This window comes from Brassica napus, chromosome C4, assembly GCF_020379485.1.
Source record: "Brassica napus cultivar Da-Ae chromosome C4, Da-Ae, whole genome shotgun sequence".
NCBI lineage: Eukaryota > Viridiplantae > Streptophyta > Magnoliopsida > Brassicales > Brassicaceae > Brassica > Brassica napus.
In genome coordinates this window covers 46,857,645-46,965,643 of record NC_063447.1, presented here as the reverse complement: position 1 = coordinate 46,965,643, position 107,999 = coordinate 46,857,645, and the positions used below count along the sequence as shown (strand labels likewise).

Genomic DNA, 107,999 nt, shown 5'->3' with positions numbered 1-107,999 from the left:
GCTGGAGAATTTTATTTTGGAATGTCGGTGTAATTTCGAAAACATTACAGCACTCAAATCAACATCTTTAAACTCTCAAAGATAAGATTCATCCTTTTTCATAACGTTGGGGTCTTCTGGACTGGTCTTGTTCAGTTACAACCAATTATCAACCAAGACATTGTGTATGTGTGTGTTTTCCCCTCTATCTTATATAAAGCGTTAAAGCTTCTATATTTTCAAGTTATAATTGGTTCATGTTATCATCATCTCGATTCGTAGGATGAAAAGCAGAAATCAAAAACTCACATGAACCATGACAGAAATCAAAAACTCACATGAACCATGACGACGAGGTACGTGTCCCACAAATGAGACCAGCCAGTTGGATTAAAAGCAGAGATCTGACATCCGCTAACACTGTGATCACTTGTGGCCCCAATGAAAACAAGATCGTTGTCAAATAAGGACTCTACAAGTGGACACATGGTCTCTACAGTTGCCACGTGTATGTTCATCTGTATGGCCCCAATCTGCGGCGAAATTGACGTTAAAGAAAATACATCATATAATCCTTTTTCTTTGTTTGTTAATCTATTATTTTTTTTATAAGCAATCTTTTTTCCGTTGTCAATAATACTCAATCTCATGATTTTCAAAATTATTTTGATAGCGAAGCATCGTATAATCTTAAGACTTAAGGTTAATTATACATCCAGTCAAATATTTGTTTTAATATTCGGTTTTTGAGGCCGGCATATATCACGTGTATGCAGGATAAATGATTAGGTCGAAAATATTCGTACAAGAAAAATAATAATATAAAAAGTGGCTGCTCGTTTACCTCGAGGGTCGGAATTCTTATGAACGTTGGATCTTCAGATGATGAACGAGTGTGTGTTATTTACAGTTACACGTGATTATCTGTTATTGGTTACACTGTTTTTTGCTGATCTGTCAGATATTAATGGCTGCGTCGCTGCTCCACACTAGCTACCAGCCTAAGAGCATGATTAATCCAGGATTATTAAGAAGTAGTTTTTATCGGAAGTTAAGAAACAATTTCTAACTTCCGCTAAGAACCACATTCTAAGAACTCCGGGTTAATCATGGTCTAGTGGTCACTTGGTCAGTACTCAGTAAATAAACCAAATGACATATTGAAAAAATGAAAAGTTTAGTTTATGAATAAATTAAACTTTTTAAACCTTTCTATTCAAAATTTTTTTTTTGGACTAAAAGACTTTTATTCAAAGTTGATATTAAACTTCTCCATATAGGAATAAATATTAATACAAAAAAGCACATGCATGGGACAAAAAGCTACTTATTCAAAACTCATGATTTTTCAAAACATTTTTAACAGTATTTCAATGATAAAGTGATAAATTAAAAAAATATGATCGTAAATTTCTTAATGTGATCTACACCATGTATACACAAGCAGCCAAATAATACCAAAAACTCATAATTTTTTTTTTTTTTTTTGATAATCCAGGTATCCGGACCTCTCGTTTAGTCCGACTATCCCACCGCGTCCAACAAAAACTGGCGAGGAAGATCCTGGAGGCCAAACGGAAACCATGTTAAATCCGCTGTGGCCGGAGTTCGAACTCGTGATGACGGGCACCTCAGCCGAGGTTCTTTTACCACCAGATCACGAGGCCCGGTTAAATAATACCAAAAACTCATAATTTTCAAAATATTTGTTACAGTTGCTTGTTTATACACGATAGATACATTAAGAAATCGACGATCTGATCTTTCAATTTTCTTCATTTTCTTCGAAATATTTTGATGAAAAATGAAGAAAATTGAAAGATCAGATCGTCGATTTTGTAATGTATTTATCGAGTATAAACAAGCAACTGTAACAAATGCATTCAATCAATGTTGTAAAAAGGATAGCCTCTAGCCAGTGAAAGTTGTAGAATATTCTACAAACTTGTATGGACAGTATTTGTATATCATTAGTCTTATACACATAAAAACATAATAAGTTTGTCAATGATGCCTTAGCTAGAGATCCACATGCAACAGCTTTATCTCTCCAAAAAGGAAAAGTATGGAGCGTTGATCTGTGCAAGAAACAAGTGAAAATAGTCATATAATGTTGTACTTTAGAAAATACACATTTATTCATTTGATAAATCAAGAAATTATGAAAATGTAGTTATTCTTGAAGGAAAATAATAAAAATTGCTTTTACAAAAAAAAAGAAAAAAAAGTGAAATTTGTAAGAAACTATTTCGTTAAAACTAATATACCAGCTTGATAAAGAGTTGTCATCATGCATGCACACACCGGGAGATTTTGGAACTATCCACGTAAAACGTTTCTGTTTGCCACAAAAACTCTTGAATGTTTTTTTCTCTTTTTGAAAAAAAAAACTCTTGAATATTCGAGGTCAAGAGTGGATAAAAATTTATTAAGTTTAGTGAATAATATAAAGAGTGTGATTGGGAAATATGATATATTAAAGTTGTGACTATCACAACTTTTTGCTGATCCAAAAGATTTTTTTTTTTTTGACAACCCAAAAAATTATTTCTGTGTTTCACTAATAATTTACCAAACAAGTAGAATATGTTTTTTTTTACTCTACTAACTATTCAAAGAAAAGGATATACACACTCAAATTTACTCTCAGTTTTGTTAGAATAATATTTTTTTTGTCATCAACATAAACAGATTGCTAAAATTCTGAATAATATTTATTTTTTACTTTTTCAAATTTCTTGCTAAAAATATAAATGTCATTAACTGAATAATGATTGGTTGATTACCGGATTAATTTGGAATCCAGTTTGCTCGAAAGAAACTGATTTTCAAGTTTCAAAAAAAAAGAATCTGATTTTCACAATTTTATTTTACTTCATTTTCCACCTTTAATTTTTACTTGAATTTACTTTAATACTATCAATCAGACTCTTACCCTTGTTTTAGTTAGAGTAAATTTGTTTGTGTATTTTATCATCAATAACAGTAACTTGAAGAAATATAAAGAGTTTTTTTTTCAACTAATTGGTAAATTTTCAGAGTAATAAGAGTAATTAACTTTTCTCTTAATTATTAATTCTCAATGTGCCATACAGTTAAAGCCAAAAATGTTCTTTCATTCCTTCAACATACGTCAAAATCACATATCCTTCTAATTATTTTCTGTATATTCATGTTAAAACATAGTTACAAAATAGGAGATTCCTATACACAAACTGATAAAAAAATTACTTTTAAATCGTAACAGATACGGTAATTTTCCCTTTTGTTATATTATTTAAGTAGATAAAAAAACAAAGATTGTCTTATCTCTACTTCTCTAGTGAGAAACGCATATGGCACCCACCCATCCACCCACTGTGTCTCCCCACAACAAATAAAATTTTAAATAAATGTTAGCATGCGTGTACAATACAAATATATATACATATAATTTGTATGTAGAGGTATGCATGTATGCTTCTATATGTGAAAGATCTATAAAGCTTTACAAAAGTGCTTCATCTAGGAGAAACGACAAAATACGCAGAGAAATCCAAACAAAAAGTGCTTCCTCTTGAAGATCCATCCAAAAGGTTATTCTTCCGTTTTTTCTATTTCTCCTTCTTTCTCTGGGTGGTCCTGTTGATCATACAGAGAGGAAGACAAAGAGTTATCGATGGCTGAAGATGGAAACTTGCATATTGGTAATAGTAATTACAATGGAGAAGAAGAAGCAGATCCAGAGAATAACACTATGAACCAACCTCTCCTTAAGAGACATAGAACTCTTTCTTCAACTCCTCTTGCTTTGGTCGGTACCAAGGTTTCACACATCGAGAGCTTAGATTATGAGTATGTCTTCTTTACCTAGCAGAATCAGATTCTTAGTCTCATTCTCTTTCTTTAAATCTTTGATATTTACTCTGTTTTCAGTTAAATTTTTATTTTTTTGACTAAAGGCTTTCATAAATTTTCATTTTTGCAAAATAAAAGAAATACTTATTCTTTTTATTTGTTTGTAACTGGGCTTAAAAATCTTTTCTATATAGTGTTGAGCTTTTCTCTGTTTTCAGATATGTTTATTTAAGAAAAAAATTGGATGGATTTTTTATGTTTTATATAAGGATTTAATCTCACTCTCTTTTCAAGTAATCTTCGTTTAGAACTAGGTGTTATGTCTTACGAATACTTATTATTTTATGTCTTATTATTCCAAAAATCGGCATAATAAAACTCTAATTGGTAACATGTTGAATGAAAAAATTATGGTGAATTCTTTGTTCCTCAAAATTTATACAAGTTATGTTAAAATTTTAGTCAAATTATTGAAAGGTAGATCCCACTTTTTTCTTCTAAATTCTCCGTGGAAGAATGAATTTATAAGCAAAAATTTTCCTATGCAATTTTGATAAGGAACAAATTGAACAAAAATTCATATTTTTTTTTTCAATTCCTCAAATGAAATTTTATTTTTTATTTTTTTCATTTTTTTCATTCTTCTATTGGTCACTGAAGCTATTAAAAATAATTTAGAAAATATCTTTATATAAATATTTTTGTTTGACGAATATTTAATTATAAATTATTTTATATCTCAATTTTTAACTTTATAATAAAAAAAATATTGTTTTCAGATAGCAACACAATATATATAAGAATTCTCTTAATTTTTAAATACATTTTCACAATTTTATTATATTAGTTTATAATTAATTATTTAATATAACATATAAATTTAATATTATTAAAATAAAATTTGTGACTTATTATATATAAAATTCATTATGGGTTTTGTGATAATTAATAAATATTCAGTTAAAAACTAATAATAAATCAACGATCTATATAAAAGCTTAAAACCTAATAAGAAAATAAGAATTTTAATATGACATATAGATTTAAATATTATTAAATGAAAATTCGTTTTTAATTATATATAAATTCATAACATATATTTAAATTAATAAATTAGTGATTCTGCTAAAAAATATTAATAAATCAATGACTAAACCAAAACCTAATAAAAGCATGACAAATAAGCAAAATTGACTAAAATCATGGAAAGCATGACAAATAAACAAAATCAATATAATTATATATCTAATTACATATTTTATAGTTATATTATTTAAATTAATAAATTATGGACTCAACTAAAAAACTATTAATTAATTAATGACTCAGCTTAAACCTAATTAAAACATGACAAATAAGCAAAATTATCTAAAATCATGGAAATCATGACAAATAAACTAAATCACTTCATAAATAATAGTATATTTTTTTTGAATGGATTATGGGTCTCAATCTCTTTCTATAAAGCCTCAGTCTCTATCTATTTTTATTTTTAGAACATAAATTATCTTTTTAAAAATTGGATAAATATATTAGTGGTCGAGACATTATTTAACTGTTGTAAGAACACTTCCAATGAGGGTTATACCCATTGGAATTCTAAAAATGAATATGTGTGTATGTATGTATTGTATATGTGTATATAGTTGTGGGGTCCACTAAATAGTGTAGAACCTCTACCCAAAGTTCTAGTGGATCCCACAGCTATATACAATATATACATACATATATATTCATTTTTAGAACTCTAATGGGTAGAACCCGGATTGGAGGTGCTCTAACACTTCAATATTCTCTCACATCTCAATTTGCCGCAAACAATCATCAGCCAAATCTTGAAAAGAATCAAGATAAGATTCTGATACCTTTTATAATAGTTGTCTGATAAGTCGTGGTATCTATCTTTTTTGATAAAGCTTTTTATCTTTTTTTTTTTTTTGAATAAAAGTTTTTTATCTTCTCTATTAAAAGATAACCTTCATTCAAATAAAAACATGGGGAACAAATTTCGGTGATAGAGAGACATATGAACTGTTGTAATAAATTTGTATAAAAAAACAAACAAACAAACAAAAATGTAAGCTATAATTTTGTGGTTTCTTCAGGATAAATGAGAACGATCTGTTCAAGCATGACTGGAGAAGCAGATCAAAGGCACAAGTGTTTCAATACATATTCGCAAAATGGACATTAGCTTGTCTTGTTGGTCTCTTAACTGGTCTCATCGCTACTCTCATCAACCTCGCCGTCGAAAACATCGCCGGTTACAAACTTCTCGCCGTTGGCTACTACATAGCGCAAGACAGGTATTGACTCATCAGAAAACAAAACAGCCAAAGATCAAGAAACTGAGTTACCTTGTCTGACAAGTCTTGTGTTGAAATAGGTATTTGACAGGTCTGTTGATCTTTACGGGTGCGAATTTGGGTCTGACTTTGGTGGCGACAATACTTGTTGTTGTCTTTGCTCCTACGGCGGCTGGTCCAGGGATTCCTGAGATTAAAGCTTATCTCAATGGCGTCGACACTCCCAATATGTTTGGTGCAACCACCATGATCGTTAAGGTTTTGCTTCTTAGACCTTCATGAACAATCTAAGATGACATTTTTTTTTTTTAACTCACCCAATTTTGGATTAGATTGTTGGAAGTATTGGAGCAGTTGCAGCAGGACTTGATCTTGGGAAAGAAGGGCCTTTGGTTCACATTGGAAGCTGCATAGCTTCTTTGCTTGGTCAAGGTGGTCCAGACAACCATAGAATCAAATGGAGATGGCTTCGTTACTTCAACAACGATAGAGATCGTAGAGATCTTATTACATGTGGATCCGCCTCTGGAGTATGTGCGGCTTTCAGATCACCAGTAGGAGGAGTGCTCTTCGCTCTCGAGGAAGTCGCTACGTGGTGGAGAAGCGCTCTCTTGTGGAGGACATTCTTCAGCACAGCCGTTGTTGTGGTTGTACTGAGAGCGTTCATCGAGATTTGCAATTCTGGTAAATGCGGCCTTTTCGGTAAAGGAGGACTCATTATGTTTGATGTGAGCCATGTAGAGGTTAGGTATCACGCAGTAGATATAATCCCTGTCACGTTGATTGGAGTCTTTGGTGGCATTCTTGGAAGCTTATACAACCATCTTCTTCATAAAGTTCTTCGTCTTTACAATCTTATCAACCAGTAAGTGAAACTTTTAGAGCATTTCCAATAGTATTCTATTTTTCATTTTACAATAGAATTTAGAGTAAAAATGATCGATAGTACTGTACTTTAAATTTTATAATAGAGTAAAAAATAAATTTACTCTATAAATAGAATAGTTTAGTTATTTTTTATTTATCTCTCTATTTTTTCTCTAAAATAGAACATATTGGAGTATAACCTAGGGGAGTTCAATCCAGATATCGGTTCAGTTTCGGTTTGGTTTTTTGATATTTTGGTTAGTAAAATATAACTATCATTCTAAATCCATATTTACTTCGGTTTGGTTTATATACCGTCGGTTTTCGGTTTATTCGGTTTTATACCAAAAAACATAATTCTTTAGTATGAGATCATATTATATGAATTTTAGAGTCATGTTGTCAACACAATCATTTATTAAAAAATATTATATTTTTAAATAAAAGAAAAAAAAAACGCTTCTACCATCTAATAAAATAATCAAATCTAGAATTAAAATCAAAATTCAAAATTTTGAAAATAAAAATAAAAAATAAAAAACAAAAAACAAAACAGAAGCACGAAGAACCAAAGAAGTTTTTTCTATTCTTCCATAATTAGCATTCATCAAAGTCATGTTTTTCGATTGAATAAGAAACACTATTCGTTTATAGATTAAAAAAAAAATTGTGAAGAATTTCCACTAATTGTTGTCCATCAAATTTATAATATTTATTTCGATTTAGTCAATGCTAAAATAGAACAAAAAGATCAAAAAAAAGACTAAGAAAATAAGAAGCATCAGTTGCGATGAATTGTTATTTAATTATACTTTAAGTGTTTTACAACTCAGGACTTCTTTATTAATGTAAAAAATATGGTAATAGTTATTAGCAAACAAATTAACTTATGATTTTCATACGTCGTTATAAAATATATACATATTTACATGTTTCTATTTTTTATCGGTTTTATTCGGTTTATTCGATTTTATCGGTTATATACCAAACTATATCCAAATCTTACGGTTTTTATAAAATCACATCCATTCGGTTTGTATGGTATATACCAAATCCAAACCATATTGTCTATTTCGGTTCGGTACGGTTCGGTTTTTCCATATTGAACAGCCCTAGTATAGCTATAACCCTATTTTGAAGAAAAAAATAAAATAAACCATTGGAAATAGCCTCATGAACAATAAAAATTTCAACAACACCAAGAGTTATGACTTTACTTGCTCTTTTTTTCTTGTGCAGGAAGGGTAAGATTCACAAGGTGCTTCTGAGTCTTTCGGTGTCCCTTTTCACTTCAGTTTGCTTGTACGGTCTTCCTTTCTTAGCGGAATGCAAGCCTTGTAACCCTTTGATAGACGAGGCATGCCCAACAAACGGAAGATCAGGGAACTTCAAGCAATTCAACTGCCCCAACGGTTATTACAACGATCTAGCGACTCTGTTTCTCACAACCAATGATGATGCAGTCAGAAACGTTTTCTCTTCAAACACTCCTAATGAGTTTGGTATGGTTTCCCTCTGGATATACTTTGGCCTCTACTGCATTTTGGGGCTCATCACATTCGGTATAGCAACACCTTCGGGTCTCTTCTTACCGATCATCCTCATGGGTTCTGCTTACGGTCGGATGCTAGGCACTGTGATGGGATCTTACACAAAAATTGATCAAGGGCTTTACGCGGTACTCGGTGCAGCTTCACTCATGGCTGGTTCCATGAGAATGACCGTCTCACTCTGTGTGATTTTCCTAGAGCTCACCAACAACCTTCTACTGTTACCTATTACAATGTTTGTGCTTCTCATTGCTAAAACAGTTGGAGACAGCTTCAATCTGAGTATCTACGAGATCATTCTCCATCTGAAGGGTTTACCTTTCTTGGAAGCGAATCCGGAGCCGTGGATGAGGAATCTCACTGTAGGTGAGCTTGTTGATGCTAAGCCTCCGGTTATAACGCTCCGTGGAGTAGAGAAAGTCGCGAATATAGTCGATGCGCTGAGGAACACAACGCATAATGCATTCCCGGTGTTGGATGGGGAAGATGTAGATAATGGTGCTGGGACAGAGCTTCATGGGTTGATCTTGAGAGCACATCTTGTTAAAGTTCTGAAAAAGAGATGGTTCTTGAATGAGAAGAGAAGAACGGAAGAGTGGGAAGTTAGGGAGAAGTTCACACCGGTGGAGTTAGCTGAGAGAGAAGACAATTTTGATGATGTTGCAATAACAAGCTCAGAGATGCAAATGTACGTTGATCTTCATCCTTTGACCAACACAACGCCTTACACTGTGGTGCAGAGTATGTCAGTGGCCAAGGCTTTGGTGCTTTTCCGATCAGTCGGTCTCAGACATTTGCTGGTTGTCCCCAAGATTCAAGCTTCAGGAGTAAGTTCGCCTCTCCTTTATTTTTTTTACTAAATTGAATGTAACAATATTTCAAGAACACTACTAAAACTTGTTTCATGTCTCTTTTGTGTGTTTGCAGATGTCTCCTGTGATAGGGATCTTAACAAGGCAAGATCTAAGGGCTTATAACATTCTACAAGCGTTTCCTCGCTTGGATAAACACAAAAGTAGAAAGCTGAGATGAAAGAAGCTAATCTAAGCAAAAGCAAAGAGGTTTCTTCACCTTTTGCTTATGTGCAAGTGATTGCATCAGCTTTGGATTTGTGTTTCATCCTCCCATTCTTGGTCATATTTTTTTCTGTCCAGTTTTGCTTGCATTCTTTCTTCAATACCCCCCCCCCCCCCCCCCCCCCAAATAAATATATACTGTTGTTTCGTAGATATGTATTTTCTATTTGTAAAGCTCTATATTTCTTTTTACCAGATATTATAAGAATAAAAGCAATTTTTGTAAAAAATAATTACTTATCCCCAAAATCCTAAGAAGAGGATAAGCTTATACAAGAACAGCATTGAAATAAAAAATTCGGTACAATCTTACAACTTGGTAACTTCGAATCCTTAAGACGATATAGTCAAGTCGCGGGCAATGATATTTTTGAAAAAGACAAATATTGGTGTTATTTATTTTATAATTCTATGATTAATATATAGAAGCAAACTCTTAACATTATTTTTGAATGTAATGCACATATCACATCTATACTATTTTAGTGTATAAGTAAATTCTACCATCAAAGGCTTTCAAAGATTGCATTTACTAAGATGTGGATCAGACCAATCAAACATTTTGAAACGTTCTGATAAGAATTTTGTTAGTTTCTAGTTCAGAGAATTTTGTAATTTTGTTAGTTTACACTGCAAGCAATGATGGACTCGTACTTGTTTGTAATTTTGTTAGTATCTAATTCAGAGAATTTTGTGTTTATTTATCAGTAGATGCAGGAAGAAGAAAAATGATTGCTTTCAGTGATGGTTGTAATGTAAATGTATTCTTTTTTTTTTTGAACAAATAATGTAAATGTATTCTAACAACATTAATTGTAGTGTAAAGTTGTTTATTTGGTGTAACAAAAAAGTACATAAATCGTTCGTTACATACATTGATTTCTTTTTTTGACAACCATTAACTTTAATTACTTACTCATAAATTATGAAGGCTTTATTTGTTACCTACCCTAAATCAAATGTAATATATGTATATTTGTTACCTACCCTAAATCAAATGTAATATATGTATACATATATAATATATTACCAAAAATAAAATTAAATATAAAATTACAACAAATAAAAATAAATAAAACAGTCTGCAATTCGCGTGAAGATAGTGAGAACATGGAAGACACCCATTGGTTCAATTCGACCCAGTACATGTTTGGTTATTGGAGATGAAAAAGTGAGAATCGTATATTTTTGTGAATCTGTTTTCTTTTTCATATATTATCCTGACATATCATTTCACCTATTACAACAGGGTACAACCATCGACGCAACTATACCTTGGGAAGTTAAATTCCTGTTTGGAATAAATCTAGACGAAGGTGATTGGTTTGAAATCTATGGGTTTTAACCCATGTTCTAAAACTCGGGCGAGTTGCCGAGTATGCGGCCGCGTTTGCGCAAACCGGAGCCACGCCGTGGCGAATTGAGGCTGTTCGGAAGTATAACGCGGACAAGCGAGTTAAGTTCGAGTTTACTGCTTTATTGCAAAAGTCGGCGAATTATTATAGAAATCGGGTTATTTGAGTTGTAGAAAACTTGTATGATTTGGTTTTAAAATCATATGCTGAGTTTAAGATATGTAATTAGTGAATGAAACCTAAAGAAAACAAGTTAAAACATGTCATTATCGTGAAAAAAAATGTCTGCGACGAAATACACATTTTCAGATCTACGAACTGAAGAAGAAGGTGGGGACAAGATGGTCTTTTAATACTCACTAAAGACAAAACGAGTAAAAATAACAATAAAAATATGACTTGAGTTTCGATTCTGAGAACTCTAGTTGTGTAAAGGGAGCAAAAGCCACTAAGCCACTCTGCATTCTTACGCTCATCATACATAAAATAATATATATATAGTTAAATTGTATAAATTAATCTCCGCGTACTTCCCGATTTTCTCTCAATTCGCTAGGTCCGGACCGCCCGCACGCGTTATGCCTAGCGCAATTCCGAACAGGAGTTTTAACTAATTCATGCTTGTGGACTGATACGCACAACAAGTAACAAATATCATATCATCCTCACCCAAAACGCAGTGTTATTCAACCTATGACAGAGTTTAACTTTCTTTGCTGTGCGAATTACAAAACCATCCTCCGTGGTTTATCGCATCCTAAGTTCTATATTGGTATGGGCCAAAATTTCAGTGACAAGTTTTCTTAGTTTTATGATTCAGTTCTTTCCATCTTTCATAGTAGCATATAAATTCGATAGTCTATATATTAATGTCTAACCACGTTTTCGTATGTCACTTAGATCTATGCAGAGCTTTGGTTCATGTAGGCCCTCTCGAAGATTTAATTCAACTGCAACCCAACCAGATTAATGGTGGACACCAAAGTAGAATTCAATTTTCCATCATAAATTTTGAGTGAGTGCTATTCTTTTTTTTTTCTTTTTAAGTTTACACCACTTCATATTTAATAAAATCACACATTATATTTTATGCAGTTGTGTTGAAATCAACTGTATTGCCTATGAAACTGTAGCTGAGAAATTATACGAAAACTGGTTTTCATCAACTGCAAAGGTTGTTGTTTGTATATTGAAGCTATGGTGAATTGAGTGGGGCGAAGGTCAGTTTTTTTTTTAATTTAGACTCTTTTACGGATCAATATTTAAAGATTTGTTATGGAACTGAATTGTTGATTTGTATAGGTTGGTTGAGCTATATCACAAATTTTGAAGAATGTTGGGATATTTTATGTGATCCTCAAATTCCTGACCTAGTTTACTTCAAATCAATGTGAGTTTAATATGAGTGACATTATTATATTTAGTAAACATCAGTGCTATATAATAATTGCTAACATAAATAATATATTATATTTCAGGATTCCATTATATCCCTTTTGATTTTAAAGCAACAGCGTCCAAGACTTTGACGTTAGAATTATGGGAGTTCTATGTCAATTTTTGCTTTTGGGTTTTTTTTTAAGTTGAAAACAAATTATGTGTTCTTGAGGGTTCAATAAGCTTCAATTGCTTTTAGTTTGCAACTATGTTTTTCTTACTTTCGAGAGTTATATCCCAATATTATATTTATATTTGAATCCGTTATGGTTTTGCTTATACAAGTTATTGATGACCCCGCAAAACCGAACAATTCTGATAAACTTACTTATGGAGGTTTTCATCAGCCGGCAAACACACTATTTAACGTACTAAGAATGAAAAGGTAACATAATTTTCGTTATTATTAAACCTGAAATAAACTTATCTGCATACAAACCTTTTATATGAGGTACCGAGAAATATATATTTTACAATGTGATCTATTTCACTATCATATTTCAACAATGGCATTTATAACTTCTATTGGCACCTTATTTTAAAATAATTGACTCCCTACTTTTAATTGTTCACCAAGCAAAGCAAAGCAAAGCAAATCTATTGGACTTAACTTTTCCAGACCATTAACCGAGAATCTTAGATGTTTGTATCCTTCTTTCCCTTTTCATTGTCCCTCTGAATAGTAGTAAGTGGTGGATCTTTATATATTTTTACTGAAATTAATTATATATGTTACTATAGATTTCTAAGTACCCTTAATATATAAATAACGTATATTTAGGGGAATTATTTACTAAATCATTACATATATCAATTGGTATGTAATCCCTTTGGTAATTTAACCGCATATCTAACTATACCATAACTCCAAATTTCCGTACACGGGCCACAATCGAATATATAAATAACAGAATATCAAATAAAAGCAGAAATGTTCTACTTAACTTTTCAGGTATATTTTTCTGATACACCACAGTAAGTTGTATATGTATTGCGTGAAAAGAAACATGAAGAATATCTATTTAGTTTCTTGATATAAACTAACATCGAAAACTATATATATAGTTATTAGTTAGTAATGTAATGACATACTAGATCTTGATCCGTGCGGACGCACGGGTATTTGCTTTCGTAAACATTTAAAATTAAATACATACATTATTGTACTAATTAAATTAGAAGAGACTAATTAATTAAATATAATTGAGTTATTTTTATTATTCTAAAAATTTAAACGATTTTGATTAATTTATTTTCAATAAACTAATAAATTAATTTGATAATTTAATCTATTTTATAGTTTTTTATGGATTGTAAAATTGAATTTTTGATTTTGATTTAAATTAAATAAAGGATTGTATATCTTCTAAATTTATTAGGTAGCTAAATATTAGGCAATTTCGTAATAATTTTTATGGAAATTGTTATTTATAAGGTCAATGACATTGGATAATAATTATTGAGGAAAACTTAGGGTTAAGATTTATTTGTACTTCAGTTTTAATAGTTTAGATACTCCTTACATTTTAAATAAATCAGCCCGACAGAAAAATGGTATGTCAATATATACAAAATCTAAATGTCTACTCTAATATTACTATCTTTGGTTAACTGGCATTTTTAATCGCAGTTAACCTAACTATATATAAGCCACAAGTGACATGTTAAAATCCATTCTCCATCACAAACAATAGAGTACACGAGAATCTTACTTTCTTTATGTGATGGCAATGTATTGTGTTTTTTTCCGAGTTGCAGCCAAAGACATACACGTTAAGATTGTCACACCCTATTGTGATGGCTTCAATCCTATTTGTGATGGCTTCAATCCTATATGTGATGGCTCCAATACTTTTTTTTTTTCTGCCCGAAAAATAGGTTCAAACTGAGTAGACACCCTATGATAATGACTCATATATCGGGAATGATTGGTTGAGTTTTATCTCTCTACTTTAGCTTTATTTATTTTTAAATCACTAAATTTTACCAATCATGTTGTAGCTTTACTTTTAAAAATTAAAGTCTACATCAAGTTTTTATTAAGTTTTACCAATCATGCTTTAGCTTTATTTTTAAAGCTACAACAAAAAAAATAAAGCAAAACTTTTTCTTATGTATTTTAGGCAAAAACCCTACATCTTCTTTTTATAGGCTGTAGAATCTGTAAATGAAAAAAATATCTATAATATCAAATAAATTATATAATCATAATAAAAACTTTTATAAATATTTTAATTTTGAATTTGAATGTTTTTAAATTATTAAAATATTTAAATAATATAAATATTATTTACATATCACATTTTAAATTACAATAAATTTTGATAATTTATTAAAAAATATTAATATAAATTATTTTAATTGATATAAAATAATAATTTTATATATACAACACATATTTTATATATTTTATTTTAAAATATCTACAGCCTACCGCTTGCCGCTACAACAAATTTAACTGCAGCAAAAGTCTCTGCAGAAAAAGTCTATAGTAACAACTTTACAGCTACAACCGATTTATCTACAGCTAAACATCTACAGCTAAATTTTTAAAGCCACAGTCGAACCAATCATCACCATCATCTACATATAAGTTGTGGCCAATGAAAAGTCCAAAAAATCCAATCTAGAACCAAATCGATATCCACATTAAATAGACCTAATATCTTCTTATCTTATAAATAACGAAATTAATAATCTCATCTTGCGCAAGGCGCGAGTTATCATCTAGTTGTAAATGTATTCTAACAACATTACTTGTAGTGTAAAGTTGTTTATTTGGTGTAACAAAAAAGTACATAAATCGTTACATGCATTGATTTCTTTTTTTGACAACCATTAACTCTAATTACTCATAATTTATGAAGGCTTTATTTGTTACCTACCCTAAATCAAATGTAATATATGTATAAATATATAATATATTATCAAAAATAAAATAAAATATAAAATTACAACAAATAAAAATAAATAAAATAGATTTGAAACATGTTTATATTATCATTTTTTTAAAAAAATTATAAAATTCATTTAAAGATTATATAGTTTTTATCTTTTGCAAACAGATTACTTTGTAATTATATGATCACCAAAAAACTTCGTTTCACCTTTGGTTTCAATTGTCAACTACTTCATGTCAACAACCATAGCAGAAACAATTAATTTTGTTAAGCTGCTTAGGCTCATAATTTAAGCCCAGTTTTTCAATTTTTTTTTAAACAAATCCTATTATAAACTCATTTATAAACAACAAATTTAAAAATTGTTTTTAAAACTTCGAATTCTATGACTTATTCTTGGGTTCACTCCCTAGTGTGAAACTCTAGGTTCACCAACCAATAGGATTGTGTTATTTCATATTCTATATCTTTTAAGAAAGGAAACAAAATATTGTTAAATTATATTATCTTTTTAAAATTAAATGGTAAAAAAAAAAATAGTAGTATTTACGAAAAAAAATATTTTTAACGTCGTCAGCAAAACAATAAACCCTAAATCCTAATCCCTAAATCCTAAATCATAAACCCTAAACCCTTGGGTAAACCCTAAACTCTAGGATAAATTTTAAACTCTAAATCAAAATCACTGAACACTAAAACACTCAGGGTTTAGCGTTTGGGATTTAGGGTTTAGAGTTTTAGGGTTTAGTGTTTTTATTTAGAGTTTAGGATTTATCCAAGGGTTTAGCGTTTACCCAAGGGTTTAGGGTTTACCCAAGGGTTTAGAGTTTACCCAAAGGTTTAGGGTTTTCCTAAGGGTTTAGGATTTATGATTTAGGGTTTAGGGATTAGGATTTAGGGTTTAGTGTTTTGGTGACGGCGTTAAAAAGATTTTTTTTAATTCATTTTTCTGTAACTACTATTTTTATTTTTTTATTTTAAAAACATAATATAATTTGACAATATTTTATTTTCTTTTTTAAAAGATATCGAATTTGAAATAACGATTCACCCCCGTAACTCGAATTCTATTAACCGTTTGGCTGACAGGAAAAAATACAATGCAGAGAAAAGTTTTTTAGAACTGAAAGAAGATTGGCAATGGGTGAATCTGCAGTTCTGTTTCATTCATATTTGTTCGCAGCTCCTCTTTCTCGTCATGAAGCTCATGAGGTTACCTTCTTTCCTCTCCTTTTTTATTATTAATTTGAGATTATAGTTTGTTGGATTCCACAGGATAATACGATCCATGCGCTTAGTCAATCAGTCTCCTTTGGAAGATTCACGACAGAGAGTCTTGAATGGGGGAAGTGGTCAAGTTTCTCGCACAAGAAGTATGTCGATGAAGCAGAGAAATACTCTCAGCCTGGATCTGTTGCTCAGAAGAAGGCTTTCTTTGACGTCATTACAAGAGAATAGCTGAAGCTAAGAAAGCAAAACAACAAGTACAACCGGAAAGTGTTGCGGTGTTGCTAAACACTTTGGAGACATTGACTAAGGATGAGGTTAAGGAAGAAGAGAGGGGTGAAACAGAGTTAGTCTTGTGTGGTGAAGAGTTGGTTTCGAGTATTGAGAAAGATGAAGAAGAACCCAAAAGGACGAGTGAACAAGAAGACGTTGTGGAAGCTAAAACCCTGATTACAGGTTGTTGTGCTTGATGGTCTGGAAGAGAAGGAGAATCACGCTGAGGATGAGAGCTCTTCTGTTGAAGAAGAGAGAAAATCTGTAACCAAGAACTCATCGTTGTTTAGATCAGAAGCTCCAGACAAAGCAATGGAGCTTGTTGTCACACGGAAAACAAGGTACATAAAAGCAGCTTTTGATTGTTCCTTTCTCTAATAACTTTTTTTTTCTATTTCTGATAATCCGGGGTATCCGGCGGACCAAAGTCCAACCGACTAGTTTCTTGGGAGCTGTCCATTGGCGTCAGACATACCCAATTATTCTCAATAGGCCTGGGCGTTCGGGTACCCGTTGGCATTCGGGTCGGGTTTTTCTGGTTTTCGGATTTTTCGGGTTTACGCTTCTAGGTCCCATACTAAAATTTTATTAGTACGGGTCGGGTTCGGATAATAACACTTCAGGTTCGGTTCAAAATTGTATTGCATCATAAAACCCATAAAGTAATCATATATCGTACGGACTCGGGTTATATCGGTTCGGTTCGGATATAACCAAAGTAAAAAACAAAATTTTTGAAGTAAAACATAAAGAAAACATCTAAATTAAATAAAAATTAATCTATCACATATAAAATTGATAAAATAACAATAAAATATTAAATCAAGCATGAAACAAACATCATTGTAAACAATATGTATTGCCTTATAGAGAGTAGACTTTTTATTTCAATGACAAAATTATAAAATACTTATTTATAACTAATTGTGTACTTTAAGTATTTATTAGAATATTAATATTTATTATTATATATAATATTACCACAAATATTGAATTTAATAATTGGAATACTTATATATATTTCAAAATATTTATATTGACTATTAATTTCGGATTTTTCGGGTTACCCGTTCGGGTTCGGTTAATAACACTTCGGGTTCGGATATTTTTTGTACCATCATACAAGACCCGTTCGGGTATTTTTACGTTTCGGGTCGGATAACGGGTCGGGTTTTTCGGTTCGGGTTCGGTTCGGATTTCGGGTTCCGGATTTTATGCCCAGGCCTAATTCTCAATCAGAATTAGAGATCCATATCGCCTGGTCACACATGTTTAGTGTCCTGGGATTGTTTCGAATCCAGATCGCATAGCTCACCGGAATTCGCCTACCACTAGACGACCCATGTGTGGTTTCTCTTATAAACTTTTCCTCTGTCTGATTAGTTTTGTTATGTTACCCTTGCAGTGAGAATTTGATGAAGAACAACGAAAAACCCGTTCGTCAGCGATTCAGTTTATTGAAGTGAGACGGATTTGATTTCCTCTCTTGAATCAATTTGCATTTGAGTTTGATGTTCTTGTCCTAAGTGTATAAACTCTTTTTTTTTTGTGATGTAGGCTTTTCATGGGAAACACTAAGACTCAACGTCAGAACTCCAAGGTAAAACTCCGATATCAACAAGGAGAACATTTCTGATTGCTTTTAGTAATGTAACGACTGATACTAGCTGTGTTTTTCCTTACAGAGAAAGTCAGATAAGAAACCAAACAAACCATTTCTATGTCTTTGCTTCAACCCTGATATGGTCAGGGAAACAAAAGGGCCAACCAAAACTAAGAAGAGGAATCTCTGAGAATAAAAGATAGATTCTTCTTCAGTGTTGGCTAAAACGCTTTTAGAAAGATCTGTCCTCGGATTCAGAGTATGGTAGCAAAATAGAATCTTTTGAGTGCACAGTGGCAAAACACAAAACTGGAACACCCAGATGAAAGAAGGCTTCATTTTCTTGTATTGTATATCTTCAATGAAATAATTTGGTTTCTTTTACAATCTTATTCTCATTATGCTTGCTTGTGTGGTTGTTATATTGTAGATCTTCAATGAAATACCTTGGTTTCTTTTACAATCTTACAAAACCAATAACTTGGTTTCTTTTACAACCTGATGGTAGGAACCTATCTTTTGATTTGGTATGGATTGTGTCTGTTCAGTATAAAGATATAAACTCTGCATGATTATTTAGTTTTGTAATCACTCTAAACAGACATACCTACTCCACATCTAAACAGACATACCTACTTTACATAACTTATCAATATAGTTCTTTATTTAAGAATCAAATCACATTTTGTATGGAGTACATACCAATAGAGCTAAGAAACATCTTATGTTACTTTTGGCCCCAAAAAATAAATATATCATATATCCTTGAAACACATGCTTTATTTGCTTTTTATTCAGGGCCGGCACTGATGTCCACCCACCACCCCCACATCACAAAAACTCATCCTTTCATTATCATGAGAACCATATTCTCCTTTATCATCATCATCATCATCATCATCATCACTTTGTTTCTGTATATTCACAAGTTATTCTACAACGCTTCATTTGCATTCTTTTTCCTCTTCTTCATCAGATTCATAATCATAACCATAATACTTCGAATATATGATAATATATGTATATAATTATAATGTATATATCTAATTATCACGGACAAGAAAGATTCTCACAAACTTATTTGATAGAAATAAATTATATTTAATGAAATAGGTTTGGACAATTTTCAAAGAAAAAGTTTTCTCGATCTTACAAGAAACTCAAAATTGACCGTTGTAGTATGCATTCGGTTTTTTCTTTAACATTGTGATAAACTACAAACACTGTAGTTACTTAACAATACAACACAGGCTTTACTTTCTGTACAAAAGGGAAAGCTGTGGAACTAAGAAGGGTTTTGTTTCCCCGACTTTAATTCTAAATAGATTCATGAGAAGGATCTATGAGAGGCTCGTTGGATTCCTCAAGACATTTTGAGGGTTTCTTCGGAGGGTACAACACATAGTGTTGAAACATGAAAATGAGATCGAAAAATATCGTGACCTGCAGAAAGATATGTTTGGTCAGTTATAAGAAAGAAAAAAAACAGAGAAAGAAAGACTACGGCTCTGGATTTTTCTTACTAGTGAGAGAAGAGTCTTCCCAATGTTCCCATAGAAATTCACCCAAGAACCTAAAAAAAACGAACAAAAGAAGATAGTGAGTGTTAGTTTATGCGCAGCAAACAAATTAAAGCAAATGACGGAAAAGAGATTTGTTACCTTGGTCAATCGATTGAACAACCATTTGGAGATAATTAGAGACTCCTCCAGTAAAATCGAGAAGAATATTCTCAATGCTCCACCCGACTGTGCTCTTCCTAGTAAAGTTCATCTTCGCCTGTGAAGAGACAGATAAATGAATCCATAGTTAACACAGTTTCAAAACCAATTGTGAAAAAAAAAAACTAACTAAGCTTCAGAATCGTTTCTCACCTGTGGAATGTACTTGACGCATGTCATGCATACCTGAATCGAGCTATTATAACAATGAACATTATCATCAAAAGGTATATCCACAAATATTTACATCTTTCCATTACAGATTAAAAAAAAAAACAAGGAGTTATCGTTTCCTCTAATAAACGAATAGGAGAATGTTGCGGTTTCTCAAGGAGTTTTGTTAGTTTTTTCTCGAAACATCTTAATAGGATAACTCGCTAGTCAAATGCTTACTTGAAGAGGGTAATGAGCCAGAGCCAAGAATGTGTAGGCAAAGCAATGAAGAAACAAGTAGCTCCAAATCCCCAGACAAGGATGACAAGACCTGTAGCACATCTTGATACTTTTTGAGTTCCGCGCTGACAATATTAAGTCACTTAGAAAACCATCATAAGATTAAAGAGAGAGAGAAAAAAAAAGAACAGCCCATATATAAAAGGAGAAGACTACTCACTTCGTAGATACAGATCTGGAAGAGGGTAAAAGCTGTCATACAGACAGCATGGATTGAGAATGCAACATCATTTGCAGCCACAGGTATCATCTGGAGAAAATGATATATATTTTTTAACCTTTCAAGTTAACAAAAAATACCTAAGCAACTCTCCTAAACTTTTATCAAAAAAAAAAAAAAAAAAGTTAACAAAAAATCAGATACGAAAGGAATAAAAAAGCAGAGGGGAAGGAAAGAGATACTACCTCTTTGTCTCCATAAAGGTCAAAGTACTGTTTCTGAATAAAGGGGCTAAAGTAGAGGCAGACGTTGTAGATCATATACGATGAGTGCTTTGTGAAATTCAAAAGAGCAAAGTCGAAGTTCAATCCAACAACACTTGAAAAACACCGAAACATACAAAATCAAATTTCCGACGCAAAGCCCAGAAAGAAAGAAAGAAAGAAAGAAAGAAAGAAAGATGAGATTACCTTTTCCTTTTGAAATTCAAAAGGAGCTGAGGGTAGAAGCTAATCGACCACGAAGCAAACGTGATCCATCCGACGATCTCGTACAAGATTTCTAGGGGGATCGAATTCCACGAAGCCATATTTGTCTCCGTCTGATTCGATCAAAAGCCTTTTGACGACTGTTTTTTTCTTCTTTGGAGGAGATTGGACGAGAGCCGCTTTAATAAAGCTTAAACAACAGAAGCAATATGATGATGTCGTGTCATGACGGCCTTGGAGACTTTTACGCTGCGTAAAAGATTCCACTATCTGAACCTAACGGTTAAACATGGGTATATTCGTATTTTGGGAAGGCTCACCCACCGACCATTTTTCTTTATCGTCAGTTTTTATGTTCAAATTAAGAAATCGATGGGGACCTCCCAACACCCACGTTTTTTTTTATTTAAATATTGTGTTAAACTTATCTTTTTAGTTTTATTATATTTTTATAGGTTTGAGGAGGTGCGAAGCCAGAAGTATTATTTTATGGGTGCATTATTGATAAGAAGAAACAAAAGAGAGTTAAACTTAATAGGTGCATAATATGGTTTTTACCATTTTACCTAACAAATTTTAATGGTTTTAACTTTTAAGCATAAAAATTTGAATCTTATTATTTGTATGGGTACCTAGCGCTGCCTTCGCCCCTGAGTTTAAGTATAAACCTATCTTGTTGGGAATGTCCTAAAATCATTTGTACTTACTCTTGTTAAAGTCGTAACGTCGAGGTTCGACAATCGTATAAAATTAGGTGGTTATAATGTTTTGCTAGAAACTGCTTATAATCTATGGATTGAGAATCCATTACTAATTTTATATGATCCTACAGGGTCACACATCTAAGCAAATTGGATTAATACATAAATTGGAGTTTCATTTTTAGATATTATATATATTTGATATATATAATTACAGTATACATGTTGGATGTGAATTGTCTTAATATGATTAAGTCAATTAACATAATGGACTTGGGCCATTCTCATGTTTAATGAGATTATGTCACGTAACACACACACACATATATATATATATATATAGATATATATATTGCTTGAAAGTGAGATAGAGGCTGGCCGCATAACGTCTCAGCACGAGACAGAGAACGTGTTCTCATAATCAAAAGAAGAAAAGTGTTTCTTCTTAAAACAAGCAATGGTGAAACCCTAATAGCTTGAGATTTGATCTCGACGGCACTAGCATCCTGTATCGATCCAATTTGTGTGCGTGTGGATACCGGTAGAGGCACGACATTTGGAGTGCTAGAATTCTCGACTTGGTTTATTTATCTTTCCGCTGCGAGTAACCAGGTATATCCGAAACTCTAAGATCTAAGTTTATTTCAGTATTGACATGAGATTCTAGGCAAACTAAATTCATAGGTTGATTTATAAATAGTTATAAACCGGTATGAATTTCCAACAGTGGTATCAGAACCTGCTTGTTTAATACTGAAATTGTTATTGTTTGAACTTGATATGTTAGCTTGTTAATAGAAACCCTAATTTGATTATGGTATATTACGGTATAATGATATTGATTTATAACTAGAACTGGCGTATCAAGTTAAACAATTAGAACATCTGAACGTCCATATGAGACACACGCTTAGGTTGAAGTGCCTTTAAAACTAATGTGCTTATGTTCAGAATAAGATTATACGAACGTTGTGATTATTGTAATCAATTAGTTTTAACATGCTTCTGTCTCGTAGTGGTTTTATGCATAACTCGTATGTGCAAGATGCATAAATTATATTTAGCACATGTGTATAGAGTAATAATCGATTGCTTGTCTAAATTAATATATGTATTTAAGATATTATATCAAAGAGTTGATATAGATTCGGTTAAATCGTTTAACGCATTTTGATAATTTTAGTTATAATTCTAATTTGATTAGAACAAATTCTAAGATTATTTAATCAATAATTAATAATTTTAATTAGATTAAATTAATTTAATTATTTATAATTCAATTAAAATACACATAAGATATGTATTAGTTATATTTATATTTTATATTAGATATAAAATTTAAATATAAATTAAAATTGAATTAAAATTTGATCCTCAATTAATTTCAAGTATTTTTGATGTCTATCCAATCTTATCAACTATCAAGGTTCGTTTCGTTGTAAGATGGGCTTGCCAAAGTAAGGTGTCTGCAATTACATGAGTGAGGTAGATGGTAACGGTTACCATATGAATATAAGATTGGTTTACTTGACTAAACTATCAAAACAATTTTGGGTTTAGAGACATAGGTTGGATAAGACATAAGATGTCATCTGACAACCAAGAATTATATTGGATATAATTAGCAAAGTGTTGCTTACCTAAATAGCTTTATATTCGGGCGATGAGCCAAAGCTCACTCGGATTATAGTGAAATATGGATCTTGGATTATTATATTCAATTTGAGGAAATGTTTTGAGTATAATATGAGTTTTCTTAATTGTTGAGATTTCTTTAATTCCTGAACATCATATTAACATTTCCCACTCTTCTATTCCAGAAATGTCAACTCCCCACTGTTCATTCTCATTACGATCTGTCCTTGAGCAGGACAAATTGAATGGGTCAAACTTCCTTGAATGGTATCGAAACCTCAGAATTGTTCTCAAACAGGAGAAAAAGGACTATGTCCTAGAGAAGGTTCTTCCTGAAAAACCTAAGACCAATGTCCAACATGCTGAACGAACTGCTTATGATAAGCATGTCAGTGATATGGTCGATGTGTGTTGTCTTATGTTGGCAACCATGAACTCAGATTTGCAGAAGCAATATGAGAACGTGGATTCACCAATTGACATGATCACTAGCCTGAAAGGTATGTTTCAGGAGCAAGCTCGAACTGAGAGATACCAAACGGTTAAGTCTCTCATTGAGTGCAAGCTACCAATAGATGGTCCAATTAGTCCACATGTCATCAAGATGATGGGTTATATTGATAACTTGGCTAAGTTGGATTGTCCTATCAGCCAAGAGTTGGCGACTGATCTCATTCTACAGTCATTGCCGTCAAGCTATGATCAGTTTGTTATGAACTACAACATGAACAACTTGACAAAGACTTTGACTGAGTTGCATGGGATGCTTAAAACAGCTGAACCCAACATTAAGAAGGATACCCCAAATGTTCTTATGGTACAAGGGGGTAACAAGTTTAAGAAACAAGGTAAGAACAAAGGAAAGGGTAAGTCAGGCTGGATTGCGAATCCAAGCAAGCTTGAGCCTTCTCCTAAGTTTAAGTCGGGTCCTTCTAATGTTGATAAGTGCCATTATTGTAATGGTTCTGGACATTGGAAAAGAAACTATGAGAAATACTTGGAAAATCTGAAAAATAAGAAGATTTCTGAAACGTCATCTTCAGGTATTTATGTTATAAAAGTAAATGTTACTATTTCTGATTCTTCTACTTTGGTATTTGATGCCGGTTGTGATGCTCATATTTGTAGAAATATGCAGGGCCTAAACAGCAGTAGAATCTTGAGGAAAGGACAAGTGAACCTGCGTGTGGGAAATGGAGCAAGAGTTGTTGCATTAGTTGTAGGAATATTTCATTTGTCTTTGTCTTTATGCATGGTTTTGGAAACTAAGAATTGCTACTATGTACCTGCTATAAGCAGAAATATTATTCATTGTTTGAATTCGGAAAGATTTCATTTCGATTAAAGACAAGCGTTGTTTATTTAATCATTGTGATATCTTTTATGGTAGCGGTCCATTAGAGAATGAAATTTATATTCTAGACCAAAACATGCATGTTTATAACATTAGTACCAAAAGATTCAAGTCTAATGGCACGAATCAAACTTTCCTTTGGCATTATCGTTTGGGCAGCATAAGTTAGAATCACATTTAAAAGCTTCATAGTGATGGACTTTTAATCTCATTTGATTACGAATCACATGAAAAATGTGAATCTTGTTTGTTGGGTAAAATGACTAAAGCTCATTTTACTGGAAACGGTAAAAGAGATAAAAACTTATTGGAACTTACACATACTGATGTATGTGGACCAATGAGTATAAATATTAGAGGAAAGTATCAGTACTTCATGGTTATGTTTATTTAGAAACATAAGTCTGAATCTTTTGAAAAGTTCAAAGATTTTCAGAATGATGTACAAAATAAGTTTGACAAGAAAATTAAAACTCTTCGATCCAATCGAGGTGGAGAATATTTGAGTCAATCGTTTAATGATCATCTGAGAAAATGCGGAATTGTTTCACAACTCACTCCTCCGGGAACACCACAGTTGAATGGTGTATTTGAAAGGAGAAACCGAACTTTATTGGATATGGTTTGTTCAATGATGAGTCATGCAGATTTTCCATTACCCCTTTGGGGACACACTCTAGAAACGTCTGCGTTTACGCTAAGTAAATGTCCATCAAAATCAGTCGAGAAGACACCATATGAGATGTGGACTGGAAAGGTTCCAAATTTGTCTTTTTCTCAAAATTTAGGGTTCTGATGCTTATGACAAACGTATGTTTACTGATAAGCTTGGACCCAAATATGACGATCATTACTTTATTGGTTGTCTTAAAGAAACCAAGGATTATTACTTTTACAACCCCACCGAGAACAAAGTGTTTGTTGCTCATAGTGGTGTTTTCTAGAGAGACATTTTCTTTCCAAGAAGAACAGATGGAGTAAAGTACAATTCGAAGGAGTTCGAGAAATGCATGAGGTTCTTTTTCTAAATGAAAGACATGGGACTAGCTGCTCATATTCTTGGAACAATAATCTATAGAGATAGATTAAATAAGCATATTGGATTATGTCAAGATACTTATATCGATAAGGTCTTGCACAGATTCAAAATGCATGATTTCAAGAAAGGCTTCTTACCAATGTCTCATGACATAACTCTCAGCAAGACTCAGTGTCCTTGTACACATGATGAGCAAGAGCACATGAGTAGAAACACATGTGCTTTGAGTATAAAAAGTAGATATACCATTCTGATCTAGGTGAAATTCACTGGACATAAGGTCAAGATTATCCTCAAGTATTTAAGAAATATAAGGATAAATTTGGTCTATGGAGAAAGTGACGAGCTTGCTGTAAGTGGTTACAGCGATGCCAGTTTTTCAAAATGACAAAGATGGTTTTTGATCACAAGTTGGTTTCATCTTTTGTTCTAATGGAGGAGCGGTGAGTTGGAAGAGTTCCAAGAAAAGCACCATAGCATAGTCTCAATGGATGCAAATGTTGTTGATCCATTGACCAAGCCTCTTCCATGGCCTAAGTATGAGAGTCATACTGCAGCCATGGGTATTAAGTATATTAAGATGTGATCTTGATTTTAGTAGGAGACTTTATGTTTATGATATGATGTTCATATTAACATACATTGGTTATGTTTTCAAATTAATGAAATTGTTTCAGAATTATTTGATTATTAGATGATTAAATAAATGTCCCAAAAATAATTTATAACATTCTTATAGGTCATCAAGTACATGACTTGATCATGAAACCCTATAAGTGAAAGATGCTATAAATTATTGAGGTTCCTAGTCAAAGTTGTTAACGTAGGACATTAATAACCATGAATGGCTAGTATGTGAGGTGATCGATGACTAAGTTTCATGGAGTCATTCAATATGTGGTATTGAAGTCAATCACATGGATATGTGTTAGAGAACACATGATCGGACTGACCCGCTAACGAGAACTCTACAAGATTGTTATATGAGTGTCATAAGAGTTGTTCATTACGACTATAGAGTATAGTCCTTAGACCTGGGTTCGTCATGATTCTTTACTTGTGGATTAGTTCACTTTGACCTTGTCAAACGTCAGCCGTAACTGGTGATTATAAAGGCATTGATTAGGTGTTCTATGAAGTGTGTAAGGAACAGGGATGGAACAAGATGGGATTTGTCCCTCCCATATAACGGGAGATAAATATCTCTGGGCCTATCAAAGATTTGATACTGGTAAATGCATGGCCGTGCTCAAACGAGGTGAATGTCAGTCGTTTGTTTTTATCAGTCTAAATCAGAGTTCGATAAACATGATCTAGCTTAATAAGGATGACACTGGTTCTTGCCTTATGCTGAGATCGAGACATAGAGACAAAAGGATTATAAGAATAAATGATTCTAGTACAAGTGGGAGATTGTTGGGAATGTCCTAAAATCATTTGTACTTACTCTTGTTAAAGTCGTAACGTCGAGGTTCGACAATCGTATAAAGTTAGGTGGTTATAATGTTTTGCTAGAAACCGCTTATAATCTATGGATTGAGAATCCATTATTAATTTTATATGATCCTACATGGTCACACACCTAAGCAAATTGGATTAATACATAAATTGGAGTTTCATGTTTAGATATTATATATATTTGATATATATAATTACAGTATATATGTTGGATGTGAATTGTCTTAATATGATTAAGTCAATTAACATAATGGACTTGGGTCATTCTCATGTTTAATGAGATTAGGTCACGTAACACACACACATATATATATATATATTGCTTGAAAGTGAGATAGAGGCTGGCCGCATATCGTCTCAGCACGAGACAGAGAACGTGTTCTCATAATCAAAAGAAGAAAAGTGTTTCTTCTTAAAACAAGCAATGGTGAAACCCTAATAGCTTGAGATTTGATCTCGACGGCACTAGCATCCCGTATCGATCCAATTTGTGTGCGTGTGGATACCGGTAGAGGCACGACATTTGGAGTGCTAGAATTCTCGACTTGGTTTATTTATTTTTCCGATGCGAGTAACCAGGTATATCCGAAACACTAAGATCTAAGTTTATTTCAGTATTGACATGAGATTCTAGGCAAACTAAATTCATAGGTTAATTTATAAATAGTTATAAACCGGTATAAATAGGTGCATGGTTTTTACCATTTTACCTAACAAATTTTAATGGTTTTAACTTTTAAGCATAAAAATTTGAATCTTATTATTTGTATGGGTACCTAGCGCTGCCTTTTTTTTTTTGTAACACTCCTAGCGCTGCCTTCGCCCCTGAGTTTGAGTATAAACCTATATATCACTGTATTGTCAGGGATAATTAATCCACATGCGTAATTTCTAAAAAAACTAAGACGTTGATTTTCTGTTTCCGACTTCTGGTTTACGGGGTTGAGTATTCGATCTCCAAAATAAATAAAAAAAAATTTAGATAAAAATAAAATCATTTACTATCTGAGAATTATGGTCAAATCTAAAAGAGTTCTCGCCTACGATTATATATATAATAGATTCTGAAATCCTATAGTAGACTCTGAAATCTGACTTGAAACATTTTTAACTAAGAGGTAATTAGACAAAACGAGGGTTTCAATAAAATCTTACTTTTGCAGAAATAGACCGCCGCAGAAGAAAAAAGAATGTGGATATTCGATAAAGTGAGAGAAAAGAAATATGTGAAAGTTCAAAATATAAAAGAAAGGGGAAAAAGAGTCATTGCCTCTCATCTTGGATACGCCACCGGTAAAAAAAAGTTGGTTTGAATTAAAGAACAAGAATTTAGTTCTCAAAATCTGATTTTCTTCAACGGTAAACTCATGATTTACTAACTAAAACGGTTTCAAAGGACAGAGTTAAAATATGAAAAATCTTTTAAGTAGTTAACCAAGATGCCAGAAGATGTTTTCGATTAAGATCAATACAACATTACTTTTGATATCTTTAATAATTTCGTTTCCGATTTCTATTGCATTACAGAAAACCTTGTTTTATTTTACACTAATCTATATATTTTCATTAAAGAGTATCTTGACATTATTCTAGGGTCTATTTGTGAAATAACAAAAAATAAAAATTAGTTTTGTAAAGAGAAAGATGGAAAAAGATACGAAGAGAAAATAAGAGAAATATGTAATTTTGGTTAATTAGTGAAGTATGGTTTTTTGTTTGGTTAGTGAATGCAATTTTCATTATTTTAGTTACTGAATTACCTGAATTTTTTGGTAAAATAATAAATCCAAAAATTTCCATGCTCTTATTTAAGATACAAAAAATATAGTTTTTCTGATTATATTGGTTTTTCAAAAATCGTCTAAAATAACAAAACCCTCTTTCCTTTTCTCTCTATTATTTGTTTGTTAATTTCTAGTGATTATAGTTTACTAATTTCCATAACTGAGTGTATAAAAGCTAACATTTGTAACAGCTAACAACTAAACATTACAGTGGTCAACAGGATCACAATAGTTGATCACGAAATTCATAATAATTGTTCGTACAAATAATTATAATAGTTTAACTAATCCCTCAGTTCCTAAAAGATTTTATGTTTTAGAATTTTCACAAATTTTAATAAAACATATTAAAACTTAGCTATAAATGCATAGTTTTTGTAATTTTATTTTTTTTATATTTTTAAACCAATAAAATTTTAAGAAATGCAATTAATGTTCTTGAACTTTACAATTTCATATTATTAGTTGACAAAAATTACATTGAAAATATAAAATATGTATTTTTTTGAAACAAATTTTTTTTTTAGAATATAGATCTTTTAGGAACGAAAGAGAGTATATTGTAATTTAATAAAGCCGTCCTCATAGTGGAAATTACTTATCACACACGTCGATGTACTTATCACGCATGACAAGAAGACTTTAGTGGAGCTATAACAATATTATAACCTCTTATATCAGTGATCATAAGTGGCAACGTACACGCCACGTAAAGGACTGAATCGCCATTTGCTTTGCAATTAAATTTTGGTTCGGTTTCGGTAAAAGCATTTTGGGTTGATTCGGTTTGCCTTCTTTTTTTTTCTCAATCTATCTATCGTCAGTGGGTTTGATCTACATTTCTGACCTTTCTCATCTACTTATCGCCGCCATTAGTCTCTTTTGTTCTTTTTTTTTTCTGTCTCTTTTTGTTCAAAACACCTTTTTAGTTATTCCAAAGGGCAGAACTTTTTTTCTTTTTTTGAGCTTATCTCTTTGTAAAATTGATGATTGTAAGGGTACAGAGCGATACAAGAATGAATCCAAAATCAGACTTTTTTGTGCACATTTATACGAATAAAAAGTCCAATACTTAATGAGATCTCAATGGGCACTGTGTGATTTGTGTTGTTGTCTAACCCGAGTGCTGAAGTTGCTCGATGTTGTGATCCCTTTCAACAAGCACGAGTAAAACTTTACTATTCAACCAGATATAATTAATGCTATAAGTGAAACTTTCATACCACATCACAACTCAATTTTTATCAATCTTTATCTACTCTGGGGTTTACAAGCTCTTATACATTGTGATCAGGAGCGTCCCTGGACCAAAACTAACTGAAACATAGGTTTTGGGCCCCCATTTCTATAGGGCCCCCAATTTAATTTTTTTTATTTATGTGGTTAAGTTTAATTTTTTACAGTTTTTTAATAATCAAGAAAAGAGTTTCCGAAAGAAGAAATGGAAAAAATCTATAGAAAATAGAGTAATCGGTAAGAATGCACATAAAAGCCCATATAATTTGTCATATATTCTTGTTTTTTTTAAATATTTTTTATGACTTTAATACCCTTATCTCTATCTCTCTCCTTTTTCCCTTTTATGTATTATAATCTCTTTATCTCTCGTATAGATTCTTCAAATCATCTTCTAATTCAACATAAATCTTTATTTTTTTATTCTGATTCTTTTGACATCCATAATGCTAATCTTATTATCTCACCCCAATTCCAATGTTTCTAATTTCGACTCACAATCAACTTTTAGATAATATATACGTTAGTAGGTATTTTATTACTTACTTGCTATTATTTAGATTTTAATGGATTCTTAATCGATACATGAAGTGTTAGCTGTTACAAATAGTTTTGGGGCTATTTGATAGATAACTAATTAATTGTTAATAGTTTCATTAACTGATATATGATTTGTTAGTCGATACATTTGTTTGATACATAGATTGTTAGATGATACTGAAATTATTAGCTGATATGTTAGTTGATATGTAGATTGTTACCTGCTATGTAAATATTTAGCTGATAAATCTAGAGTTACTTGTTTTCGATAAAGCATAGAGTATTTTCGCCCGCACAGTGTCAAAAAATTACTCCTTTTTGGATTATCCATAATTATGGGCTTTCTTCTGATTTGGACCTTAATTGGGTATCTTTCACGCATTCACTCTAGAAAATATTATAAGTAAACTGGGACCTACAATTAATTTACAGAAAAAAAAAGTCAAAAACAAATGCTAATTTTCTATAGCAATGTTTATTTTTCTCTATAGCAACATTCCTTCTTCCTTCTCTCCTCACGATTCATCATTCGTCTTCTACTCTCCTTTCGCTCTGTTTTTGTTTCGTTGAGTCTTCTTCTCCTTATGATGACATGTATGTATTTTTATAGTTTATGTTTGTAACTTAAATCTTTCTGTATTTAGCAAAAAAAAATTAAATCTTTCTGTTGCAAAAAACACTTTTAACACTATAATTTTAAGAATTTCTACAAGGAAAACACAGTGCCAATTAGGATCCGAAAAAAGAAAGCAGAAAAAAAGATTGCTATAATGCTAAGTATAGGCAGGGCCCCCATTTTTGTTGTGTTTATGGCCCCGAGTATTGCAGGAACGCCCCTGATTGTGACTGGTTATATATAGTCTAAAGTTTTTAGCTTTAGTTGGAGTCTTGAAGAGCTCTCTTTGCGTAGCTATGACGCGGTTGAGATAGAACCCGGTTTATTGGCGACGTTAGGACAGCATTTGGGGAGGTTAAGGAAACCGGAATTTTCGTTTAACGAGTTGTTATTCGACAAAGAAGTCGTTTCGATGTTAAGCTTCTTGCACTGGTTTGGTTGAGTTGAGTTTGAGAGGATGTAAAAACTTGACAGGTTCAGTGTTGTTGGTTTCTCTGAACAAAAGCTGTGTGAAGCTGAGGAATTTAGATATTGTAAGTTGTATATTGATTCAGGCTGATGAAGTTGAAGCTTTTGTTCACAAGTCACAATGCTTGAAGAAGATCCTAGTTGAAGAGAACAAGATTACGGAGGCTGCCCCGAAATGGGCTTCGAGTTAGTTGATTGAAGTTTTTTTTTTTTTTTTTATTTTTTTTATTTTTTTTTTATTGAAGTTGTTGCTCTTGATTGAAGTTAGTTAATTGAAGTTGTTGCTCTTGATTCAGATGTTCATTGGTAATTAACTGGGTTAGTGTTTGAACAAAAAAGTGCTTTAGCCATACACAACTCTATGACGTATATATAATTCCTACATTTTGAACGTACATTTTGTGATTATGAAATATGCAAAAGGAAAAAGAAATTGAAAGGCGAATGGGAATATATGCAAATGGAAAACAAATCTTGCTAATAGTAAGACCAAACTCAATGTACCATAAGAGCATCTCCAAAAGACATTCTATTTTTTTGCTCTCCAAAAAAGAATTTCAAAACTTCAAATTTGAAGTTTCATAATTTTATTTGCATTTTGGTCCCTACAATTACACATCAGCTTTACGATTCATAAATTCTTTTTCGTTTATTGTTTTAATCCTTAAAAAATTATATCTCATAAATATTTTAATTTTTTTTTACAAAATTTAAGTTTTACACGTAAAATTAAATAAAATTTTAAATAAGATTAAAAATATTTTAAACTAAATTTAGACAACAATAATATACAAAAGAAACTTAACAAATTTTTTTTTAAAAAAATACATAAAGACATAACTATTACACAAATTTAAATATTACAACAACACTAATAGTCATATAAGTTTGATCCAGAACCTTCAAAATTTTCAAATATTGTTCAATTTTTTTTTTTTGTAACTGAAGATGGTTGTTGTTGTTGTTTTGAGGTTTTTCGTACAATTCTTTCTTGTTCATTTCGAATATATTCACGAGTATTAATATTATCGAAATGAAAATAGTTTTTTAACAATATTTTATGTTTCTCTTTTACTTTCTTGTTCTGATCTAATGTATTTACAAGTATTAAGATCACCTAATTTCAACAAATTTTAGCTCGTAACCTACAAAGTAAAAATAAGGAGAGCCATTTTTACTTCAAAATGCACTAATAGAAAATCATTTTATGGAATAATATGATATTTTTTTTGAAGTTTAATATTAATTAAGTTATTTTTATTTAAATTTTATTAATTAACATTGTTGTAATATGTTTACATATGTGCTAGTTATTTATAAAAGTTTTATGAATTCAAATTAGTTATGACAAATATAAGGACCATATTATAAAATACAAATAGTTTTGAAGTTAAATTTGAAATTTTGCTTTTGGAGAAAAACACTTTTAAACTTCAAATATAGAGTTTTAGAAACTTCAAAATAAAGTTTTTTTTTGGAGATGCTCTCTAAGAATTTGAGTTGTTTTTTTTTTTGACAAAAAGAAGAAGAATTTGAATTGTTTTGGGTTCATTCCATACATTGTGTGCTCTGAAAAAAAAAATACAATGAAAGTCATGAAATTCATATATATATATATATATATATATATATATATATATATACTAATATTGGTTAAGAAATTCGTAGTGTATAAGTACATGTGTTTTAAACAACAAACGGATAGTGTGCAAGTACAGGTTAACCGTTAAATCATGCAAACAAAATATATATATTGAGTGTCCACATATATAACCACACTATCGAGTAATTACATACTTAAACAAAGTTCAAATAGTTGTTTGGAAAAATCATACATCATCTACCATATCATTTAATTTTGTTAACATTTATATCACATTATCAAATTTCGCTGGATTTTTGATATTTTTGAAATAGTAAATTAAAATAATGATTTGCCGAACTGTAATTGGTAATTTTAAGTTAGATGATAACGTTTATTAAAATCCTACTTTTATCGGTAAATAAATTCTTTAAATTCTTTTTATTTAATAAGAAACAGTTTGAAACTCAGAAAATAAATTAGTTTTAACAATATATATCTCACACAAGTGGATTGCTCTTACTAAAGATTTTTTAAATTGAAATTTTGAAAACTCTATCACGGATAAGGAGATATAGAAAAAACTAAGTTTATCTCAGTTCTTCTTTTTCTAGTGAGTCACTTCATTTTTAATTTTTTGTTACCATAGTTGATACTACTCATCATTTTACTTTGAAGATAACAAAATCTTAATATTTTGAAAATAATATACTAAGATGTTGAATTAGTATATTTTAATGATTTTTTATTTTAAATTATTTGCGAATATGTTTAATATTATGTAACTTCAACTCTAAAAGCATATGTGTTTTAAATTCATATAGATTTACTTCTTTATAAGTTTTTTAATCTTTAAAAATAATTATTGGTTAATTTTATGTTAATGTTATCTGATTCCTTTAACAATTTTTATTTTGTTAGCTTGCCATATTTTATATGGATTTCTATTTTATTTTAAAAGATTCTTTTTTAGGAAAAATGATATTTTTTGACATAGTAAATTAAAATAATGATTTAGAACATTTTAAAATTATGTAGCTCCAACTTTAAAAGCATTTTTGTTTTAAGCTCGTACAACTTTACATCTTTATAAGTTTTCTATTCTTTTTAAAAAAATATTTGGTAGTTTTATTTTAATTTCCGAAATAGTATCCATATCTGGTTCTTTAAATTTTATTATTTTTGTTGTCTTACCTTATTTTATATGGATTTCTATTTTATTTTAAAATAAACATTTTTTGGCATTTTTGAAAATAGTAAATCAAAATAATTATTTTTTATAATTTGATTGGTACTTTTAAAATTTTGATAATAATTTTACATATTCAGATAGGATAATTTAGTAACATATATAAAATTAAATTAAAAAAAAAACTTAAATAATGATGTAATTTCCAAATTAAAATCTCATATAAGTGTATTTCTCAAAATATTTCCCTGTAAATTAAGAAAATAATTACAATATATGTCATTCATTATTTGGTGTACTTAGATATATACAATATTTTTTGTTGAACTAACAATAAAACTAATTAGTAATTTAAAAAAAACTCTACTCCTTCTTTCCTTGAATAAAAGAAATTATCTAATGTGATTTAAATATATATATATATATATGTAAAAATTAACAATAGTAAAGAATAAAGATTAGATAACTATTTGTAGATCGTTTATCATTTATTTAATTTTATATTATTAAAATAAAGATTAGATAACGATTTGTAAATTTTAGATATTTTGTATATGTTGTATTTTGAATTTTAAGAACGACAATAAATTGCCAAATAGTTAAAAGTTTCACTTTATAAATTTTGTGATCAACTTTTTTTTTTGTCATCAAATTTTGTGATCAACAATTTAAAGTATTCTTACAAAAAGATATAAATAATCATAAAACTATACAAGTAAGAAAACCTCATTTAAAAAGTTCATCAACTCTGATTCACCTTTTTTTTTTTTATTGTGAACTGCCTAGTCGTCTTTCTAATCCTCAAAGCCATTTGGTCAAGGTCAAGGGCATTGCAGTTTCTACTAGTTTTATATTTGTGGTAATATAAAGAAATGGTGTATTCAACTTGAATTTTCTCCTTTAATAATATAATTTAAAAGTATGCACTGGGTCTATTCGATAAACTAATAATGAACAAGAAAAGATCAACAAATCGAGGCCTATTAAAACTCCACCGGCGTATCTCTCTTAAGACAGAGACTTTGATCAACTGCTAATCATATCGACAAACCTTACTTATAATGCCTCCATCTTCAACGGCTAATTTGTACCGACGAATCTTACTGCTAATTAAGAAGAGGAAGAAGAAGAAGAAGAAGCCGTCACCTGAACTCCCACAGACACCGCAGCAGTCGACACCGATTTCGTTACTTCCTGATGACTTGCTATTGACTTGCTTCGCACGCATCTCTAGATCATACTACCCAACTCTCTCCCTCGTCTCCAAAAGATTTCGGTCTCTCCTTTCTTCGCCTGAGCTTTACGAGACCCGATCCCTCATAGGCCGCACCGAGAGTTGCCTCTATCTCTGCTTACGGTTCCCTCCTGACCCCAATACTCGCTGGTTCACTCTCTGTCGGAAGCCTGAGTTCCAAACCCTAACCAACAAGAAGAAGTCGAGTGGTAATCTGTTGGTTCCAGTCTCAGTTCTTAACGCACCTCCTGTCGATTGGACAACTCTCGTGGCGGTCGGTCCTTACATCTACGCCATCTGCGGACACGTTGAAAAGGCTCCCTGCTCTAACGTCCCATTCCTTGACTGTCGAACTCACACTTGGCTCGAAGCTCCAAGCTTGCGGCTTGCATACACTGATAGTGAACATGATGGTAAGATGTATTTAGCAGGAAACGGTGAAGATCCAACTTCTTTGAACTGTATTGAAGTGTTCAACACGAAGACACGAACTTGGAAGCCCGTGCCGCCTGGAAAACGTGAGCTCCACGGTAAGAATATGGAAGGAAAGATGATCGTAGCGAGCGTCAATAAAACTACCGGTGAGAAGGGTCTGGCTTTTAAGCCAAAGGAAAGGACAGGGGAGTTGCTAGGATCGAATACGGATTGGGATTCTCCCTGCATGATAGGGAACATAGCCTACTATTATAGGTCTTGCAGTGGTGAGTTTGAATGGTTTGACACCAAGAATGATGATGTTTTTGGGAAATTACAAGGTTTAGAAGGGCTACCGGAGTTTGCAGGTTACAGTTGTGTCAAATTGGTGGAACACGGTGGAAAGATGTTGGTTTTGTGGGACATGTATGCCCCTGCAAGTGGGTTTAGGGAGGAGATTATTTGGTGTGCAGAGATTAAGCTTGAACGGCGCAGCTGTGAAGAGATTCGGGGGGAAGTGGAGTGGTTTGATGCTGTTCTTAAAGTGCCCAAGTCTTACGAATTTATGTATGCTATCTCTTGTACTGTTTGATGGATGACTCATGGCATGGTGTAACCCTTTCTACTACTATTTGGATAAATGGGTCATATATCTGACAAGCAGGTAATGTTGTAGTTGTGAATATAAATGTGTTGCAAAACGGTTGATTATATCTAATAACAGAACATATGGTTTGATTTTGAAAGAGAGAGTTTGGAGCTATGCTCTTATTGTTTGATGGATTATACGTGATAAGCGGGTACTGTCGTATTTGTTGTGAATATGTGTTACACAATGTTTGATTATATGTAAGAGGTTAGTTATTTTATATGGTTTTATTCTTATCGAATTGTATTTTTATAATTAAAAATATTAATAATATTAATTTGATAAAAAAAAAACTGGTTTTCCAATACTCCCCAATTTTTTTTTTTAATTTGCTTGGTCCGGACTAGCTTCACGACAAACCAATAAATTCAAGGGGACCATTTTTTTTTAAAAAATATGTTCATTTAGCTAATTTTATAAAAATACTAGTGGTCGGCCCGCCCTACGGACGGTTGAGTTTACACTGAATTTATTTTAAATTAAAATATATTTTAATTTTATAAAATATTTGAAAATTTACTTTATATTGAAAATAATAAATACTTTTTTCAAAGAGTATATTGTTAATTTTATTAAATTTTGTTGATTTGAATTGAAAGAAACTTTTTTTAGTGAACACAAATTTATTATATAAACAAAATTACGGAAAATGTAATAATTTATATTTTTTCTTTTGATTTTTATTTCAGTTTGATATAGTTGAAGAAAATCTAAAGTAAAAATAACTGATACATTTTTTTAAAGATTTTCAAACTTTAATATTATTACATTAATTAAATTTCTCATGATAACTAATTAATCTAATTCCAAGCTAAATCAATTGAAATATAATGTAATGTGATAAAATTGTAAAAATGTATATTTTAAAGCACTATATAAATAGTTTCAATAATGTCATAGATAATAATTAAAATATTTTATTTAACAATAAATTATGTTTTAGTATATATGATTGTTTCAGTTTATATAAAATTTCCAATTTATAATGAAATTTATTCAATTTTTAATACTTTATTAAATTTGTTTTTAAATTATTTTAGCATGAACTTTGTTTTATAGCAGAAGGACGAACAACCCCAATATAACGCCAAATTACAAAGCATTCAAATGATCATTAGTTGTAACTAATATTTACTTTCCCGAAGTTTCAGTTACAAAGCCTCCAAAGTTGGATTCTGGTTTTGTATCTATTGTCTCTCACCGGATTGGAGTCACCCTAATTCATCTCCTCTGCTTCTCTCACCAGTTTGGATGTATCAATGAACTCTATTTCTATTCATGTTTCCACTTTATCGAGCCTTGGTTTTGTATCAGACTGAAGTTTCGTAATGTCACCTCCGACACTCTCGCATTCCTTGGGATAATTTCAGGTGTGTTGAAGCTAAGCAACTTGGAAGTTATTTATCTCTCCAAGAATTCTCACTGATGTATGTAGAGACTGAAGCTTATCAACTCCGATTACCTTACCACCTTTATTCACATTACACGCCTTGACGACACTCTGTCTAGAACACCCAGTTTTCAATTCATCAAGCGAAACTTGGAAGTTAAGCTTTAAAGTGGAGATTTAAAGATATGGTGGTAACTCTAATGGAAGCGTGAAAGCTTAGATTACAACCGCCTTATTTTGTTTGCCATGTTGTGATATATTATTCTAGTTAAATCTACAAAAATATAAACTTTTATAAGAATCTTACAACTTTTTCTTTGAAAATATGAAACCGCAAAAATGAGCCCCATCCCGATGTTTTATGGGATTGGGGTCAAACCTGTTACTGCACAAAACCAAGGCGAACTGGCGGATCAAAGAGGTGCTAGCTTAAATTTTTCACAGAAAAATACTTGACTGTACTGTGGTAGTTCCTTGGTAAAGATCAATGTGGATGAGGAAATGACACAAGCAAACCTCTCCTCAACCTCTGATCAGACCTCTTTTACATTTTATGTCAAATGTCTTTTTGGGCGGCTTAATTCAGGTGAGATATCCTTGAGAACAAACACATATCTGATGAGATACAATAAGACAAGAAGAAATTGGGTTTCAAGTTATTGTCATAAAGACCGAACAATGAAATTGATTCGGCAGAGTTAGATGTTCTGTACTAAGAAGCTTTAAAGATTAAAAGTGGAGAGGGGATCACCTGCTACGAATCTGGGATTGATGTTTGTAGCGATGATGACCCTACACTCCATACCCAACCTCTCTGATTTCTGGTGAAGAGCATGGTGTGCCCATCAAACACTAAGGAGCGGTTTGAGTGATGAGGCTTGTCGATGCCTAGATGCTTATATATAGGAGCAAATTAGAGAATGTGAAGGAAAAGGGATTGGAGTAATTAAGGTTAAGCAGTGGGACGTGGATTTGGGATCGTAAATGTTAATCTTAACTATAAAGTGGCATTGATGACCATCGGCGTTACAGTGGCAGATTCATACTGATGTGGTTTCTAGGGTAAATAAGAAGACGACGAAGTTCAGTTTTTTGTAGATTGGTTCCTGTCACGAACACGGCCCAGAGATGGCCGAGGGAAACATAAATACAAATACGCTTAAGCTGAACTTTCATAAAAAGAAAATTCAAGCCCAAAACTGAAAATAAAACCCAGATCGAAAATACCTTCCAGCAAAAGAGAGAAAAAAACTCTATTTTATTAGTATAGAAGATTTGATTTTGTTTGGCCACCTTTTTTTAAAGGAAACTGCGAAAGTATTTATTTATTAATTTTATTAACCCCCTCCAAAAAAAAATATACGTTTCAAAATCGACGGCTGATAGATATACTAAACAAGCGTTTCATATAGTTGACTGATGACAAAAGTCTGCAACTGCGTTTCGATAAAGCGGATTGATTCGCTTCTTCTCCCAACATTCCTGAGAAACCAAGAAAAGCGAATCTAGGGTTAAAGATGGCGATGAAGAAGGCTAAAGAGATCGTTTCCAGCAATGCCGTCGTTGTTTTCAGGTCCGTCTCTTCTCGACTCGTGTTTTTTACTCTCGATTCATGCATGGTTGTTTGTGAAGGCTTTGATTGTGTGTATGTTCCCATGGAAAGATATTACAATTACCATACATGGATGTACCAAAGAGAGAGTTTTTTGTATTTTGATGGGTTTTATATTTTTGCAGCAAGTCGTATTGCCCATACTGTGTGAAAGTGAAAGATCTTTTGAAGAAACTGGGAGCTAGATTCATCGCAGTTGAGCTCGACAAAGAAAGTAATAATCCCCAATCTTCATCGTATAATCATTTCATTGTTTAATGTTTATGATCTCAAAATCGAAGGCTTCTCTGCCTTTACCGTTTCCAGAAACTTTGTGATTGTTTTCTTCTCTTCTATCCTCTGTTTCATCCAACTATATGCGAGTTTCTTGTTTAGTTATTGATTCCAATCCAAGTATATATATCTAAAATGTCTCTCTGCTTTCTCTTACAGTTTAAGTTTTTTTTTTTGGTTTGATCCTTCTGCTCACGAGCCCATCATTCATAACTTTATCTCTTTTCTCTAAAGATTCGAGTTAGGTTTTCCATTAGGTTTCGTTCTGGGATCATTACACTCAGATGTGTATATTAGTTTGATTCAGAGAATCCATACTCAACCATTGTTCATTGCTCTTGTTATTTATAATAAAGGTGATGGTGCCCAAGTTCAATCAGCTCTGGCAGAATGGACAGGACAACGCACCGTTCCCAATGTATTCATAGGTGAAAAACACATCGGTGGCTGCGATTGTAAGAGAACTAGAGCACAACTCTCTTTCCACTTTTTCTTCTTAAAAGCTTTTTCGAATTTTTCCTTTTGTTTTTCTCTAAACCAAATCTTGTTGTTTTCATTTTTTTTTGTAGCGGTAACCAACCTGCACAGAGGCGGTAAGTTGGTTCCTCTGTTAACTGTGTCCAAACCAAGTTCAAAAATCCGGTCCAGTATCACAAAAGCCCGACAAGGAGATAATATGCCCACGGAAGTTGAGGGTCCGTCCCGAGCTAGGAAGACAAGCCACACTGAACTGACATGGTCAAAGCAAAAACAGAAAGGAGGTCGGAACATTAAATATGATTTTAAAGACACTTGATACTTGCCAAAGATCACGTCACCATTATGATCCGCTCCTCAACATCCATAAAAGAAGGACCATGGAGAAAGAGAGGGAGATCCGAATTTCTTCATATCAAACCTATAGTCTAAATACTTTTGTACTCTCTTATTCTCTGATACCCCAGAGTCACCATTGTTGTATCACTTGTGTGAGAAAAGAAATTAAAAAAATAAATGTTTAAAATTGTTTGTTTTAGAAATTCTTCATTAGAGTTCGTCACTTGGATTGTTCTTATTGCTTGAACCTTAATGATCACCTACTTCATGATATATTAGGTGAATTGAATGCAAAGGAGTTGACTTGATTGCTTGAAAATAATATTTGTGAGCAAAGTGTCTTTAGCCAATTCTGAATTATTGTTATATTGCGCTTTGTAAACTTATCGAAACTCAAACTTAATCCATGTCTAAGCTCTTAAGATATATAGGCAGGGTTCAGCCTGTAAAGAGTAAATTAATTCGCTTGACAGAAATGCTACTTGAGATATTGTGAAGAGACAAGAAAGAAAATGGTAATTGGATGCAAGTGGGTTTATAGAAAGAAACTAGACATCTCATGAGTTGACCAACAAAGGTTCAAGACGAGATTGGTTGCCAAATGATTCTCACAAGTATGAAATGAAATATTTGTGAGCTGCAACAAGGATCTTAGGTGTGTATATAGTACAAGAAATTCTGAAGAAGGTTCACTGAAGTTTTCTCAAAGAAAATAATTAGAACATGTGCTCTCAACTTTGAACATTGCGTATTGCAAACCAATTTCTACTCCAATTAGGGTATCAATTCAACCTGAAAAGTATGAGTTAAGAAGAAGCAAAGAGGAACCAGAGTTAATGAGAGAAATTATGTATGCATGTGCAGTTGGAGGGATTCTGTGATTGTGAGCAGGTTTATGGGAAATTCAGATAGAGAACACTAAGAGAAAGTGAAATGGATTTTAATGTACATTTGAGGAAGATTTTTCCTTGAACTGTTTGAAAGAAGCAAAGTCATGAGGTGGAAGGATTCTGTGATGTAGATTATACAACTGATCTCCACAAAATGAGATTAATTACTGGCTATATTTTCACGTATGAGGTAATACTACTAGCTGGAGATCGGAGCTCGAACCAATAATTTCTCTCTTTACTATAGAGCTAGTCAGAGTAGATGACCTTAACTGAAGCTACTAAATAGGTATTCCTTGCGGTTCGGATCATCCATATAATATATAAAAATAAATTCCAGATATTTGAAATCTTTCTATTTAAATAAGATATCAATTCCAGCCATGATTTCATTAGAATCGATTTTCTTCCTTAAGAGTTATAGTCTCAGTACGAAGACTAGTTCTTATGGATTAAGGGTATGTGTGAAGATCTAAGTCATGATACATGGGCAGTTAAAGTTAATTGTGAATCACAATCAGCTATATTTTTGGTAAAGAATAGATGCTTTTACAAAAGAACTAAACACATAGGTTCAATTTTATTTGAAATGTAATTGCCGATGGAAGCAGGATAATGGTAAAGATTCATACTACGCTAAACCTAGCTGATATCCTAACAAAGACCGTACTTGGGAAGACACTGGAGAAGGATTTGGTGTTTGTCAAAGTTCGCAGGTTCCATGCAACCAGGGGCTGCTTAGATGGTAGGGCGGGGAGTGCGACCGCCCCGGGGCCCAGGGGTCCAATTTTTTTTTTACAATTTGTTTGCATTTTTAATAAACAAAAAAGTAAATATAAATATTTTTAACTAAATTTAGTTATATCTATTTTAAAAATTAAATTATCTTGAAAATTTCCTTACAAAATAATATAATAGCTTAAATAATTACATTAAATTTTAGTTTTTACTTGATTTTCAAAAAAAAATTGCCAAAAGGCTATATAATTTGTTTTTGCCCAGGGGCCTAAAATGTTTATGAGCCGGCCCTGCATGCAACATGCGGCTGATGAGATGTCTCGATGATTCTCATATTGCAGCGAATAAGAAGGTATAAGTCGATTTTAAAAGGTAAAAGGTTGAGTTCTACTGATAAAATAAAGATCATCGGTTTGCATCTTTAGATCTACCTCAGATTTGGAAAAATAAGTAAGAAGAAGCGTTTACCTCTTACCAGAGGTGTAAGCCGAAGCTTGAGCCGATATGCGGCCAACTTTGTCATCCTAAAGGGTTAGGGAAGTCGGAAGAAGGGGTTGTCAGTTTGGCGGTTCAGACTTGGGAAGAAAGGGAATTGAAACAAGAATATAAAATGTGATATCTTGAAGGTGTAGCTGTGTTGTGTAGCTCAGTTTCATCATATGTGATGAAAGAGAGACGTCAAGATAAGTCGTAAAAGAGTAGAAGACAAAAGGAGTTCGTCAGAGATTCACTAAGCTTTTGGAGGGTTGTCTGAAATGATAAGTTTTGATGAAAACAAGGTAGAGGTTGTGGAATTAACGTGTCTATACCGAAACTCTATTGGTCCTAAATTGGGCTTTAAGCGTTTACAACAGAATGGATCTGTTGGGCTAATGGATCTAAGGTAGCTTATAAAAGGATGACTATTGATATGTTAAGCTGTTACACATTAATGGGTTTACAAACAGAAAAAAAAAACAGAGAAAGAATCAGAGGAGAGGAGATTCCAGAATCCAATAGTCTAAGACCATATTAAGAATTTTTTTTTTCTGAAAAAAAAAAAAAAAAAATAAACCAATCGCGGGCTGCCACGTGTCGGTGGAGCCCGCAAACAGTGCAAAAACTCCCCAAATACCGATCTTTATTTGGTGATTTTGGGGATTGGTTTTTAAAATTTTTGTGGGATATCATGCTCTTAAGCGTTCTTGTCCGCATCGGTATAACCACTAGAAAAAAGAAGAGTTATAGCAGTCTCAATGGTAAAACCTCATTGAGATTCTTAAAAAATATCTTAAATTTTAAATAATTTTTTTGAAGTCAAAAATTTTAAATAAAATTTTTAAAGTTAAGCTAACAAACAATTGACATTTAAATTCTGAGTTTCTTTAAATCTCTTAATTAAAAACTTCTTCATATTTAATTTTCAAAAAAAAAAAAAACTTCTTCATATCCTCTCTTTCCATTTCCAATTTTTTTTCTTTATTTTTGATTATAATGATACCCACTCAAGTTTTCCCTTTAGTCCAGTTGAGAGCGCCGTCTTTCCCAAGATATAGTGACACTATCGTGAACTGAATAATTTTTTTGAGTATTTTAGATTCGATCGTATGAACAACAATAAATAAGAACTTGAACCCCGCAACCACAAAAAAACTGTGATTTTTAGTTAAATTTTTAGTCAAGGGAATCATCTGACTTTGCCTTTTTAGTTAAACCAGAGACTTTTCCGGACTACGCCCGAGTTTATTTTATAAATTATTACAGTAAAATCTCAATAAATTAATATTGTTGGGATTTTGAAATTTTATTAATTTATAAAGATAATAATTTACAAAAATTTTCTTATTCAATTTTTTTCTATTTTTAAATATTTTTATTTATAAAATAAAAAATATTTGACTTTACCATATGTACATTATTTAAATTTTAGAAATTTAAATTTCATATTATTTTATTATTTTATTATTTTATTTGGTGTATATTTTTATATTTCATAGAATTGTTACATCGTTTTAGATATAATTTTACTAAATATTATCAAACTAGTGTAGTTGCTTTAATATATTAAGTTATTTCTATTGGTATATTTAACTTATATATATCGGAAACAATGACAAATAAAAAATATTAAAATGAAGTTTAAATTATTAGAATGTAAACGTAAACAATAATAAAAACACAGATATTTATTCAAAATATTTTTACAGCAGAAAAAATCTGGTTTAATACATTGATAAAAGGTAGACAGTTAATTGCTTATTGTATATTTTCTGAAAAGTTGAGAAAAATAGAATGATTTTCATGGAGTTTATATGTCGTGAATACCAGATATCTCTACCAAATGTTATTACGTTGTTCTCAGTTAAATATTATTTTTATGAGGTTCCTTTTCAGGATTTAGGAGTTCTAATGAGTTTGTTTTCAGCATTGATGTTTAACAATTCTTTTTTTTCCACCAGCAGTTGGGTTTAGTAGAGATATATGTTGATGGTTATGTGCCTGTTCTCTGATTAGGTTTAGTGTTTCTTCGAGCTAGTTCCGATGCCATGAGCAAGAAACCATCCATGGAGTCTATCTGAAACCAATAAAAGGAAATGAATAAAGAAAATGTGGTCTTATATAAATTGTTAGATTGAGTTTGGCAGACATAGAAACAGAGAAAAAGTGAACCTATTAGAGTTAATGGCAGCCAAAGAGGTACTCTTGTCGATCATAGCTGATAAATACAAATGCGAAACGAATTCATATCTGAATTTTACACTGAACTTTCAGAAAGAGTAACCATGTTGTTCTATTATTTGGTTGAGCATTGCGTGTCTCCGCCATATGACGCATAATGGAGAATTGTACTCTTAGCACCTTCAATACAAAACGAAAGAGACAAAGGGAAACAATAAGCTAGAGTTTAGCCTCTCCCTTCAAAATCTCAGCATTAATCGGGTAATATGATAATAACCTATAAGATCTATTGTGGTTCCATCTTCCACAGTGAACTAAGCAACAGAAGTTCCCAAATTCATGAGTAACTGCAGCGTCTCTTTGTGTGTTGTTCCTCCATCTGATGCTCTAAATATCACTTTGTGGTTAAAAAACATCTTCAGCTAATCATGAGAACTGAAGCCATAAGCTTTAACTCTTTCAAAACACTATCAAAACCTTTTGATCAAATCCAGCAACTAAAGATTTGTTATCAGTCAACAGGCGCCAGCAATTGAGACACTGGTATACACTCGGAAAGCAATATCCTGTTACATCAAGGATGGCTATTTGAGCCGCGAGATGCAGAGCAGTACCTTTGTATAGGTAATCTGATATGTGAATCTATCAACCCAAAAAACCAAACACAATCACTGTGTCAATCTGTCAGAATAAGAGTTTATCAAATGCTTACATTATCTGGAGAGACTTTGCTTTAAGTAAAATAAGTTCAACTCAAAGTAAGTTATGTATTTCCAACGAGTAAAAAAAAATGAAAAGATTATGTTCAGATATGCAGAAGGAAATCCTAGAGAAGTACATAAACTTAAGCGATATAGATAATGACAGAACTAAAGCAACATGGAGCTGAGATTTGACAGGTATTAGCTACTAAATCTTGGACTCTTGGTTTCCTGCTCCACTTCACTGTCATTAGTTGGAGCACTTCCACCAGAAGAAGACCCAGTGTAAAAGGTTTCACCAAAGGCAGAGTTACATGTTACAATTGGCCCGGGAAGTTGCTCACCTTTAATGTCTGCGGTGACTGATCTGCACAGGTGATTCTTACATCTGGCAAGACTGGAGGACATACAACCTTTGAGACAGTTATGGTATTTTTCAGTGAAGCTGCGGTCAGAAACCTTCACTTTGACATTGTGGGTTTGGCCAATTGTATCCAACAGACACTGTGGAGTTGCCATCTCATGATGAGGATCCATGGTTATAAAAGGCATGCAGTTAAAAAGGTTGTCTGCATTTGGTTAAGAGCAAGCACTAATCATAGTAATTTTGATGGTTATTTGTGTTGTAACAGTTTTCAAACTACCTGAATAGGTTCCTGTCTAAGGAAGGCATAAATCTCACCTATAGTAAGGGTTTCAACCTTGGTGACCTCTAATGCAATAAACATGGAAGCAACATATAGGTCCTCACTTCTCAGCCAACCTGGAACATGAACTCTGAATCAGATAAGAGTTTTGAAGTGTAAAATTCATTGCCACAGAAACACATACCAAGAGAGGTAATCAATTGTCGGAGGCACATCCTTGTCAATGAAAACTCTTGATGAAGACATGGGGCTCGGTGCAACATTGCCACTCTATTTGGAGGGATGGTTAACACATAGATATTAGCAACGTCTGTTGGTGTTCCCAGCATATTTTCTAAAGAATTATCTATGATACTTTTTGAATCAAAATGAACCTATTAATTCTAGAACTCAGTATCATAAGCAGATGAAATCAGCAAAGACTACAACACGTTAATTATGTGAAATTTTAATATCAAAATATCAGGTGTAACATAATTGAGAAACAGAAGGATTTACCCAGCAATAATTTTCTTTGGATAATTATTGCAAATGTGAAGGAGAAACACATGATATAATAATTGATCGAAAAACCAAGCGGTAGTAAAACTCAGAATGATACATGAAAATACTCATTTAGGGAAAATTGCACCTGGGCCATTAATCATGCTAAATGAATTGTTCAACTAAATAAACTTACATATGTAATTAAAGAAATGGCTAAATATTAAACAAAAATAAACTGAAAAGAAAAACAGAAAAAATCAGACAACGACAAAAAGAAGCAAAATAATTCAAATCAAATCCCAACATCAACGTGTGATTGATATTGTCACGGGATGCTATTAAAATCCAGAACCATATGCAAGGAACTCTTTATAAAAACATAACTAATAATTTCATATATAGGTACAGGTGTGAAGAAGCCAGTACCCAAAATTACACGGCATTTGAAGACCTTAGAAAACGTATTAACATGAAACAACGTAGTGATCAGTCTCTCACCTGAGATTGCTCAGCATTAAAAGATAGAATTTCTACAATGAGTTCAATTAAAATATAGTTATTATGCAGAAATAGATTTGTATAGCATGTTTTTTTCCTGACTCAATAACAAACCCAGTCCAATACCAATCATTCTATTGACTAAAAGATATGCATACACCAAGATTAGAACGCACCTGTTCCTAAAAGTAGCCAAGAGTACCCACAGCAGATTAAGCAAGCTCAAAGTAACCATCAATACTCAAAATTATTTATTTCAAAGGCTGCAGAAAAAAAAAACATGTGAAACCCATATATTATGAAAGGATCACTAAACAGATTGTACGATGCAATACCTCTTTCTCGCTTCCAATTTCCAAAGATGCTTGATTAGAAGCCTAAGAAGCTCAGCAAGATCGTTTTGCCTCAATCGAATTCACTCCTCATGACGGATCACAAAAGGATTTGCCATGTTCAAGCTATTTACGGTGACACTCAGATGAGGAAGATCAATTGTAGTGTTTTGTCAGTGGAGTTTCTCTGGATACTCCATAGGACGGCCGCGGTCAATAGAGCTGTCGGAGATTGGAAACTTTACGGAGACGAAGGTAGACTTCACGGTCAATCTAACAGATTTCATGGCCATGACTTTATCTTCTTTTGTGGAGGTAGTAGGTTTTGGTTTCACCAAAAATTGGACGAAGAGACTTAAATAGGAGGACAAACAAAGGAAGATTGAACGAAACCATAAATAATAGAATAAAAAACATCGTTGATTATGCAGAGAATCAAAACGATGATGATTGACGATGAAGTGGAAGAGTCAAGCTTGCGACCTAGTTGAATGGACCCATTTTGAAATCTTTAGCAGCTATATGAATGACCCGTTAAAGTGAAAGATAATTTGACATGGCAAAAGGAAAAGTTCTGATTGGTAGATTTAATTAAGTGATGTGGACACCCTACATGTTGAGCATATTTGGCTTTTAGTATTGTAAGATTTTTTTCTGAATTTTTTTTTAATTCCTCAGGATTTGCCTCTATAAACACATTCTAATTTATCCTCCAATCTCCACATGCACAAGTTGGCATAAACAAGAATAAACCCATCAAAGCAAACACTACAAGAAAACAGCAAGGATACTGAGGGAAAAAATCGTCGGAATTTCGTCGGAATAACGTTATTCCGACAACATACCGACGAAACAAGTCCTCGGAAATAATTCCTCGGAATTTCTTCTTTCCTCGGAAATCCCTCGGAATTTTCCGACGGAATTCCGAGGAAACAAATTTCCGAGGAAATTCCGAGGATCACTTGTTTGTCGGAAATCTCCTCGGAATATACCGAGGGCGAACTTTGTCGGGATATTTCCTCGGAACTTCATCGATCGATGCGTTTTTGGACATATATACATCGATCAATCCGTTTATAAAAAAACGTTCAGAATATACCGAGGAACACCTTTCCTCGGAATATTCCGAGGAACATGTCCCTCGGTATATTCCGAGGAACATGTCCTTCGGTATATTCCGAGGAAAGGTGTCCCACGGTATATTCCGAGGAAGATGTCCCTCGGTATATTCCGAACGTTTTTTTATAAACAGATCGATCGATGGATATATGTCCAAAAACGCATCGATCGATCGAGTAAAAAATATAATTAATTTTCTCGGAATGTAAAAAATATTTATTTTTTTTTAAAATAAAATTTTTGAAATTTAAATTCAAAAATATAAAATTAAAATTAAAATTGAAATCATATTAATTAATATTCAAAGTTTCACAAATAAAAATAAAACATTCCGAGTTTTTGGAACAAAAAAAAACTACTGGTCTGGCACATCCGGGAACACCTCGTTCGGTTACATCCTCTGCATCATCTCCATCATTTGCTGGTTCAGCCTCCTCTGCGCCTCATAGCCCGCCTGTTGAGCCGCCATCTGGGTCTCCAACAAAGATATGCGATCATCCTTGTCCTTCAACTGAGCCGTAAGTACTTCTGGATCAACAAAGGGCGGTGGTGCAGAAGAAGGAGGAACCGACCGGGTGCGACGACCCAAACCGACCAAACGTCCCTTCTTCTTTGGAACCGACTGAATAGAAAATAGCCAAATTTACAAATTTAAACCAAGAAATAAACGAATTGAACTTTAAAAAAAAAGAACTTACGGATTCAACGATTTTGTTGATTCGAAACCGGGACAAGTTGGTCGAAGCCGTCGAAGCGTCATCCTTGGTTTGGAGCTGAGACACTTCGTCTACCACATGAGTTTGGAACAGGTCGACCACGTCCCTCACAAGACCGTCATCAATCTGGCTGGTCTTCTTGTTGGTATAAACCCTCCTCATTAGGGCGAGATTATCAACCGGCTCGCCATCATTTTCTTCCGCCTTGAAAAAAAACATAAATTAAAAAAACATTAGAAATTAGAAGAAATACACAATAAATTAAAATTCTGAAACTCAAATAATTGAAGAAAAAGCAGTTGAACTTACCATGCGATCTCCCAGAGTGGCAATAGATTGAGCACCCAAGTTATGCTTGTAGATGCCCTTCCCTTTACGGTCGCTCCTGCGGTTGGTGGTGTTGGTGGAAAAAGTTTCTTTCGTCTCTTCCTTATCCCAATGCGCACACAACTCCTTCCAGACCGTGTCGTTCATCGACTTTGGGACCTTTTAATAAAAAAAAAAGAAACTAGTTTAATAAATAAAAAAATAGTTTAATAAATATAAAAATTGTTTAATAAATTAAATCGAACCTTATTGATTTCCCACTTCTTCTTCCACTCGTGGATCTGCTTCCCATAGTTGTCCATAACTTTATGGACGAAGTGGTGATAGATAAAGAGGGTCTCATCGGAATTCCAGTTGAACTCTTGCTGAAAAAAAAACACAATTAGTAGAAAATTTACATTAAAGATTAAAAATGTAAGTAAAAAATTAGAATACTTACCGCAAACTGATGGAACCACAGAACCTGCTTGTCGGTAGGGAAGTGAGTGAAAGTCGGATGTCCCCTGTCGAGGGCCGAGTACATCATACGGTTGATCCATGCGCTGATCCCGTTCCCGGATCGGTTGAACCTAATAAAAAGAACAAACGGTTATTAATGAATCCAAATTTAAAGAAAAATAAATGTTTAATTACCATGTTTGACCCCGTCCATGTGGATACGGAGTGAGATACGGAAGATGGTCACGACCGGGCTGTTGAACCAACTCCGCAACACTCATCACTCCCGGAGGACCCGGAGGAGCAGGAGCGGATGCAGCAGCGGGAGCAGGAGCGGATGCAGCAGCGGGAGCGAGAGGAGCAGGAGCGGGTGCAGCAGAGAGAGATGTATGGTTGGAGCTGTGGAGCGAAGGGGAATCCTGAAAATGGCTAGAATCCCGAGACTGGCTCCCCGTACCACCACGACCACGACACTGTCGAGGCCGGGTCTGATCATCATGAGACCTGTAAATTAAAAAAATATATTTAATAAATACAGAAATATATAAATTAATTTTTTTTTAAAAAAAAAAATCTCAAATAATAGTTTTTAATCACAAAAAAAGATTTATAGATATTAAAAATATTTAATAAATATATAAAAATAGTTCTAATAAACAAAAAATAGTTTTAATAAATAAAAAATAGTTTAATAATTACAAAAAATAGTTTTAATAATATATATATATATATATATATATTTTTTTTTTAATCCCAAATAATAGTTTTTAATCAGAAAAAAAGTTTTATAGATATTAAAAATGTTTTGTAAAATCCAAAAAATCGAATTTATATACAAAAAAGATTTTGTAACATCCAAAAAATCGAATTTATATATAAAATTTTTTTTGTAAAATACAAAAATCGATTTATATACAAAAATCGATTTTATAAATACAAAAAAATAAAAAAATTATAAAAAAATTCTAAATCAATTCAACAAAACAAATTATTCAACCAAATCACAATTCTAAACCTATTATACAACCAAGTCATAATCCTAACCAATCACCCTAACAAAAATCTATCAAAACTACACAAAAACCTAACAAATAGAACCAAAGAGAGTGAGATAGGGTCCTTACATGATTTGTGTAAGAGAAGGGGGAGATCGTCGAAGATATCGTCGAATTTGAGGGGGAAATCGCCGGAGAGAAGAGAGGAGTCGTGCAGAGGAAGAAGAGAGAAATGGGGACGAAGAAGTGGCTCGTGGTTATAAAACCTAGGGTCCGACGGATATTATACGTCGGAATTCCGTCGGAATTCTAATTTCAATTTTCGCGAAATATTTGCCCGGTAAAATGAAAATATTCCGAGGAAATTCCGACGGATAGTAAAATATCCGTCGGAATTTCCTCGGAATATTCCGAGGAAATACCGAGGAACTAGTGTTTGGGGTTTCAAAACATCAATTTTTTTTGCCGTATTTCATTTCTTATACAATTGTAATGCATACCATTGAGGATTCTTTGTATAGATGAGCATAAACCATGAAATAACAAATTTCAAAACTAATCGAAAGTATTCCCTTTACCGTTCATTAAAAGGTATAAGTGTTTCTCTTATGTTGTGGGATTTCGTTCATACAATCGGAAAAGTGTTAATTATACGGTAAGGAACAAATTTTGACTTCATAATGAACGTAAGACACTTAATAAGGGTTATATAGGTGTTATTCAAACCACAAAACGTTGTTTTCGGTTTAAAAACCCTATTTCCTCGGAAAAGCCTCGGAATATTCCGAGGGAATTCAGAGGAAACCCTTTTCTTCCTCGGAATTCCGTCGGAATATTCCGAGGAAATTTCGAGGAATTAGTGTTTGGGGTTTCAATACGTCAATTTTTTTTAAAACGGATCGATCGATGGATATATGTACAAAAGCGCATCGATCGATAGAGTATATCAGGTGTTCCTCGGAATTTCCTCGGAATATTCCGAGGCTTTTCCGAGGAAACAGGGTTTGGGGGTAACAATGTGATCGATCGATTAGATTATCCCACCGATCGATCGAGAATATCAAGTGTTCCTCGGAATTTCCTCGGAAAATCTCGTAAGTTTTTTTATAAACGGATCGATCGATGGATATATGTCCAAAAACGCATCGATCGATCACTAAGATGGACCAAAGCGTAACAATGTGATCGATCGATTAAATTATCCCACCGATCGATCGAGAATATCAAGTGTTCCTCGGAATTTCCTCGGAAAATCTCGTAAGTTTTTTTATAAACGGATCGATCGATGGATATATGTCCGAAAACGCATCGATCGATCACTGAGATGGACCAAAGTGTAACAATGTGATCGATCGATTAGATTATCCAATCAATCGATCGAGAATATAAAGTGTTCCTCGGAATTTCCTCGGAAAATTCCGAGGCTTTTCAGAGGAAAGAGGAAGTGTTCCTCGGAATTTCCTCGGTATTTCTTTAAAAAAATAAAAATAAATCAATGGTAGTCTGTTTCCGAGTCATCATCACCAGATGAATCTGAATCTGGATCTTGGTGAAACTCTCCAATCACTGGTTCATCCTCTACGTGAACGACATCTTCCTCTCCGAAGTCGGTTAAATCGACTACAAGGCCAACTCCAGCTAAATCTTCTGCTGCACTTAAGTTTACGGATGTGCTTGGTTGTAGTGGGTCTTCCAGCTCAGAACTTCCCTGAACTTGGCCTCTCGGGTTGAGTCTTGTAACAGTAACCCATGGATCATCTCTGTTCCTTACCCGGGGGTACTTGATATAACAAACCTGTAACATTTAGAAAATTATTAGTAAAATTATAAATTAATACACATGATGATGAATCATTCTGAATAATTAACATTTAATTACCTGATCGGCCTGAGAAGCAAGAATGAAAGGATCATAATATTGCAGCTTTCGCCTCGAATTTGCTGATGTAACACCAAATGGATCTGGTCTCACACCTCGATCTGGAGTGTTGTCGTGCCAATCACAATAGAAAACAGTACAACGCAATCCAACCATGCCCAAATACTTGATTTCCAAAATCTCATGTATGTGTCCGTAGTATACATCATCTCCTGATGCAGAACAAACGCCAGCATCATAAGTCGTACTTGAACGTCTCCTCTTCTGAGTTGTGAATGCATATCCTCGAGTACAAAATCTCGGATATGACTTCACAACAAAGTTTGGTCCAACGACCATCTCGTGTATCCAATCGTCTAATGTTTCACCTCTGGCCAAACCAGCAGACACCTATTAATAGCACATATATATATGTTATATCAATAAATGTGAATTAGTATAAATATGTGATAAAATATATTTTAATTTGTTTAAAGCACTCACATAAGTAAACATCCATCCAGTAAATTCTCTCTGCTTCATTTCTTCTAGTTCGTCCTCTGTGGCGTATCTATACTCAAACCGCTTTTCTGCCATGAAAATCTTGTATATGATGACAATAATGTAATTAATTAAGATTTAAATTTCAACTTGTTAAAATAAAAATTTGTAAGCTAATTTATTTACCTCTCATATTGAAGAACGTCTTCGCAGTTGGTGAGCAAATATGTTTGCAAATGATTGCGCTCCTGCTCAGTAAGTCGACGGTCCTTTGGTTTTCCGCTAAGTCGTCCAACGTCTGTGAAAATGTCTGGAACCGTAACATGATATGTTGCCCGTTCGCCTCTATCATCATGCCGAGCAGGTCTTCTGTTTTTGGTCTGAACTTTTGCTGGAAAGTAGTACTCGGTAAAGTTTGAAGTTTCTTCATTGATCATCTGTGCGACTATAGAACCTTCCACCCTACTTAATTTTTTCACCATCTTCTTCAAATGGAACATATATCGCTCATACAGATACATCCATCTATACTGCACAGGACCACCAAGTTCCAATTCTCTTGCCAGGTGAATAACAAGATGCTCCATAACATCAAAAAATGAGGGAGGAAATATCTTCTCAAGGTTGCACTGAATCACGGCTATGTTAGTCTTCAAATTTTCAATACCTTCAAGAGTCACTGATCTCGTGCATACATCGCGGAAGAAACCACTTAGCCCTGCAATTGCTTCATGAACATTTCGTGCTAATAGTTCCTTGAAGGCGAACGGAAGGAGGCGCTGCATCATTACATAGCAATCGTGGCTTTTCAAGCCAGTAAACTTTCGTTCCTTTCTGTCGATACAGTTACGCAAATTTGATGCGTAACCGTCTGTAAATTCCACATCGTTTGAAATCCAATCAAAGAACGCATCTTTTCCCTCTGCATCAAGTCGGTATATGGGAAAAGGAGCCCTACCATTCTCATCAACATGAAGTTCTGAACGAGCACATATATCTACTAAATCCAGTCTTGACTTCAAATTATCCTTTGTTTTACCTTGAACATTAAGGATCGTGTTCATGAGATTGTCAAAAAAGTTCTTCTCAATATGCATGACATCTAAATTATGCCTTAGCAGATGATCCTCCCAGTATGGCAGATCCCAGAAAATACTTTTTTTTTGTGCCAGTTATGTAGTTTTCCAACAACATCTACCGGAAAACGCTCATGTCCACCGACGTCTGGCGTCCTTTCTGCACCAAAATCTCTTAGTTATATCTTCAAATCTTTCCCACAAATTTCCGGAGGTGGACTGTCAAACACCCTCTTGTTCTTCGTAAACAAATTCCTACTCCTACGATATGGATGATCAGGTGGTAGGAATCTCCTGTGACAGTCAAACCAACACGTTTTCCTTCCGTGTTTTAGTTGGAAAGCATCAGTGTTATCTTGACAATATGGACATGATAGCCTTCCATGCGTTGTCCATCCAGACAATATACCATATGCTGGAAAATCACTTATTGTCCACATTAGTACTGCCCGCATTTGAAAGTTTTCTTTACACGAAACATCGTATGTTTCAGCACCTTGAGCTCATAGTTGTTGCAACTAATATATTAGTGGCTGAAGAAACACATCAAGTGATCTCTTAGGATGCTCTGGTCCGGGAATGAGAATCGAGAGAAACAAAAACTCTCGTCGCAAGCACAAGTTTGGGGGTAGGTTGTATGGTGTAAGAATGACGGGCCATAGAGAATAATGTCTTCCACTCTTGCCAAACGGACTGAAACCATCAGTACATAATCCAAGGTAGACATTTCTTCTCTCATACGCAAAGTCGGGATACTTTGATTGGAAATGCTTCCACGCTTTTGCATCTGAAGGATGTCTGATCTCACCATCTGTTGAGTGCTCCGTATGCCATCTCATTGGTTGCGCTGTGCGTTCAGACAGATACAACCTCTGCAACCTTTCCGTCAAAGGTAAATACCACATCCTTTTATATGGCACTGGAACTCTTCCACTCGTATCTTTATAACGAGGCTTTCCACAAAATTTGCATGTAACACGCTGTTCATCCGCCCTCCAATAAATCATGCAGTTGTCGCTGCATACATCTATTACCTGATACGATAAACCAAGACCAGCTACGAGTTTCTGAACCTCGTAATATGAACCAGGAGCTACATTATCCTCGGGTAGAATACCTTTTACAAAATCAGCAATCACATCCACACAGTCTTCAGCCAAATTATAATCTGTTTTAATGCCCATCAATCTTGTAGCAGATGATAAAGCTGAATGACCATCTCTGCAACCTTCGTACAATGGTTGCTTTCCAGCATCCAACATATCATAAAATCTCCTAGCTTGTGCATTGGGTAAATCTTCCCCTCTAAAATGATCATTTACCATCTGCTCAGTACCTACACCATAATCTACATCCGTTCTAATTGGTTCTTCTAATCTAACCGCTGGCTGAGGTTCGCTAGTACTACCATGTTCATAATCAGTTTCCCCATGATGATACCAAATTTTGTAATTTCGTGTAAACCCACTCAAATATAGATGAGTCCAAACATCCCACTCTTTAATAACCTTTCTATTTTTACAATTAGAGCAAGGACATCTTAACATACCTGTTTTTGCTTCCAGTTGTCGGTGAACTAACCCCATGAATTCGGTTATACCTCGTTGGTATTCTTCCGTAAGCAATCTCGTGTTCGGATCCAAATGAGGTCGATCGATCCAAGAACGAAAATAATTTGAAGAAGACATATTTTTTATGAATCAAATTCGTGTGTAAATAGAGTAAGAGGGAGGATGAAGATATGGAGTGAATGAAGAGGAAGAGGAGTGCTTATATTTATAGTTTAAATCCTGCCGACAGACCGAGGAAATTCCGACGGAATTCTGACGCCAACGGCTAGTTCGTCGGAATTTTCTCGCAATTTTGTAAAATCCCCCAACGGCTCTCCAACGGCTATAATATTTCCTCGGAATTCATCGGTTTTTTCCGAGGAACACATATTTCCTCAGAATTTCCTCAGAATTTCCTCGGAATATTCCGACGGATTGATATTTCCTCGGAATTCCGTCGGTATATTCCGAGGAAATTCCGAGGAAACCAAATTTTGTGTTTCCTCGGAATTTCCTCGGAAATTCCTCGGGATATTCCGAGGATTTCATTTTCCGTCGGAATGTCCGTCAGAATATCGCTGTTTTCTTGTAGTGAAACTCTATTGACACAAAAACTGTTTGCTCAATTTACAATGGACTACAGACTTTTAGGGGAGCTCTCAGAAACCCAAAGGTACTTTTGTGCTATTGTGTTAAATTTTGGTTTTCTTTGGATATAAGTAATACCATCTTCGATCGGATTGAATAAGGTTTCCTTTCTCACATGTATGTTTTATTCTTTACCATCAACGTCCAATGAATTTGGAACATACAGTATAAGTAACTTAAGTTAGGTAAAAGAAATAGGACAATCAATACACAAATCTGTAATACCTAAACTTATATTTACATTCTTAGAAAAACTAAATGTACCGTAAGAATACTATAAAATTTTGTATTTAGTGTGAAATAAAATAATTGTGAAACAAATATCACTAATCATATTCGCCCATAATAGATGCTTTAAGTAGTAGGAATACTAGACCGTTAATGTACCCCATCAAATCATCTGGATTTTGATTTGGAAATCCTCTAGTTATCAAAAACAAAAATTGCGACAAAAACAATGATAAAAAAGTATGCATTCAATGATAAATGATAAAAAAGTATGCATTGATATTAGTCAAAAAAAAAAAAAAAAAAAAGTATGCATTGATGCAGGAACAAGTGTGGAGGGTGTTATAGGCAATTCAACAAGAAAGAACATTTCGTGGAACACATGAGGACGTCTTACCATTCGGTTCATGAACCTACGTGTGGCATTTGCAACAAACACTGCCGATCTTTTGATTCCCTCCGTGAACACCTCATTGGTATATCTCCAACCTCTATATATCTACTCTCTGACTCTCTAATTTGGCTTTCTAATTTCATTTAAAATCATATTGTATGTAGGGCCATTGCCGAAACAGGAATGTAAGAACATTTTCAGCATCTGCGGCTGCAGATTCTACCTTACGAACCTTGAAAGCCCCAACGCTCGTAGGATCCATCAGGAGAGATGCCAATTCTCAAACGTCAGTTATGTAATTATACACATAAGTTAATATTTTCATAAATGAATTAACTACAGCATATTGCTATAGGTCTCGATTTCAGACACAAAACAAGCATTTGTGCATCTTTTTGTGTTAACAAGGGTGATTGGAATGAACTCTAGATTTATATTTTTGGCTGTAGAATTTAAGCTATAGATTTATTTGATGTAGATTATTTTGCTGTATCTTTGTAAAGCAATATTTTTTCTTTGGAAATAAAATTCTATACACCCATATTTTAATTTTGTAGAACTATTTTTGTTGTGAATTTTTTAAGGAAATGAAAACTCGATTGGTTGACATATATGGTTCTAGAGTAAATTTTGGCTGTCTAGAGCATCTACAGCCGCATCCAACGTTTTCATTTTGTGATGAAATATTTTATTTTGTAAATAATTTTGCAAATGATAACTTAAATAAAAACACACTACTGTATTAGAAATAAATGAAATAAAACAGTATATTCTTTCTATTTGTTGCTTGATACTAATATCTAAGTAACATTTCAGGGACTAACTACTCGTATGGCGGTCTTAGGCCTAAGAGACAATCCTACAATCGATTACACTTCTTCCAGGTCACCACGAGTGGTCGCACTCTCATGCAAGATGGTTGGAGGAGGGAGTGATGAATCGCTTGACCTATGCGCGAGAGTTTGCATAACAGATGAGAGCGAAAACGTGATTTTTCACACGTACGTGAAGCCAACATTGCCCATAACGAATTACAGGTACGAGACTACAGGAATACGACCTGAGAATATAAGGGACGCGATGCCATTGAAACAAGCACAGAGAAAGATTAAGGAGTTCTTTGTTATGGAGAACCAATGTGGAAGATTCGTCCAAGAAGTGGAAAAGCGAGGATTCTCGTGGGACATGGACTTGATAGCCATCTTGACTGTCTTCAAATTGAATATTCTTCTTCCATGATAAGGTAAATATACCTTTTACTACACAATTTTTTTGGATGGTAACGACAATTTTCACTCATACCACTGGTGCAGATTAGTCCGGATTTGATTCATAATATATGATCATTAATAAATAGAATATGTATGATAAGACATATTATGTTTATTTGTAAAGAGATACTGCGGAATACCCTCCATTGATGAAAACAAGCAAGCTAAGCAACTCGCTCAAGTACTTAACCCAAGCCTATCTGGGGTAAATATTCTTCTTCTTTTTTTGCATCTCTTTTTTTCAATTTTACAAAATTGAAAGACCCATAAACATGAATGGGTACATTTTTGAAATTTAATTTCAGCTAATCTGTATATAATTTTAAAAATATTCGTCACAAGTTGGTAAATATAACTTTACTTAAGCAAAAAAAAAAAAAATTCTGTAGTTCATCTGATCAAACCTACTATCAAAGATTCCATAACTCATAAAACAATTATTCAACTCGGAAAAGGTTTGTCTACTAAACCATGCATGTATACAGATTACACGTTTCTATAATTTTATTTTAATTTGCCGTGTGTAATATTCGGACGCAACAACTATAAAGTAGGTATCCGATGTACTTATGACGTGATTAAAAGTTTTTAATCCGTGTAAAGTACAATATGCTGATTAGCTAAAAAGTTTCTTAAAAATTCGAATAAATCAACCGATGATAATCCTAGGAATATTTCGAATAACTGACGTCTCTACGATTTCTATGTCTCTACCTCATACTTCGTATCTTTTATTCATAACCAAAAGTTTCGAATTTCTAATTTGCTCCTCTCGTTTATAAAAGGTTATCCTAAAGACACAAAACTACAAAATTAGATTATTATTTTTCCTAAAATATACAATGCAGTAAAAAAGTTCTGTATATTTTAAACTAAAGAAATATATTTCCTCTTTGTTCAGGATTACGGATTAGTGGCAGTGGCAGAAAATAACTTATAACATCACAACTAGACTACTTTAATAAAATTTTGATAGGAGTCAATATTCTTTTTTGGTTGGAGTCAACATAATTTATTTGGTAAAAATAAATTGTTTTCATAAACTTTATGGGTGTCACTTGACCCCTTCATAACACACTCTCCGCCATTGATTAGTGGTAGGCTCTAGAACTTATGGTTTCTAATATAGGCTTCATTTCAGTGCATATGGTATTTTTATGGTTTAGGGTTTATAAATAATAAACTTTGAGGTCATAAAATAATACTCCTGAAATTAAGATTTTCTAGAGTTAGAGTATGCACGCTTAATAAATGTTTATAATTTAATTTATTTTTTACTTTATTATACACTTTCCAATAATTTTCTACCAATGAAATTTAATCAATTCAAATATTCTCAATTATTGTTTCTCAAAAGTATAAAAAAGTACCTTAACAATATAGAAAATCTATCTTTGTGTAACAAGAAAAAAATCTAAAAAATCTAAAAAATCTTATTTTCGAGAACAGATGGAGTATTATGAATTGGATTTACAGTACATTATTAATTTATAAAAGTTTATGCTATTTCCTTATTTTGATCTAAAATAAGACTGTTTAAATTAAATCTCATTTCTATCTTTTCCGACCTTCTAAAGGTATGACATTCATGTGGGGATGCAAGATCCTTATGAGGACTGTGTCGCGACGACGAGGCTGTACAAAAGAATGCGATATCAAAAACACAAGACGGATGCTTATCCGTTGGCCTCAGACACGCATAACACAAATAACTATGCGTCCTGGAGACAGAGCGAGCTTGAGAATATGTCAGAGGATGAGTTGCTCAACCTTTCTCGGTCAGACTATTACTGCTGGTGCTTGGACTCAGTTCCTTGAAAATTAAAAGTTATCGTACGTGTTTGTACTTCAATAATAAGATGACGACTGGAATAATTTAATTAGTAGATTACATTTTAATATCGAATAATCATGCTTTTAAGATATTAATCAAGTTGTATTATTGCTATTATAGAATACGTTGGTTATGAGAAGCATAGGTTGTTGCAATAGCATATGTAAGTACGCTTTCTTTGGTAACAATTATAGATTTATCATTAAAACATATTAACATTTATAAAGTAAATAGTTTGTGGTCAGTTTATGAAAAACAATTATGAACAGATCTATATAATTACCATTTATTTATAAGAAATCGTAATTATGATCTCTATATAAATTCAGGAGAATATAAATATCATAGAAACACTAAATTAGGCTCATTTGGTCGATGAAAGTGTTCCTCATGGTCCATGTCCATCGCTGGTCCATGTCCTCCATTTTCATCTCATTTCCCAACCAAATCGGTTCGTCGACACCGCAATCTGGTCGCCCCTCCTGGTCGAGCTCTGGTCGTCCATCCTGATCGAGCTTCGGTCGTCCATCCTGGTAGAGCCTATGGTCGTCTATCCTGGTCGTGATTGGCTCTACCTTCCTGCTCGAGTTCTGGTCAACCATCTGGGTCGATGTTCAGCTCTTTTCCAATGATGGCCGAACCCAGTCGACCATCCACACCATCTACATGGCAATATCCTGAAAACAATGACGAAGGACGCATGTCTTTCAACAATCGTCGAAAATTTTGAATTATTCGTATGACCAAATATATGTAAATACACATTAAAATGAAAATAAAACTCAATAATTCAAGGTTAAATCAGTAGAAAACTATAACTTTTGTTCAAAAGTTGCACATACAACACAGCCAGAACTCTCTAATACTGGCTTAGGAGTTTCCCAAATGTGGCGAGCACAGATTATACTGCTCTATGGAAGAACTCGATGGCTTTGTTGTACCGATCCATGACAACGTTGTGGAGGAGGTGAACATGTTCAAGGTGATTAGCATAGCTACCCAAAATGTCACTATTCAAAGGCGGAGTATCTTTGTCTTTTGACCAAGCGTGTTGAGCCACGGAGAGACCGCTTAGACAGTAACATGTGTGGTAGAAGTCACGGGGTTTCCCCGGCTTGTCTCTGAATCCACCTTCAGGAACCTAACAACCAATACAGAAAATATTAAAAAATAACATAGATGTCCAAGTAAATCAGAAGACGTGTGTGTGTGCGCGCATGTGTAAACTTGGCTGGATTATTTGTTTTGGTGTTAAAGCATTTAAGAACTAACCATAGAGCACAAGATCACATATCTCTGCAAGTTGAGGCTGTCAAAAACAGGTTGCACCCTCCTACAATCTTCAAACAAAGCTACTAAATTCAGTTGCCTTTTAGAATTTTAGATGGGACAGATGATAGGAGAAAGTTAAGAGCAAACCTTTATTGCTGTCCTCATCAGAGTCATCGTCATCACTTTCAGGATCATCTTCATTGTAGGAGATGTATTACATCCATCCACAAGGCCCATCGAATAACAGATCCTAATCCAGCAAGTCGGATTAGTTTGGCTGACTCGGCGGCTAAACGCGTCGCTCGACCTTAGGGTACTTTTAGCCGGTCGAGTAAGCCGACCAAAAGTACCCGGCTTGGAGGGAACTCTGTCCAGGCCCGCATACTCGGCCTCTCGCATCAAGGCCCAAAAAGGCACGAAATTAGGGCATCAAGGACAGAAGACCTATAAAAAAGGGAGAGGAAGCAACAAGAAGGAGGACTTTTGGTGATTTTACATACTAAGCGGCTAGATCTAGGGTTTTAGGATCTCTTTGATCTTGTTGCTTTCTCACTTTCCTGTCACTCTTGTAACCCTTCAGTTCGAATCTAATAAAACGTCTTTAGTCATCCCATTTCTAACTTCTTTCATTCTAGTCGACTGAATCCCGTTCAAACAATTGGCGCCCACCGTGGGGCTGACTAAAGTAACGTTCTAGATCTACATGGTTCAAAACGACGCCACCTTCGGCGCTCCGAGCGGAGAACCAACCCCTACGCCCGAAGCCGCGCCACCCATTGCCGCATATTTCATGAGCTCTATCATGGCTCGACTCGCTCATCAAGACGAAGTTCAAAAGATGACCAACGACCAATTAGTTGCTTTGGTCGCGGCACTCACAGCTCCCGATGGCCAAACGAGCCATCCCCAGCAGATACGCCGTCGCCTCTTTAACACCAACCCAACGGCGACCGGAGGCAACCACGTCTCAGACGACTCGGAGCCAAATGAAACCCTTCTCACCGACACCCCCCAGTAGGCTCCGACCCCGCAACCATACGCGAGATCGCCAAGTTCAAACTCAGCTTCCAACAAATGAGCGAGAAGATCCATCAGGTAACCAGCGCGGCCCCGCAAATCGAGAGCATGCTCGACGCAACATCGCGCACCCCTTTCAGTAGCACGTTGACTAGTGTGCAACTCGGAAAGATAGAGAAGCTGCGCCTACCCGAGTACAAACCCGGCGGAGACCCGGTGGAACACATGACAGCTTTCAACATCGTGATGGCGTGGGCTCGACTCCCCGATGAAGAAAGGGACGTAGGCTACTGTCAACTGTTCGTCGAAACTCTCCACGAGCAAGCCCTAACCTGGTTCTCCCAGTTAGAGGAAAACTCCATCGGAAGCTTCCGTGACTTGTCAGCAGCTTTCCTCAAGACTTACATTATGTTCACCAAGCGCAACGCTACCGCCTCTAGCTTGTGGAACCTTAACCAAACCAAAGACCAGAGCCTCCGCGACTACATGGAGAAGTTCAAAGCGGTAGTCTCGAGGATTGAAATCCCAGACGGTATTGCCATCGACGCCCTGCGGAACACATTGTGGTTTCATTCTAAATTCCTAGAGGATTTATACCAAAACCCAACTACGTCACTCCAGGATGCTATCACGCGCTTTGATAATTTCATCCGAATGGAAGAAGATACTAATGCCATTCTCAGCAAGATGAACGCACCCAAAGCTCCAGCGGCTAAAAACGCCAACACGCGACAAGAACCGCGCCAGCATGCCCCAATCGACAAAAACGGCCGCAAAGACGGATATATGTATGTCGTCAATGAGAACAACGTGTCGGTTTTAACTCTCGTAGTCCGCAGAGAAGGTTGGAACAAGTGGGTAAGGGAGCTCGACTCGTCCGACAAACCAGTCGACGCCGTCTGCTCGACCCAGACTACAACAGCAGCAGGTTCAGCGGTAGGACCTTCCAGAACCGCTGATCTCACCAAACACTGCAAATATCACGATGTCAAAGGGCACGATATGACAGAGTGCAAGTCACTCTATGCGCACTACCTCTCATCCCTAGCAAGTGGCGACTTCAAGTTCGAACCCCTAAAGGCTAAGCCGAAGAACGGCAAGAGCTGGAGCAAGTATAAAGAAAGGAGAGCCCAGCGCAAAGCTACAGGCAAAGGTCAACATAGCGAAACTCAACAACGAGATGACGAGGAGGATGTTCCGAAGGGTAATGGCGAGGGAGACTCCTCAGCTGACGAAGAGCAACCAGCTAACCGCAGGCGCATTGAGGTTATACTCTCTCAACAAACATTGCCATCAGACGACGAGAACGATGACACACCTGTACTCGAAGATTTGAGAGATGTTCTGAAACGAAAGTTCGAATCCAAAAATAGCAACAGCTCCACGCGCAATGATCTCCGAACAACGTTGGATGCACGGAAGTCTCAACATATCTCAACAGGTGACCCCGATCCCAAAGAACTCTCAAACGGTGACCTTCGAGATAAACTCAACGCAGGAGCATGCGATCTTCGCATCCATCTCAATCGTTCGAAATCCACTGACCTCCGAAGGCGTTTGGAGCAAACTAAGATGTCAAGCAACGACACTCCGTCGTAAAAAAACGACAGCAGCGTACCAACCGATTTACGCGCCTTCTTAGACTCCAAGCAAATAAAAACGCGACAACAACTAAATGTCATCATGGGCGGTTCTCCTGCGGCAACTCTGTTCGCTCCGTCAAGGATTACCGTCGACAGGTCGCGATTTCGCAGAGGTGGCCGACTAGACCGCCAAGTCACCCTCCGATAACTTTTTCGCCGGATGACGCTGAGGGGATTCACGTACCGCACAACGACCCTCTTCTTGTCTTCCTTGAAATTGGGGAGTATGACGTCACTAAGGTCCTCGTTGATACATGAAACTCCGTCGACCTCATCTTCCAAGGAACTCTGCAGAAGATGGGAGTCGATCTCGACGACATAAAACCGTCCTCCAGAACATTAACCAGCTTCAACGGATCCTCCGAAACAATACTGGGAACAATCCGCCTTCCGGTACGCGCATGTGGAGTCACTCGAACTGTCAAGTTTGCCGTTGTAAGCACAAAGGCACCTTACCACGCTATACTTGGAACCCCTTGGATACACTCAATGCAGGCCATTCCATCTACTTACCACCAGTGTGTCAAGTTCCCCGGTACAGACGGAAAAATCAAAACATTGTGAGGGGATCAAAAAGCCGCTAGGGAACTCCTAATCGCCACAGTTAAGCTCAAACAATCGTCTCTATCAGTTAACTCAGTTTCTCCTCCAACCTATAAAGTCTGCTCCCAGGAAGGTGAAGTTTTCGAGTTACCTATTGACGATACCGATCCAAACTGGACCGCAAGGATCGGTGCGTATCTATCTGAAGATATGCAGCAGTCAGTTCTCAACTTTCTCAAGATGAATGTGTCCACATTCGCGTGGTCCATGTCAGACATGAAAGGAATTGATCCGGCTATAAAAACTCACGAACTAAACGTCGACCCGACATTCAAGCCTATCCGGCAGAAGCGACGCAAGCTCGGTCCCGACAGGTCAAAGGCTGTAAACGAAGAGGTCGACCGGTTGCTCGGCGCTTGGTCAATTGCTGAGGTGTGATACCCTGAGTGGTTAGCAAATCCAGTAGTCATTAAGAAGAAGAACGGGAAGTGGCGCGTCTGCGTCGACTTCACTGACTTAAATAAAGCTTGCCCAAAGGACAACTATCCTCTTCCCAACATCGACCGTTTGGTCAAGTCCACGGCTGGAAACGAGATGCTCACCTTCATGGACGCTTTCTCAGGGTACAACCAAATCATGATGCACCCCGACGATCACGAAAAGACGGCATTTATCACAGATAGAGGAACCTACTGCTATAAGGTCATGCCATTCGGCTTGAAGAACGTAGGAGCAACCTACCAACAGCTTCTGAACAAAATGTTCGCAGACAAGCTGGGCGTCACCATGGAAGTATACACCAATGATATGCTTGTCAAGTCGCTACACGCCGCTGATCACCTCCGTCATTTGCAAGATTGTTTCGAAACTCTCAACAAATACGGCATGAAACTGAACCAGCAAAGTGCACGTTCGGGGTTTCCTCAGGCGAGTTCCTTGGGTACATAGTCACGCAGCGGCGAATCGAAACCAACCCGAAGCAGATCTCCGTGGTCCTGAACCTCCCAAGCCCAAAAAACAGTAGAGAAGTACAACGGCTTACGGGTAGGATAGCTGCGCTCAACCGGTTCATCTCCAGATCCACCGACAAATGCTTGCCATTCTACGATCTCCTGCGAGGTAACAAGAGGTTTATATGGGATGAGAAATGCGATGAGACATTTACTCAACTCAAGCATTATTTGACAACACCACCCGTTCTCGCCAAGCCAGATGTCGACGACATTCTATCTCTTTATGTTGCAGTGTCACAAACTGCAGTCAGCAGCGTTCTGATAAAAGAGGACTGTAGTGAGCAAAAGCCAATCTTCTAAACAAGCAGGCGCATGACCGGACCAGAAACGTGATACCCAACTCTGGAGAAGATGGCGCTGGCGGTCGTCGAAGCGGAGAGAAAGCTTCGCCCATACGTTCAGTCATATTCGGTGGAAGTATTAACCGACCAGCCCCTCCGAACGATACTCACGAATACAAACAGGTCCGGAAGACTAACGAAGTGGGCTATCGAACTCAGTGAGCTTGATATCACTTACAAGAACAGAATCGCGGCGAAATCTCAGGTTCTTGCGAACTTCTTAGTCGAATTGGCCCCGGAGTTGGAGCAAGATCTCACACTCCCAAACCCAAACTGGACACTGCATGTCGACGGATCTTCGATTAACAAGGGCGCAGGTGCCGGAGTTCAACTACAGTCCCCGACTGGCGAACTGAACATACAGTCTTTTAGCTTCGGCTTTCCAGCTTCGAACAACGAAGCAGAGTACGAATCTTTGATCGCTGGACTCCGCTTAGCAAAAGCTGTCAAGGCCAAACGCCTAAGCGCCTACTGCGACTCACAGTTAGTCGCCAGTCAGTTTAGCGGCGACTACGACGCCCGCAATGATCGGATGGACGCCTACCTCAAGATAGTACAAGGCTTAGCTGCAGAATTCGAATTCTTCGAACTCATCAAAGTTCCCAGAGGAGAAAACGTCTGTGCCGACGCCCTCGCAGCCCTTGGAAGCAAGCTTCGGGACCAAGTTAAACGAACCATTCCAATACACCGCATTGAGAAGCCGAGCATCGATATCTCGACGGACCAAACCATCATCATTGCCCCAGTCACCGAAACCGACACGCTCGATACTGATGGATTCGACCCTGACTAGCGAACTGAGTTCATCGGCTATCAATCAAAGGGGGAACTTCCAACCGAGAAATGGGCAGCCCGCCGACTAAAAACACGGAGTGCCCATTATGTCGTCCTAGGCGACGAACTCCATCGATGGACTGCGAGTAAAGTACTCATCAAAAGTATTCATGGTGATGAAACGGTCAGGGTTATGGCCGAAACACACGAAGGCGCTGGAGGAAACCATTCGGGCGGACGAGCATTAGCGATCAAAGTAAGAAGCCTAGGCTTCTTCTGGCCGACGATGAATGCAGATTGCGAGTCCTACGCCAGAAGCTGCGACAAATGCCAACGGCACGCACCAAGCATCCATTGTCCAACTGAAATGTTACGAATGACGATCGCGCCGTACCCGTTCATGCGATGGGCAATGGATATCATAGGACCTCTTCCTTGCTCCCGCCAGAGACGTTTCATTCTCGTCCTCACTGATTACTTCACCAAATGGATTGAAGCTGAAGCCTACGCTCAAGTCACCGACAAAGAAGTCCGTGGTTTCGTCTGGAAAAACATTATCTGCCGCCACGGTCTACCGTATGAAATTGTTACTGATAATGGATCACAGTTCATGTCAGGCAACTTCAAGGAGTTCTGCAGCAAATGGAACATTCGATTAAGCCCTTCCACCCCTCGTTACCCGCAGGGAAACGGCCAAGCGGAATCCTCCAACAAGCTCATCATCGACGGCATTAAGAAACGTTTAGACCTGAAAAATGGTCATTGGGCCGACGAACTCGATGGAGTTCTATGGAGTCACCGCACAACACCAAGAGGGTCGACCAAATCAACACCTTTCTCTCTTGCATACGGTGTCAAGGCTATGGCTCCCACAGAAGTTAACGTTTCAAGCCTCCGACGCTCAAAAATGCCCCAGTACGTTGAACTCAACAAGGATTTGCTGCATGCCCTCGATGAAATTGAAGAACGACGGGACCAAGCTCTGCTACGAATCCAAAACTATCAACATCAGATAGAGAGTTACTACAACAAAAAGGTCCGAGCCCGACCCCTTGAACTCGGTGACCTTGTCATGCGCAAAGTGTTCGAGAACACTAAGGAGCTGAACGCCGGTAAACTCGGTGCTAGGTGGGAAGGACCTTACAAAATCATCAAAGTTGTGAAACCAGACGTCTACCGACTTCAAACGTCACGCAGAGAAGAAGTGCCTCGAGCATGGAACTCAATGCATCTATGACGTTTCTACTCGTAAAAAAAAAAAAAAAAAAAAAACCGAGTAGATGCACCTCCGCGGTCACTTCTACTCGACCGAGTAAATGCGCTTCTAACGGCCATTTTCACTCGGGAAAAAACGAACTAAGAATGGCTTGATCCTCAACCAAGGTACGTAGGTCATGTTTAAGAGTATTTAAGAATCATCATGAACAAGAGAGGGAGTCTAGAGAGATAATCCCATACTTCTTAATTATTAATCTGATCAGAGTTTGCAATATATATGAGGAGGCAACAATAGGATGAGGGTTTCATAAAGTAGCACTATTACAAGAGATAAGGTTTGCTTTAATTCAAACCATCCAATGAGCTTTTTCCTTGTGCATAAAGCTCCTTTTGCTTTATCCAGCACTTCTCCAGCCTGTCACACGCTCCTCCTCTTCCCTTGCAACGGACTGATGCCTTAGCTAAGGGAATAGGGCTTCTCTTCTTCTTCTTCTTCCAAAGTTACCCGGGTAACTGGTATAACTAGTATACTAGTAAGTTACTCGAGTAAGTAGTATTATTACAGCCTCTTCATCATACTCAACTTCTCATGTCTTTCTCTTCCTATATATTGATCTCATCACAACACTCCCCCTCAAGCTCAGCTTTGTGAAAGTCTGAGCTTGGATAGCCATGAGATCTTCACTTCTTGTATAACATGGCAAGATCACTCCCAAGACTATATCATCTGCCTCACCTTGTGGCAATCTACTTCAATGTGCTTCGTCCTCTCATGAAACACTGAGTTTGTAGCAATGTGAATAGCCGCATGATTGTCACAATGCATAGTCATTGGTGTTGCTTGCTCAATCTCCAAGTGCCTAAGAATCCCTTTGATCCATACCAACTCGTTGGTAAGCTTTAGCATAGCTCTATACTCAGCTTCAGCACTAGAGCATGATACAACCTTCTGCTTCTTACTCTTCCAAGTAACCATGTTTCCTCCAATGAACGTGCAGTAGCCTGTGGTTGACCTTCTGTCTGCTCTATCACCAGCCCAATCAACATCACAATAACCCACAACTTCATTGCTTTTATTGCAGCCCATCCATATTCCAAGCTCTTGAGTTCCATTCAGGTACATGAGAACCCTCTCCACCATGCGCCAGTGATGCTCTTTTGGAGCTTGCATATGCTGGCTCACTTGATTCACAGCAAAACAAATGTTTGGCCTAGTGATGGTCAAGTATATCAGCTTCCCCACAAGCTTCCTATACAGCTTTGGATCATGGAACAGCTTGCTGTCTTCAATCTCCCCCTCACGTGGAACCTTGTACCCATCCTCCATGGGCATCTTGGCTGTTCTTCCTCCATACGCACCAGCATCCTTCAAGAGATCCAATGCATACTTCCTTTGAGAGATAAACAACACTTCCTTGGATCTGCACAGCTCAATCCCAAGAAAGTACTTCATCTCTCCCAAATCCTTTATATCAAATACTGATTTCAGAAACTCCTTGGTGGCTCGGATTCCTTCCTTATCACTGCATGTTATGATGATGTCATCCACATACACAAGCAAAACAATAATACCTGAAGGAGTATTGCGAGTAAAGAGAGTGTGATCAAGCTCGGACTTCCTGAAACCTCTATCATTCAGTGTTGTGCTTAGCTTATTGTACCATGCTCTAGGTGATTGTTTCAATCCATAGATGGCTTTCTTCAATCTAAGAACATTTCCTGGCTTCACCATTCCTTCAAGACCCGGAGGTGGTAGCATATAGACTTCATCTTCTATCTCTCCTTGGAAGAAAGCATTCTTCACATCCATTTGCCAAAGATCCCACCCAAGGTTGGTTGCAACTGATAGTACAATCCTAATGGTATGAAGCTTTGCAACAGGTGCAAAAGTATCAATGTAATCCTCTCCATAGGTTTGTGTGAAACCTCTTGCTACCAGCCTTGTCTTATGCCTATCAATCTTCCCATTAGGTAAGTACTTGATGGTGAAGATCCACTTGCATGACACAGCTCTCTTCCCCTTAGGCAACTCACTCTCATACCATGTATCATTTCTAATCATGGCATCAGCCTCATCATTGACTGAATCTCTCCACTCTTGAATCAACATTGCTTCTTCATAGCTTCTTGGCACATAGCTTTCATCTAAGCTTACCATAAAGGAGTAGTGCTCTTCCGGAAACTCAGCAAAGGAGCACACAGCTTGGGAAGGATGTTCCACAGTCTGGGCATTGTATAACACTCTCGTGTTTACCCAGTTTCTTGTGTTTGCCCACTCGGAAGCATCCCTCCTTACTCGTGTGCTTCTTCTCAAAGGAACTTCTACTTGTTCCTCAACAGCTACCTCTTGTAGCTGGATTTCTTCTCCAGCTTCCTGACCTTCATTCTGAACTTCTCTTCCTGATTCATCTTCACTTTGGACAGAAGAATCTGAGCCTTGATCTTCTAGACCTCCAGCTTCTTCTGAGCCTTGATCTTTTAACCCTTCAGCTTCAGATTCACTTCCCCCCTCATGTTCAAAGTGGGTTGGTTCTTCAGCGGCCACTTGAGTAGGCTCTTCACGCCTGCTCTGATCCTGGGACACGCCAATACCGAGTTCTTCTAGTATGTTTCTCAAACTAGCAGCTCTATCTGATGGTTGAGAAAGCCCTTCAAGCTCCTCCCAATTCTTCTCTTCATAATACCCTTTATCTTCCATGAATTTCACATCCCTAGACACCAAGACTCTTCTAGCAGTGGGATTAAAACACTTGTATCCCTTTTGAGATGCGGAATATCCAATAAGCATAGCCTTGGTGCTCTTTGCTTCAAGTTTGTTTCTCATCTCTCCTGGCACCAGTACATAGCACACACACCTAAATGTCCTCAAGTGATCTAGAACTGGTCGACTCTTGTTGAGTACCTCAAATGGAGACTGATCCTCTAAGATTCTGGTTGGTATCCTGTTGATTAGATAGCAAGCAGTCATCACAGTATCACTCCAAAATCTCTTAGGGACACTCTTGTGGAACATCATTGAACGGGCCACTTCCATGAGGTGTCGGTTCTTCCTTTCAGCAACTCCATTCTGTTTTGGAGTGTAAGGACAGCTAGTCTGATGTAGAATTCCATGTTGAGCTAGATGATCTTTGAATGCGTGGCCTATGTATTCCCCACCATTATCTGACCTGAAAATCTTAATCTTGGCATGATAATGGTTAGTAACATAGCTTTGAAATTTTTTAAATGCATCAACAACCCAAACACTTGATCTTGTTCTCTTCTTTCCATAAGAGCTGCTTGATCGTGGTGTTAGGTCTTAGACTTTCAAGTTCAGACCATAATGATCCAAACTTTCCCATGTGTTTGGTGAGCTCTCCTCCATCTTGTTTCATGGAGTTAATGGCTCTCTTCAGCTCAAACACACGGCTGATGTTGGAGACGTTTCCAAACGTCTTTGAGAGGGTCTCCCACAAGCGTTTGGGAGTCTCACAGTAGCTGTAAGCTTCAAGAAGAGGAACATCAAGAGATCCTTGCAGCACGGAGAGCACCATCAAGTCTTCTTGTACCCACTTCTTGGCCTCAGCTTTGGTGAGAGTATTTTCCTCTTCACCTTCTTCAGTTTCTTTGGCCACTGGCTTCAGACCATCATCAGTGATGTGGCTCCACAGCCCTAGCCTTCCAATGGCAGTCTTCACCAATCTAGACCACAAGAGGTAGTTTGAACCACCCTTCAACGCAACCGGGACAGTAACTAGCTTGCTGAAGTTGTTTCCTTCCATCTTCTCTTGCCTGAACCAGAAATTACCAGAAAGCTTCAAACTTGCAACTCAGCTGAAGAACACACAGTACCAAACTTCAAGAACACACGAACTCAAAGCACAACACCACATGACTCAACTTTATCACACAGCTTCACGGAACCCTCAAGAACACAAGAGCAAGAACACAAGGACACACGAGCTAGAGAAAGAAAGAAATGGAACGAGGTTTCTCAATACCAAAGCCAACCTGGCTCTGATACCATATGATTTTAGAGAATAGAGTAGGTATTGAGAGATTAAAGGTAGATTAGAGAAGGTTAATGGGAGATTTGTAGAGAGATTAGGTAGTAATCATGTTTAAGAGTATTTAAGAATCATCATGAACAAGAGAGAGAGTCTAGAGAGATAATCCCATACTTCTTAATTATTAATCTGATCAGAGTTTATAATATATATGAAGAGGCAACAATAGGATGAGGGTTTCATAAAGTAGCACTATTACAAGAGATAAGGTTTGCTTTAATTCAAACCATCCAATGAGCTTCTTCCTTGTGCATAAAGCTCCTTTTGCTTTATCCAGCTCTTCTCCAGCCTGTCACACGCTCTTCCTCTTCCCTTGCAATGGACTGATGCCTTAGCTAAGGGAATAGGGCTTCTCTTCTTCTTCTTCTTCTTCCAAAGTTACCCGGGTAACTAGTATAGCTAGTATACTAGTAAGTTACTCGGGTAACTAGTATTACTACGGCCTCTTCATCATACTCAACTTCTCATGTCTTTCTCTTCCTATATATTGATCTCATCTCAACAGTAGGCAGCCTTAACCGGTCCAGATGTAACAAAACCAAAGTCAAAATCTTGTTTCGACTTCGATCGAGTAAATACCGATTGTCGAACCCAACGGCTCCCGTATCTCCAGTAGGAGGTACGCGGACACTCACGTTCCATCTCCTAGCTATGTCCTGATCAGACACTTAGCCTAAGGACCCAACGGTCGCGAGTCACCTATGCCCAAAGAGCACTGACCGACCAAACGGAGTGAATCTTTAACCTTTTCTCGACTAAACGCGTAACGGATTAGCTACCCATTTACTCGATTGTCTTTGAGAAAACGGACGAAAGAACCTTCCACTCTTAGATTCAGTTTCTTGTTTTCAAAGTAGAAAAATGCACCTAGACGTTATCTCAATCGAAACACGACAGGAGCTGAACAAAGTCCCTTAGCGGGTTGTGTCGTTATCTATTTGCAAAAGCCAAAGGTCAGAAATCTATTGTTTCTCGGCGAATATATCGTGAGACTCTAAAGATAACTGAAATTTACTTAGACAAATTGCAAATACAGATAACGAACACAACAACCCACAAATCTAAAGTCTGCTTAAAATCTAAAATTGGAAAAACGTGTTTTTACGCCAAATTTGGAAAAACGTATTTTCACGCGAAAATCACAAAAACATGTTTTCACGCCAAAACCCCAAAACACATTTTCCGCTAAAACACAAAAACACGTTTTCCCGCAAAAATTGCAAAAACGTGTTTTCCCGCCATAACCTGTTTTCCCGCAAAAATTGCAAAAACACATTTTCACGCTAAAACCCCAAAAACGTGTTTTTCCGCAAAAATCGTAAAACTCGTTTTCCCGTTAAAATTGCAAAATATCGTTTTTCCGTCAAAATGAAAAATCTTCTTTTCTCGCCAAAGCCAAATTTTTTTGTTTTCCTGCCAAAACAAAAAAAAAACGTGTTTTCCCACCAAAACCGAAAATCTCATTTTCTCGCAAAAACTGCAAAAATGTGTTTTCCCAACAAAATCGCAAAATCTCGTTTTCCTCCCAAAATCGAAAAATCTCATTTTCCCGCCAAAACTGCAAAAACACATTTTTCCGTCAAAATCGCAAAATCTCGTTTTCCGGCCAAAATCGAAAAATCATGTTTTCCCGCCAAAACCGCAAAAACGCGTTTTCCCGCCAAAATAGCAAAATTTTGTTTTCCGGCCAAAATCGAAAAACCCGTTTTCCCGACAAAACCGCAAAAAACGCGTTTTCTGGTCAAAATCGCAAAATCTCGTTTTCCGGCCAAAATTGAAAATCTCGTTTTCCCGCCAAAACCGCAAAAACGCTTTTTCCCGCCAAAAATGCAAAAACGCTTTTTCCCGTCTAAATCGCAAAATCTCGTTTTCTGGCCAAAAATCGAAAAGTGCATTTTCCCGCTAAAACCAAAAAATCTTGTTTCCCCCCCCCCAAAACTGCAAAAAAACTCGTTAATTTTGAAATAATTATAATGTAAATATATTAGATTAAATAATTAAATATAATATAGTTAAAATTAATATCAAATATATGGTTAAATCAACGCAAGGGTATTTTGGTAATTTGTTTACTAAACTCATTTAGATGGAAATGAAAATAAAGAAACAAACATAAGATTCATTTAGATGATTCATCTAGATGAGCTATTTGGATTGACAAACAAACAGTCATAAAAATCTGAATGGATCATCTAAATAGATCATACAAATGAATCATCTAGATGGAGATGACAAATGGTGAAACAAACAGCCTCCAACGCCATTTTTTTTAGAAAGTATCAATACAAGAGCAAAAGACTCACCTTTCTTCTCTATTTAAAGTCTACTGTTAGATTCAACAGTCACAATGATACAAGCTCCAATGGTAGAAGGAAGCTTGACATTATGAGCGAGAACACAAGAATTGAGAAGAAGAAGATAAAAAAAAAAAAAGATAGAATGTTTACAATTTTCTTAATGAATCTGATTTTGTTAGGTACTATGTTTTTATAACGAACAGTGTTTTTACTCGTTAAACTGTTAAGGTTGTTATCCGACGTGGCACTCAGCAGCTCGTCCCCTCGATGATGTGTCCTTCTCTGTTTATCTGTATCATGAAGTTACTTGCCTCTGAAGGTAAAGAAAAGAAATTGATCAAAATATTACCTTTCTGAAGATTTTTTTTCTGAAGGTATTTAGATATTAAAATTGCAAAACTTACATATCGTGGGTCCCAAGCATATCCAAATACGATTCTTGCCGTGTGAAGTACTTGGTCAAGTTGCGATATTTATTTATTATGGGAGAAAGACTATTTCCACAGTGATGTCATCACTGAAAATACCATTGCTTTCTAAATAAAATAATGTCCATTTAGCAAACGTGGTGGAGTTAACCAAACACCATGATTGCGTCTACATTCATTTTGATCCCAGAGAGTTTCTGAGATACCAAGAGATCTGTGATGAGAGGAGCTAGAGAAGAGACGGTGGCGTGGAGATACTTTAGCAGAGATGTTGTGCCGTTTGCTGCTATGTTTACGGTGGAGTGTACAACTGTTGGAGCGAACACACTGTACAAGGCTGCATCTCTAAGAGGATTGAGCTTCTATGTCTTTGTCTTTTACTCATATCTTGTTTCGACACTTCTCCTTCTCCCGCTTTCCCTCATCTTTGGAAGGTAGTCTTGATCTCTTCATCCACTCTTTACCCCGTATGCTCTTTTCAAGAATATTTAATTACTTTGAATTATGCAGGTCAAGAAGATTGCCTCCAGCCAAGTCTCCTCTGTTCTTCAAGATTTTCATACTTGGGCTTCTTGGGTATTAGTGATACTACACCTGCGTCTTGATGAAAGGGCATTTCTGGTTTTTGTTTTGTTAACTTTTGTGAAACAGGTTCATGTCGCAGATAGCTGCTTGTAAGGGTATAGAATACAGTTCTCCTACTCTCGCTTCTGCTATCAGCAACCTCACGCCAGCTTTCACGTTCACCAACTTCAGGTTTTACCTTGTTCCCACAGTTATTAACCATACGAAATATCAAGACTAGTAGTCTAGACGTGACACCAGTGGATCCAAAAAAAATAGAAGAAAGTACAGATAACTTCTCATGTTATATACCATGAAATACAAAGTAAAATTTGAAGTTCTTGTATTAGAGGTCACAGAGTCCATAATACAAGTTTAACCTTATGGAAATTGTTTCCACTGGATGTCGAACTCTTATTCGGATGAAAATGTGGACAAGAGTTAACCACTAGGCTAAAGAAAATATTTATAAAATGTGGCCGAATGTACTTAATAAAACACACGGCCGCAAGCGGGTGCTTCATTGGCTTCATGCAAGGGCCGGCACTGGCTACAAGTCGGGTTTAAGTGAGGTCTGTGTTAAAACACGTTTTACGTGTTGGTCGGCATGGACGGTGACGGCATGGACGGTGAGCTGAAATTGTTGACGTTGGTTTTGTCAAAGATTGTGAGCTCACCAAACACCTTCTTCATGCTTATAAAAAGGAGAGCTGAGGTGAAGAGGAAAGACATCCCAAACAAGAAAAACAAGAAATAAAAGAGAGAACGAGAGAAGAGAAGAGAAGAGAAGAGGAAGAAGAAAATTTTTTTTTTTTTTTTTTTCACAAAAAATCTTCTTTAAGAAATTACTCGTAATTTCCGAGTGTATTTGGGATCGGGGTGTGAGTTGTGAGCTTGTAAAAATTCCCTGGTTAATAATAAAAGATCTGTAGCAGGTCCGGAGACGTAGGCATCATTGGCCGAACTCCGTTAACAATTTGGTGTGTGTGCCCTCTTTCCAGATCCCATAAATTCTGGCTTTCCGCAAAATTTGACCGCGTATTTCCTAACAACTGGTATCGGAGCCTGAGTTACGGTGATCGGTCAAATTTTTTGCGGGGTTACTATTCACGTGAACAGTACTTCGTGAATAGTGAATTTTGTCGGTAACATCGGTTTGTCGACGGAGGTGTTCTAATACACGGTGGTTCCAGAAACGATGGGAGGCGAAGATGGTTTGGCGCACAGTATCGGAAAATTTGACGGTACAGATTATGCATTCTGGAGAATGCAAATCGAAGATTATTTGTACGGAAAGAAGCTTCATCAACCGCTGAGCAAGAAGCCTGAGAAGATGGATCAGGCTGAGTGGGAGCTCCTTGACAGACAAGTTCTGGGTGTTATAAGGTTAACACTGTCGAAAAACGTTGCTCACAACGTTGCGAAGGAGAAGACCACAGAAGGGCTCATGAAAGTTCTCTCTGATATGTATGAGAAACCTTCGGCAAACAATAAGGTGTTTCTCATGAAGAAACTCTTTCATTTGAAGATGGAAGAAGGTGGCCTGGTTGCCGCACATGTGAACGAGTTCAACACGATTGTCAACCAACTGTCATCGGTTGAAATCGAGTTTGAAGATGAAGTGCGAGCACTGATTTTGTTGGCATCTCTGCCAAATAGTTGGGAGCCAATGAGGGCAGCGGTTAGTAATTCTGTGGGTACTCAAAAGCTCAAATTCAATGATGTTAGAGATCGTATCCTTGCTGAGGAAGTTCGAAGGATAGACTCTGGGGAAGCATCAACGAGCTCTGCTTTCAACGTGGAAAACAGAGGGAGAAACCCAGATAGAAATAACCGAAGTAATGGCAGATCGAAGTCAAGGAATGGACGGGGTCAATCCAAATTCAGACAGCCTGCAGAGTGCTGGAATTGTGGAAAGACAGGTCACATCAAGAAGAATTGCCGAGCACCACCGAAGAAGGAAGACAACACAAGAGGCGGAGCCAATGCAGTGACACGTGAAATCGCTGATGCATTGGTAGTGTCTGTTGATTCCCCGAGGAAAATTGAAGCTCGTGATGCAGCTACAAGTACCACCAAAGAGTCAATATCCTATGTTGATAGCTCAGTCGATTCATGGGTTCTTGACTCAGGAGCGTCATTCCACACCACACCGCACCATAACATTATGGAGAATTATGTTGCGGGAAATTACGGAAAGGTATATCTTGCTGATGGATTACCTTTAGACATAGTTGGTATTGGAGATATCAACCTGAAGATGTCAGACGGACGTGTGTGGAAGATTACGAAGGTCAGACATGTGCCAAAGTTGATGCGAAATCTGATCTCAGTAGGTCAACTTGATGATACGGGGCACGATGTTAACTTTGGTGGTAGAGCCTGGAAGGTCAGAAAAGGTTCCATGGTGGTGGCTAGAGGTCATAAAAGAGGCACTCTTTATATGACGACGAGTTATCAAGACACTGTTGCTGTTGTCGGGAATGCCAAACAGACCAAGTTGTGGCATTGTAGGTTGGGACACATGAGTGAGAAAGGGATGAAACTCATGGTGGAAAATGGCGCTCTTCCGGATCTGAAGACGGTGGATCATCAGATGTGTGAAAGTTGCATCCTTGGAAAACATAAACGAGTTAGTTTCTCTAAAGGAGGAAGAGAGCCAAAATCTGAGAAGTTAGAGCTGGTGCACACTGACGTGTGGGGACCCGCTCCTGTTGCATCGCTGGGAGGTTCGTACTACTATGTGACCTTTATCGACGACTCCACAAGAAAAGTGTGGGTTTACTTCATGAAGAACAAGCATGAAGTGTTTTCGGTTTTCAAAATATGGAAAGCCATGGTTGAGATTGAGACGAATCTCAAGTTGAAGTGTTTAAGGTCTGATAATGGTGGAGAGTACATCAGCGACGAGTTCAAGAGATATTGCGCTGATAATGGGATCAAGATGGAGAAGACTATTCCTGGAACGCCTCAACAGAATGGAATAGCGGAAAAGATGAACCGAACCTTGAATGAGCGTGCAAGGAGCATGAGATTGCACTGTGGATTGCCAAAGACGTTTTGGGCAGATGCAATCAATACCGCAGCCTTCTTAATAAACAGAGGACCGTCTGTACCATTGGGATTTAAGATCCCTGAAGAAGTTTGGAGCGGAAAGAAAGTAAATCTTTCTTATCTAAAGGTGTTCGGATGCTTAGCTTATGTTCATATTGATGATGCTGCAAGAAGTAAACTTGACTCGAAGTCTAAGAAGTGTTACTTCATCGGTTATGGTAACGCGGAGTTTGGTTACCGGTTTTGGGATGATGAAAATCGGAAGATCATCCGCAGCAAGAATGTTGTGTTCAACGAAGAAGCGTTGTACAAGGATAAGCTAAGAGAAGGCTCGGAGAAGAAAGAGCCTGGAGCTGTTGACTTAGAAGATATCCTGACACCGGAGTTGCCACAGGATACCGCAACAGCAGAAGAAGAAATCTCTCAAGACGAGAGTGGTGAGGCTGAAGAAAGTGATGATTCAGAAGTGGTCCCATATACACCAGTCACGGAGTTACGACGGTCAAGCAGAATCATCAGAAAGCCAGTAAGATTTTCTCCATCGCTCAACTACATTCTGCTCACAGACAGAGGCGAGCCTGAATGTTATGAGGAAGCTATGCAAGTTGATGAGTCGATCAAGTGGGAGCTTGCAATGAACGACGAGATGGACTCGTTGTTATCCAATCACACGTGGGAGTTAGCAGATTTGCCTAAGGAGAAAAAGGCATTGCATAACAAGTGGGTCTACCGAATAAAAGAAGAACCTGATGGAAGTAAGCGCTATAAAGCGAGGCTTGTTGTGAAGGGATTCCAACAAAAAGAAGGCGTTGACTACACTGAAATCTTCTCTCCTGTAGTCAAGATGGTGACCATCAGAACGGTTCTTGGGCTGGTAGCACAAGAAGATCTGCATCTTCAACAGATGGATGTGAAGACGGCATTTCTTCACGGTGATTTGGATGAGGAAATTTATATGAAGCAACCCGAAGGCTTTGAGATCAAAGGGAAGGAAAGCCTTGTTTGCAAGCTGAAAAGGAGTTTGTACGGCTTAAAACAAGCTCCAAGACAGTGGTATAAACGGTTCGACAGCTTTATTAAAGGCGTTGGTTTCTTGAGGTGTGAAGCTGACCACTGTTGTTACTTCAAGACGCTTGAAGAGTCCTACTTGATATTGCTCCTATATGTCGATGACATGCTGATAGTAGGAGCAGACTTGCACGAGATCAATAGCTTGAAGACGAAACTCTCAGAAGAGTTTGCGATGAAAGACCTTGGAGAAGCAAGACAGATTCTAGGGATGAGAATCAGTAGGAGCAAGGAAGGTCTTAAGTTATCACAAGAGGAGTATGTGAAGAAAGTCCTCAAGAGGTTTAACATGGATGATGCGAAGCCAGTCAGTACTCCCCTGGCAAGTCATTTTCGGTTATCCAGAGAGCAGTCTCCAAAGACGGAAGACGAGATGGCATGTATGGATAAAGTTCCATATGCTTCTGCTATAGGCAACCTAATGTACGCGATGATATGTACAAGGCCAGACATTGCACATGCAGTGGGAGTCGTCAGCAGATTTATGAGCAATCCAGGAAAGGAACATTGGGAAGCCCTTAAGTGGATTTTCAGATACCTGAAAGGAAATCCAAGCTTATCGCTATGTTTCACGAAGTCTGAGACAGGATTGCAGGGATATGTTGATGCTGACAATGGAGGTGACGTTGACAGCACGAAGAGCACAACCGGGTATGTCTACACCTTTGGCGGTACTGCAATTTGTTGGGTTTCGAAGTTGCAGAAAATTGTATCTCTATCAAGCTGTGAAGCTGAGTATGTTGCGGTAACGGAAGCAACAAAAGAGATGATATGGCTACAGTCTTTTCTAGAAGAGCTAGGCCATGACCAAGGGAAAGGTGTGTTATACTGTGATAGTAAAAGTGCCATCGACTTGGCAAAGAATCCGGTTTACCATGCTCGGACGAAGCACATACATCGTCGATATCATTTCATCAGATCTGCGTTAGAAGATGAAATGTTGGTGCTTGAGAAGATCCCAGGAAGCAAGAATCCGGCGGACATGCTGACGAAGGTCGTGCCGTATGATAAGCTGAGGTTGTGTGCAACCTCAGTTGGCTTGTTGGAGTAACAAGTTGGGAATACCTGCTACATTGATCAAGGTGTGAAGACAGATTGAAATCAGTCTTCAAGTGGGAGATTGTTAAAACACGTTTTACGTGTTGGTCGGCATGGACGGTGACGGCATGGACGGTGAGCTGAAATTGTTGACGTTGGTTTTGTCAAAGATTGTGAGCTCACCAAACACCTTCTTCATGCTTATAAAAAGGAGAGCTGAGGTGAAGAGGAAAGACATCCCAAACAAGAAAAACAAGAAAGAAAAGAGAGAGAACGAGAGAAGAGAAGAGAAGAGGAAGAAGAAAAAAAAATTTTTTTTTTTTTTTTCACAAAAAAATCTTTTTTAAGAAATTACTCGTAATTTCCGAGTGTATTTGGGATCGGGGTGTGAGTTGTGAGCTTGTAAAAATTCTCTGGTTAATAATAAAAGATCTGTAGCAGGTCCGGAGACGTAGGCATCATTGGCCGAACTCCGTTAACAATTTGGTGTGTGTGCCCTCTTTCCAGATCCCATAAATTCTGGCTTTCCGCAAAATTTGACCACGTATTTCCTAACAGTCTGTTTGTTACTATCTGTTTCTAACTGGTTCTGATTCCCTGGGTGACCCATAAAGGATGGAACAAGTAAGGTTAAGGAGCTCAGCGAGTCAGGCTAAAATCATTGGCGCAATACTATCTATATCTGGTGCTCTAGTAATTGTGCTATATAAAGGCCCAAAGGTTCTCTCTGGTGCATCTTTTACGTCTTCATCATCTCTACCCATTTCGCTTGACCAGAATTTGACTTCGTCCGATTCAAGTTGGATGATTGGAGGCCTATTTCTTGCTTCACAGTATTTTCTTCTATCAGTCTGGTATATTCTTCAGGTATAAACACTTGAAAAGTTTTTCAAAAAGAGATTTAGGTTGTTCTTGACACATAAAGCTCTCTCTAAATTCGGTAGCTGTATCTGGTTTCAGACTCGGGTTATGGAGACATACCCTGAAGAAATAAGAGTAGTCTTCTTCTACAACTTATTTGCAATAATAATCTCAGCACCAGTGTGCTTATTTTTGGAAAGAAACTTGACTTCATGGGTGCTTAAACCAGATATATCCCTCGCTGCAATCGTATACTCGGTGAGCATCAACTAACAATTGAAGATGATGTTATAAGCTAAACAACTAACACTTCATTCTCAGGGATTCTTCGTTTCAATGTTCAGCGCGCTTACCCACACATGGGGTCTACATCTGTAAGGCCCTGTATACATATCCTTGTTTAGGCCATTGTCTATTGCAATAGCAGTCGTCATGGGTGCTATTTTCCTCGGCGATGCATTTCACCTTGGGAGGTACCATATCTTTCATATTCTTTATTCCTAGCATGTGAACTTTGTCTATCTTATTACCTTATCGATAAAGTAATAAACTGATATAGATTTCACCATTTTTGTGTTGTGGTCAGTGTCATTGGATCAATGATATTGTGTTTTGGGTTCTACACTGTAATTTGGGGCAAAGCAAAAGAGGATTCAACCAAAACCGTAGCTGGTTCTGAGAATTCACCTTTGCTACTTACACACGTCGTTGGAGACGAAGACTTGTTAGTAAGATAGGATTGCTGCAAGTGATAATCCTTATACTATAGATTTATAAAAATTTGCACAGTGCCATTTTTAAAATATTCACTAAAAGGATTGGTTTATGTTAATAGAATGATGCAAATGGTGCATAGCTGAATTTTCAAGCTTATGAAAACAAAGTTCAGTTGATGCAATCAGCCAAAGCAGCACTAAAATATTTCATTTTTCGATGAGAACGCTTCAGTTGATAAGTTCTTCATAAGCTGATACAGCTGAAGGTATTAACTATTGGGAGAGGTTTTTTGTTTTCAACTATCCATATATTTAAACCAATTTTAAGGTGGTAAAAAAAAATATTGTGAAGAACAATTCTAATTGGCTATTTCTGATTTACATGAAAAAAATAGGCATCTGGTTCTACCTTCCTTTTTAAGAGAATCTACTCCGACATTTCGGTTTGAGGGATATTGCTTAAATTACAAACTCTCAAAATTATCATGTAAAAGTTGAAATGAAACTATCTCTAGGTGAAGTCACTCAGTCGATCGGATTTGTAGTTATATCCACTAAATATGAGAAAGTCAGTCTCGCTTCGGATTGAGAGAATATGAATATCCAGCGCACACAACGTTGCTCAGAACAATCCTTCCATTTCAGCATGTAAAGCCAAGAATATTCTGGTTCTTTTTGTTTTCCATTTTTCGGTTTTGGTGGAAAATACAATTTTCTTGTTTCAGTGAAAAATAAGATTTTATGGTTTTGACTGGAAAATTCGATTTTGTGGTTTTCATGTGAAACTTAATTTTGCGGTTCTAACGGAAAAAATGATTTTTTTGTGTTTTGGTGGGAAGACACTATTTTCAGTTTTGGTGAAAATCAGATTTTGTGGCTTTGGTAAGACAATGCGATTTTAAGATTTTGCCGAAAACACACAATTTTACGATTTTAGCATGAAACTGTAATTTTACATTTTTGTCGAAAAATGTGATTTTACTCTTATTGCGGGAAAATGTATTTTACTGTTTTGGCGAGAAAAAAATAATTTTACGGTTTTGGCGGGAAAAAATGAACATATGGTTTCGACAGGAAATGCAATTTTGCAGTTTAAGTGAGAAATCTGATTTTGTTGTTTTTGACAGAAAACAAGATTTTATGGTTTTGGTATAAAAACATGATTTTACGGTTTTGCAGGAAACACACAATTTTACGGTTTTGGCGGAAAAATTCAATTTTCCGTTTTGGCGGAAAAATTCAATTTTCCGTTTTGGCGGAAAAATTCAATTTTCGATTGTGGCAGGAAATACAATTTTACGGTTTTAGCAAGAAAACTCAATTTTGCAATTTTTGGTTTTGGCATGAAGGTTTTGAGGTTTTTGCAGGAAAACATGATTTTACTGTTTTGTCCGGAAAATTATATTTTGCGGTTTTAGCAGAAAACTCGATTTTAGAATTTTTTTGTGAAAAATGATTTTTTCCAAAAAAGAATTTTATTGTTTCGAGGAAAACATAATTTTACTATTTTTTAAAAAAATATCTAATAATAATAGTAAATATAATGCAGTTATTTTTTATATTTATATTGAATGGTATTTAAGTCTTTTAAATTTTGAAATGCAAATGATTGATGCATCAAACTCCACATTTTTGGTATCTCAAATATCTAGATTTTTTAATATTGTGGATTTTGCATCCAGATGAAGAACAACATATGAATATTTAGAGCATCCAGCATCAAAAACGAAGGCCTAATAAATAGGTTTTGCTATTTTTTGTTTGTATTATTTTGATGTATATAAGAATGAGTATCCTTTGTTCAAAGCTTCTGGCTCCACTCCTATAGTTTATGCGTTTGATATAAGTGAATATCATTGGAGGAGAATTTTTTGAAATGGAAGTTAGAAATTTCTTTAGTTGAATGATTGAGCTGAAAGTATTGTAGCATATAATGGGCAAAGGTCCTTGTCGTGGGTCCTTGTAATATTCTGATATTATTCTTTTGGTGTGAAGTATATGGTCAAGTTGGGATGTTTTCCTGCACTGAAAATGTCATGGTTTTAAAAAAAAAAAAAACAATTTAGCAGCAACCCTGGTGATGTTAATAACCAAGATCATGAATCCTTAGTTAACTTGAGAGGATTCCTGAGAATCTGGATATCATGAGAGAAACAGTGGCGTGGAGGTACTTCAGCCGAGATGTTGTCCCCTTTGCGGCAATGATCGCAGTGGAGTGTACCACGGTTGGATCGTCCACACTGTTCAAAGCTGCGACCTTGAGAGGATTCAGTTTTTATGTCTTTGTCTTCTACTCTTATGTTGTTGCTACACTTGTCCTATTTACACTTTCCCTCATCTTTGGAAGGTGCTTGCTTGATCTTCTCAACTAACTCTTTATTCAATAATATAATACTTTTCAAGATTATGTAATTTTACTTTACTTATGCAGGAAGAGAAGATTACCTTCAGCCAAGTCTCCTCTCTTCTTCAAGATTTTCCTACTTACGCTTCTTGGGTAACTGTTTCAAGATCTATGAGTATTCTTAGGCTTTTTTGTTTTCTAGTTTGCTAACTTGGCGTAAAACAGGCTTACCTCGCGGATAGCTGGTTGTAAAGGAATAGAATATAGTTCCCCAACTCTTTCTTCTGCTATAAGCAACCTCACACCAGCTTTCACCTTCATGCTTGCCGTCTTCTTCAGGTTCCACTCTCTTCTCTTCTATTTCCCTTTTTTTAAAAAAAATTGAGATTTGTGTGTTGCTATATCGTCTAAGTGGTTGTGCTTCTCGGGTGACGGTAAAGGATGGAACAAGTGATGTTAAGAAGCTCTGCAACACAGGCTAAAATCATTGGCACGATAGTATCTATATCTGGTGCTCTTGTTATTGTTCTTTATAAAGGCCCAAAACTTCTTGTTGCTGCATCTTTTGCTTCATTCGAGCCAAGTTGGATCATTGGAGGCCTTCTGCTAGCTTTACAGTTTTTGCTACTTTCAGTCTGGTATATTCTTCAGGTAGTACATAAACTTAATGCTTTACGTTTGATGGTAATTCTTAAAGTTGAGCTAAAGTAAGCAGCTGTACATGATTTCAGACTCAGATCATGGAGATATACCCTGAAGAAATAAGCGTAGTCCTCTTCTACAACATGTGTGCAACGCTAATCTCAGCGTTAGTATGTCTATATGTAGAAAGAGACTTGAATTCCTGGAAGCTTAAACCGGGAGTCTCACTCGTTGCAGTCATATACTCAGTGAGTAATCAAACCTTAGAACTCTCTTTAAGTACATACTCTTTATCTTCTTATCTCAAGCTTGAAGCTGAAACTCTGTTTTAGGGATTCTTTGATACATCATTGGGCTCAGTTATCCACACGTGGGGTCTGCATTTGAAGGGTCCGGTCTATGTATCCTTGTTCAAGCCCTTGTCTATTGCCATTGCAGTTGCCATGGCTTCTATTTTCCTTGGAGATGCACTTCACCTAGGGAGGTACCATTATCATTCATATTCTTACTTTCAACTATAGCGACTCTATATTGAAAAACATAGTTCTAGATTTTTGGTTGTTGGGTAATAAGATTCAGTGATTAGTACATATTATTTTATATCTATGTGTTGTGGCAGTGTGGTTGGATCAGTGATATTGAGCTTTGGATTCTATACTGTGATTTGGGGCAAAGCAAGAGAGGATACAACCAAAACAATAAGTGATTCTGAGCAGTCACTTTTGTTTCCTACACAGAACAGAGAAGATGAAACCTTATCATGAAGATATTCATTATGTTGGATACAAGTGAAATCTTATATATTGTATATATCTTCTTCTTTCGTATCAACATCTTGCATATGCATACGTTTGACCAAATGTATTTTTTCTTGCATTATCTAGAACTAGAAGGTAACAAGAATCTAGTTTCCGTCTTTTAGTTTCATAGATTCGTTAACTGATTTATATCCAGTTGAAGATAGGTCCCAATAATTTAGTTGTCTTTTAGTTTCAGTAGATTCATTAACTAATTTTGTATCCATTTGAAGATGGGTCCCAAGAATTTGGTTCAGTCTTTTAGTTTCAGTAGATTCATTTAATAAATTTTGTATACATTTGAAAATGGGTCCCTGTCCCTGTCTATCTTGTACTATGTATGCTTAAGTTTTGGAATTTATTGATTACTACACAAATATCTTGTATTATGTATGCTCAAGGTTTGGACTCTACTGATTACCACATTAGTTCATGTGTGATACACAAATATCGTGTACTATGTATGCTTAAGAGCGGAGGCAGCTTAGGAGAAGGGGGTCAGCTGACCCCACTACTTTTTCTAAAAAAAAATTGTTTTGTTTTGTTTTAAATAAAAATTTTATTGACCCCATTAAAAAATAAATTTGACCCCACAAAAATAATTATTAAACATTAAAGATAAAATTTAATTATGCAACTAAAATATTTATACTTTTTATCTCTAAAACTTTGGATTTATATAAATTGTATTAGGTCCAACTAATTTATAATATAAAAACATTAAAAAATTAAGTAGACCTAATAATAATAATAATAATAATAATAATACTAATAATAATATGTTCCTCTTCCTCGCGAACACAAGAGCACTAGAGCACCACGGTGTTTTTTTTGTTAAAATTCAAGTTGGTTTTCTATATATTTTTGCTATACTCCTTTGTTTATATTATTATCTTATATATGTTCATGGTCTGAAAATGGCTTAACAATTAGTTTCATATTTAGAAATCGCATCGATGGTCAGTTTTTGGGTGAATGTCTTATTTATTCTATTGAAAAAATATATTTGAAGATATAACCAGTGAAACTGTTATAAAAAAGTTTCAAGCTATGAGTGAACGTAGAGTACATTTGTAATTTTTTTATGGTTTATAAATTATGTTTTTAATTTTTTTTTTGACTCCGATACAATTTTTTTTTGGTTCGGCCGCTTAAGATTTGGACTTTATTGATTACTATATTAGGTCATGTGTGATACACAAATAAAATCATTGTGTATTTTAAATTGATAGCCTGATTAGTTATTATCCTTGTTATAGAATGAAATAAAAATTGATACTGCGAAAAGCAAGAAATCAAAGTCAATTTTATTAATGTATTGATTAAGTAGGAGAAGTAAAACGAGTTTAGGCATAACGTAGAAATAAGGTAAGTGAATAGTTTTAAACCATGTATTTTAAATAAATGATATTCGCTCCGTTTCAGTTTAATTGTCGTTGTAAAATAATTTTTTTGTTTCAAAATAAGTGTCATTTTAAAATTTCAATGCAAAATTTATTAACAGTATTCTCCAGTTTATTTTTGTATTAGTTAAAATATGATTAGGTGTATAAGCAATGATTGTTTTATTTTGGAAATATGTAAAATTCAATGTTTTTTTAATCTATATACATAACTCTAAAATGACAATTAAAATAAAATGAAGGGAGTATTAAATTCTTTTGTTGATCTTAACCAGATGAGCTGGCTCAATTGGAATGGATTTGAAACATTTGTGCAACAAGTTTCTAGTTTGAGTACACTTATCAATCTGAAGAGCTAGAGAATTTAGTAACCGGCCTTCGTCTCCTCCCTGGGAAAACCTCCTTGTTTAAAAAAAATTTACTTTTACATATTTTAAAATATTTTTATTTAAAATTATGAAAAAATATTTTTATTTAAAATTATGAAAAATATTTTATTTCAAAATATTATTATTAGTTAGATGGTGTAGATTTTATTTTATTTATTTTTATTAGATTATTGAAATATTTTGTATATGTTTGATACATATGGTAAACTACAGATGTGTGCGTTAAATGTAATTCGACAAAATAACATCAAAATATTGAGATGAAAATTAAAATTAGAGATAATTTTTTTTGAAAAACAAAAAGATAAAATCTTGTGTTTATGTTATATAAAATTTAAACATATAATAATTACTAATATTACCATATTTTAGGTAAGAAAATTTTAATATTATTAATTTATTACCTTACTGAACTATTTCATATTTTACACAAAATTTATTAATTTATTATGTATATTAGTTTATTAAGTATTAATATAATTAATAAAGTTTATAGTGTACTGGTCCACTTGTTTGATTAACTTCACAAGGAGGATCTTATATCGAAACTCTAATGCTCGAGTAGAGTGTAAAGAGATTTTGTTCTTTTTAGATAAAGACATGAGACCCTGATCCGAACTCAAAGATAACGTGTAGCATTAGAGCTGGGTTCGCGGGTCAACCCGCCCCGCCCGTCCTGCCAACCCGCGGATCGACTCATTGTTTTTCACTCAAAACTTTGACCCGCATGACCTGCAAAGAAAGATTCACATACCCGCATCCGCCCCGCTCAAGTTTGCGGGTAACCCGCGGGACCCGCGGATAATATAAATTTTAATAAAATAATTATTTTAATTATATAATACTTATTTTTCAGTTAAAATAATTAAATTATATATTATTTTCTTAATTTATAGTATTTTATATATTTTTTACGAAAATATATATTATTTTTTGAATTTTATTTATTTTTTTGCGGGTTAGAGGGTACCTGCGATTCAAAATCGACCGACCTGCACCAGCCCCGCGTAGAATCGACTCGACCCGCATCCGCACCCGCACGTTGAATTTTTCAAAATGGCCGATCCGCACCCGTCCCGCAGCGGGTCAAACAGAGCGGGACCCGTGGGTAAAAACTAAAATTTCCCGCTCTATGTAGCATGATGGCATAGGACAGTATGGTTCGCCCCATCTATTCTACCTTATATGCTTTTATAACATGGTAGACAATGGGGTGTCATACAAACTTGTATGCTTTACAGAGAACCAAATGAGATCAGAAACCATTTTGTTTTTGCATGATGCACTTACTCTTTTACAATTTCGACTCTCATCTTTTGCTGAACAAATAAGTCTAATTCAAAACAGAAATCAGGGACACGAAGCTTCTTAAAATTCTGAAAGTGCATACTTTGCCAATTATAACAAAGTAAAAACTAAAGAAGACAAATGATATGGTTTGATTTTTAAAAGTTCTTTGTCTTCCGTGACTCTGTATTTGCTTTTGTGTGGCTTCCATGGCGCAAAATCTCTCTCTCCTTCCAAGGCTAATACTGTTTTGGTTTCTTGTTCAAGTCTTGAGATCATCAGACATAGCAGAAGGTATGCAATGTGTGGTCAGAATATCTAAAGTTGCCATTTTTGCAGTCTTAGTTTACAGAACAACAATCTGTCCAAAATACCACAGAGAGATTTTAGCTAAAAGGTTATTATGTCTACAGATCATCAGAGAGAATCATTCATACCTGATGATAATCAAGATTAAACTCCATGTATTCATCCTCACAATTCTCCACCATCTCAGCCAAACATTTCAAGTTTTTCACAGGTTTGCCATTGAAAGCAACAACCTACACAGGCAGAGTTTATAAACCATTTAGAGAGCTGACAGAAGCATCAAACACATGATTATGCAAATTTATACAGACCTGTGTATTGACAATCTCCTCATAACCAATGTTGATGTCAGAAACAAGAACCTGAAAAGTAATACACGGATGTTATATCAAAGGCAAAGAATAATGTTTGATCGCGCAAACCAAACCAACCTGTGAAACTACAACAAGTTGCTCGTCCACGGATTGAGTCATTGCATGAAGATGTTTCTCCAAAAGCTTGACAGGTGCATCATACTCGTATTCTTTTCCATACTACAAAAACATATAATGGGAAATGGTTACATTGCGTGTGAGATACTTAGAGAGTAAGAGACAAGATATATAGAGAGAGTAAAAGACCTCAGAGCGAAGATAAGGAACAGAAACAGTTGTAAAAACAAAGCCAGCAACGATGAAGTAGGAAGGAGGTTTGCCACTTATGTGTGCAGGGATTAGCTTCTTGTGGATTGCAAGTTTTACGTTGAACTCAAGAATCTCTTTGTTACGCAGGATCTTCACAAGTGCAGAATCCCCAGTGTACTTTTGAGATATAAGATAGCTAAACCCAATTCTTTCTCCATGCCTAAATGGAACTATACAAAAATATCCAAACAAGAACATAAAGCCAAGAATGTCTAAGACTCACTAATTGGTAATAAGAAGAAATGATTACCAGTTCCATCATTAGCAATATTAACTCCATCAAAGCTGAGGATGATATCGGAGGGCTTCAAAACCTGCGACTCCGGGGCGGTTGGCTCGATTCTCCTTATCCTCACTCCCTTTTGATGAGACTCCATTCCCATTTTCTTACGCAAGTCTGGATTCTCCATCTTCTGCCACTCAATCCCAATCACAGGAAAGCCTAAAACAAGTACAAGTGATGAGACACAATGTAGTAGATATAGAAAGAAACACCAAAGAGACTTTAAAATGTGCCTGTGTATTTATTGTGCTTCTCATAATCTTGAATGAAATGTTCAATCACAGGCGTTGGTATGACATAACCAATGTTCTCAGCATCTTCATGTTTCAACGACTGAAACGCAATCCCCACGCATTTTCCCTTGTCGTTAAACGCAGGACCACCAGAGTTCCCAGAGTTTATAGCCGCGTCAATCTGCAACCCCAAAAGCTCTGTCGATCCATGTACATAAGACAGTATCTCTATCCGAGAAACAACACCGCTCGTGACGGAGATAGTGTCTCCACCAATCGGATAACCAACAACAGTTACAGCATCTTGCAAAGCTGGTAAATCTCCAAACTCCACAGGAGACACTCCTTCCCAAAACTCATCATCACTAACTGTCAACAAAGCTGCAAATAATCCCCAAGAAACAATCAAGAAACTGTTCCATTGCAACACAAACCTGGGGCTGTAAACTATTTAGTAAAGATTTTAATTTTTAAAAAAAATTTAGGTGTCTATCTATGTCTATATATTTTTTCTTTAAGAAATCTTGGAACTAATCTTCATTTGGCTTTGTTCAGAACCGGTCCTTACAACAAGGAACTTACTATCCTAAAGTATCCATATGTTTTTATTCCGGGTATTTTCTGATTCCTAGTTTTACTGTCCTAACCGAAACAAATCTGAAATTAGCTGAATCCAATCCAAAATTACCTTAACCGAATGCGAACCGAACCCTAAACTATCCCAACCGAAAACGGAATGTAATAAATGGATCCTCTAGTCCCCTACCCAAACTACCCAATACCCAAATTGCACAGGGCTAATTGCAACACAAAACTAAAACCAACAAGAAACTTACCAATGTCGCATTCAGTTCCAATGGCTAATACTGTAGCTAGATACTTTGTGTCGGAGCCACGCTTCTTGAGCTTAACTTGAGTATGATGCTCAACGGAATGTGCGTTCGTCAAAACCCTTCTTCCTCCTATTATGAAGCCACTACTACCGGAGCTGTACTGCCGTTTCATCTGCCACGGCAGGGAGAAGTTAGGATCAGTGTGGACGCAGAAGACTTTCACCACAGCGTCCATGGAAGGCACGACTTTCACCACAGTCTCCCAGCTCGGAGCAGCAGGTGTGGATTCCGATGTTGCTGCTGCTGAAACAGTCGTCGCATTGTTGCAATCAGAGTGGTGGTGGTGAGGAAGAGACGACCTCTGGCTGACTACGCCGCCGCGTTGCTGCTCGGTGGTTTCGGATGGGTTGTTGCTCAGTCTGCGCTTTTTGCCTCTCCCACGGTTGAGTCGCGGCGGAGATGGGTTGGTTTCAGGAGGCTCAGGGGACGGAGATTCGTTCAGATGTGTGACGGAAGCTTCTTTAACTTCGCCGGTGGCGTTTTCGGCTGATTGTGTTTTGAGTTTGCGAGCTCTCTTTTGAGAAGGTTTCATCTTTCTCTAAACCCACAAGTAAAAAAAGAAGAAATGAACTTTTCCTCTGAAATGTATAATACTCTCAGAGAAGGACTCTGTTTCGACGCGGCTAGGGCTTATCACCGGATTGTGATGTAATTGTCAGGGTGTAAGAAACGGCGATCGGTTGTGCCTTTGTGTCTGAATATAGAAACATGGGCCTGAATTTGGACTCCTTATTCAAATTTATCGAGCTTGGGTTTTAAATACGGAACCTAAATATACTTTGAACCCATGCATCATGACATCATGTTATCACTAGGATTACGCCAGGCCCAGTTCAATCATTTTAAAAAATACTTTTGACATGTTATAAATCAAAATCTGTGGATTTCGATAACCAGTCCTTACACTTAGAGAAAGAGATGGCCCAACCCTAAAGAGAGAGAGGCGGCTGCGAAACTTGGAGAGGAGAGAGAGAGGCAGCTATAAATTGCATATTTTTTAATTCGTTTATGTTTATGATTTGTAATATTTTCTATTATTATATTTCCATTTATCTCTCTTGTAACCCCTATATAAAGGGAACACTTATTCATTAATAATATATAAAACCTTACGGTTCAAAATCCTTCAGTTTACAACACGTTATCAGCACGATAGTCTCTAACACCCTGAGCCTAAAACTAAATCCCTAAAACCCTAAAACCCTAAATGAAAAGGAATCTGCCTTGGAACTTCGAAGAGGCCGTTCTCCCAAACCGTGAGGACCCAGAAGACGATCAAGATATCAAATCGAAGCCCTGGCCGAGACGAATCAGTCAGTGCAAACCGCTTGTCGATCTGACCACCGACGCGCCTTCACGCACAGATACAGTGCGCGCCGATTTGCTTTGGAACCCTAATCTGAACCCGACGATACCTACGAACCCTAATCCGTTCGCGGCTCCGTTCCAGCTCGTGTCCACCTGATCAGCTCCAACCCCAAGGCATTCCTGATCCTAGACGAACTCAGCTCCATCCTACATCAAGGATAGCTCGCGATCCGACATCAACAGCTCTCGTTCGCATCATAGCCGCTCGCGATCCGATAGAAGCAGCTCGCGTCCCGATCGTGTCTAAGCTCGAGGTTCATTCTTGGTGGTCCGGTTTCTACAAACAACTAAACTAAAGGTATTTCGAATTCTAAGAACATAATGAATCGAATTTGGTTGATTGTAAAGAATGAAACCCTAAAATATAATCTCTAAGATGAAAGTCATAGGATAATAGATCAATCCCTAAGCGAGTAAATCGAAGCTCTATAAGTTTGATCCCCAAACCCTAAAAATCAAGATTGATCTATTGATCAATTAAAATCAGAACCTTAAAGGTTTTGAATCTCAAATCAAATCCCTTTGATCTAAGATCAAATTTTCGAAATCCCTAAACCCTAATTCGAAAACTATTGATTAATTAAAACTGGTTGATTGATTGATTGAGATTGAATTTGATCATCCTGAAATTGAAATTGCTTGTTAATAAAATCGAAACACTAAAACCCTAATTCTGAAAATAGATTTTGATTGTTTGAAATTGAACATTGATTGGTTGATTTGATCACCTAGAACTATTGTTAGGATTGTTCAAACTCGAGTCTGATTGTTTGGCTTGTTTAAACTAAAACCCTAATGACCTAGTTTAGATTATTTTAAAATTGAAATCTGAAACTACATATTAGGTTAAACTGTTCTAGACTTGATCATACTCATGGCCGTGTGGCCTTGTTGCATTCATACCATAACTTAATCACATTGATTGATTGCAATTACACTTAGAACTTATTCTAGGAATGGTGTTGAATTTAATCAAATAGTCGTGTGGCTTGATCTTTGCTTGGCCGATAGGTTTGCTTGTTTTGATTGCATCATGAACTGATAGAAACAAGCCATGTTAGGATTGCAATTACACGACAAACTAAATGCATAAAAACGAACTACTTTGCATCCATGGCCGTGCGGCTTGCTCATTGGCCGTGAGGCATAGATCTTGGCTGTGAAGGCTTGTTTGATTGTTTGAACATAAAACCCTAATCGTTTAAATATTAAAAACTATTCCTAAAAGATCTAAAAATATTAATCTATAACTTTAGATGTCGAAAATCAACAACCTTGATTTCGCTGCCCTAAATCTATCTGGAGACAATTACTTTCAGTGGGCGCTCGATGCTAAGATCATCCTGAAATCCAAGGGACTCGGTGAGTGTATCACCGAGAACAATAATGCCAATGAAAAGGATCGTTACAGAGCCATTTTGATCATTCGTCATCATCTAGCTGAGAGTCTCAAGGATCAATACATAACCATTGAGAATCCACTAGATCTTTGGAATGAATTGAAATCGAGATATGATCACCAGAGAATGGTGATCTTACCAAAAGCTCGGTTTGATTGGACGAATCTGAGTATCCAAGACTATAAGTCTGTGGACGAATATAACTCTGCACTGTTTAAGATTGTTTTTAAAATGAAACCGTGTGGTGAAAGTATTACAGAACAGGATATGCTTGAGAAAACTTTTTTCCACTTTCCATGCAAGCAATGTGTTGTTACAACAACAGTACCGAGAGAAAGGTTTCAAACCTATGCTAATCTTATTTCTTGTCTCTTGCTCGCTGAGCAGAACAATGAATTACTAATGAGAAACAGTTAGATGAGACCACTTGGATCAGTTCCACTACCTGATGCACACGCTACAGAGGACAATAAAGAGTCCAACCACGTCCAAGGAAACGGCCAGCATGGCCGTGGTCGAGACAAATCGAACGGACGTGGCCACAGTCGTAGATCCTTTGGCCGCGGGTGAGGAAATGGTCGAGACCATGGACGGGACCGTGGCTCATTTGGACGAGGCCATGGTCGTGGCCGTGGATCTTCTTTCAAACCCCCAACACTCTACTAAATCAGAGAAATATGTGTGCCATGTGGAATTAGCAATCATTGGGCTAAGACTTGTAGGACTCCTAAGCATCTAGTTGACCTCTATCAAGAGAGCTTGAAAGGGAAGAATCCTGAAGCCCATATGACTTACCAAGATGATGAAAACGACTTCAATCATGAGAAGGACGATCTTATGGATTATGAAACTTCAGATTGTCTAAAAAAAAAAAAAAAAAAACTGAAGATTGATTTCGACATTTGTAATCTAAATTCTATGTTCTTTGTTTTGATGTTTTTCATTTCTATGTTTTTCATTTCTATGAACTTGTTTTATTAGAACTTAATAAAAGGAATGAGTGAATTTTGAAAATGCCAATATGATTTGCGGGTATGGTACACATAAAGGGCTATGGCCAGATATGTATAAGGGCAAGCATTTAGATGCTTTATGTTTACCGAGAAAAACCCATTGAGATTATATAGAGATATAAGAATGAATGGTTTCCATATTGAAACAATGGGCGAAGGAAACAAAGAGTTCCTTCAGATATATGTATAAAATCGCCCAAGGCCATAATGAGTTCTATAAAAAAAAAAAACTATACCTACATTCTCTATTGATCTAGACTATACCAAGATCAGTATGATAGAGGCAATAGTCATGGTAACCAGAATGGTTTACCCACAAAATTATACACTTTATGGTTTGACCGGATTGACCATCCTGGTCCAAAACATGATGTGAAATTGATATTGGAAAGGGCACAAAGAGTTATCCCATAGAATCTCACGTGTGTGGAATGAACACAAGGGAAACTCATTAGGCCATGATGTCCCAAAGCACTTAAAGATTATAGTATGTCCATGAGGGGGCAGTGAGGACAAATCTGCACATGTCCATACTATATATAGCTTGGCTGAATCCTTTTATAAATCTGTATAGGCCATTACCCATATGTCCAAACTCTCAGTCCAAGGCTTGGGGACACACGAATTTACATGCATCTTAACTAATAAGCATCAGACTATTAAGTGAGCATAGATATTCCCATCTCAAATTTATTACGGGTCATGAGCCAGACATATAACATCTTGAGATATTTGGATAAGCCACCACAAATATATGTGCCGTCTAAGATAGATCCTTAGAAGAGGATGAGGATGGGGATATATGTTGGATATGAATCTCCCACAAATAATGAAGTACCTTGAGCCAAATATGGGTGATCTATTTAGTGGCCAAGAACACGGATTGCAAAGTTTAATGGATCCGACTATCCAACATTAGGGGGAGAAAATAATAAGCTGGTAAGAGAAACAGAATGGCATCGACCATCATTGTCTTGGCAAGATCCTCAGACTAAAGAATGTGAAATAGACGTCCAAAGATTATACATTTACAAAGCTAGCTAATCAAATGTCAGACACATTTGCTGATCCGAAAAAGAATGACTAAGTCATATATAAACCAGCTTGTAAAGCACCAACTAATTTGATGTCCAAGAGAGACACAGTCAAGTTGCTACAGATTCTATACAAGATAAACCAATAAGTTCCAAAGATAAGAATCCTCGGAAACAAAAGAGAAAGGTGCATAGAATGATAAAACAAATCCGAGGTCAAGGAAATCATCCCAGACATAGAGATAAGGCCAGCCGGCTCTAAGGTACAGGTACCAAACAATGTAGCTTGGGACGCCAAGCTGCAAAGTATTAAAGGTCCTGATAATAATGAATCTCAATCGATTATATCATGTCTAGAACATAATGGAACACAATAAGGAATGTCGACATAAGATGATACAAGGTAGCACTTGAATTTATGAATATAAGCGAAGATCATGAACCCACGTCAATATAAGAGTGCGCACTCGTAGAACAGATTGAATGGAAACGTGAGGTTAAATAGTTTAAAGAAGAAAGACGTATTTGGCCATATGATTAAGACGCCATATGATGTTAAAACCAGTGGATATAAATGGGTCTTGTGAGGAATAGAAATCGTGAGATATAAAGCTAATGTTGCACAAGGATTCTCACAAAGACCAGTAATAGATTATGAGGAGATATACTCCCATGTGGTGGATGCAACTACTTTTAAGATTTCTCATAAGTCTGGCTATATAAGAGAGAAAATTAGACTTGCAGCAAACTGATGTAGTGACTGCATATTTATATGGTCCACTGGATAATGAATTATTTATATGGTCCATTGGATAATGAAAGTACTAGAGGGTATTGAGCTGAATGTACAGCAAGTTCTCGAGAACAATATTGATAATCATCGAAATATATGATCTGAATATCCTAGGAACCTCTGGATACAATTTCTCAAACGGTTGAATACCTTAAGAAAGAATTGGAGATGAAAGATCTCAGGAAAACAAAATTCTGTTTGGGATTACAACTTGAGTACATAAATGATGGGATCCTTGTGCATCAGATGGCATACACTGAAAAGGTACTCAAGAGATTCAATATGGCCGATTGCCATTCTATGACCAGCCCCATAGTCGTGAGGTCTCTCGGCCTGGACACTGACCCATTCCGTCCCAAGATGGACGATGAAGATGACCTAGGTCCCGAAATGCCATATCTCAGTGCCATAGGAGCTTTAATGTACTTGGCAACTCACACACGGCCTGATATAAGCTTTGCCGTGAACCTACTATCTAGGTTTAGCTCCTGTCCGACCCAGATGCATTGGAATGAGATCAAACATGTTCTTCGTTACCTGCAAGGAACGAAAGACTTGGGTCTATATTATACTAACCATAACAAAGATGGTTTAGTTGGCGTTGCTGATGCTGGTTATTTATCAGATCCACATCAAGCTCGATCACAGACAGGATATGTCTTTACACATGGAGGTACGGCCATATCATGGCGTTCCAAGAAACAAACCTTCACAGCCACTTCATCTAATCACTCGGAAATCTTGGCCATACATGAGGCCAGCCGCGAGTGTGTTTGGTTGAGGTCGATGACCCAACACGTCCGAGCTGATTGCGGGATGGCCGAGTGCAAAAAGCCAACCGTGATGTATGAGGACAATGCTGTGTGCATTGCTCAGCTCAAGGACGGTTACATAAAAAGTGATAGGACGAAGCACATATTTCCTAAGTTCTTCTTTACTCACGAGCTTCAGAAAGCCGATGAGGTCCAGGTCGTCCAAGTACAATCTATTGACAATTCAGCTGGCCTATTCACCAAGACACTTCCTACATGCACGTTCAGGAAGCTCATGCATCATATTGGGATGCGTAGGCTGAAGGACCTCCACTGAGGTTCACATCAGGGGGAGTAGTACGTGTTGTACTCTTTTTTCTTCATCATGGTTTTGTCCCACTGGGTTTTCCTGATAAGGTTTTAATGAGGCAACATTAAGCGTATTACAATCCCTGTATGGTTATGGCATCCAAGGGGGAGTGTTATAAATCAATTGGTGGATGTCCATAACCGGCTCATACACTTAGAGAGAGAGACGGACAACCCTAGAGAGAGAGAGGCGGCCGCGAGACTTGGAGAAGAGAGAGAGGCGGCTACAACTTGCCTATTTCCTATTATTGTATTTGCATTTATCTCTCTTATAACCCCTATATAAAGGGAACACTTATTCATTAATAATATACGGAAACTTACAGTTTTAAATCCTTAAGTTTACAACATGACATTCATTTTCCTATGGATCGATCGCATTAATGATCGATCATATTTTTATTGTTTTTACATAGTGTTGGGTGTTGTTCGTTTGCTCAACCAAGTGATCCATCTGGGTGAAGATGCAAATCGATGTTCGTTTTGTGCATTTTAATGCTATATCCAGATGGATCACCCAGCTAAATTTTTAAAAACTCATCTCAAATTCTCACCCAAATGAAGGTGAGTCTTGTGGTGGTGCATCTGGATGCAGATGCATCTAGTTCAGTACAAAATGATAAATTACAAAAATGATCTTTTAAAATTAAAATATTATTTTAAAACGTAAATTCTATTTTTTTGCAAATATATTTTTTCCGCCAGAACCGAAAAATATATTTTCCCGCAAAAACTGAAAAACACATTTTCCCGCCAAAACCGCAAAATGCGTCTTTCCTCAGAAAAACGTAAAACACACATTTCCATAAAACACACTTTTCGGCCAAACTAGTAAAACCGCACTTTTCAGCCAAAATCGAAAACACACATTTTCCCGCCAAAACCGAAAAATGCATTTTCCCGCCAAAAACCCAAAAAACGTATATTCCCGCCAAAACCCCAAAAACATATTTTCCCGCCAAATTGGAAAAACGTATATTCCCGCCAAAACCCCAAAAACCTATTTTCCTGCCAAAACTGGAAAAACACATTTTCTTGCCAAAACCGGAAAAATGCATTTCCCCACCAAACCAGAAAAAACGCATTTTTCGCCAAAACGGAAAAACGCATTTTCCCGCCAAAACCAGAAAAATGCAATTTCCCGCCAAAACCGAAAAAACGCATTTTCCCGCCAAAACGGGAAAAATATATTTTCCTGCCAAAACTGGAAAAACGTATTTTCCCCCCGCCTAAGCTGGAAAACACATTTTCCCGCCAGAACTGGAAAAACATATTTTCCGTCAAAACTAGAAAAAAACGTATTTTCCCGTCAAAACCGGAAAAAACGCATTTTCCCTCCAAAACTGGAAAAATGTATTTTCCCACCAAAACCGCAAAAAAAAATTTCCGCCAAAAACGCAAAAATGCGCTTTTCCCGTCAAAAACGCAAAAATGCACATTTCCCGCCAATACCGCAAAAATGCATTTTTTCCGCCAAAATCGCGAAAAAAAAAGTTTTCCGTCAAACCCGCAAAACGCACTTTTTCGTCAAAAACACTTTTTCCGCCAAACCCGCAAAACGTATTTTTTCCGCCAAAACCGCAAAAACGTATTTTCCGCCAAACCCATAGAAAATGTATTTTCCGCCAAAACCACAAAAATGCACTGCACTTTTTCGTCAAAACACATTTTTCCTCAAAAACAGCAAAAACATTTTCCGCCAAAATCGTAAAAATGCTATTTTTCCGCCGAAACATAAAAAGAGATATTTTAGTCATTGTATTAACAAGTCCACCTGGATGCAGATGCAAGTTAAAAAATGAAAAGCAAACGAACATAGCTGCATTCAAATGATTCATCTGGATTCATGGACGAAATGAAGAAACGAACAACACCCAGATGAAGCATCTGGATGCATCTTCCAGATGTACAAACGAACAGGGCCTTGATCGCTCCTATCGCCTCTTAACCAAGTGGATTTTATGTATTTTTGTACCTTGGCATCTGGATCTTGGGTTGGATTCGAGTCGAGTCTTTCATATCCTAGACATTTGGATCCAACAAACTATTTAGAAATTTTCAATTTGGTTTCGGGTCGTTTTTTTTTGGATCCAGGACAGTTCAGTAACAATATGAATAGCTATGAAGAACCGTTATTTTTTTTGCTACAAATGGCTCCAGTTCGGTTTCGGGTCTTTCGAGTATTTTGGGTCGGTGTTTTGTAACTTTCGGGTATACATTGAGTAATTCTTGTCTATTTTACCTTACGCATGGATTTATACCCCAAAAATATGTACAAACAACTTAAAGCCAGCAACTTTCCCTATCTTTGGCGCATCAATCATGTTCTTATGGAGCTTTGACGCCTCAAATTTGTCTTGACAGACCATGAGGCATCTGTTCATCCTTTCCTGGAACAGATAAAACCAATTTCAGTAACATAGCAACAAAAAAAAGTTAATAGTCATAATTAAAACCTGAAACTGAAACTGAGCCATTTTGCCTTTGAAACACTGCTGAGATTTGACAACAGAAATACTGTAGTGCTCACACAGTTGGCTTTCTCCTCTTGCCGTCAAAGCACTCGTATGCACATTTTGAAATAAGCTTGCTGCAATTTGATCATTATTCACATCAACATTATCAAGTTAACCGCAACTGAATATAATTAGTGCCTGTATGTAAAAAATACAATATCGAAAAAACAATACACTTTTCATAAAACTTGAGTTATAGTAACCACGTGTTACTGATTAGGTGGTACATGGCGTTTCAGCATCCCTGAGGGAGCTTAATTTGAATTCGTTGCTACTCAGATTACCCTAATGCCTAATGTATGGCCACGTGGATATGTGACCATGCTTTGTGTCCATTTGAATATTCAGAAAGAAGATTTATTGGTGGGATGCACCTCCCTTTATGGATTAGTATTAGTCTGGGCTTCGGCCTAGGATACCCCATAAAGAAAAAGAACTTGAGTTATATATAGTTATTGCTATAAATCATATTGTGGATGGCTCATAACCATAGCATCTTCGAAGACCATACTCGGCCCATACACATAGGCGGCTAAGTCTTTGGGATGTTTTTCTTTTCTCTTGTCTTAGTAGTTTCACTAATCCTAGTTGGTTTAGGTTTTGAATACTTTCCATATTTCTATATCTTGTAATCTTTATATAAAGGAACCATATGTTTTATGAATAAATATACAAACTATTCCCCTTAGTTTTATAACACGTTATCAGCACGATAGCCTCTAAAACCCTAAAGCTAAAACCAAAAATCGATAAACCCTAATCGTACCCGGTGAATACCCTAATCCCGATTGCATCCCGATCCTACGCGTTCCCGATCAGCAACCCCGCGTTCCCGTCTCAGCTTCAGACGATCTCAGCTCAGACGAACTCAGCCTCAGTTCTTGATCCAGGACAACTCGCGTTCCAGACAGCAAGCGTCACGTTCGCATCAGAACCGCTCGCGATCCGACAGCAACATCTCCCATTCAACGATCAGCCGCTCGCGATCTCAGCCTCAATCCATTCCAGGCCAGCTCGCGTCCCGTTCCTGTCCAGCTCGAGGTTCATTCTTTGGTGGTCCGGTTTCAACAATCAACTAAGCTAAAGGTAATTCGAATTCTAAGAACATATGAATCGAATTGGGTTGATTGAAAAAGAATGAAACCATAAAACCTAATCTTTATGATAAAAGCCATAGGATAATAGATCAAACCCTAATGAGTAAATCGAAGCTCTAAAAGTTAGATCCCCAAATCCTAAATCGAGATTGATCTATTGATCAATTAAACTCAAAACCCTAATCGGTTTTGAATCTCAAAACCCTATGATCCAATGATCATATCGTGTGCTTAAATCTCCCTTGATCTATGATTAAATCAAAACCCAGAAAACGTAAACCCTAAAATTGCTAGAAATCGAATCAAAACCCTAAACCCTAATGTGAATCCGTTTTGATGATTGTTCTTATTTGATTAAATCTTTTAATGTTTTGAGGTTTAGGTTGCTAGAATATTTTACATTTTGATCTGTTTTTGTTTTCTGAAAACCCTAAATTCGTTTTACCCTAAATTGCATGTTATAAATCCGAATTGAAGCATGTTTGATTCTTATTTGTTTTGATTGATCTTGTTGATTGAGAGTTAGGTTGATAGTTTGATTGATCTCATAACCTGTTTTCTAAAAACCCTAATATCGAATATGAAACCATAAAGGCTTTGAAACCTTAAAATCGCATACAGCTAAATTTAATTGCTAGATTTCTAAATTAATTTAAAGTTTAGGATCAGTGGCTAGATTAATTGTTTTTAAACCCTAATCTGAAAGCCTAAACCCTAAGTTGACCAGACTTGTTTCTGAAACCCTAAATCCGCATAAACCCTAATTCCGATTCATTGCCTTTGATTGAAAGCTAAATTGCTATATAACCCTTAGTGAATTCGTATGCTAGTAATTGCACCGTGGCCGTGTGGTCTTGTTTGTATCTTGATAGTATGGCCGTGTGGTAGTGCATAATAATCTTGCTGCATATAGATCATCTAAATCCTAAGTTTGCTATGCATCATATATCACCTAGGTCGTGTGGCCTCATTGCATATCATCCCCATAGCCGTGTGATACTATCATCGAGGGCAATAAAGAGAATGACAAAAATTTATACATGGCAATAAGTATTATCCGCCATCATCTCACTGAGGGTCTAAAAGATCAGTATCTCACTATTGAGAATCCTCTAGAACTTTGTACCGCTTTATAGCGGAGATATGATCACCAGAAAACAGTGTTACTACCAAAGGCTACATATGATTGGAAACATCTGAGAATCCAGGATTTCAAAACCGTGGATAAATATAACTCAGCTCTATTCAAAATTGTCTCCAAGATGAGACTTTGTGGTGAGACTGTAACAGAGAAGGATTTGTTGGAAAAAACTTTCTCCACATTCCATTCTAGCAACGTGTTGCTGCTACAGCAATACAGAAAGAAAGGTTTCACCACCTACACTAATCTGATCTCATGCCTATTATTAGCTGAGGCTAATAATGAGTTGCTCATGAGGAACAGTGAGATGAGACCTCCTGGATCAACTTCATTACCTGAAGCCAATAAGGCTGTAGAGGAAAAGAAAGAACCCACCAAAGAAAGTAACCACGTCCATCATGATAAACCACACGGCTATGGAAATGGCTATGGTAGAGGAGGCCATGGTGGATGGAGAGGACGTGGTGGGCGTGGAAATTATAGCTCACACGGCCGTGGGAAAGGGAACCACTATAACCGTGGTAGTGGTCCCAGCTATGGCCGGTCCCAGCTATGGCCGTGGTCGAGGCAGAAGCAGTGGTATCTCTAAACCACCACACTCGTCCAAATCAGTATGCCACAGGTGTGGAATGGATAACCATTGGGCAAAGAATTGTAGGACTCCCAGACATCTTTGTGACCTCTATCAAGAGAGCTAGAAAGGGAAGAATCCAGAAGCCCATTTGGTCCACCATGATGGGGAAAACGATTTTGATCATGACCAGGATGACCTTATGGATTATGAGACTTCAGATTGCCTAAGAGAATGAGATGATTTCGACATTATGTTTTTGTGCTTTTGCTTTGATTTATGTTTGCTTTGCTTTGCTACTTACGTTTTTAATAATATGATTTCTTTAAGTTTACTTTATTTCTATTATCTTATCTGATTTTATTTAATAAGATGAATGATTTTATTATTGAAAACACCAATATGAGTTTATAAATTGCGGGTATGGTACACATTAAGGGCTACGGCCTGATATGTATAAGGACAAGCATTTAGATGCTTTATATTCACCCAAAGAAACCCATTGGGATTATATAGAGATATAAGAATGGTTTCCACAATGATGCAATGGGCAAAAGGAAACAAAAGTTCCTTCAGAGTTATGAAAATCGCCCAAGACCATAGAAAAGTAGTCTAGACTATACATGCATTCTCTATTGATCTAGACTATGCCAAGATCAGTAAGATAGAGGCAAAAGTCATGGTAACCATAATGGTTTACCGACGAAATTATACACTTTATGGCATGACCGGATTGGCCATCCTGGTCCAAAACATGATGCGAAATTGATATTGGAAGAGCACAAAGAGTTATCCCATAGAATCTCACGTGTGTAGCATGAACACAAGGGAAACTCATCAGGCCATGATGTCCCAAGCACTTAAAGATTATAGTATGTCCATGAGGGGACAGTGAGGACAAATCCGCACATGTCCATATTATATATAGCTTGGCCATTACCCATAGGTCCAAACTCTCAGTCCAAGGCTTGGGGACACACGAATTTACATGCATCTTAACTAATAAGCATCAGACCATTTAAGTGAGCATAGATAATCCCATCTCAAATTTATTACGGGTCATGAGCCAGACATATACCATCTTGAGATATTTGGATAAGCCACCACAAATATATGTGCCGTCTAAGATGGATCCTTAGAAGAGGATGAGGATGGGGATATATGTTGGATATGAATCTCTCACAAAAAATGAAGTACCTTGAGCCAAATATGAGTGATCTATTTAGTGGCCAAGAACACGGATTGCAAGAGTTAATAAATCCGACTATCCAACATCAGGGGGAGAAAAGTAATAAGCTGGTAAGATAAAAGACTAAAAGGATGGTAAAGAAATAGAATGGAATAAACCATCATTGTCTTGGCAAGATCCTCAGACTAAAGTGAAATAAGACGTCCAAAGATAAATACAAAGATTATACATTTACAAAAGCTAGCTAAACAAATGCCAGACACATTTGACCCGAAAAGAAAAGAAAATAAAAGAATGATTAAGTTATAAACCAGCTTGTAAAGCACCAACGAAATTGATGTCCAAGAGAGACACAGTCAAGTTGCTACAGAGTCTATACAAGATAGACCAATAAGTTCCAAAAGATAAGAATCCTCGGAAACAAAAGAGAAAGGTGCATAGAATGATAAAACAAATCCGAGGTCGAGGAAACCATCCCTGACATAGACAATGGCCGACCAATCTAAGGTACCATCCAATGGAGTTTGGGACGCAAAACTCCATAGTACTAATGGTCATGAAGGTAATAAGGTTGCAATCAATTATGTTATGTCTGGAATGTAATGGAACATAAAAAGAATGTCGACATAAGATGATATAAGGAAGCGCATAAAAGGTAGCACTTGAACATATGAATATAAGCGAGGACCATGAACCCACGTCAATATAATAGTGTACACTCATAGATCAGATTAGACTGAAAAGAAAACGTGGATTTAAATAATTTAAAGAAGAGAGGCGTATTTGGCCAATAAATAAAGACACCCTATGATTAAACCAGTGGAATATAGATGAGTCTTCTGAGAAGTAAAATCATGAGATAAAGAACATAATCACGTGGTCTAAGTTGTCCATGTTTCTACTTACAGCATTCAAGCATGGCTTGTTACACAAGGAATCTCACAGAGACCAGGAATAGAGACTGTGGCGGATGCTACTACATATTTCGAAATTGATAAAGTCTAGAAAAAAGAAAGAAATTAGATTAATGTATAAAGTATGTAGTAAGCATCATATGATCAACTGGATAAAGAAATATATTTAGCTCAAAGATGAGATAAGAAGTTCTCAAGAAAACAACATTGTATAAAGCTGAACAAAACTGTTTATGGACTGAAACAAAGCACCTGCATATAGTATGATAGACTAAGTAAATACTTAGTAAAAGAAGTTCTATAAGAACAATTCAAATCAGTCCATGTATCCTTATAAAGAAAATCGAATTCCTTGTGTTTATTTTATACTAACCAGCCCAAAGAGGGGTTATTTGGTTTTGTTGATTTGTTTTCAAACAGGTTATGCAATATCTTGTCAATCCATATCATTGCAGCAACAAAAGCACGTGGGACTGCAATACCTTGTAGTATAACGCGGAAAGCATAGCCATACAAGAGGCAAGCCGTGGCTGTGTGTGTCTTGAGATCCATGACTCAACAGACCAGCCCGTCATTATTACACGAAGACATACCAGCTCGACCTAATCACCTTTGGAGCTCCCGGTTGGATTATAAGCATACATTACCAAGCTCGGCATACGTGGACTATGAGAGTGTTTTGGTCGAGGTCCGGTCAGAACATGGGATGGTCGACGGCAAAGAAGCGTATCCTGCCCAAAGTTTCCTTCACCCACGCATTGCAAAGGCAGGAGAGGTACAAGTAATTCAAGTTCATTCAAATAACAATTCAGAAGATCTATTCATCAAGTGAGGTTCAAATCAGGGGGAGTAATACGTGTTGTATTCTTTTTCCTTCACCATGGTTTTGTCCCAATTGGGTTTTCCTGGTAAGGTTTTAATGAGGTAACATCCAAAGCGATTACAAGTTCTAATGGTTATAGCATCCAAGGGGGAGTGCTATAAATCATATTGTGGATGGCCCATAACCATAGCATCTTCCAAGACCATACTCGGCCCATACACATAGGCGGCTAAGTCTTTGGGATGTTTTTTTTTTCTCTTGTCTTAGTAGTTTTCCTAATCCTAGTTGATTTAGGTTTTGGATACTTTCCATATTTCTATATCTTGTAATCTTTATATAAAAGAACCATATGTTTTATGAATAAATATACAAACTATTCCCTTTAGTTTTATAACAGAGATATGACCAAAACTATCACGGACAATGAACACACAAACACATATATCTGAAGGGTGAGTTTGATTTTTATGGTTTTAGGGGTTTAACATAAATCTAAGGGTTATTCAAAGTTGGGTGTATTAATACCCGATTGGATCGGGTTCAAGACCCACAGGTCTTCAACTACAAGATCCAATGGGATAAAATGACATTATCAGTATCTGATCTGAACCGGTTTTTGGATCGGTTTCGATTTGAGTTTATGGGTCTCGGTAAAATATCCAGGCCTAACTTAACTTAAAAAATCACATATATATAAAGTTGTGACTTTTGTTCTAATAGGTAAGATCCTTCTATG

General features: G+C 36.1%; 9 protein-coding genes, 4 long non-coding RNA genes and 1 pseudogene across 13 annotated transcripts; 9 read left to right on the top strand and 5 right to left on the bottom strand.

The window, feature by feature from the left end:
• The first annotated feature begins 3,297 nt into the window (after positions 1 to 3,297).
• On the top strand, positions 3,298 to 9,845 carry LOC125586305 (chloride channel protein CLC-a-like). Its single transcript, XM_048756252.1, has 6 exons — positions 3,298 to 3,813; positions 5,922 to 6,122; positions 6,203 to 6,380; positions 6,455 to 6,987; positions 8,229 to 9,366; positions 9,467 to 9,845. Exons 1-6 carry the CDS (start codon positions 3,638 to 3,640, stop codon positions 9,569 to 9,571), a joined length of 2,331 nt encoding a protein of 776 aa, XP_048612209.1. The 5' UTR covers positions 3,298 to 3,637; the 3' UTR covers positions 9,572 to 9,845.
• Positions 9,846 to 10,630: 785 nt separating this feature from the next.
• Positions 10,631 to 12,669, top strand: LOC106420726. Its single transcript, XR_001284047.3, has 4 exons — positions 10,631 to 10,786; positions 10,865 to 12,190; positions 12,273 to 12,360; positions 12,449 to 12,669. It is a non-coding gene; the product is annotated as an uncharacterized LOC106420726 (long non-coding RNA).
• Positions 12,670 to 16,552: 3,883 nt separating this feature from the next.
• On the top strand, positions 16,553 to 17,319 carry LOC111205762 (annotated as a pseudogene).
• Positions 17,320 to 17,973: 654 nt separating this feature from the next.
• LOC111205104 lies at positions 17,974 to 18,907 on the top strand. The gene is made up of 3 exons (XR_002657502.2): positions 17,974 to 18,269; positions 18,365 to 18,407; positions 18,493 to 18,907. It is a non-coding gene; the product is annotated as an uncharacterized LOC111205104 (long non-coding RNA).
• A 583-nt stretch (positions 18,908 to 19,490) lies between these two features.
• LOC111205398 (cystinosin homolog) lies at positions 19,491 to 21,433 on the bottom strand. The gene is made up of 8 exons (XM_048756250.1): positions 21,215 to 21,433; positions 20,990 to 21,122; positions 20,745 to 20,834; positions 20,525 to 20,649; positions 20,285 to 20,327; positions 20,072 to 20,189; positions 19,934 to 19,983; positions 19,491 to 19,853 (listed from the first exon to the last, which is right to left on the bottom strand). The coding sequence occupies exons 1-8, from the start codon at positions 21,331 to 21,333 to the stop codon at positions 19,728 to 19,730; spliced, it is 804 nt and encodes a 267-aa protein (XP_048612207.1). The 5' UTR covers positions 21,334 to 21,433; the 3' UTR covers positions 19,491 to 19,727.
• Positions 21,434 to 35,684: 14,251 nt separating this feature from the next.
• Positions 35,685 to 37,228, top strand: LOC125586303 (putative F-box/kelch-repeat protein At4g39600). Its single transcript, XM_048756249.1, has one exon. The coding sequence runs from the start codon at positions 35,896 to 35,898 to the stop codon at positions 37,072 to 37,074; it is 1,179 nt and encodes a 392-aa protein (XP_048612206.1). The 5' UTR covers positions 35,685 to 35,895; the 3' UTR covers positions 37,075 to 37,228.
• A 1,509-nt stretch (positions 37,229 to 38,737) lies between these two features.
• LOC111205355 lies at positions 38,738 to 39,732 on the bottom strand. The gene is made up of 2 exons (XR_002657899.2): positions 39,273 to 39,732; positions 38,738 to 39,136 (listed from the first exon to the last, which is right to left on the bottom strand). It is a non-coding gene; the product is annotated as an uncharacterized LOC111205355 (long non-coding RNA).
• A 122-nt stretch (positions 39,733 to 39,854) lies between these two features.
• Positions 39,855 to 41,427, top strand: LOC106389123 (glutaredoxin). The gene is made up of 4 exons (XM_013829316.3): positions 39,855 to 40,094; positions 40,259 to 40,347; positions 40,763 to 40,861; positions 40,976 to 41,427. The coding sequence occupies exons 1-4, from the start codon at positions 40,039 to 40,041 to the stop codon at positions 41,200 to 41,202; spliced, it is 471 nt and encodes a 156-aa protein (XP_013684770.1). The 5' UTR covers positions 39,855 to 40,038; the 3' UTR covers positions 41,203 to 41,427.
• A 252-nt stretch (positions 41,428 to 41,679) lies between these two features.
• LOC125586302 lies at positions 41,680 to 43,753 on the bottom strand. Its single transcript, XR_007322804.1, has 2 exons — positions 43,319 to 43,753; positions 41,680 to 43,179 (listed from the first exon to the last, which is right to left on the bottom strand). It is a non-coding gene; the product is annotated as an uncharacterized LOC125586302 (long non-coding RNA).
• A 14,169-nt stretch (positions 43,754 to 57,922) lies between these two features.
• LOC125586300 (RNA exonuclease 4-like) lies at positions 57,923 to 59,522 on the top strand. The gene has a single exon (XM_048756248.1). It carries the CDS (start codon positions 58,854 to 58,856, stop codon positions 59,259 to 59,261), a length of 408 nt encoding a protein of 135 aa, XP_048612205.1. The 5' UTR covers positions 57,923 to 58,853; the 3' UTR covers positions 59,262 to 59,522.
• Positions 59,523 to 62,028: 2,506 nt separating this feature from the next.
• Positions 62,029 to 62,636, bottom strand: LOC106363776 (protein farnesyltransferase subunit beta-like). Its single transcript, XM_022701925.1, has 2 exons — positions 62,547 to 62,636; positions 62,029 to 62,268 (listed from the first exon to the last, which is right to left on the bottom strand). The coding sequence occupies exons 1-2, from the start codon at positions 62,634 to 62,636 to the stop codon at positions 62,029 to 62,031; spliced, it is 330 nt and encodes a 109-aa protein (XP_022557646.1).
• Positions 62,637 to 65,356: 2,720 nt separating this feature from the next.
• On the top strand, positions 65,357 to 66,550 carry LOC106363778. The gene is made up of 3 exons (XM_013803468.1): positions 65,357 to 65,594; positions 65,691 to 66,034; positions 66,140 to 66,550. Exons 1-3 carry the CDS (start codon positions 65,357 to 65,359, stop codon positions 66,548 to 66,550), a joined length of 993 nt encoding a protein of 330 aa, XP_013658922.1.
• An 18,437-nt stretch (positions 66,551 to 84,987) lies between these two features.
• LOC106368955 (WAT1-related protein At4g15540-like) lies at positions 84,988 to 86,922 on the top strand. The gene is made up of 7 exons (XM_013809034.3): positions 84,988 to 85,367; positions 85,452 to 85,517; positions 85,590 to 85,703; positions 85,805 to 86,015; positions 86,096 to 86,254; positions 86,339 to 86,490; positions 86,626 to 86,922. Exons 1-7 carry the CDS (start codon positions 85,165 to 85,167, stop codon positions 86,768 to 86,770), a joined length of 1,050 nt encoding a protein of 349 aa, XP_013664488.1. The 5' UTR covers positions 84,988 to 85,164; the 3' UTR covers positions 86,771 to 86,922.
• Positions 86,923 to 89,845: 2,923 nt separating this feature from the next.
• Positions 89,846 to 93,004, bottom strand: LOC106368956 (protease Do-like 9). Its single transcript, XM_013809035.3, has 8 exons — positions 92,227 to 93,004; positions 91,391 to 91,771; positions 91,125 to 91,316; positions 90,812 to 91,044; positions 90,623 to 90,724; positions 90,503 to 90,553; positions 90,320 to 90,424; positions 89,846 to 90,243 (listed from the first exon to the last, which is right to left on the bottom strand). The coding sequence occupies exons 1-8, from the start codon at positions 92,813 to 92,815 to the stop codon at positions 90,229 to 90,231; spliced, it is 1,668 nt and encodes a 555-aa protein (XP_013664489.1). The 5' UTR covers positions 92,816 to 93,004; the 3' UTR covers positions 89,846 to 90,228.
• Between the last annotated feature and the right edge of the window lie 14,995 nt (positions 93,005 to 107,999).

Coding starts and splice junctions, on each gene's coding strand:
- LOC106368955 (XM_013809034.3), top strand. CDS start 85,165: ATGAGAGAAACAGTGGCGTGGAGGTACTTCAGCCGAGATGTTGTCCCC. Junction 85,518..85,589: donor TTCCTACTTACGCTTCTTGG/GTAACTGTTTCA, acceptor GGCGTAAAACAG/GCTTACCTCGCGGATAGCTG. Junction 86,016..86,095: donor CAGTCTGGTATATTCTTCAG/GTAGTACATAAA, acceptor ACATGATTTCAG/ACTCAGATCATGGAGATATA.
- LOC106389123 (XM_013829316.3), top strand. CDS start 40,039: ATGGCGATGAAGAAGGCTAAAGAGATCGTTTCCAGCAATGCCGTCGTT. Junction 40,348..40,762: donor AGTTGAGCTCGACAAAGAAA/GTAATAATCCCC, acceptor TTTATAATAAAG/GTGATGGTGCCCAAGTTCAA. Junction 40,862..40,975: donor ACACATCGGTGGCTGCGATT/GTAAGAGAACTA, acceptor TTTTTTTTGTAG/CGGTAACCAACCTGCACAGA.
- LOC125586303 (XM_048756249.1), top strand. CDS start 35,896: ATGCCTCCATCTTCAACGGCTAATTTGTACCGACGAATCTTACTGCTA.
- LOC125586300 (XM_048756248.1), top strand. CDS start 58,854: ATGGCGGTCTTAGGCCTAAGAGACAATCCTACAATCGATTACACTTCT.
- LOC106363776 (XM_022701925.1), bottom strand. CDS start 62,636: ATGGGCCTTGTGGATGGATGTAATACATCTCCTACAATGAAGATGATC. Junction 62,269..62,546: donor TGATGAGGACAGCAATAAAG/GTTTGCTCTTAA, acceptor ATTGGTTGTTAG/GTTCCTGAAGGTGGATTCAG.
- LOC111205398 (XM_048756250.1), bottom strand. CDS start 21,333: ATGGCTTCGTGGAATTCGATCCCCCTAGAAATCTTGTACGAGATCGTC. Junction 20,328..20,524: donor TGGCTCATTACCCTCTTCAA/GTAAGCATTTGA, acceptor TTGTTATAATAG/CTCGATTCAGGTATGCATGA. Junction 20,190..20,284: donor GCGTCAAGTACATTCCACAG/GTGAGAAACGAT, acceptor GTCTCTTCACAG/GCGAAGATGAACTTTACTAG.
- LOC125586305 (XM_048756252.1), top strand. CDS start 3,638: ATGGCTGAAGATGGAAACTTGCATATTGGTAATAGTAATTACAATGGA. Junction 3,814..5,921: donor ATCGAGAGCTTAGATTATGA/GTATGTCTTCTT, acceptor TGGTTTCTTCAG/GATAAATGAGAACGATCTGT. Junction 6,123..6,202: donor TACTACATAGCGCAAGACAG/GTATTGACTCAT, acceptor GTGTTGAAATAG/GTATTTGACAGGTCTGTTGA.
- LOC106368956 (XM_013809035.3), bottom strand. CDS start 92,815: ATGAAACCTTCTCAAAAGAGAGCTCGCAAACTCAAAACACAATCAGCC. Junction 91,317..91,390: donor GAAGCACAATAAATACACAG/GCACATTTTAAA, acceptor TACTTGTTTTAG/GCTTTCCTGTGATTGGGATT. Junction 90,554..90,622: donor AACTTGTTGTAGTTTCACAG/GTTGGTTTGGTT, acceptor ATTACTTTTCAG/GTTCTTGTTTCTGACATCAA.
- LOC106363778 (XM_013803468.1), top strand. CDS start 65,357: ATGGGAGTCGATCTCGACGACATAAAACCGTCCTCCAGAACATTAACC. Junction 65,595..65,690: donor CCAGTGTGTCAAGTTCCCCG/GTACAGACGGAA, acceptor CGTCTCTATCAG/TTAACTCAGTTTCTCCTCCA. Junction 66,035..66,139: donor GCGCTTGGTCAATTGCTGAG/GTGTGATACCCT, acceptor GCTTGCCCAAAG/GACAACTATCCTCTTCCCAA.